This window comes from Metopolophium dirhodum, chromosome 2 (assembly GCF_019925205.1).
Source record: "Metopolophium dirhodum isolate CAU chromosome 2, ASM1992520v1, whole genome shotgun sequence".
NCBI lineage: Eukaryota > Metazoa > Arthropoda > Insecta > Hemiptera > Aphididae > Metopolophium > Metopolophium dirhodum.
Window position 1 is genome coordinate 28,019,723 of NC_083561.1, and position 120,663 is coordinate 28,140,385.

The window sequence follows — 120,663 nt, forward strand, 5'->3', positions numbered from 1 at the left end:
TTTTGTCCGTAGGCTTTCTTGACGACAAATAATTACTGTAATTATTATTTATTATTATTGTTTTTGAACGACTCTCTGTCTTAAATTAATTTTAAATACCTAGCTCAACACTTTTGGATTCTGAGCGGAGCGATTTATAAGATGTATGTTTTTTGTCTGCGTCCTTCATCACCTTTCGGGGAAATAAATATGCTTCGATTTTATATTTCAACTTTTTTTTATATCCCCATTCTCCGTACAATAGATCTCAAATAGAAGTCCTTAAAAGTTATAACTTTATAATTACCTACTACCTAACTATATCATAAATAAAAAAAAACACTGAGTATGTGCGTAAAAAGTAATTAAATAAGCAAGTTCGATGATAGGCTATGGTAGTTTTGTGTCTATAGGGGACGGCGGCCTTTTATTTTTTAGGTTCTGAGCGGAGCAATGATAGTGTATTGATATTACAATTTACAACGATGCTTGTTATTTTTTTTTTGTCTGTATACACGAAAAATAGTTAATAAATGCTTCATTTTTAACTTTGGGGGTGTTTTCTGGAATCTAATAAAATCTAGTTAGTACTTTTAAGAGGTATATATAAATTAAAGCAGTTTTCAAAACCATCGGAAAAATAAACGTAATAGACAAACAGACTTTTACATTTATAATATTAAGTACCTATGGATTTATTATCTATAACCAATGACAACCCGGTGTTTCACATGAAAAAAATTAAAAAAATATAAAATATAATTCTCTACATGTGTATCTTTTTTTTTAGAAACACATACCTCACAGTTCACGAGAAGATCGCCGTCGGTATACCTCTCTTTGAAAACTCATCCGATCGATATGAACAATTTGCCTGTGACAGATTGGACTATATTTTCAAATGTGGTTCAAACTAGCTACTCTATAAACTTTCTTGATATCTCTAAGAACAGTTTGAAATTTTCATAAAAATCAGTCAAGTAGTTTTTTAGTAGGCACATACATACATTCAACCCTCATGGCCTCATATTTGTTTAAGATGATTTTATGCATGCTTTTACCTCATCTACCGAAGTAACCAATGGCAACTATTTTTACCTATACAAAAAAAAACTTTAAGATGCGGTAATGCGTTACTTCATAGAAATTACTTTTAAAAAGTAATTTCGTTACAATTGCGTTACTTTAAGTAAAATGTAATGGAATTACTGCGTCATCACTGAAAAAGTAATTTCGTTACAGTAATTTGTAATTTGCGTTACGTTACTACCTAACACTGTTGGTACTACACTACCATGTATAGATACTACCAATTCATTGTTTTATTTTCACAATATATTTATATTGGGCAGCTTTTACAGGGCGTTCATTTCATAGTGCTGTTAACGAGCTGCTATCTTCTGTTTTTTAATATCTCAGTTCAATTACCTAGTGTACACTCCATCTGAGTCCATCTTTAAAACACTGAGTACCTATACTTTAAACAGTGGTCCTCGATAGGTGGTTCTTGACCGGTGCTTGACTGGATGACTGAGGCGCAGACACTATTGTTCATGACGCCGTAGGGAAAGAATTGTTTCTTCGGTTCTTCCTCTTCACCAAATAAAAACCAAGTTCAAACCAAATTTAAACGTATACGTGCGCAGAAAGCTAAGAACTCCTATAAGCATAATGTACGAAAAGAGGATCTATAGCCCAACTTAAGTCTTAGCTTGACGTCCGTGGATTAATGCTAATCGGTAACCACTGCTTTAAACAAACAATCCATGGTTTTTGAGATATTAAATAGATACCTAAATAGTGTTACCTACATCTCGTTTGTTACCATTAACTTAGTTTTTTATAAGCTCCTATCAAACATTATATGCAATTATATGAATAATATATTATTATATTTTAATGAAATGGTCGCCAAATACGATGAATACGTCGATGATCACATACTTACCTCTAAACCACTATAGAGAGTGCAGGGGACTAATATTACCTATATGATAATATAATATAATATAATATATAGACAAACCATTTTTCAATTATTTTGTGTCAATCTTCATTAATTCAATGAACGTTCATGGTTATTTCTGAGTATTTTACTGGGTCTGGCGGTCTAGTTCAATCAAACAATACAATTTATTGTATTGGATACTATAATATCAGATTTTTCACAAAAGTATGTTTTATGTAAACGAAATTATAACGAAAAGTTAAGCACCAATCTAACGTAATATTATAATAGGTATGAGATGTAATTTATCAGTACAACTAATGTTTTGATATTTTGTTTTTAGGTTAAAAACCGTAATAATGACATTGGTTAACATTTACCGTCCTTGAGTAAAAAATAAAAATACTAATTAACGTAAATATTCAACGACCTTAAAAATATTTAGTTGCATTCAAGAATTATTATACATAGATATTTTGAGATTGTCTAACCTTAACGATTCTTTTTTCTTTGAAAATTTCCAAAGTTTGCAGAATGAATCTCTAAATCAAAGCCCGAAGTCTCTATAGGTTGTAAGATGACATATACAATGTAATCTTTGTGATCATTATTACAATGATTAGTGGGCTAATTATTAAATAAAGTAATTTATCATTAAAATGTAGATATATATTGTTTTTTTTTATATTAAGTAAATAATCTTATAATGTATCTACTATAAATATTGTCATTAACGCGTAGTATGGACGAATAGTTAACATAATAAAAGACTGTATAAGCGTGCCCGACAATTTTAATTAATTAAAAATAATAAATCCAATACAGATAATATGAAGGTACCTACTAGAATACATTAAGATTTGAGATGGATAAAATATGTCTCGCACTCTCACAACCGTTACCGTCAATCAGAATATATAGTAGGTATACACGTCGTGGAAAAGTATAATAGTAAAAATATTATTAATACAATTAGGTAGGTATTTTATATTATGCACAAGTATAATAATGAACAACGATAACAGTTAACAATATTGCCACAACCTTCATTAAATTATAAAATATAATAATAATAGTACTTATAGATATTTCGAATGCAGCATAATATTAAAACATTTTAGATTCTTGTCGAACTTCGGCGGATGCCGGATAGTGATTAATAATATACCTGCGGTTTTTCAATGATGCGTGGATTTTTTTTCACTAACATTTTGGCGTTTTTTTTTAAATATATTAGTCTGGTACAATTTACTGAGATATCTACATGTTGATCGCATGTCAAACCAAACAACTTGGATAAGTACAGATTGACAAGCAACCGCTAGACTACACCTTAAACCAACGACGTATATTGTTTTGATAGAATATACATTATTATATTTATTATAACACGGAACCGTAGAAAAATGCAAATAAAAGTAATAATTACGACTTATTTTCTTTTAATTGCTTTATAGGCACAAGACATTATTTATTCATTTATTCAAATACATTTTTAAATAGTCCTATTAAAATGTTAACAAGTAAACATAATAGTATAGGTAGGTAATGTTATATAAACTATAACTCGATATGTTATAAAACAACATTATATCAAATCTATTTATATTATATGTATATTATATACAATATAATATTATATTCCTACTAATCATTATGATTTGTAATTTGTAAATCGTCTGTACAAAGAATATGGAAACAATATGATAAACTCGTATACCTCTGTACCTAATTTTTAAATGTTTTTGGTCACATTTATTTATAATCAATGACTGCAGCTCACTTAAATATTAATATCTACTTTAATAATTTATTAGTTCTTACCTACCTATTATTTAATATTCATAATTTCCAATTGTTTTTTAATATATCAAAATATAATTTTTCCATACTGTTGTGGCTATTAAAATTGCCATTTTTCCTGTTGATATTTATAATGCTTTTTTTCTTTATAAGTCAATATCCATGAACATAACTCTGGAAAATATCTACGGCAAGAGCGAACTTTTATATAGATATAACCACAGATAATATTTACCTACTTAGTCTGTGATATAACATAATATCTGAACTAAATATTAGTGATATAGGTTATCGGGTTGATGATCTACTTCGCTCAGAATCGTTTTTCGTAAGCAATGATTATAGTTATCATTGAATTTAAATTGAGCTCATATCATGCATTACCGTGACTTACTGTCTGACTCAATGACAAGGTAGGTAAACTCGACACCTACTTTGCAGTACAGTAGGTATAGTGATGAGTGTCCTAGTCCCTCTTTTTCTTAGCACAGTATTGGCTATTGCTAACAATGTAAAAGTGTAACATTGGAGAATTCAAATTCCATCGCGTTTATCATTATTTCAGTTCGTATTTTTAAATTGTTATCACAAATTCACAGATAATATGGTGTACAAATGTATATGATAAACAAAATACGCATATTCTATCACCTTTATAAAAATTAATATTATGTACCTATGTAAAATGATAATGAGTATTTGCAACGACTTATACGAAGCATAACTACTCATAATCGTTGACCATTACACTAAATGCCATTGGAATAATGATTTGATAATTACCTACATAGTATGTACCTACCTAATACCTATTACCCAATATAATATTCTATAAACCTATATAATATACATGCACGTGAATGAGTAAAAAATGTTGCCCTATAGGCTATAATTATATTACATACTGACCAATAATTATATTAGGTTAGATTTTTTCGTACGTAAACGTGGTCGTGGTGTAATTAATTTGTTATTATTATAATTTAGTAATATTAGAAAAATAAAAATTCGTAAATATACTGCCATCATCAGGCGGATAGGCTTATATTTTTTTACCGGGAAGTAATTTGAATAAGGGCCCCCAAAAAATAAGATGCGAGTGAAATTTCAATTTGATATAACAATACTGTCGCCGCCGCGACAATACTTATAATACAATACAATAAGCGCCAATAATACATCCCGCCGCCGACCGGCACACACACACACATCTATATTATTACCATTTTATTATTATTTACCTTGTTTAATTTTGTATTAATTACGTAAGAATTATATTATAATAATATGTAGATTAGGCGTATCGACGCGATAGCGACCGCCGCCGCCGGATCGCCGGTCCGCGAAATAACACGGCCGCCCAAAATTATTAGTACTGTTCGCAGAGCCAAAGGCGACCGTCACGAGTCGAATTTATTGTTATTTACGTGCGCTAATCGCCAAAACGTTGCGTTTCTTTTTTTTATATTATTGTTTTAATTGTAGGCGCGGATCTCCACAATTTATTATTGCAGTTAATTGTAAGGCACAAGTTGCCATTTCATAATATTATTATATTTGTAAGGCGCTAATCGCCAACGTTTTATTTTGTTTTTGGTTGGGCGCGAATCGCCGGCCTTATTATTGTTAATTATTGTTACGACGCATTGTCTGTGTCATGTGTCAGTATATTATGTTATTATAACCATAGGATAAGTAGCAGCTGGCCAGCAGCACACCGTCGTACCTGTGAGTTTTATATATCTTATTATTATATTATTATATATATAATTATATATTGTATTATGTTGATACCGTTATTATAAACCAATACTTGCCTATATTTATTTTTACGACTATTTTTTTATCTGAAAAAAGAAGACTTCCTACAGCCCGCATCGATCTCTGATTTTATATTTTATTTCAAATAATTGTATTAAACGCTTTTTATCTTGTACTTTCTTAGACATATTATAAAGTTTGAGAATAAAATATTGAAAAACAGAGATCGATGCAGTCTGTAGAATATTTCCATCTAGCAATTAAAAAAAAAAAATTATGAAATTTGGTTTATTCTACAAGATGGTATCGTTATTCCCGCAGAGTGTATTTTTGAGGACAAAATGGCATCGGCACCGGGTGCCTTAAATGTTTACGGGTTGAATAGAGTAGCGGAGTTATGGACAACATTTTGCTGGATACCCCTGCAAATATCGGCTGATACGGCTGTACCACTATACACCCTATACTCCGCTCATCTAAACTTTACATATGCTTATACATTATAAATTAATAATTATAACTATAAATAAAGTTATAATTGTCCAAATTTAAACTTTATAGATTTAAATACTCCGATTAATACTCCGCTTCGGAATATGAAATTAAAAAAGTATGGTGTCATACAAAAAAAATTAAAAACTTAAAAATTATAACGATAAAAAATATCATGGTCTTTCAGAAAATATGTCGTTTTAAACTGACATAAAATTATGCAAAAAAAATATTTTCAAAAAAGTTGTAACTTTTTGAAATAATGAGTGCAGACTCATGGATAACACTATAAATGGATATACTGTATGATATACTGATATACTGTATACTTTGTATGGGGCTTATATACTTGGAAACTAAAGAACCAATTGGCACCAAGTTTTGTACACATATTCCTTGAATCTCGGGGAGTGTTCTCTGTTTCGTTTTTCAAACACTGTTAGTTACTAATTACTACATGGTGGCTTACAAGCTCACGCATGCATTTAGTTTTGGCTCAAGAAAATTGAAACATTTTTAATTTATACAAAAGATTGTCATTGCTTACAGAAATAAAATTTAAAAAAAATTGTAATAGACTAGCTGATCCGCCATTCGTTGCTATGGGTATTTTTTAATTAAAAGAAAATAATATTTAATTAATTGTTTGTTATTCAAATATCCAACACAAGGCAATAACCACATGTTTATAGATTATAGACCCAAAAACTACTCGATAAATGTTAACAAAATGTTCAGAGATGGTTCTTAGAGCCTTATAGGTACCTACAGGCTTGGTTCAAGGGGTAGGTGACATAGGCCCACGCCTAGGGCGGCACTTAAGCTGCACTTTAGTAAGAGGGCGGCATTTTCAAAATACTAATAATATTCTATTGTTAAGGGTGGCAAAATTTGATTTTGCCTAGTTCACTATTTTCGTTTAAGCCGGTCCTGGGAACTTATCAGAAAAGTTTAAAGAGTAGGTTAGGTTAAAAAAATATTTAACGTTAAAAAATATACCAAGTGCAGCTATATGCAATCCGCCACTGGCCCATCTCGGTCGAATTAGTTCACAAAGCAGAGGTACACCGAATCTTTATTAAATACATATATAGATACAATAAATAGTTAACCTATCCTATCCTAACCTATCCTAATATCAACAATCGTAATTAATTTTCTCAATAGAAACAATCGTAATTAATTTTCTCAATACAAACAATCGTAACTTTATATACACTAACTATACGGACAATAAATCACGCTGATAATATAGCACCGTATTTTATGTTTATTCATTATTTCTCCGGTCAAAGTCGGGTTATTGTTTATACAGCTAGTATTTAAAATTTAAATACAATAACCAATGCTATAATATAATAATTAGAAAGTTAAGAAAACATTAATGATCTGATTATTATTATATCTACCGTTTTTTGTCCGCCGTAATTATCTAAAAATTATTATTTTTTTTTAACGGTTACTTTTACAGTTTTACACATACATTGGTAGGTTAAATTTCCAATATTTTAAAAGTGTCATATATTATAAACAATGGTGTTCATAATTTAGTATAATAATATGCATTCTTAACGTCTCACCTGATGAAGTGATATATTAGTTTTAATAGAAGATATTTATCAGAATATTATTCCATTCAAATAATGTTCATGGATAATTTTGAGATTTATCAAAATAACGTTTAGACGTAGGAAATCTTATAAGTGAAAATATGAATTTTTTCATTGTTGTTATCCTAGATAATTTAAATTTACATAAATTGATAGTAAATATTGATTCGGCATTTTAAACCTATATAAAACAAAATTGTACGTTAAATGAAAAAGAAAATCACAGATTTAAATAAATTTACAATAATTATATTATATTATTCATTATTATTATAATTGGAAAAAATTTCAAAACATTTCAGTTTTTTAAGTTTTAGGAAGTTTTTCTATACGTTATAGAACTGTTTGCCTATTCCAAGATTATAATAACATTTATCACTATACCAATTTACATTTCACATACATTCACTTTAAAATTTAAATTCGTATTACCTATAATTAAATTTAGAATAATATGGTAGCATAGAAAGTTAGCCATGGCTAATATTTATTTAAAGAAAAATAATAATTATTCAAATTAACGTGTTCATAATGTTGAATAATTATTTCTACCACAGGGCTACAAGACTATACGACTTACCGTATACTATATAATCATAACGATATTGTGTAGTATCACATAAACGTATAAAAACCTTGAGTAGGTGCCTATAAATAACTATGGAATAAATATAATATGCATAACATCGAATTTCAGTTTGATGGGAAAAATGCGATAAAAAATCAAATCCTATAATAAGATGAAATACATTTAGGCTTTTTATTCTTCAAGTTCATATATTCTGATATACCGAATTAGTTACAATAATCATGATTAAAAATTGTTATATTATAGTATAATTAACATCGGTTGTTTAATAACATAATATTATTTTGCTAATAGTTTTATCAGTGAAACGCGTACAGTAGTTTTCACACTGATGTTTGCATTGATAGTAAAGCCATAATATAAACCTATAATAAAATAAAACTATTCCAAAAACTTTATGTAATCTATGTATTGAAAATTCATTATGAGGTTAATTTAAAAGTAGTTTTTTATTGTTTGTATTCATATCTAAAAACTACGAAAAAAAGGAAAAATGAATGTATTTGAAGCCTATAGGTACCTATTCCAGCGAAACCTTGATTATTTTTTGTAGCCAAATGATTGATCATTGCTATCGAATAAATATAATATTATAATTATACAAACGATTTTTTCACCGAAATGAACAAATATAGCGATCAAGAATGCCCACCACTAATTCTCTGACATATCTTTCCCGTATAAGGCAATTACTTTTTATGGCAATGAAAAATTATCATTAAACAATAATCGCTTAACATAATATTATAATATTTTTAATTGTTAAATTATTGCTGTAATTTTAGTAGGAACTTTGTGAGTTAAACTCATTAGTTTACACATTATATAACGTGCAAAAACGTTCTTTCGTGTAGCCAGTTGAACAATAATAATAAATAATAAACAAATAACTTCGTTTATGGATAATTACTTAGTATTAATAATATTATACACTAATTTACTTCTACGTGTGTGACGTGTATGAGTGTAATGTTAAATGTTTTAAATATTTTGAAATGTTAATTGTCAATCAATAATTAACGTTTTATAGACAAACCTATACTACAATGTATGTTATAATATTTCGAAACAAAATTAATTTTAGTAATATAATGTGTCTATATAATATTTATTATATTTTTATATCTATATAATAATATATATTATATTTTATTTTATTTTTTTTTATTGATCGTGAAGCCCGGCCACTATGGCTATTAGCTGTTTTTTTTTTTTTTGTTTGTAGGGGAGGAACTATAGGTTAGTAAACACGTGTGTTTTTGGTTTGGCAGATTTTTTAGCGGGCGCCCGAGGCTATCTGCCATGCCCGGGTGGAGGATGGTGGCACTTCTCTTCGGACACCGTGACTTTCCCGAAGAAAAATGCCGCCCGTGAACCGAGGTTTGAACCAGTGTCGGTGTGCGCCACAACCGAAGCCTTAGTCCGCTCGGCCACTCCGTCCCCCCTGTATTATATTATGTCCCATGTAGACTATACTTCTATATTGTTATATAAACATTGAATACGTTGTACATTATATTATGTACTTATTATTCAATAATAGCGCCTCGTGTACTCACTTATGTGTCATTTCAAAAATAATAATCTACTGTTTTGGTGGTTAATATTTACTTTTCTAGTTATGTAACGTTAACGACTCAATGAGATGGAACATTAAGTATCGTGACTGTATGCAATTTGATTTCTAAATAATTCACTCTCACATTAACTCCTCAGAACTTTAGCTGTTTATGTTAATAATCCTGTACACATTATAATTTGACACTTGCGTTACCCCAAATACTGACCAATGACCATCATACCGAATTATAACATACATAATAGTACTTTATAGGCATGTGGTATGTATAGGTACATACTCGCGGTTATATCAATAATTACGAATATAAAAGATGATGACCATGACATGCAGATCTTCATCCATAGTATTGAACTAATTATGTTACTAAATCTCTAATGATCGTAATGACACACAAAACGATAAAAAAATACAAATGCATATAATATTATTCTCTTTTACTTTTACTATTTAATTTCCATTAGATCATTGATATAAATCGGAGTACGGTCTGAATCAATATAGGTAAGTAAATAAAATTATACCGGGTTAGTGTTATCTGAAATAATGAGTGTCTTGCGTTAAATGGATCGTCTCGTATATTGAATTAGGTTAGTAAATCTTGACGGTAGTGAATTATTGTTAAGTACAAAAATATTCGTGTTTTATAATAGTATTCAAATATTGGTTTCTCCTAACAATTCGGGGACGAAACGTGACTTTAAATACGTTTTGTTATAAACATAAACGTGTAACCTATTACAGGCTTGTGTATAGCGCCTTGACGTCTAACTACACAACTTGCACTCGAGTAGTTGTATATCACAGACCAGCCAATGTTAAGGAACGGAACGATGGAAACACATGGGAATATCAATAGTTACCTGTCTACCCATTGATTTTGTAACATATACAGATAAGCCATGGACATCATATTGATAATATTGGAAGGTGTTGGTACTTAGCCTGGGCCCCCACACGAGTTCTCTCGGTGCGGCCCATTATTCATATACATACTAATTTATTTTAAATATTATTATTATATAATTATTTTATGTATAATTGTTATACTATTTTATAGGAATTAAACACAAGACCAGATAACGCCGAAAACGGCGAAAACATATGGCAAGTGAATATGTGATGTAACACGGAAACCGGCATCCGGTACCGCGAAGGTCAACGAATGTACGAAGCTGCGGAAGCTATAATGAGACGTGTCATTTGTGAGTTTGTGACGGACATTAGCGATACACGCGAGATATAACGATAAAACGATGCGCCGACTTATGGCGATTTTGGTGACGAGACACAATGTCGTTTGAAATCGATCATCGGTATTCAGTAATGATCATTACTTTTTATCCTCCCCCAAGGCATCCCTGTGATATACCTACATAATAGCTATATAACTTATAATTCAAATTTTAATTTTATTTCCAAAGAAATATAACTTCCCAAGCACGCCCGGAAAACCGTCGTCTGTCGAACTTTAGTACATAGTGTACAGTGATGAAAGAACTGTAATATCACGCGTCTCTTAATACGTTTAAAACTATTCAAAATATTTAGTTCATTAAAGAATTATTCAAAGGGTACCAGATTTTCAATGTTTAAAAAATTTGGCTAGAGTTAAAATCATAAAAAAAAAATTGAAGAGAGGTGTTAGCGCCCGCAGGCAAATCGATTTTAGAAAACAAAAAAAAAATTTAGAAAAAAATTTAGAAAAAACTATTCAAAATATTTAGTTCATTAAAGAATTCTTCAAAGGGTACCAGATTGACAATGTTTAAACAATTTGGCTAGAGTTAAAAACATAAAAAAAAAATTGAAGGTAGGTTTTGGCGCCCGCAGGCAAATAGATATTACTGTATGAATACTCATTACAAAGTACAAACTAAAATGCCCAGAATCTTAAACTGAAAAAACTATTCAAAATATTTAGTTCATTAAAGAATTATTCAAAGGGTACCAGATTTTCAATATTTAAAAAATTTGGCTAGAGTAAAAATCATAAAAAAAATATTGAAGGGAGGTGTTGACGCCCGCAGGCAAATCGATTTTAGAAAACAAAAATGAAATTTGGAAAAAAATTTATTTACAGTAGAAACACACATAACGAAGTTCAAACTAAAATGTCCCGAAACTTAAACAGAAAAAACTATTTAAAATATTTAGTTCATTAATGAATGATTATTTATGGGGCACCAAGTTATCAATTTTCAAGTAAATACAAAATATTCAACTAGAGTTACAGTACTAAAAAAAAAATTGAAGGGAGGTGTTGGCGCCCGCAGGCAAATCGATTTTAGAAAACAAAAAAAAAATTTGGAAAAAAATTTAGAAAAAACTATTCAAAATATTTAGTTCATTAAAGAATGATTATTCATGGGGCACCAAGTTATCAATTTTCAAGTCAATACAAAATATTCAACTAGAGTTACAGTACTAAAAAAAAAAAAAATTGAAGGGAGGTGTTGGCGCCCACAGGCAAATCGATTTTAGAAAACAAAAAAAAAATTTGGAAAAAACTATTCAAAATATTTAGTTCATTAAAGAATGATTATTCATGGGGCACCAAGTTATCAATTTTCAAGTCAATACAAAATATTCAAATAGAGTTACAGTACTAAAAAAAAAAAAATTGAAGGGAGGTGTTGTCGCCCGCAGGCAAAACGATTTTAGAAAACGAAAAAAAATTTGGAAAAAAATTTAGAAAAAACTATTCAAAATATTAAGTTCATTAAAGAATGATTATTCATGGGGCACCAAGTTATCAATTTTCAAGTCAATACAAAATAATCAACTAGAGTTACAGTACTAAAAAAAAAATTGAAGGGAGGTGTTGGCACCTGCAGGCAAATGCATTTTAGGAAACCAAAAAAAAATTTTAAAAAAATTTAACTAAGAATACACATTACAAAGTACAAACTAAAATGGCCAGAATCTTAAACAGAAAAACTATTCAAAATATTTAGTTCATTAAAGAATGATTATTCATAGGGCACCAAGTTATCAATTTTCAAGTTAATACAAAATATTCAACTAGAGTTACATTACTAAAAAAAAAAAATTGAAGGGAGGGGTTGGCGCCCGCAGGCAAATAGATTTTAGAAAACAAAAAAAAAATTTGGAAAAAAATTTAGAAAAAACTATTCAAAATAGTAGGTTCATTAAAGAATGATTATTCATGGGGCACCAAGTTATCAATTCTCAAGTCAATACAAAATATTTATAACTAGAGTTACAGTACTAAAAAAAAAAAATTGAAGGGAGGGGTTGGCGCCCGCAGGCAAATAGATTTTAGAAAACAAAAAAAAAATTTGGAAAAAAATTTACAGTAGAAACACACATTACGAAGTTCAAACTAAATTGTCCTAACCAAATCTTAAACAGAAAAAACTATTCAAAAGATTTAGTTCATTAAAGAATTCTTCAAAGGGTACCAGATTGACAATGTTTAAAAAATTTGGCTAGAGTTAAAATCATAAAAAAAAAATTGAAGGGAGGTGTTAGCGCCCGCAGGCAAATCGATTTTAGAAAACAAAAATGAAATTTGGAAAAAAATGTATTTACAGTAGAAACACACATAACGAAGTTCAAACTAAAATGTCCCGAAACTTAAACAGAAAAAACTATTTAAAATATTTAGTTCATTAATGAATGATTATTTATGGGGCACCAAGTTATCAATTTTCAAGTAAATACAAAATATTCAACTAGAGTTACAGTACTAAAAAAAAAATTGAAGGGAGGTGTTGGCGCCCGCAGGCAAATCGATTTTAGAAAACAAAAAAAAAATTTGGAAAAAAATTTAGAAAAAACTATTCAAAATATTTTGTTCATTAAAGAATGATTATTCATGGGGCACCAAGTTATCAATTTTCAAGTCAATACAAAATATTCAACTAGAGTTACAGTACTAAAAAAAAAAAAATTGAAGGGAGGTGTTGGCGCCCGCAGACAAAACGATTTTAGAAAACAAAAAAAAAAATTTTAAAAAAAATTTAGAAAAAACTATTCAAAATATTTAGTTCATTAAAGAATGATTATATATGGGGCACCAAGTTATCAATTTTCAAGTCAATACAAAATATTCAACTAGAGTTACAGTACTAAAAAAAAAATTGAAGGGAGGTGTTGGCGCCTACAGGCAAATTGATTTTAGAAAACGAAAATGAAATTTGGAAAAAAATTTATTTACAGTAGAAACACACATAACGAAGTTCAAACTAAAATGTCCCGAAACTTAAACAGAAAAAACTATTCAAAATATTTAGTTCATTAATGAATGATTATTTATGGGGCACCAAGTTATAAATTTTCAAGTAAATACAAATTATTCAACAAGAGTAACAGTACTAAAAAAAAAATTGAAGGGAGGTGTTGGCGCCCGCAGGCAAATCGATTTTAGAAAACAAAAAAAAAATTTGGAAAAAAATTTAGAAAAAACTATTCAAAAGATTTAGTTCATTAAAGAATTCTTCAAAGGGTACCAGATTGACAATGTTTAAAAAATTTGGCTAGAGTTAAAATCATAAAAAAAAAATTGAAGGGAGGTGTTAGCGCCCGCAGGCAAATCGATTTTAGAAAACAAAAATGAAATTTGGAAAAAAATGTATTTACAGTAGAAACACACATAACGAAGTTCAAACTAAAATGTCCTGAAACTTAAACAGAAAAAACTATTTAAAATATTTAGTTCATTAATGAATGATTATTTATGGGGCACCAAGTTATCAATTTTCAAGTAAATACAAAATATTCAACTAGAGTTACAGTACTAAAAAAAAAATTGAAGGGAGGTGTTGGCGCCCGCAGGCAAATCGATTTTAGAAAACAAAAAAAAATTTGGAAAAAAATTTAGAAAAAACTATTCAAAAGATTTAGTTCATTAAAGAATTCTTCAAAGGGTACCAGATTGACAATGTTTAAAAAATTTGGCTAGAGTTAAAATCATAAAAAAAAAATTGAAGGGAGGTGTTGGCGCCCGCAGGCAAATCGATTTTAGAAAACAAAAAAAAAATTTGCAAAAAAATTTAGAAAAAACTATTCCAAATATTAGGTTCATTAAAGAATGATTATTCATGGGGCACCAAGTTATCAATTCTCAAGTCAATACAAAATATTTAACTAGAGTTACAGTACTAAAAAAAAAAAATTGAAGGGAGGTGTTGGCGCCCGCAGGCAAATCAATTCTAGAAAACAGAAAAAAAAATTGGAAAAAATTTGACTGTAGGAACACGCTTTAGGAGTACACGGGTACTCAGCGTACTCCCAGGTATAGCCGGTTAATCTTGAAAAATATTTATACAAAAAAATCTACTAGAGTTCAATGAATTGAAAAAAAAATTGTTTGAGAAATCTGTGTGAAATAACACTAAACAAAAGAATACGCTGGAAGCTAAATACTGCAATACGTATTAACTACAATCCAAAAACTAGGTATTGTTTACATTATAATAATACGAACAGTTATTATGATCAGAGGTGTATCACCGTAATATATGTATTAGAAAATGTATAAAAACGAATGTAATTTATAAAGGATGCAAAAAAATTAATTCAGAAAAAGGTCCTGCACGGACTCTATTATGTGATTGTAATTTATGAAGGACACAAAATAATGTTTAATTTAAAATAATATTGTGTTTGGCTGGCCTGTTTTAGTCTTTGTAAATATGTGCGGAAAAAAATTAGATATAGTACAATGTAAAAAAATGTGGAAAGAAAACCCTGAGAATTCTTTGACAGTAGGATAATAAAACACAAAACTATATATTAAATTAAAACTATTGATTTTATACATTTTCTATTTACAAAAGTTCATAAGTATTGAAAACCTTATAAAATCCTAAAAAAATTATATTTTGTTATATTTTAAAATACATTTTATAATTTGTTGTGTTAAAAAAATCATTATTTAATGTTGGCTGTATTTAAGTTTTTAATAACTATACTGGTACAACTCTAGCTGACAGTCATTAAGACCGTGTTAAAAACTATAATAATTAGTTAACGTCTAATTTACTATCCTATCCTAACCTAACCTAACATAACCAAATTAATAATATTTAAATATTTTCTTTCATTGTTATGTTTACAATATCGAATACCTTTATAGTTAGTAGGAAAAGATCATCGCAAAGCTCTCGACTAGTGATTGTAGTCGTCTATCATCACCATAGCTTCAACTAATCTTAGGTTTACCAAACTAGCTTCTTATGACTAATTACATTAGGACACTTTGAATAAAAAGTTCCTGAGTTGCAGGTTGCCGAACTTATAAGTGATTGATTATCAAGTTGATCCTTAGATTGTTGACACCTTAGTTCCCCTCGAAGACCACTGGTAAGACTATTATGTCCTATCCATTATGTTATATCTATATTATCTATGATGGAGCCATACCCAGCTCACTCGTGTAAACAATTTGAAGCACATAAAAGCGATTAACGCGTCTCTATTAATGATAATTTGAAATCCCAGACCTGTCCCCCATACTCTGATATTAAGAGCCCAGCCCACCTTCATATTCTCTATGCAAAAAGTAAATTTAAGACAAATTTGTAAATCAATGCACAGTCTCTCTATTGTACTAATATTTGTGATTTCATTAATTTTCAGTATTTTGTATAATTAGATTGGGAAAACATAAGACAATATCATTTACAAGACTGTGACTAACACAATCATACTTTGATAAAAGTATATGATATAAGTACCTTCTATATTTGAATTCTTCGTTTTTTTCCCGGTACTTTATTGGTGGACGGCACTTTAACAACGGTCCCTCGATCTACTAAGGCAACCTTGAGGCATTTCCTTTTAGGAAATTAATTAAATTCTCAAACATAACTCTTAATTCAAGAGTTTGTAACTAATATAATATATGTTATGATATTTATGGACGACACTTGCACCATGGCCCCTCGATATAGTAATGTGGCGACCCGGCACATCTCTTTTAGATAAATGATTAAATACTTAATCAAGTCTTCCAATTTACTAAACTATGTTTTGTAGATAATTTGAAGAAAAATTTAAAATTGAAGAGAGACTGTGTGAATTAACAAAATTTGTGGTATGAAATGTTTATTTGAACACCTGTTATAATGTATTATATTGAACTTAAGTTAATTTTTTATAATGTACTATAGTAAACATTTGAACGTTTATTACAATATACGTATATTATACATAGATTTTTCAAGTATGATTTTTTTAGTTTTTTTTTTTGATAGTTACCTACTTACTACAATTTATTTTATTACAGTTGGCTTTTATGATTTGTTTGAACTATTAGTACGTATTTTTTTGGGGAGATCCCTATTATTACAACACCGTTACCAATATGCGTTTTTTTCTGGTTAGTTAATATAATTGCATGTTTTCATGATTTCTTCGTATTTATGCTTATTTTCTTAAAATGTTTTTATATTTTTGGTTCATCCGTTACCTACCTACCAAGTGTTTAAATAAAGAATTTTTTTTGTAAACCAATTTGAATTATTATTTATTAATTTAAAAAAATTTTAATAAAAACGTTTTCATTCAGTATTTTTTTGAATATTTTATTATTTTTAATATTTTTGAATATTTCAGTGCATATATTTGCCTGTTTTTAGTGCATACATGCAGGCAAATATTTAACACTTAAGAGGATGTCAGATTTTTAGCGCACCATTTATTTCTCTCTCCGACCCACGCACAATCATTTTAGTGTTTTCTTAATCGTACATTTGGTATGCTACGCGTGGGTCAAAGATGGAAAACAAATAGTGCGCTGACATCCCCACCAGCAACACGAGTGAGCTGGGTATGGCTCCATCATAGATAATAGAGATATGGATAGGACATAATATCAGCGGTCTTCGTCCTTCGAGGGGAACAATTGAGGCCAAATAAAGTATACTCATATCGAGTATCGACTATCAATATAAAGGAGCCTCAATTGCCTTCCCCTCCGGGAACGCGGCCTCAAATGTATTTAACATAGGCGTGGACTATCCATGGTGTCAACAATTAGAGGATCAACTTGATAATCAAACACTTAAGTTCGGCAACCTCAGGATCTTTTTATTCAAAGTGTCCTAATGAGTCATAAGAAGGTTAGTTAGGTAAACCTATGGTTAGTTGCAAGCTAGTGGTCTTTGCAATTCAAGATCTTATCCTACGTATTCGGCATTGTTAACATAACTATAGTTATATTCTACCTTTACACTTTTTCTTCCCCCGTCTCTCACAGCTATATACAGGTTCAGCCACTCTCATTCCACACCTCCATATGATCGGTATTCTGTCTATCCATCTCTTCTTCAGTCTTCTCGCCCCTCATTTCCCACCTAAATTAACTAACTTCTATAGCCACTCTCACTATCTCTTATCATACAGTGACCGAACCACCTAAACCTATTCTCTCTTGTTTTCACTACAATATGTACACTCCCTACACTACCCTTAATTAATTAATTTCTTATTCTATCCTCTTTTGTACCTTAACACCTTACTTATTATTCTCGTATCTGCTACCCTCACTCCACTTACCTACCCTAACCTTACATTTATTTTTCATCTTTCCCTTTCATACACCAAACATTCTGAAATCCTGTTGACCCATTTCCTTATCTTTGCCATATTACACACTACCTAATTCCTATTCACCCAGTCTCTAGTTACCTACAAGTCATCGTACTTGATTATCGGTGAAAATATTTAAATATCATTGAGCGAATTCCCTACTCGAAAGAATTGCTTAAAAAAATATCATACCTCACCAATTTTCTAATTTTGAATACGACTTTATTGATAGCCCGAATAGTGTTATACCGGTATAGTTACAATACAAATATTGAAAATTTTCGGGCAATACATCCCCTGATCAATTAACTATAATAAAAAAAACCTACTGAGAAATAAGAAAATACATACCCCGTGACGGAATCGAAATCTGCTACGAAACTTAGTCTTCAAAACACTGAAACGTTCACACATTTCAATCTGCTTATGATATATTATTCCCAGTTTGAAAATGTTCACTGACGAATACCATTTCTGAAATAACACGCATCTTATGCAGTAAAATGTTCTACAATATTCTAATGACCTAGTTACAGTCTACAGATATTATATAAACCTACCAATAAATACCTAATATTAATTTGTATTACACAGAGTTTGTATGTTTAAATGTTGTATTCAAAGATTTATTAGTTTTATTTTTATACCTAACAAAAATTACATTTATTCACAGGTCAGTTATCAACTAGAACTCGACTACGAGTAAGACAGCGTTTGGATTGTTCGGACTGGCGTATAATTTATTATTATTATACATTGCGCCTTTGGTAGGCAGTAGTAAACGTATATGCTTCTACGTTACTTAGTTAACAGATTTTCCGCGACAATAAATATTTAATTCAAGTCTAAGAAGTAAATGTAAGACCAAAATAATATAAAAACAAACTTATGCATAAACATCGACTCTTCCAGTGAACCTAGCTGTACTGCAGCACACGCTGTCGTCGAAGAAACAGCTATCTTCATCCGTCTACATCTCGCTCCATCTCCATCTCTTTCTACATCTCGCTAATTGAAACTTATCTAGTATACAATACTAGTACCTTTATGATCTGTGATATATTCTGGTGTTCGATGAAAAAGATTGAAATAAGATAAAAATACATATTTTTTTGGTTTTGAATATGAAAGCTGTAAGATGATCGATATGAATTTTGTGAGAAATCTAGAGGTACTAGAAAACTGAGACGAGTGTGTTGAATGAAATAAATTAAAAAATTGATTAACACAACAATCGGTTAAAAATTAATTTAATTCAAATAATGAGATAACCTTATTAGATCATTTAAATTGTCCAGAACAAGCCCCCAGTTGTTGGTCGCATGCCAATTTTAACCATATACTAGACCACAAGTTTATAGACATTCTATAATGTATTCTCCTGCCGGTGACACTGTTGGGGAAAATATATTTTTTTAGTAATTAAATTACGATACGAATTATAAATTACGTAGGTACTTGTCCAATACTCGACTACCAGAATTAAAATTAAAGAATGTGATATACCTAGGTAACCTATCGATTGATTCTAAAACAGAAACTTAACCTAGGCACAAATAATATCACAATATCAAATAGGTAGTGAAATGTGAAAATTTGAAGAAAATTTCCTATAGGTATATCCCGTAAAACCTTCAAAATAAAACGTACGTTTGAGGTGTTATCTTAAACCCCAAATATTTAATGCCCGTATCCCGTATGCATAGAAAATGTATGTTTCACATTTAACGAAAACTAAAACTATCGTGACGGAACTGAATTACGAAGAACGTATAAAACAAAAATAATCGTCACCAAGTGATAGGTATAATCTGCTATAGTGCTATGTACTTACAAATCATATTAAATAACATTAATCATTATGTATTTTCTTATTTTGTTAGGTAGGTATAAAAACCTACCTTCCTACTTATAAAAGCAATACCTAATCATTGATTTAAAATTTTAAAAATTATTCTACTATAACAATAAATTAACAGTTGTAGGCAAAGTATTATAATTTAAGGTATTTTTCATAATATCCTAATTTTTGTACACCTATAACAACTGGATTTTAAAGACTACTCTACGTCTAGCGGGTATATAAGTTTGTCTGACAATCAATATTTACATTAGGTCTACCGCTTCAACAGAGTAGGAGGACAAAACTTACGTAATTATTTATTCTTCCGGCGAAACGCGTTCCCTTCGAGTGTATAATATTGTCTAGTGTCAGAGCTGTGCATCTCCGCCAAGGAAAATGCAGCGCGCGTCTTCATATCTCCGATCCAAAAGTTCAGTCTGGAAGTATTGAGATTAATGACATTTATAAAAATAGGCACCTAGTTTAATAACCAGAATGGAACGAAATATGTGAGTACGTATTGGAATCGCTGTTCGTCTCAGACGATTGTCATTTGCCATAGATTATTTATAATTATAACCTCACCGTTCTAATCATAGAAAATATATATATGGTCCTAACCGATGGATGATGGATATTTTTACATTATCTTCAAAAAAACATTTATTTGTTTCTACTAGACGCAAATGCGGTAAATTGAATTCAAATTTATAATATAGATAACGGTTTTTTTACTTGGTAACCATTTATTTATTACTTGGTTTATAAACAAATTCTAATTGATATAAAATAGTAATTATATAAAAATAGTTTTATTGATCCCAATATTTAAAAATAATGTTTCAAATAAAATAATAAAAAAAAATTAAGAAATACCTATTAATTAATATGTATTACCTAAATAACAAAATAACTAAATAAATTCGTGTTTTTTTTAAACATTTTCACGTCCCCCCCCCCCATTACGAAATTGTGTCACTCCTCCTTAGAGTGGTGCGCCCCTTAGGTTAAGAGCCATTGAAATAGTGCATGTTAAAAAATCAGCCATATCCTCCCCCCCCACCCCTTGACAAAATCATTTGACTCATTTAGCTACTTTATGAATTAAGAACGACACATTGAACGTACAAAACTGTACCTACCTACATAATAGTTATCAACCTATTAACCCATCAATAATATTATATTTTTTATTGTGTACACTAATCGATTGGTATATACAAAATAACGTTAAGTTATAAATAGGACGTGGATTTAAATGCATTAAAAATAAGAAAAATGCCTTAAAAATACGATTTAATGCACTTATATTACAAAGCTTAATAAAATGGCCAGAAAAATTAAAAGTCCAATTTAAACGAATATAAAATAGAATTTAGATAAGTGTATAGGTAGTGTATTCAACTTTATAATATAGATAACGGTTTTTTTTTACTTGGTAACCATTCATTTATTACTTGGTTTATTAAAAAATTCTAATTGATATAAAATAGTAATTGAATAAGAATAGTTTTATTGATCCCAATATTTAAAAATAATGTTTCGAATAAAATAATAAAAAAATTTAAGAAATACCTATTAATTAATATGTATTACCTAAATAACAAAATAACTAAATAAATTCGTAGCTTAATAAAATGGCCAGAAAAATTAAAAGTCCAATTTAAACGAATATAAAATATAATTTAGATAGGTCGATAGGTGTATAGGTACTGTATTCGTTATATTTTGAGTTTCATTATAGGACATCAGTCAATCAGATGCTATTTAATATTTTAAAATAAAAAACTTCGACAGTAATTCCATATTGGCAAGTGTTGTTTTCTATAACTGAAGACCGAAGTTATAGTATCGAGCATAATGGGTACGTAAAAAAATAGAAATATAATTTAAAAAAATTACCTTTATTTAATTGTATTTAATTTTTTTTTTAATAAGTTTTTTTAATATTGACTTCAACCCATATAAATGTTCTTATTTAATTTTTTCAATTCGTTGATAATATATGAAACGAATTCTTTGCTTGGAAAGCAATGTTTAGAAAATTCAGAAAATGCAGTTTATATTTAAATCCGTGGCCTGATTATAAATAATAATTTCTGATGCATTGATGCTGAAGAGTGAGAGAGGTGCACAATCAGCCGAACCGAAATCTAACATCTTAAACACTTAATATAAACAATTTTTCACACACGCGTCATGGTATGAAAATAAAAAATATTTATAATTCATATTTATACCGATTTTCTACCGATTTATACCGATCTTTTATATTAATAATAATTATAAATATATAGCAATAACAAATCATTTTTGAGTAGCGGCCAACCGGGAAAGTTCACAGTATCCCGCCGGCCCAGTCCGCCCCTGGTTCATATTGTAACCGAAAAATCTAAATAATCTATTATAAACACAGTTACTTTTTACAGATATTATAAGTTAAAATTTGGACGAAATTACATATTAAAACGAAAAATAACGATTTTAGTTATTTTGTTGTAATTTAAAAATAGTAAGTATTCGCGGATTTATGAAACTTTTAGAGTATATTATTATAATTTATAGACACGATGACACTTTCAAATGTTATTATTTGGGCAAAAATGACTTTAACCTACTATTGTAGGTGCTAATGTCTAATAGTAAAATAAATTACTTTAATCTCAATATTATTTATTAGTTAACGATGTCTTTGCTCAGAATCGTTTTTCGTTTATTCGTTTTGTATTTTAATAATTTATACGAGGATATATTATTATTACTAATAATTATAGTAGTTGTGTTTGTTTTATTTCATTAACTTATTTAGAACTATACCAATAAATTATATATAAATTAATAATTTTTAAAACATAGTGTTCAAAAAAATAAAAAAAAAATTTTAATTAGAGTCTTGTAATGTACCTACCTATATGTAAAAAATAAATAAATATAATAATAACTGTTGAACTTTTAGTGACATAATAGGTAACACATTCGTGTATGTAGTATTACACTATTTATATACCTATACTAGTATATGAGTAGGTATGTTATTCATAAGTGCGCAAACGTCAGGTTAGGCAGTTGACCATTCCGTGAATATTACTTTTATGTGTGCATGGTTATACGGCCCTAATCCCTATGATATAGAATATAGATATTAGGTGAACAATAGAAGTTAAGTATGTGGCACTAAATTAATAGCTACCTATAACTTATAACGTTGTATTTGGAAAAAAAAATACCAGTTATTAATTAAAATTGTATCTTATGACTATTATCAGTTATAAGTTATAACATATATTTTTATAAATTAAACCAAAACATATATATATATTTATATATATTGAGTACCCTATAAAGGTATGCACCTATTAATTATAATTATTTTACGAACAGGGACTGGAAAAACGATGACGACGTTTATATCTCACGTATTTTATACATTTCTAGTTCGGAACTTAAATATGCGCCTACAACACTTGGATAGCACATTTTTCGTGACATTAAATATTTATTTTAAGTCTTAAAAGTAAATTTAAGCCCCAAAAGAATATAAAACTTGCTTGAATTATAGACTCTTACGGCGGTATCCGTGACGTGTGTGAACTGCGACGTCGATGAGGAAACGCTCCAGAATACAGAACTTAGAATATCTTCTTTGCTTATTGAAATTTTAGAATTTTTAGTCGAATGTGTCTTCTGCAACGACTCTGAGATTTGCCATAGATAAATAAATAAATGATAGATATTATACTAGGTACATCAATATGATGAATCCACGGATATAATATAATGCAACTTTTTGTATCAAAGAGTTCCGTGTTAAGGAACAATTTGTTCATTGAAATTTGATATGACAATAAACCAAAATAGTTTATAATTTTGATTATAATAATATGATATGGGTATTGTTTAAATTATTATTTTCGTTTATCAATTTAATTATTGATTAAGGTGGTGAATAGATATCAGACGTTTTAAAATTGATGATGCAAAAATAATTCTGACACCCACCCATGGTGGATTTACATAACAAGTCGAGGGATGTTTTTGATTTTAATTGTTCGAGCAAGCGCAGTGTGCGAGTGACTACACCGGTTATATTATATGAAAATACCAAAAAGTTCAATTAGCTATAATATAACTTAAAAATAAGACTGACCGCCAAATTCAGACTTCTCTGTCGTTTTCAGTTAAAAACTAATGATTTTCGGCAATTAATTTTTGAAATATCGTTCATAATTCGTTGTAACTTGTAATTTATATACCTATTTTAAAAACATTATTCGTGGGTAATTGAAACGTCTAAAATGTATTATTATATACAAATATGATAATAAACAAATAATAATAACTCAACTTAACTGGCTACGGTATTAATAATATTTAATAATATCAATATAAGTATAGTATACAATATCCTAGGCTGTCAAATCGTCTCCACTTGGAATCGTTTTTCGTATACAATGATATTATAATATCATTGAATTCAAATGTAACACTATCCATAACAGTCACCCACTTGTACCCTACTGTTCAGCAGAGTCACTTCCAAATTTTATTTTTTTTTAATTGACCTCCCTTCTTATTTAAATTCTGACAAACGAGTTTTGGTTAAGTACATACGGCCCTGTCTACGGCCAGTAAAACAATTAGGATTCTTGGGGCCCCGGACAAAGTCAATGTATTGGACCCTGAGGTATATGTATACCTACAATATTTGTTTATAGGTTACCTATACAAAAATAAATAATGATGGTGATTTTTTTTTTTTAAAACCTAAAAAATTTTATGTGAAGGCCCACTGACCAGTGTATTGTTATTAAAATATAACTACACTTTTAGTGTTCTTTTTTTTATTATAAATATTAATTAAAGCTTTCCACACATAAAAGTAACTCAATAACAATAAAACAATAAAACACTATAAAAATATAATTTTAAAGATAAATATAGGTATTATTATGGATATTTAGGGGCCCCTTGTTCTTCGACAACAAATTAGATAGCATGATAAATTATAAAAATAGATATTTTAATTTAATATATTTTATTTGATTTAAACATTAGATTACAATGCAATTATTTAAAAATTTAAAGTAGATGCTGTGCGCCGTCGGGGCCCCCTGAGCCAACGATTAGCAGCCCTCTACAGGGGCTTTGCCCCGGCTGCCCTTGCGGTTGTTGCGGCACTGTTATGACTGGTAATTCAGTTATTGATATTATAATATATATTTATACTATTTGAAGAAAAAAAGCATATAACTAGAGCAGTAAAGCAATATATTATATATTACTATAGTTTAAGGATTATTAAGAGAATATTTTTGGATTTTTTAGAACATATTAGAATCATATTTTAAACCTAATAATCCATTATTTACTTATAATTAACTTATATTATTGTTATATAATATAAAAACATGAATAACATTTTGTTAGATAGTTTATTTAAATATTATAATTTTTCAACTTACATTCGCCAACGACCATACCACGTTGAATACACCAGTTCTCGTCCGATCACTGAAGTTAAGCAACGTCGGGCGTAGTTAGTACTTGGATGGGTGACCGCTTGGGAACACTACGTGCCGTTGGCACTTTTTGCTTTTTTTTATAAACTTTACTTCTTTATTTATTAAAAGAAAAAAATTGAAGTAAAATTTGTCGATTTTAGTTCATACAAATGATTTAAACTTACGTGCCATTCACTCCAAATTCTCTTAGTCCCTACACCCTTGTTTTGTCAATATAAATAATGTCCATCGCGTTTACAATCATTAACAATTCATAACTTTCTTAATTTAATTTTGTTTAGTTCGCCAAAGCATTCTAGCCAATTAATATACCTACTTTCACTAATTATACCTACTTGTCTTATTCTGTACTGAAACGTAATCATATAGAATATAATATGCCTGTTATTATTGATTAATGTATTATGTATTAATTGTATACCTTACGCACCTTTACAAGTCATTATATTATTTTTTTGTTATCGCTATAAACGTTTTGTATGTCAAAATAAATGCCATTCGATTTTATGTATCAATACTCAATTTAGTCGTCGTTTGCCTTTGCTCTTTGCATATGCAGTGAAATCTCGATAACTCGAATCGATGACAGGCACAAAAAAAAATTTTAAAAATTAAAAAAAAAAAAAAAACACACATCATTGTAAAATCAATACATTCATCGCTTCGCTCAGAATCTAAAATAGTATCTATTTTAAATATAAAGACAAAAATAATTTAACCACAAGTTAAATTAAACGCTTACTTTTTAATATTATTATTTTAATTTAACACCAATATTTAAATAAGTTTAAACACTGATCATTTTTATGAGGCATAAAAATTAATTTTAGACTGATTGGACAATATTTTTGGGTCTGTCGTCATATTTCGGAGCAGTAAAAATACCAAGATTTTCAACTTTAATATCTTTTCTAGTTGGTAGTTTGTAGTGTCAAAAAGTAACAAATTCTCCGTACTTGTTTTAATAGTTTTAATTAATAAGTAACCAAGTTTTCGACAAGATCTATTCTCTTATTTTTTTTAAATTAAAAAACCAATAACCGTATATCTTGAACTGTTCACCAAAATATATTTATATTAGCAATTTCTATGCATGGAATAATTTTCAAAATATTTTAACTCTTTTTAAGAACTTTAGAAATTTTAAATTTTCGAATTTTTTTGTTGTTTTTTCAATAATTGTTGATAAAAAACTTTTGCTTTGTCAAAAACATTGAACATTTAATACAAAGTGTAACATTAGTTCTTATTACTGGAAGAAAAAAAAAGTTGAGGGTTCCTCATATGTTTTTTGTGAGTGTTTTAAGTTTTTTACAATTATTGTTCATATTTTTTAAAATTAAGTTCATAATTCATATTCAATGGTATTATTTAATTTATTGGTCATTACAATAAAACAAACATTGACACTGACTATTACTGACACCATATCATGTTTTGAATTTATTAAAGCTATTATTTTTGTAAAATAGAAAAATAAGATAAAACAAACTGATAATTTAGTTTTTAGATTCTGAGTGGAACGATGAATGTATTGATTTTAAAATGATGTGTTTTTTTTAAATTTTTTTTTGTCTATGTACACAATAAGTAGTCGAAATAATGCTTCGATTTTCAACTTCAGTATCTTGTTCGATTAGAAAGTGAATATTGTTGGTGCATTGGGGAGGTAAAAATTTAAAATTCCCAGTAATTTTCAAAAGCGCCAAGAAAAACAAAAGAAAAATAAAGGAAAAACGGGAATTTTTACAAAAAATCGATTTTTGACAAAATTTACTTTAGTTTTTGGTGTAACTTTAAAACAAACGACATGAAATTTTCACCGGTTGTTTATATTTGCATTTTCCATACACGATAAAATTTTCAAAATATTTTGAATAATTCAGGGACATTTTTAGTTTTCAATTGTATTAGTTTTTTTTTATGAATGTCAATAAAACTATATTTGTTGTGTGAAAATACTTGAAAATTTAATACAAGACTCCTTGTATATTGTTACGTTGATATTTGAAAAATATTAAAAATACTTAGTCACAGTTTTTTTTTATAAGCATTTAAAGTTCAAAAATTGACAAAATAATGAAAAATCACGAAAATTAGCAAATTATTTTGAGTTAAGAATTCCTAAAAATTTTCTTTTTAAATCTAAGATTTAAAACTGTAATACAAGAATCCTTACAAGATTATCTATCTTTATCAAAAAAAAAATCTCTAGGTATAAGAAAGTCAAGTTAAATCTTTATGAGCGTTTGAAATTCAAATTCTTACAACATTGGAAATTCACTCGAATTCTCATGTAGCTATTTTCTTATTTTCTTGTAATTCAAAAACGTATAACTGTAGATACATGAAAATTTCACTGAATGTTTATTTTATCAATTATTATACCTACTTAAAAAAATTTTCAAAATATTTTTACTTATTTTGAGTTGTTTCAGACAATTTCATATTTCAATTTTTTTTTTCTATTTCATAAAGTTTTAGTTGTTGGGCCAAAAAGTATAAAAATGTAATACAAGGCTCCTGATATATTGTTTCAATAGCAGTTGAAAAATATTAAAATACATAGGAACAATTTTGTTTTATAAGCATTTAAAGATCGAATTTTGACAAAATTTATCAAATTTAAAATTGAATAATTATTTTGTAGTTAAAAATGTATAAAATGTTCAACTTTTATATCTAAGGATTGACAATTTAAAACAAGGTTCCACGTAAGTAGTTAATTCTTTAACCAAAAAATACATAAACACAGTTTATTTTTATATTCATATGAATAATTTGGATGAAATTACATGTTAAAAAACTTAGAATATTTTTTCGGTTATTTTGTTGAGATTGTATAATATTATTCGTGGGTACTTGAAACTTCTAAAGTATACTAATATATTATATCTATGATAGTATCACGGTTTTTTGTTGATGTTATAAGTACCTAATGGATATTGTGATATGATTAATTTGGAATTTATTATAGGTCAATTATTTTTTTTAATACTATAGATAAGTACCTATATAATATGTCTTAAACCTAGACTGACATACCGGCTCCGCTCAGAATCATTTTTCTTACACAATGATATTATATCATTGAATTCAAATTTAATCCCATCCATTATACAGTGATCCACTTGTAACCTACTGTACAGCAGAGCGACATCCACTGCCCACCTTTTTTATTATTAATACTTCAATGTTGTACTAAATGACAAAAAAAATGCATGTATAAATAATTTTTTTTGTTAGGTAATTTGTTCAAGGTTTATTTGGTAATTACTAATTACAAATGTAAAGATTATCTAAATGATCTTTAATCTTAATGATATCTTACAAAATAATAAATAACTACCTAAACATATTTGGCAGTATTTGTGTATTATTTATGTTTTTATGTAAAAGGTTCAAAATAATAATAATAATACTGCTGTATGCATAATACATAATAATAGTATTGGAAACATTCATAAATACAACATATTTGGAAAAATAATAATATTTTATTTGGTTAAATACTAAGTGTAAAATGTTTAAGTATATATTATACATTTATACGTTTGTCTATTAGATTTAATAGAGATTTATAAAAGTATAGAATAAATATATTGAGTATTAATGTACAAAACTACAAAAGTATATGAGAACATAAAAAATTAATTGACACTATTGGCTTCAGCCAAATTACCAAAACACCAACTAATACTTCATATTATAAATTAACACACAAAATTGTGTTTATATAAAAAAAAAATATCTATGCATAGTTAATTTTAACATATAAAAAAATCCTTAAAATTACATAATATAAATAAAATCACAAAATTCGGACTAGGATCAGACATACTGTACTAAATAAAATCTACTTAATGATACCTATATTATTTGTTTTCTTTTTACACTGATTTATACAATAATAGATGGTAACGTTTTTTTCAAATACACAATTGGCTAGCATAGCCAACCAATGTAATACTAAAAACAGCAATTATATTACATATTTTTTACTCCAAATAATATTATTGCAACACATTAAACTCTTAAGTTTCAAAATTAACTACTGTATATACATTCAAGAGATAATATTTCGGTTGCAATAAACTAATATTATTAAGTTATATAAAATAACTTATTTAATCAAAAATAGCCAAAATATAAATTACATTGTTTAGTATGTTAAAATAATTTAAGTAAAAAAATATCATGGACATTTGTGTTTGTTCATTATTACATTTGTTTATACTTTTTGGTTGAAATAAAAGTCAATAAATTATAAAGTATCAATAAAAATTGTAAAAATATAAGAATGTAGATTCGTAGTAATATAAATTAAGTTATCGGGTTTTTAATATACTATAGAATTGAGATTAACAATTTTATCAATTTGTTGAATAAATATTGGCCAGAAAAACTAAACTATTGTCTATTAAAAATAAAAAATAAATTATCAGAAAAAATATGCTAAATACTTAAAAGGCTGCATCCCAGCTTTTATTGCCTTATGTTACACACGCATAGTTTAAATTCAAGTATAGTAGCATTTGTAGAGGAGAATATTATACATAGAATATTGTGATGTTGGACGTGTGTTAGGTAGAGACAATAAATTAAGGTATGGTGTCTTCTTAAACTACAATACTAGGAACACTCAAAGAAAGTTGTACAATGCAATGATAGTGAGAAAAAATAAGTTTAATCTATGTATACAATTGGCATCGGCCGTTGAATCGGGGTTAAACTCAAATACACTAACTGTCCTATTAAACAATGAGCGTGGTTCGAAAAACAATACATCAGAGTACGCTGCATGTGAAGCATTGATGAACTGTTCATCGTGAGAAGTCATCATATCGAACACACACCAATCTAAATACTGATCAGTTAGTTTGTGCCCGGTGGGTCCAATACTGTTGTGACATAAAGTCAATCCACGATCTAATTCACTTATTGTAACTTGTTTTATATCTATTTGTTCAGAAGTTGGACAACCAGAAGAACACAATACATTCTTGTCTTGATCAAATACTTGCGCTAACTGGTCTGGCAATTTAGCAGAAATGGACAGATATTTGTGAACCCGGGTAACAGTTATAATTGTAGAAATATACGATAATCGTATGATTACTGTCTCACTGTTGGGGTCATTAGAGCGCCAGGAAAGAGAAACAGTTGGCGATGAAGCTGGTCCAAATGAAGTGGTACTATCTTCAAATTTATCCGGTAACAGAAGATCTCCTTGTGCTTCAAACAATTTTTGAGGAGTACACTCAGGTTTATGTGCTTTTAACATGACTGTCAACTAAAAATTCAAAAAAATTATGATATAACATATTTTTTTTATTAACATAAAAAAAAAATTTAACTAAATACCTTAGTTGGAGCTGTGGCTGTTGTGCTATTTAAAACTGCGTCATTGGTTACCATGATACTGAAAAATGGATTGTCGATCACTTGCCAAGCTCCATGAATCCGGCAAGTTTGATATTTGCCATCGAATGTCCTTAAGTGAGGATCACCAAACAAGCCACAAAACCGGTGTTCTTTTTTATCATCAAATAGCATTGGGCAAGCATTGTGAGCTGATGGAACCATCTGGGAATTTTCACCACTATTATTTCTGGAGAAATCTTCATGACCGATGCATTTCTTTTTGAATTCTGAATTTGATACTGTAATAGCTGAATGATACCCAATGTCGCCACGACATTTTTTCGATAATGATTTCATACACTTAAGGTATGCATCTAAATCTCTACATTGATTGTCCTTAACATCAGACAGTGTACATGTATCTTGAGGACATGGTACCGGAACACAGGTGCACACTGAAAAAAGTTTATATTACTCATTCGATCTTGATGTAACAAACAAACATAAAAACTGATAATTAAATTAAAATAGACAACATGAAATACGTATGCTAATCTGCTTCATTTAAATTCCAGTACTTAGTACCTACACTAACTTTCAAGAATAATTTATCAAGTTCATTTTATTTAATGTTTTTTAAGTAGGAAGTAGATACATATCTGCTTCAAATTGCTTTATATACAAATGTCAATGAAACAGTACCAATTATTATATATTATTATTATTATTATTACGACTAACATGAAATAATGTATAGGTACTATACTATGTAAAACACAAGAAAATACAATATAAACAAATCACTAGTAAACAATTATACTCGGCTGCGCCGCGTGTGTGTGTAAACATAAACAAATACTAATTTATATACTCCCAGTTGTATTGGCACGGGGAATCACAATATTTTTATCAGTTTATTAATTTGATAAGTAAATAACTAAAATTTGAACTGACCCAACAGAAATAATAATTTAATAATTGGTCATACAACTAACATTGTTATTGGTACATGATAAATAATAAGTAAAAGGTGATACGTTAAAGGTTAAACACAGTGTTTTGTTAAAATTACGTATCATTTAATCTCCTAACAAATAACAATAATACGTGTCAAAACGTGTCAAAATTCTTACCTGCAATAACAGTGACCCATATTATCCAAACACGATGAATGAGGTTTGAAACAAGCATTCTCCAGGAGTGTATTGAACACAAACGACCAGCTACGTCACCATGTCTTCATTACGAAGCTGTAAAAACAAAAAACATGACTGGTTGAGAAACTATATTTTAATTAATGTGAACTATAGTAGGTACAGTAAGTACAACAGATTACTGAACGATAAAGACCATCAGAGTAATGCCAGCAACTACGATTAACTGTGGCAAATATCTATGCCAGGTCCACGACATAGTCGGACGATAATACAAACGAATGTGGACAATATTATTATGATACAATGACACCAAAACAGTAAATTTTATATTATTATATTTAGGGGGTTCCATATAATGAGGCCATAAGAATTATGAAAGCAGATTTGAATTTGTTTGAGTCCACTGGAAATCGACTTTCCCACATTTTTGATATTATCATTTATCCCCCAAATTCCTAAAAACGTTATATTGGAAAAGATTAATCAAAAAATTGTAATATTTCAATTTTTGTAAAAGGTAAAATCACAAAATCAAGAATATGGGAAAGTCGATTTCGAGTAGACTTGATGACAAATACAAATCTGTTTTCAGAATTCTTATCGCTTCATTTGATCAATAAATTGGTATGTTTGGCAAAGAACACGTCTAAAATCCTATGTCGCGAGTGTGTCAGACGAAGACAGAAAATCACGGTATCTAATTCCCTTAGTATTATAATCTGAGAATAACAAAAAAAAAATCGGCACGTTCGAGGGTGGACAACAGAGATACGCACAACAATTAATAAAACAGGTGAAGATATAAAATATAAAACCCGATACTATTATTAATATGTCTATGACCTGATATATTATATTACATTATTAATATGCGCCTACTTGTACACATTGACACATCTATAAACGTTCGATAATGATATTATTATAGGTAATGATAGGCATTAATATGATGATAGTAAATCGATTGCGACGTTTCGCGAACATTACCATTTACAGAGGACGGCGGTGCACGGTAGGACGACGACGCGACGATCGCACTCGGATGACGGGCAGCATCAATTCTGGCGGCGGCGGAGGCCGATCGATTCGTAAACGGCCGCGGCGCTTGCGAAATTAATAATATTATTATGATACGGACGGCGGCGGCGGCGGCGGCGACGAAGATTATTGACGTAATATTATCGTCCACAGGCTGAATGCAGCATCCAATATCGCGGTACCAACAACAACTACTACTGAGGTACACGACAACGATAGAATAATATAAACGATTGGTGGTCGCGCGCAAAGAGCGTCGGCCGCTATCAGCGCAGAGGTGTGTGCGTGCGTAGTGCGTGTAAACAACGAGAACGTCGAAAAAAAAATAAAAAAATATATATAATATTATTGTCGTAACGCGGTCTCGGCGATCGGTAGACTCACTGCGGCGAGTGCGGCGGCCGGCAACGAGATACGGTCGTGCGGCGGCTGTGGCGGCGGTGGCGGTGGCAGAAGGGAATGCGGTCGGACCAATCGGCGCGACCGGTCGTGTATAACGGGCATTGCAGCCGCCTTGGCTGCGAAAGCCGTCAACGCGTCACGGCGGGCGGATGGTGGAACGCGGACCGGGGAATGCGGGTGTGCGGGACGGCGCGCGGGCGGGTGGACGACGGTACGTATGGCGGCGGCCGTTTTGCCGTGCGTGTACAACACACAACGCGGCGCGCGCGTTTCGTCCCAGACTTGGTGTCGTCGGCTCGTGGGATTCCTTCTGTGTGCGGCTGCCAACCCCCTGTGCCACGGCCCCGCCGCCGCCGTTCCGTATTATTACACCACACGTACAAACGTATATACCAATATTATTATTCATTGTTCGGTACCTATATAAAATAATATTTGATAGGTATACGTTTTTTTTTCATCTTTTTCGTCTGTACGGCACAATACACGTTCTCATCTTACCCCTATATAAAATATTATTATATACGACCTGAAACGTACAATATTTAATATTATATTATTATGTGTAGGTAGGTGTATAGTAGGTATGCGATGTGTACCTACAGCCTACAGGGCGGTCAGGACGCCGATTCTTGTTTATCACACGAACCACTAATTGTCCATGGCAAATTCGCCGTTTTAAGAATTCGTAAACTTTTTTCACACGCCCATCAAGGTGGTTGATATCAAAGTTAATACCCATAATATGATATAATTTGATGTCGTTACAACGATATTTATTTCGTAAAATAATTTTATTTCTTACCAATGTAATTTTGATGTGTAAAAGTCGAATATCGTCAAATTATAAAAAAGTAATACATTTACTATGCAAATTGCAAGTGAGCGGACAGGAGTGTATGACAGGATTGCACTATATTAGCACCGCTGCAGGGATAACCTCGTCATCCGTTGTTGCACTATAATTATTCCACTCGGCACTCATCGCCCGAACTTTAAACGCTTGATTTAATTTTAATTTTAATACGTAGGTTCATGGAAATCCTCAGTGAAATGTTCTGTTTCGGAGTATATGAAATTTAAAATTAGTGTTGTTATTCAAAAAGTGAACATTTTATAAATATAATGATGTATATAAGTAAACCCACGAGTATTATACCATTACCTATACTACCCAATACCCATACATAAACGTACACAAATATGATGTATAAATGTATAATGACTAGAAATGTTTTCAAATACCATAAGGTTATACCGGGAAATCGACTGGTTTATGATAAAAGAATCACTCTGTATGTTATATATATGATATTGTTATGGCCGTATGGCCGCGCGCGGTTGTTGTGTCCGCATTTCAGAAAAGAAATCGGCCGGGAACGGCGGAAAGGAAGAGGATGAAAAAAATAATAAAATACGAAATACGTGTATACGTGTATAATACGTGTATACATAATAATAATAATAATAATACTGTCGTACGTCGGGAAAACGCGTGAACAACAATGGTGAATGGACGGCCGTTGCCGACGGTACGTGGTGTATTGAGAACACCGTGACATTACTATACGACGTTGCCTATTATAATAATAATATATGTATAAGTATAGGCGTATTGTGGCCGGGACGTTACGTCAAAAAAAAAAAAACCAAAATTGTAGAATCCTCGACAACCGTGGATTTTTGATTATTTATAAAATATATATAATATTTTTTACCTGTAAGTAGATACCCAATATACAATATAATATTACATATTATTATATTATACCTATGAGTCGACGACGTGGCATTTTTTTTTTTTATCACATACGCGACCGTGTCAAAAACATTATGTGTAATATAATAACATAATAATATTACCTATATAATATGTGTAGGTACCACGATGAACTCGCGTTATATAGGTACTCATCATTCACACCGTATAAAACGAGAAGATGAACACGAAAATATATTTATTTATTATAATATTAAAAATATTATATTTAAATGATTTTCAAAAAAATAATAATACCTTTACGGCTATACATCTGTCCATTGCTGACTAATTTATTATATTTTATTATATACGATATAGGTATTATATTATTATATATTATATTGTAGTGTGGTTTAAAACGATTTTAGTTGTTTTAAAAACACCGCCTCACGTTTAACGAGGTTTTTAATGTTTTTTTTATTATTGTTATTATTTTTATTGAGAAATGCCTATCTATATAAGTGAAATATATTATGCATGTGCGATACCACGACGTGTATGCATATTAATAACCTATTCAATTAATTAAAAATTCATCTGACATAGGTAACGTCTTAGTAACCGAAATTTTCGCACCTTCATCGCATATTATAGACACGTTTTTTTTTTATTGTTTGTTGTGCAATATATAAAATACTATCAGTTTAATAATTATCATTTTGAAATTTTGTTTGCGTAGGTAGGAGTGTAGGATAGTAGGTACCTAATTTAAATTGTATAACCTACATTTATATTATATACTGTTGACTATTATAATTTAAAATAACAATTAGGTAATAACTAATAATAAATAATACAAATCGCAATATATATGATTAAACATTTAATAACAAAATTGCATGGTTGCATGATCGTATCCCGTAGGTAAACAAACATTTTATAATAGGTTATAACCTACCTGTCCTACCTAATGTATAAATTAAAAAATATAAAACAAATAAGTCGATCATATTTATTGAAAACAATTATACAAATGAGTTGTGGATTGACTATATTAATTGTATTAATAAATTATGATATTCATATGTCCATTTGATATGACTCATCACTCACATATATTATAGATTCTATATTAATCGTATTGAGTCAACCTAAGACCTAACGTATAATATGATATATTTGTTCTTTTTCGGTATCATAAATTTAAAATTTAAATTAAATTATATTAATTGTTCTACCCATATGCGTGATATGTATGTATTGGCGTGATACGCTATGGAAGGGATAACGCACCTTACACCCAAATTATTTTGGCGAATTCAGTTTTTTCTGAAACAAGTTTTTTTTGGTCCGTTTTAGGTCATTTATTTCTATATTTAACCCTCCCCCTCCCTAGAATTTAGTCATTACTATACGCATCCGGTGTTTATACCTGAAGATAATTTAAATATTTATTGCATTTTACCTAAATAAAAATTTATGTTGCCTGTTGGGGAACTTAAAAGTGTAATTTACACTAAACATTACTTCATTTATTTTATAGCAAAAGATAATTAGTAATAATTCATAGAGCTCACTGCTAAGTATTCCATTAGAATTTGTAGGTAAGAATTCCATGATTCTTAAGCGAATTAAATTATTAGTTTAAACGATGAGGATAATATATTAGTATGGACATATAATTTATAGTTATCGTGTGTTCAATGTAGGCTCTATGCCTGTACACAACAGATGGACCCATCTGCAGAAATACAGAAACTCTAGAATTATTGTTTCTACAGCTGCTGCCCGCAACGCAAATTACACATGTTTTATACGGAAATTGTAAGGTATTAATTTTAAAAACTATTTAATATGTTTCAAATATACATATAAAATATGTAAATCATGTTGTAACAATGGTGCAAAAACGTACGAAATAATTGTAATTGTTTAATTGTTATATATAGGTACTTGTATAAATACAACAATACCTTGCATAATAATAGTAGGTACTAGGTGTAAATGTGTAATAATAGGTACTAACAATATATATGCAGTATATACAATGTGATTCACCGCAAGCATGATGCTCACCCTCATTTTTTTGATAATGAATTCAATTCATTTTTGGTATTATTCAGTATGCTTAATAACCTTATTTTCAAATATTTAGATTTTTTCATATCAACTATTGTGTACCTGTGTCTGTACTCCTGTACTTCTGTGATGATATCAACTTCATTTTTCAAATGAGAACTATAAACTTTTTCCTGTAATTTATCATATAGATGATTTTTTTTGAAAATGTTGATGTATCCAATCAAAAATTTGAGTGAATATTTTTTGAGTTTTTGTTGTTAATCCATCAATATTTTCTATTTTGTATATAATTTGTTTATTTTAATTACTACTAAATTAAATATTACATCAGCAATTTTATAGTTTTGTAAAGCCTCTTAAGTGTCTTATATAATGTATTTAGTGTACCCATAGCAGTGTTGTATTTATAAATTATTCTTGGGGGAGGGGTTCAAATAATTTTCCCTAAGGGTTTACATGTATACCTAACTATTTATTTTTATTTTAATAACTCATAAACTACTCATTTTAATTTTGATTTAGATGCATCAACATTTTTCAAAAAAGTTATAGGCTTAATAATTTACATTAAAAAAGTTAGGTTTTCATTTGAAAAAAAAATAAATTTGTATCGTCACAGGATATTTCTTAAATAATCAATAAATCTTAAGTACCGTTTGAAAATATTGCTCTTAAGTAGATATGTGTAGATACAAAAAATTCCAAAAATCCGAATTCTTATTATTGTGTATATTATATTGATAAGTGACAACATTCATAATATGCAATGTGATAATAGTCACACTTTTCTGTCAAACATAATGTAATAGTGTTATAGTATAGGTAGTCATTAGTCATTTGTATTAAATAAAGAATTAAAGTAAAACTAATGAATATGTGTTCATAGTTGGTCAAACAAAGGTAGAGACAGAACACAAATTAATTCATAGCTAATAGAAAATGAGTAACGACCATTCATATTATATATATAAACTTTGACTAAAGTATACGGTTTTTTATATTAATATTATATTAAAAAACTTAATACAAAAAAAAGGTGGATAAGTGGATGTCACTCTGCTGTACGGTAGGTTACAAGTGGGTCACTGTAATGGATGGTGTTAAATTTGAATTCAATGATATAATATCATTGTATAAGAAAAACGATTCTGAGCAAAAACGGTCAGTCAGCCTATGGTATTACCAAGTATATTTGATGATATTATTGTGAATAAAGTAATTTATATATAACCTATTTACGTGGAGCCTTGTTTTAAATTTTCAATCCTTAGCCATAAAAGTTAAAAATTTATAAATTTTTAACTCCAAAATAATTAATAAATTATAAATTTGATAAATGTTGTCAAAATTTGAACTTTAAATGCTTATAAAAAAAAATTGTGCCTATATATTTTTAATATTTTTCAACTGCTATTAGAACGATATATCAGGAGCATTATATTAAATTTTCACGCTTTTTTACCCAACAAATAAAAATTTATTGATATTTATAGAAAAAAAACTAAAAAAATTAAAAACTGACAATGTCCGTAAACAGCTCAAAAAGAGTCAAAATATTTTCAACATTTTATGGTGTATAGAAAATGCTAATATAACATTCAGTGAAATTTTCAAGTATCTACAGTCATTCGTTTTTTAATTACAATAAAATAAGAAAATTGTTACATGAGAAATCGAGTAAATATCAAATGTTGTAAAAATATAAATTTCAGACGCTCATAAAAATTTAATTTAAGTTTCTTCTAGACATTTTTTTTTTGATAAAGGTAGACAAACTTATGAGTAATCTTATATTACATTTTCAAATCTTAGATTTAAAAAGAAAATTTTTTATGAATTCTCATCAAAATAATTTGCTATTTTTCGTGATTTTTCCGTATTTTGTCAAAATTTGAACTTTAAATGCTTATAATTAAAAACTGTGACTAAGGATTTTTAATTTTTTTCATCTGCCTTTGAAACAATAACCTGGGAGCCTTCTATTAAATTTTCAAGCTTTTTTACTAAACAGATAAAATTTTATTGATATTTATAGAAAAAAAAACTTAAAAAAATTGAAAACTGACAATGGCCGTAAACAGCTCAAAAAGAGTCAAAATATTTTGTAAATTTTATGGTGCATAGAAAATGCTAATATAAACATTCAGTCAAAATTTCATGTCCCTACGGTCATTTGTTTTAGAGTTACACCAAAAACCAAAATCGATTTTCTCGAAAACAGATTTTGCGTAAAAATTCCCGTTTTTCCTTAATTTTTCTTTTGTTTTTCACGTCGCTTGTGAAAACTACTGGGAAATTTTTACTTTTGACCCCCCAAAGTACCAACTAGATTCACTTTCCTATCAGAAAAGTTACTATTGAAGAAAATCCAAGCACTTTTACTGTCCTAAAAGGTGATGACAGACACAAAAATAAAAAAAAAAATAAAAAAAAAAATAAAAAAATAAAAAAAAAAAAACACACATCATTGTAGAATCAATACATTCATCGCTTCGCTCAGAATCTAAAAATAGTAACTGTATGAAACGGTTGGTATATAATATCTATTATATTATATTACCTATGTAAAAAAAACTTAAAGAGAAACTTGTTGGTACCTCTATTAGTGATTACTGATACAAATTTAATAATAATAAAAAATAATAAAACAAAAATCAATGATAATAAATTATAACCATTATATTTAATTTGAATATTTGTCTTAATGAACCAAATTATAGTTCACATTAAAATGTGGCACAAATGTTTATATTAGCATTTTCTATACACCATAACATTTTCCAATTATTTTGAGCTGTTTAGGAACATTTTCAGTTTCCAATTTGATTAGTCTTTTAGATTCTGAGCGAAGCGATGAATGTATTGATTTTACAATGATGCGTGTTTTATTTTTTTATTTTTTTTTTTGAGTCTCATCACCTTTTAGGACAGTAAAAGTGCTTGGATTTTCTTCAACAGTATCTTTTCTGATAGGAAAGTGAATCTAGTTGGTACTTTGGGGGGTCAAAAGTAAAAATTCCCCAGTAGTTTTCAAACGTGACGTGAAAAACAAAAGAAAAATTAAGGAAAAACGGGAATTTTTACGCAAAATCTGTTTTCGAGAAAATCGATTTTGGTTTTTGGTGCAACTCTAAAACAAATGACCGTAGGTACATGAATGTTGACTGAATGTTTATATTAGCATTTTCTATACACCATAACATTTTCCAAATATTTTGACTTATTTTGAGCTGTTTACGGACATTTTCAGTTTCCATTTTTTTTAGTTCTTTTTTCTACAAATATCAAAAAATTTTATTTGTTAGTTAAAAAAGCTTGAAAATTTAATACAAGGCTCATACTATATTGTTACAATGACATTTGAAAAAAATTAAAAATCCTTAGTCACAGTTTTTATTTATAAGCATTTAAAGTTCAAATATTGACAAAATACGGAAAAATCACAAAAACTAACAAATTATTTTGAGTTGAGAATTCATAAAAATTTTTCTTTTTCAATCTAAGATTTGAAAATGTAATACAAGATTATCCATAAGTTTATCTACCTTTTTAAAAAAAAAATGTCTACAAGAAAGTCAAATTAAATTTTTATGAGCGTTTGAAATTCATATTTTTACAACATTTGATATTCACTCGATTTCTCGTGTAACGATTTTCTTATTTTGTTGTACCTTGTAATTAAAAAACGTATGACTGTAAATACTTGAAAATTTCACTGAATGTTTATATTAGCATTTTCTATACACCATAAAATTTTTAAAATAATTTGACTCTTTTTGAGCTGTTTACGGACATTGTCAGTTTTCAATATTTTTAGTTTTTTTTTCTATATATATCAATACAATTTTATTTGTTGGGTAAAAAAGCGTGAAAATTTAATGTAAGGCTCCTGATATATTGTTACAATATCAGTGAAAAATATGAAAAATACATAGGCACAATTTTTTTTATAACTATTTAAAGTTTAAATTTTGACAATTAAACACATTTAAAATGTATATTACTATGTAAATACTTAGTAGTTAGTAATATAAATATCATACTAACCGACCGTTTTCGCTCAGAATCGTTTTTCTTATACAATGATATTATATCATTGAATTCAAATTTAACACCATCCATTTCAGTGACCCACTTGTAACCTACTGTACAACAGAGCGACATTCACTTGTCCACTTTTTTTATTCATAATTGTATAAAATTAAATTTTGACAAAATTCGTCAAATTTTATGTTCAAACATTATCCAAATTTTATAGTTAAAAATGTATAAACTATTCAATTTGTATACCTGAGGCTTATTAAATTTTAATTTAATACAAGGTTCCCCATGAGTTGTTCTCGTTGCCGTTATGTATCGAAAATACTCATACACAATTTGTTTTATAGACATTTGATTTGAAGTGTTAACGAAAATGGGTATTTAAACGGATGCCGATGATTTTAGTTTTTTGGTTATAATTCAAAATCTTTTAATCGTTGCAGGCACTTGAAACTTTAAAGTTTAAGCCATTGCGTACCTATATCATTATTTTCTACATTTTCAAAAAATTAAGACTAATTTTAGTTAGTTATACTCGAACTTATTTACGTTGTTCACTTGTTCGTAAGTTTATTGACTAATTTATGACCTATTTAACTATCATATAGTTAATCATAATATATGCTATAAACTACATTGATTTTACAATGTGTATATATAGGATAAAAGAATTAGACATAAGTCTGTCCCAACATTTTTATAATTGACACCTCAAGGTACCAACTATTAACACTATAGATCCAATTTGCTACAAGAAACCACCTTCAAAGTTGAAGATTGATTCTTTTTTTCTGCTCATGCATATCAAACAAAATGTATTTATTTGGATCATAAATCATAAATAATTATATCATATTTACATGTATTATATAGGACATATGTAGTTGGTACTTGGTACACGTATATAGTTAATATAGCAGAATACTTGAATAATATGCTTAATACTTATATTTTAAAATTAAAACATAATTTTTATAAGTAACTATAGTTCTCTATTTAATTATTCGAATAACGAACTTTATCAGTATATAATAAATGAAATAAATTATTCATGGAACTCATAATATTTCGTTGACAATCTTGTCGTGATTTATATAAAAATAAAATAATAATAATTTGACGTATAAGTATTTTGAACAAAAAAACGAGTGTTTCTGTGTACCTATACTACTTGTAATTTACATTTTATACATGACTGCAAATAGGTAATTGTTCAATATTTTAGTATTTAATATTAATAGTGAACATATTTCATAACAAAAAATAGTTGAATAATATTAGTAAATAGATAGGTTCCCATGTATAGTTTATGGAAAATAAGTGTGATATTTTAAATATTTATCATGGTAAAAATTTGATAGGTAGAAGGTATGACAACTAAAGTGGGCACATAATAATATTTTTTACTACCTATATTATATAGATAAACGTACGTATAACATTTAGTAGAATAATATTAATTTTTTTCCAACCGGTAGAAAGGATTACAGTTGGTGTGTAGGTAGATGATTTTTTTTTTCAGTTTCGGAGCATCAGAAACCCAACAATAATTATAATGAAGTGTCACGGAGATAAATAATACCGCTAGTGTGTGTGGGATTAGTAAATTGTGAAAAATGTAATTGGAAATGGGGAGAAAAAAATATTAATAAAATATAGAAATATACGCGTTAATAAATAATTCACTGCGAAGGTTGTCTAGATCCAGTAGGCGCGTTTATTCTTGCGCTGCACAATAAAAGGTGTGAACTGGTTTTGTACCGCGTTCAATAACATATAATGGTACTCAAACTGTGTTCCGTAAAAAAAACGTTAATACGCCGTAACTAAAAACAAACTATTTTCTCTGTTATTATAAATAGTGATGTTGTAGGAAAAAAAATTAGATGATCTATACAACCATGTTTAATTGCGATAAGAATACTACAATTCGTTAATCGATTTTGTGAAGTTAATAACCAGATACTCTTCACACACCAGTTTTTTAACCAGAATAATGTGTTTAAATTAAATAATTGGTTCAATAAGTTTTTCTTAATTGTGTATTATTTTTAATCACAATTTTCTAAATAAAATAATAATATTGTATTTTATATTTACATACCAATATATTATAGGTAATATTAGTGATTTTATATATAATATTTGAATGGGAAACGTCATTATAAAGAAGTAAGAAACGTTTAAATATAAATTGTTTAGTACTCTATAATTTTCATCTGTACCGACAGCCGATTATCAACTAAATGACCGGGTATCAATAATTTGTAAAAACTCGGTAGTCACAAAAGAAAATTGCTGGTTATGAAATAGGACACAGTTGGTACCTATATAATTTTAACAAGTTTACTCGATATGGGTTTTTCGAAAGACACGCGCTCAATATTTTCTATACTTGAAATGTGATGGTAGAGAATTATTGGGAACCCCTGTCTAAAATCACGCCGTACAATAGGGCATTCCATTCTGGTCGTACACAAAGACTTTAACACCCGGTCCTGACTCCCGATGCTGTACCATAGCTCAGTATTTAAATGATATGTATGATATATGACACATAACACGTTATGAGAAAAATAAAACGGAAAAAAAAACACATTCATTTTATGTGAACGTCCATTTTGGTATCCTCATATAAATTTGGTTTGAACTTCGGCCTGTAAGAGAAAGAATGTACCTATTTTATTGTAAAAAGAGGCAATGAGCCAGACAAAATCGGCCGTCAAGTGCAAAGTAATAGCTATTTATTTTTTCTCATTTATTCACGTCTCGGGACACGAAGTACACCACCATTGTAGAATCTAACACGTAACATAAAAAAATCTGAAATCGTGTACGGTAACACACATCTACACACACCTACAACAGGTTCAGACTCATTTGCGTTTAAACGCTCCGGGTATTTTATACTCAATTTTTTATTTAAATAAACATATTTAAATGACAACTGTACTTAATCTTTTACAGTTTTACATATAAATTTAATCTTAGACTTCGTGGCATAAAACTTCTGAGAGTAATCCGTTTTAAAATTTGTGTAGCTTAATCGAATTTATCTTGTTAGACCAACCTGCACATTATACACCAAATACCAATCTTTATATTATTGTTCATTCAAATAGATATGGTAAATAATAAATATATGTATAAGAAATATTTTAAATTCTAGTGCATATATTATTATATAATTATAGTTAGCAAATATTTTTATGATTTATTTAATAATTTTCATAGATAGATATTTTATAAATTAATGATTTAACTTAATCATTAATGATATAATATTATGACTTATATGATAATTATGATGAATTGATGGCTTAATCTACACCTGAACGATAACACAAATAAAATTACAAACTTATACATTAACCATGGCTGAATGGATGTTTATTATTAAAAAACATGTTAGTTGTCGTAATACGTCGATACACCTCTTTAAAAAAAAAATATTTATAAGTATATTTATACTTATATACCCTCAACTCACCGAAAAACTAGGGTCCATTTAGAGAAGTGTGCCATTCAAAAAAATTTTATCAGTCCAATCTACACACATATATACCCGAATACACACATGTTAACATAAATGCGTTTTATCGGAGATCGTTCATCCCTTTCAATATTGTCACAGACTTGGTGGCTCCAACGTCCAACGAATATTTTGATTGTTGTTATAGTTGACCTTTTTTTATAGGTAGGTACGTTACAATGATTTTTATAGAAAATTGAATTTAGTTTTGTAGTTTTGTATATACAATTTATTATAAATATTTTAGTGTAATAGCCTATAGATGGGCAGTGGTCAGTAGGTACAGGGTACCTACCTAATATAAAATAAAATAATATAAATGGTAGATATTATAATAATATATTATAGTCAGTAAAAATGTAGATAAAACGAACTAAAGGTTATAATAAATATGAGTGTAAATAGGCTGTTGATTATACCTCCAAAAATATATATAGGTGCCTACTATTAGATAATAATCAACATAAAAAATTAAAACTTAAAACTTAATTTATTATTTACCTATAATATTCCATATGCTATTTATTTCTATTCAATTTAAATATTTAAATTACATTTTATATTTTAAAATATTAACACATTTATATCTGATAAATATTAGCATTTCCACTGTATGCAACCACAATGTAAATTAGGCTACGAATTCGGCCCACGTTTTTAGTTCATCATTTATTTTATATATAAATATTTAAAAAATAGTGTGAAAAATAACTTTAAATAATCAGATAAATTCAGTAGTTTTACTGCAAGGCATTTGAAATTTAAATGTTGACTGTTTCTGGTAACTTTTTAACCATTAGATAACATGAATAATTCATTGTTTTTTATGTGTATCTATAGTAAATTAAGAAAAAAACATGTTTGGTGAGTTTAAGATTTATTGTACTGATTCGCGACGTGTATCGCAAAAAATCTAAAACGTATAAATTATTTAAAACATCCTGTACGGCATACACCTATCAAAAATCTTATTTTCATTAATCAAATTCTTTTGTAATGTAACACAATAATAATAATGATCTACGTGCATTGTCTTAAGAAATAATATTGCTTATTCGTTATAACAACTATTTGAACATACTATCTGAAAGTTATACGGCTGAATGGCTCATAAACTATAAAAATATTATTTGAATTTTAAAGTTTGAACAATATGATTTATGTTTGTAGTAATAATCGATATCTGTAAAATTATTCTATTTTCGACATTATAATAGCATAACATTATAATTTATGTACATAAAATAGGCAATAGCCATATCTTAGATGTGTTAATTATGTAATATACTAGAATATACCTTACAAAATATAAACTTTTTAAGTGCACCTAATTTGAAAACAAAATATCACACAATATTGACGTGATAATAAATTAATAATCTAAACTGTGAAAATGTGTCCATAAATAAAAACTCATTTTAAATTACCAAGATATTTCTTAACAATATCTAGAGCTTCTTATAAAATATAAAAAATAAAACATTAACAATATTAATTTCATCAATTTCTGTATAATCATACAGAGCAGTATATAATAATTAATAACTAATATAATATAATACTACACTACATTTTTTGTAACCTATCTATATAATATAATAACAAGCGTATATTGGGTTTGGGTCAATTATACCTTTTAGGATTTCATTGATTCCACCAGAATTAGTGGCAATAAGTTAATTAACTCATTTCACCAATTTAAAGTTGAAAGTTTGGGTAACTCAAGATTAAGCTACTGTTTTTCATTCCGCAAAAGATTGCCAACTATCCAAGACAGCAATTTTTTGTTTAAAAATATTATTTTAACATTATACTAATATTTCTCGAGATTATAATATTAGAATAACGTTATTATAATAATATCATTACAAAATGTACCTATGTCGACTAGGAAAGAATGAGGAATTATATAAACTTCCCGATCAAAAATTGCAAATCGTTATTTCATCAATCGTTTTTAAATTGATAATATATAAAAACAGTTTTAATATATTAATTATAAAGGAAGCTAAAATGTTTTCAAATCTACTCAAAATAAAACTGAATGATTAAACAAAAAGCCCTTAAAACAATTATAGACCGAGTAATTTATACATATTAAAATAAAATATATTGAGCAATTGAAGGACTTGCTGCAAAATTCAGACTAGTCCACTTTTTGAAACTTTTCAGTATGATAGAAAAATCACTTTTATGGTTTAATAATAAATTATACTTAATTACGATTTGGGATTTTATGAAAGGTATAGGACAGTGGACATGAATGAAGATTGTTGGTTCGTCTATGATCTAAATAATACATTTTATAAAATTGTAATAAACTTGATCCGACTATAGTCAAATCTTATAGGACATATTTGATTTTTCCCCATAGGTAATTATAATTTTTTTTTAAATAAAATAAAACTAGGTAGGTGTATTTGACATTAACGAAGATGTAGAATTGTAGAATGTACCTATGCATACTTTAATACTTATATTTACTTAGATTTAGTTAAAATATGACCATTATTTACAGCAAAAATAAAATAATTCCAGACTTCTGAGAGAGATCTGATTCTTGCATCAAAAAAATAAAACTAGATAAGTCCATTTACTATAAAAGCTAAACGTCTCTTATGTTATTTATAAAGGTCTTATCTGATTGTTGCTGTTTGTTCTGGAATGATTTCCATTATTTTATTCAATAAAGAGTGGACTTGTCTTGCTTTTGCAGTTATTTCTTAAATTATTATTTTTTATTAGGATTAGGATTTTGATGCATTTGCATATTTTTTCTGGAATGTTTGACACTATGCTTTCCAAGATACAAATGTTTTTCAAGTACACACTTTGCTATAACGATCTATTTTCGCATTTTTCGAGGTTTTTTATTTATTGAAAAGGTAATTTTTTAACCTATTTATAGTAATATTACGAAAAAGAAAAACAATATACAAATACACATATAATATTGTACTAAAACAACATATTAAGGTAATCTGGTTTTTAAATAAAACAATCCACAAATTTATCTTAGTTTCTGAAGAAATCCTGGTTCGATGCTGGGGAATTTTCCTAGGACATTTTTTAGTTTTTAGGCAATCAATTAATTTTAAAGGCATTTTTCGATATTTTTAAGGGCATTTCAATCCGAGCCCTATTTATTATTATATTTCAATAACGGAGTACCTAATAAATTGTGTAATATTGTATTATTAACTATTGTGTTTGTGTACTATAGTATTCCTATTACCCGCATAAGAAAATTGTTGTGTTTCGGCGAGTATGACATAATAATAACGTGTTTATAAGCGTTGGTATGAGAGGACATTTTTATCTCACGACGAAAAGTATTGACTATTTTTTTTATAATATCTATTTATGTAAATTCATCAAATGGTATATCAGTTGTGCTCAATAATTATTAGAAACGTGAAGTCGTTATAATGTTAGTGTTGTCTATTGCAATATTGAGTGTATCTAATATTGAGTATAGGTATCAAATATGGATTTATATGTTCACAACATCCAAATATTAAATTTTATCAAGTACCTAATTGATGAATTTCAATAAAATATAAATTCAAACATAGAAAATTTAAAAAATGTTTAAGACGATTTTTGATTTATGGTTTTTAATAATAAACAAAAAATAACCATAGATACATTTTTAACAATACTATACCTATAGTAAGTCAAAATAAAAGGGAAATTACATTGATAAAATATTGCCCTGCAAATGCATTACATCATATTAAAAAATCGACCAACCCATTGCTGAAACCAGCTGACTATAAAATAATAATAATACTATAATAAAAATATTTTCATTATTGAAACTGGCATCCGCGTATATTTTATATTTATATACAACATCTGTCTTGTAGGATATCGTTTCCATAGACTATAGAGAATCTGCAGAATCTGCTCGCGAGCGTCTTGTAAAATTCAAATACGAATTGTAAACTGTTCCGGACAATAACGATTCACGTGACGAAGGTTTTCGGAGAACTGTATAATATTTTGTAAAATGTCGGTAATCGATAATAATAGTAATAATAAAATATAGAATGAGTGCAAAATTGCAGGTGAGAATCCATTGTGTTGGCGATCGTCGTTGCAACCACAATAATGATCCGATCATCCGGAATAATATCCTACCTGTGCCCCCATACCATAATATAAAATACTAAACCCAAAAATTATGAAAATGAATAATACTTGGGAGACGAAAATTACGTGATTCACGACACCTATAAACCGGTTTACAGGTGTTTCATATTTCATACGCCCTATAGGTTAACCTACTATACTTCTCTATTTTTTATTGTATAAAAGTATAAGGCTTGAAAATATAACACAATAGATTCATTAATTTATTTCCTCGTCTTTATTTATTCTAATTCCACTACATTTAAAATTATCAAGTTATAACGCAATTTTTATCACAACGAGTTTCAAAAAATTCAAGTAATATTCACATTCATGATTCGTACAACCGTACTGTTTGTATAGTTTAGAAAAACGAATAAAACTGAGGTGGGTACTGAGTGTCTTAATGAATAAAGAAATCTGTATAGTCATATTATGCTAATATATTATATTATATTGATGCAGGTGTAATAAAGTTTATATCTGATAGTCATATATTGTATATTATGTTTATCCAAACGTTTTCTGATTTACCAGGTAAAATTATAAAATAGCTAGGTAGGTACCTTTTATTTTATGAGTCCAAACGTTGTGTCCATTTGCATTCAAACGTTTTGGCTTTTAGGTAAAATTGGCCCTCCCCTGTGGCTACGCCACTGAGATACTCTGAATTCTGACACTATTTAATATCTATTCTGAGTTGTATTCGGTGGCTGTAGTTGCATAATAATCCATAATAATATCTTTCTATATTATAATTTATAATTTCAAATTATTATTATTATAATGAAAGCGGACCATTTTTAAGGGGTTAGATTTAGGCAATATCTATATCCACCGGAGTGATATATTATGACTGTGTATGAGTTTCTCGATCGATTTATGTACGTAATGAAAGATAAACTACAGTTATGATTCTTGTAATTCCATAGCGCACAATACGCTCAATCAAATGTCACTATTTAGTATTATCAAAAAAGTTTCAACTCCTGTAGTCCTGTGGCTAAGTGGCTGAGAAAGTCGCAACAAGTGTGAAAAAAGTTCATCTAGAGTAGTCAGTACCAAAAGCCCGATTTTAATTTTGAAAACATACTTTTATTCTTTATTCTCTTTTCTAGGTTTTGTAGGAAATGTATTTTCGATTTGTTGTATTGTTTAATATTAGTACCTATACTAATATAATAGTAAAAAATTAATTTTGTTATTTTTAAAAAAATGCACTTTTACTATAGTGTTAACCAAAAAATGTAAATGAAAATTAATTTCCTACAAAACAGACAAAAATTTCAAAATATTTCAAAAAAAATAAATTTGAAAAATCCCATGGGAGCTAAATCAAAAATGATACCTTATTTTCTTTTGTTTATTGGAAAATGCACGAAAAAACGACCGATTTCAACGGCTTTAATTTTCAAATGGGAAAATAATTACTAAATAATATGGTGTTACTGGGCCAACCATATGTTTGATAATAAAATAGATAATGAAATATCTAGAATTTTTCTTTATTATCTGTGCCCATCGCCAAAGATGAATCGAGAAAAACATGTGATAATTGATAACTATGTCGATAAGTAGTAAGGTTTGTAGTTTGTACTTACAAATTACTGCTTACCAATTACCATTGTGGTAAGTTAATATTTTATTGCACAATAGCGTATAATATTTGAAAATTTTATTTCAACTAACTGCGAATAATATTCATCTCAACTTAAAATAATGAGTTTAAACAATGTTGTAACAAGATCATGTCTGATTAACCATCAGGTAAAGTTATTACTTATATTTTATACTATTGATATTCTATTAAGTCAATGTCAAAAGTAAAATCATATTGGTTTTAAATTATTTTTGAATTTTATTAATGACTATAATATGTATTTATACCAGTTTTAAGAAGATACATTTTTAGTTCCGCAGATACGTGGCCACAACTGAAAAACCAAAAGACATAATATCTAATGTTAAAGGTTTGAGTTCCAAGGTTATCATTTCTAACCCACCACCAGGTAAATAATTATTTAATTTGTTTACAAAAATTTACTGATATCTATATACTGTCCACCGAGAGAATATAACTAAACGCACATACAAAATATATAGATCCTCACAGATTACTCTCTTATTGGATTTGTAGCAGAAAGTGTCTAGTTTTGGTTTCAGCGCACTCATATTCTCTAGGTGTACAGAGTACCTATAGTATTATTATTCTTTCTATTAAATTGATTTTTACATTGCAGAACGTGTTAAGAAAGCAGCAGAAAACGGTCCCTACAAGAATCCACAATATTTTAGTTACCATAAAAATTCATATTTTGATGCTGAGATTGAAATGCACAAATATAGATTACCACAACCTTCAAGTTTAAAGTAGAAAATGTAAGATTTTATTTAAAATAATAAGTTAATTTAAGAATTTTATTCCCACATCTGACTCAGTTAGATATCTTGGACTTAACTTGGATAAGTGCCTCACTTGGAATAGCCATATCTGTATAAAAAGACTTGCCTTAAACGCTCGTCTTCGCAGACTACGAACGCTACTTACAAATAACAAACACTCCAGTTTAAAAGTTAAAGTTCTTATGTATAAAACATTACTCAAACCTCTATGGACATATTGTTTCCAACTATGGGGTACAGCAAAAGCGTCCAATACAAACAAAATTCAGCGTTTTCAGAATATTGTTCTTCGGAAAATTACTAATGCTCCACCCTTTGTTTCGAATTACACTATACATAATGACCTAGCAATAAAAACTGTTACAAAATCTTTCATGCCCAAACACACCAAGACCCACTCATTAAAAACCTATCCATCCAAATATTACCTGGCAACCCCAGGCGTCGCTTAAAAAGGAGCTGGTGCTGTGACTTGCTAGGGAACTAATATATAAAAAAAAAATCAGTATATATAAATATAGCTAGTTTCATACAACTCCCAGTCAAGTGCCATTAATGGGTGGCTTCTTACTCATGTATTATTGTAACCCTTATCAAATATGCTAATTGTGCATAATTGTACAGATTGTATATATTATTGTGTAAAATAAAAAAAAAAAAAAATTTAAGAATTTAAATTCTTTGGTTTTTTAGAATGTATCTCACCACTTTTTAAGTATAGTAATGCTCCCTAAGTTTCATATAGACCTAGGTACAGATTAAAAAATATGATGTTGATCGTATTCTTAAGTTAGGTAATTTTTTGATTGTTTCAACAATTGTACCGAGCATACAACTTTTGAAGAAATAAGAAACATAAGGAATTTTCACATCTATTTTATGAATTATAGTTCACAAGGTCGAAGGTTATCAAAATCGATCAAAAATAAAATAATCAAAGAAACTTGACATTTTCACCAATTTAATGTTTGTTAACTATTTACAGTTAATTATCCCTACTAAATTGTTTATTGCCAAGCTACATACATTATATTTATTACCATATAATTTTTATTTAATTTTTCAGATTCACCATGGTTTTGTATAGGATTTTGTTAAGGTACGTGCCAATGATAACTTTCCCAATAGCTTTTGTGGCTGGTATTATTGGTTACAATGTAGAACGTACAATTTCTAATGTAGAGACACCATCTATACCCAGTATTTTAGAAGAAAAACTTAAAAGAAAAGATGATCAGAAAATTTCATACAATGAACCTCCGGTTTTAGAAAGAAATCTTTCACCACCATTAAAAAAAGACTATTAATTTGGTCACACAACAATATATTTAGTTGAATAATTAAATTTTATAAAAATAAATTGTATATTAAATATTTAGTAGATTTATTTATATGTATTACAATCATTAAAAAAAAATGTGTTTTTTCATTTCATCTTTAAAATAAATATATTATCTCAACCTAAATGATGTTCATTAAGATATAAGTAATATAAATATTACCTATTCAAATTTGTATTCATGAAGTTAATTAGTATTTTGGTAATTAATAAACAGGTTGAGACTTTACAGCCCATCTACACTATAAATTTTTAATAAAAAAATAATGCCATGCAACTTCATTGTGATGTAGTGATGTATTTTTAGAAATCCTAAAATAATTATTTCAACTTTTTTGTGTAAGCCAAATGAAGCGCTATTTGGGGAGATTTGCACAGTAGGCTCAATTCTGAGTCTATTAAAAATATTAAATTTGTGTGAATTTTAAGACTTAATTATCATTTGGGCGGCGGCCCAAGGTTTTTTTTAGTGTGCAGTGAGAAAAGATATTAAGCAGTAAAAATTGTTAGTTTGTGCAGTGCAAAAAAGATTTTCAGAATGATTAATTATTGTATATTATAAAACAATAATTGCATAAACCTCAAATTAAAAAAAAAGGTTTCCATTAAAATTTATAATTGTTAATTATATTCATTATTATACCATCATTTGATGTAAAAGTTTAACACAAAAATTAAAAAGAAATTAGCTTGTCAATTGATGGTAGACAAATTCCCTACTAAGATCCAAGAGTAGGAATAAGTTTGTGCAGTCAGGAAAAATCATTAAAAAACCCCTGTATCATTCATTTAATTTGTCTGTTTTGGGGAATAAAACACAAGGTTATGTAATTGTATACATCTCAGCAAGAAGCCGGTCTTTTCCTGTGTAAAAACCGGTTTTTCAAATTTTCCAAAATTCATAAAATTTTAAAATTATATTTTATATTTTAATTACTATCTTAAATAAACACAAAAATTAACGAAGTGAGTTTTTCTTATAAAACATTTTTTTGTACTGATAACACACAGGCTCCAACACCATTAATAATGTATTTGAATTTATTACAATCAAATCAGAATCATTTTATTGATTCTAATGTTCCGATATGTTGCGACAGATGTAGGTACTCTTTATTAGTGATTTTAACTTGTTTGGGTTCCTGTAACCAGTTAATGTTTTAAAAAATTATCCAGTACATATAAAAGTACACACAATCTAAATTTATTTTATATTCAGAGTTTTTTATAGTTGGCTTGTACAGCCTTATCTTAAGAGTATTAATGTTTTTATTTTTTCTCCAATGTGCTTAAAATGTGAAGCTTTATATTAATAATTTTTATTCTTAAATTTTAAATATCTTAATTTTCTGAAATTTTATATTTTTGTTTTATGTCTATGTGTTAGTTGACTTTTTTATATATAATGTTATATAATATATATACTTCATTAAAGGGCTTAAACCCATTGATAATTACAAAAATAGTTAAAACATCAAACTTTTATTTTGAAGATATGTAGACCAAAAGTTTCAAGATGGTTGATTTTACTTTTGATAAACATTTTTATATGGTGCAAATTGACCTTCTGGAAAATAAGTAAAAATAATAATATATAATTCAACACATCCGCATTTTTTAATAATTTCAACTACAATTTTTAGTTACCCTGTATTACATAGTATATTAAAATGTATGTTTAGTAAAAAAATTTGAGGAAGTAGGTACCTATAAATTATATATAAAATCTAAAAATATTAAATTACAATCTGTAAATAGGTACACAACAATTTGTTTTCAAGAAAAATATGTTGCAATAATAATTTACATAATTTAAATAATATATGTACGTATATATAAATAAAAGATAAAATATTTCAAGTTAACAAAAAATAAAAATTAATTAATTAATAAATAAATAAATAAATAAATAATGGTAGGCAAAGGTCACAAAATAGAAATTATTAAATGCTTCTTTCGTCAGTGAAATTGATCTCAAAAAACCTTTACTGTTTCTTTGGTCAATGTATTAATAATGAAATAAAAACAAATTTTAACTTTCTATCACTTTTTTCTAACGCTATAAATCTGTACTTTCGGTTTCTTTTTTAGTAGATAAAACTGGGGGTGGAGGAGGTGGAGGTATGGGTCGCTGAGTTCTTGTTGGTGTTTTTGATGCTGGTAATTGTCCTAAAATTAATTTCAGATTAAAATTAAAATATAATTTAATAATTATTACTATGCTAACCAGATTGGATGTCTGATGGTATATGACGGTGACTAGAAAAATTTGGACTTATATACCCACCATTGTCATCATTTGGATTCTCTTGGTTTGTATAATACGTATCTATTATATCTGAAATATAAATAAGCAATTATATCCTCAATAGGCATTTTGAAAATATTTATTTTAAAAGTAAAATTAAATACAATAATAATTAATAGTTAATCCTAACCAGTATGTTGATTTTGGTTAATTTCTTTATCGTCACATTGATCACCAACTTGTATCAATGAAACTTGTTGTTTAGACACAGTGTATAAGTGTGCTCTTTCCAACATAGGCCCTTGATCCACCTATAATCATAAAAAAGAAATAAATATTGAAGTTTGCATATCAAAATTAAATTATTATTACATCTCCTTTATCATTAGAAACATCTGTTAATATTCTAAGACTCCTAAATGAAGAACTTAATGGTCTTTGTAAAGATGCTGGTCGTTCAGGTATGGCAGGTTTACGGAAAACTGTATCATCAGACGTTTCAAGTATTGTGCGTGGAGCAACTGCAGGCTTAACAGGGCGTTTTAAAGAACCTGTATCAGCAGCTGGTAACTTTTCTCTAGGAGATTCGGTAGTTTGACTAGGTTTCACTAAGGAACCGGGCGGAGGTTTATCACAATTTGCTTTATCTTGGTCTTTTATAGTGACTGGAGGACTTTCAAATATGTTGTTTGCCTTAATTGTTGGTGATGGTGGGACAGGAGCAGGTTTACTTTTACGTCCTCTTGTGTGCGGTTTTGGACTCTCTGATGGAGGGCTAAATATATCATAATCAAATTTTATACTTCATTAATTAATTTAAATAGTTCAATAAATGTTTTAAGAGTCTTATAATAATTAAATAAAACACACATATTATCGTCGTCATGCAAAAAGTGACAAAGTGAAATTTTTTAAGGTTTTATTTGTAAATTTTAAGTCTGTATCACTTACAGAAGTGTCGCCAGTGGGCGGCTTCTCCATCATATATACTAGTAATGTTATCGTTTAAGCTTATTATAAAAAATATATAGATTGTTTAACTCAATTTAAGTACAAAAAAAAATTTGCATTTCTCCTTTATTATTTCACTTGATCAGTTTTTGCATGTTTAAATCAAAACTTAGTTGCCAATATGCAAAAAGTAACCAAATTTATAGTTATACATAAAATGTTAAAAATTTTCACATGGTCACTTTTTTCATGGTTACAACGATGTATAGAATAAACACACAAACATTAAATACCTCATATCAGTAATATTAGTACTAGATCTACTTCGTTTCAAATTTGTGTCAAAAGTATCATTTGTATATATCAAATGTGTATCGCCACTACTTGATCTTTTATGGCCATTAAAATCATTTACGTCCAATACCTTTAATGTGATATAAAATTCTTCTTCTGAAATTAAAACGATTTCATTATTTAATAATGAAAATATATTAATTACTAGCAAATATTTCATTTTTACCCCCAGGAAAAATCCAATCCGAATGGGAAATTAGACAGTCTACAATGATATTATGACATGCAGCTGCGTTCATATTTAACCTAGTTCATAGAACAAAAAAAAAAAAAGAATAATAAGCAATATAAAATTCAATACATAAGAATTCTTACCCTATATTATCACTTTTATCTTCGGGTGTCCATAAAAGGTTAGGTGCAATAACTATAGCTAAATTTTGTGGGCTCATTTTATTTACATCTTGATGTTTAGTCAACAAGGCCAAAAATTTAATTATATATCGTAAGTTATATAAATTTGATTGGGGTAACTTTTGTACAACATTTAGGATTGCTTGAAGTCTACTCTCACTAGTTTGTAATCTAATAAATAATTAGAATACATTATAAAATTATAAAATTATTAATAATAATCATAAAATAATATTAGGTAGTTTATAAATGAAACCAAATTGTATACATACTTAGCTGCAGCCATCCATTCTTCATACAAATGATGAGTTAATAGAGGTTCAGGTAACTGTCTCAAATAAGATTTTAAAACTCCAGCTATTATATGAGGATCTCTGTATTCAACTGCTGATTCTAAATCTAGGCAATTAGAATCTAATCTAAGTTTCATGCATCGTACTTTAGAAGCACCAGCTGCAATTCGAAATAATCCTTCTTCTTCCACGCCCATTTCCAATAAAGCACAAATACACAGTTCAATTGGATAGGCTATTCGTCTTTTTGTAACTCTTAAATGGTCTTCAAGTTTTTGACCAAAAACTGGCTTTGAAGGGTTACCATCTGTATAAAATGCATTAATTAATAGTTATAAAATATCAAAAGATTATAAAACATACCAATAACAGTTTCTAACTCAGGAACTATTTCATCCAAAACGGCTAATGCAGTTTGGTGGTAAGAACGTTGATGTTTTATTAATTCCATAAGAACAGATGAAATTTCTGCTTCTCGCGATATTAACTGAAATATTTCTGATGCTAAAGAGTCCTTAATGTAGGTAAAAAAAAATACATTTATTTAAAAGGAATAACTAATATTGAATATTTTATACACATACTTTGCATTGTTCAACTTTTAATTCTATATCTTCTAGTTCTTCTTTAACTGCATCTACTTTATTTGTATGAGAACTCCCAGAATTAGAGTTTTTTAAGACTCCTTGGTATCTTTAAAAAAGAAATCAAAAATAATATATTCATATAACTAATATAAAACTTAATACTGATAACTATTTTTATTCAATAAATACCATTTTGAATTTAAATATTAATACAAAAGTATGGACTACAAAGGAAATTAGTATATATGTCTATATAATAGAGCAATAATTATAAAAATATATAATTTAGTTTTAGTATTAAATATAAAGAAATATTACTTTGCTCGAGCTAAATCCATATCAAGCACCAATTTAGTAAGTAATCGTTTTTGCTTTATAATATTTGGCACATCTACATCAAGAATTTGTTGTAGCTTACTAAGCACTGTTTGTTCAATACGTGATTCATAATCTACACCTGCATTAGCTAAACATATTTGTACTTTGCTACATTCCACTAATACTTGTCTGAAAAATAATAAACATTTAAAATAAACTTGAAATTTAAATTTAAAAATATATATATATATTTAAAGTTTAAGTCATATTAAATCAAGCCATTATACATTAACAAACTATGGATTATAATTAGTAAATCTAAAAGTAATTATAATTTTATTTCACCATAAAAAAATACTTGATTCTTTTACTCAATGAGTATTATGGAGGGACTTTTTTTATCCATTCATATGTTTATGTATCACTAGCTTTAATGCAAACTATAAAAGTATTAAATAAACAATATTTCACCTTAATAAATTATCTTCTTCATTAGGACCATTATCAAGCATTGCCATTGCTAGCAAATAATCAGGCATTTTTTTCTGAAACATTAAAAAAGAATTATTGTTGTATAAAAAAATTAAATATATTAGGTACTTACAAGTCGTTTTTCGCGTGCAGGAGCATCATGGCCAAGCCCAGGTGATATTAATGTAGATAATAATTTTTTTGTAGTATTTTGACATGCATTTTTTATAAATTCAACTCGTTTTTCTGCAGTTTGTAATGTATCAGAAAGAGCTTCCGTTTTACCAGACCTTTAAATTGAAATTCAATAAAAATGTTTTAAATATTTATAAGTTTATAACATAAAAAAAAAAAACATCATCATACCTAGAAAATGTCTGGTCAGCAAATTGCTTAACCTTAAAAAACTGCCTTTTCATCTTCGTTATGCTTGGATAAAACTTAAATAGAATAAGTTAATTAAATAATTATATCATATTCTTGTCATAAAATGTATAAATGTATAACCTAAAAACCAAAAATAATTATTTTATTAAATAGTTGTAGTCACAAATGGTAGGAGCCTACAATTATCATACAATTTGAGTAAATATCAACATCAATTTGAGAATTGTTTAAAAAAATAGGAGATAAATAATGTTTAAATATTGGAATAGGAATACCTATTATCCGAAATGATTGTACAATTTGAATAAATACTTAATGTGTTAATAAATACAATAGTTCTTAAACAAAAACTAACTTTTAAACTGTATGGTACTAAATTAAATGTATATAAATAATGATAAAATGCAATCTTATAGTCAAAGTTATATACTCAGGAATTAAAGGAAATAAATTAGATAACATTATTAAGACCAATGATTAAAAATATTTATATAAGACCTTTAACTAATTGTTTAACTTGTTGAATAAGTACAGACAAAAATATACTATTATACTGTAATTTGCACAATGTAAAGTAATAACTAATAAATAATAATAGTATTAATTAGTATTTAGTATATTGCAATATTATGTTCTATGATATATCATATAATATAGTGAATACGTGAAATCACTCAACATACAATGATTGTATACTTTAAGTACTGTGAAAAATGTGCTCACGAAGGGGCAACAAAAAACTATAGGTATAGCCATTTATTAGACAACACTATTAGAAAAAAGTTATTTTTAAATAAAAGATGGATAGGACAGGCATACATGTTGGCTGTGTCACGGCATAAAATTAAAGTTAAATAAAACAAAATGACAACAGATACAATTAGACAATATCTTAAACCAACATAACAATATTACTAAATGTTTAATAAAAATGAAATGAAATTGTTTTTGTTTTTAGTCTAAGACTTATAACAAAGTTAATCAGTTTTAAAATGTTAAAAGTACCTATATAATTTTTTAATTTTACATACATAAAATAAAATATGGATGTATTTTATTTAAAATTCATTAATTGAAAAATGCACAACATTGAAGTTTAAATAAAAGTGAAAGTAAATTCATGTTGTGAATAATATTATATAAATCTGCCTACAGTGAGTCATTTCTAAAAATAATAAAATAAATAGAAACAATTTACAGGTTTACATTATTTGCATTAATTTTCATCCTATTCAATTAAATATAACTCTTCATTTAATTATATTAAATAAAAACAATGTTAATCAGGAAATTATGGGTAATAGCTCTCAGGTATATTAACATGTATAATTAGTATATGGTATACATGTATTATCTACAGGCTACAGCAATAAATAATAGCATGAAGATGTTAAACAAGTTATCAAATAATTGCAAGCAAAATTAACTACAATGATAACCTATAAGTTATAATTGAAACACAAGATTTTTTAACTGAATATAAATACATAATATAGGCACAAGATTGAATACAGTATTTTATTTTTACTACTATAGGTATATTTTGAGATCTTGAGTTTATTGTTCCTATAAAAATAACAAATAAATAAATTTTATTTAACTGTATACACTATTATGATTCATAAATAAAAGTCAATAGACTACTTATAATACAAGTAAGTTGTGTAATATCCAATAAATGTTTATTATTATTATGAATGTTTTATTTAGTATTTTACAATTTCTCATACTTTTAAGGCCTAAAGAATTCAGGATATCATAAAATATTTGCTTTCTAAGAAAAAATAAATTATTAATAACAATAATAACAATAATATTGATTACATTTTGTAGACAAGTAAAATATAAGAAATAGAACTAATTTATACTTAAATTAATATTATTTTGTGGAATTACACAGGTTTTAATAAATCATAATCATATACCTATAATATGAAAAAAAACCATTAGTTGACAGTTTTAAAATGACCATTATTTGTATTTTTTTTATGAAGTATACCTTACAAAAAAATAAAAATAACTGATTATTGTTTAACTAATATGTAATTTAATGAGGTCATTCATTCAATTGTTTTTTTTTATATATATATAATTGTAGCACACATATTATAATCCCCTACATTTTAAATTCCAAAATTGTTTAAAATATAATTTTGTATAAAATAATAACATAAAATATATTTTATTCTTTACAAATAGGCATAAATAACTTTAATAACATTATTATTTTTTAATTTTAAGTTAACCTTTTTTTCTATAAATTTTGCATTATACCTAGTAATACAAAATATAAATGTATTAATAAAAGCAAATGTCGGCGTTAATTCACATAGTTAGAATTTTGCATATACCTACAACTAAATACAAATTATTTAGACTGATATTTAAAACTAAAATGAAGAATTCTTAGGTTAATTCATAATAATTAAAAAAAGTAAAATAATTTAAATCATAAATATAATATTGAATTTAAAAATTAGTTTGTATTCTTGTATACAATAAAATATATACTTATTTTAGTCATTGATTCTTTAATTTCTTTACAACTCAATATAGTTTCTTATTAAATTGTGATAAGAACAATATAATATTGTCTCAGACTTTCCTAAAAATTGTTCAATATCCAAATAATTTTAGTAGAATACTGTTAAATATATTGGTTTACATTCCTAGCTGAAATAGTTTGATTTTACCAATATGTACAATAATGTAACAATCAATAGATAAATTTTTTTTTTTTTTATTCTAAATTTTCCATAAATATGAATAATATTTATTGGGCATTACAACAAATACGATATATAAAAAAAGGTTATGATGTGAAAAAAATATAATAAAAATGTTTGAATTTATTTTATGGACCAATTTTTTTATGGAAAAACCAATAAGTGAGTTGTAAGCTGTATATTAGAATAAAATAATGTACCTATCAGCCATCAGGTTTAACTTAATAAAAACATTTGACCAAGTCTACTGCATTTGTAAGTGTTACATTGTACCGAAGTTTTTAGATTTCACAATAAATCCTTATGAAACTAATTTGAAAATAAAACTAAAAATGTCTTGGATTGTAGATAAATTGATTTTACAATCATTTGTACAGGAAAATAAGCAAACAATTTTAACTTTATAACTTACGATGCAGTGCTAGCGGCGCCCGACGTTATCCTCCGACCATCGAACTTCGAGAAGGACAACCACAGCATGAAACGGAAACGTTTTTACTCATTTAAGGGAAAAAATGAAAAATTCAATTTTTCTACAACTAGATAAGGAAAAACTTTAAAAATTGGTGAAGGAAAATGTCAACATTTATACAGCGCTGCCAACAGAGATAACTAACCGATTGTCATATTGTGTTACCGCAAAGTGCATACTCATTTTTTAATACAATAGATTTTATTTTAACGAATTACAATTATTGCAGACGAGCATTGGCTAATACCATTCAACAAATAGGGCACCTGATCACGAATTCGCGTCATATTGACATAATAAAATCCTATCTAAACTATTAAAAACCATTTATGAATTGATGTGGAAAATAATCGAACAAGTTTAACGTAATTTCGATTTTTAGACGCTGCACTGTACACGTAATCGTTAGTTGGTAGAATCGATAACACTTCTGATATCGAAAATTTTCTTTGAATTTTCCCTTGTCTGGTTTTGTATTACGGGTTTCGAACTTTTACACATCATATTTTTATAGTTGAGACGATATAATTAAGTATTTTAGTGTTTAATAATAAATGCTGCAGAGAAATGGCAGGACAAATAGTGAGTATCTAAATGACTAAATGTTATCGAGTTACATTATTTCTATTGTCTTACAAAATAAAATAGTATCCTTTTTCCATATAAATGTGCTGTGTCATTGAGTGTTTAACTGGTTTTAAAATATTTTCTTTTTAAATGCCAATCAGGCTATTGATAATTTAAACATCCGGCATGTCAAATATTGTTTAATTTCTATTTTATTTACATTATTCATTTGATGCACTTAACAAGCAATTTTTCATATTTCTAATGTATTTTTTCCACTAAAACTAAAATTTAATTTAGCGACAACTATTACAATTTAAAACTACTCCCAGGTTATTAATTATTTGTTATACTGTACATATGATTTAATTCTGTTAAATAACCTTTCCTAAACAATTATTTTATAAATGTATATTTATTTGAAAAATTTTTCAGGTATTACGTGTAGAATCTCCAGATGGAACAAAAAGAGTACAAGTTTCACCTACGGAATCAAGTTATAATTTATTTGAAAAAGTAATTGTATACCTACCTATTAAAATATTAATTTTTTTATAGGATTTAAACTTTATATTTCAAAAACAGTGGAATTTATACAAGAACTTAATAATATGTTATAAATAATACATATTTTAATGAAACCTCAAATGTGTATTCATTATTTCATTTAAGGACTATTCCAGAAAAATATTTTACTAATATTATTTTCAAAATGTTAACAGGTATACAATGCATTTTCTCTTACAAACTATGGATTCACATTATTTAATGATCGAAACCGTAAAAATGAAATTAAATCATCTAGAAGTGTATACTTGAGCAGCTTAAATCTGAAACATGGAGATAAGATATACTTGTGTCCATTAGATCCAGATAATATATGGGCAATTCCTGGCCCATCAAATGCAGAATCTGCTAACGGAAGTCGTTCTTCATCAGTTGTTTCTACACCAGGATCCACTACATCACTCCCATCAAATGGAAAGAAAAGTTCAGGATCAACAAGTCAAGTAGAAGAAGATGAAGTGGATAAGCAACTATGGAAACTAGATGGAAAAATTAAACGTCTCAAAGACAAAAAATAGTAAATAATAATATCATACATGTTTAATTGTTCATATTACTGTTTAATATAGGTACTTGATGATAATGAGTTAAACTTTTAGTTGCCGTCATGGAGATAATGGATGTTGTGTCCATTGTTCACCTTTAGAACCATACGATGAGGAATATTTAAAAACACAAAATATGAAGCATTTATCTTTTCATTCATACCTCAGAAAAATGACTGCTGGAGTGGCAAAGTAATTTAACTACTTTTTAAAAATGATACAAATAATAAATGAAATTAAATTTATACTTTTAGAGGAAAATTTTTACTATTAGAAAATATAAGTTGTCGTATAAAAGAAGGCTGTGCTGGACATTTGCCATGGCCAAAAGGTATATGTTCAAAATGTCAACCATCAGCCATTACATTAAACAGACAAGTAAATAAAATATGTAAATTTTTGGGAATTATTTTATTGATTTATATAAAACTTGGTTTTTATAGACCTATAGGCATGTTGACAACATTATGTTCGAAAACTCAGAGTTGGTGGAACGTTTTTTGAATTATTGGAGGATTACAGGACATCAACGTATTGGATTTTTGTATGGTCGATATGAGACACATCCTGATATACCACTTGGAATAAGAGCTATAGTTGCAGCAATTTATGAACCACCACAAGTAAATATATTCATGTTCAAAAAGATAATTAAATACCTATTTTTTAAAGAACTTTTTTGTAGATTATTTTGTTTTTTCTGTTCAATACAACTAACTGATAAATACTAATGTTTTAGGAAAGTTCAAGAGATCATGTTAAATTATTGCCTGATGAAAAACAAGATATAGTTAATGAATTGGCCAGATGCTTAGGGCTTTCGTGTGTTGGTTGGATTTTTACTGATCTTTTGACTGAAGACATGCAAACTGGAACCGTATGATTATTTATTATGTATTTATTACTTTAGTTATAATTTTATACCTACATTTTTTAAATAACTTTTAGGTAAAATATGTTAGAAACATAAAAAGTCATTTTCTATCTGCTCAAGAGTGTATAATGGCTGGATACTTTCAAAATTTACATCCAAATCCTTGCCGTTATGCATCCAATGGATATTTCGGTTCGAAATTTGTTACTGTCTGTGTAACGGGTATGTGTACATACATTTAATAATGTACTAATAACTTATAAGAGTCCAGTTTTTAAATATTTTTTAAGTAATTTATGATGCTATTTTGGCTGTGATGTTTTTTATTCATAAGTTTAATTTTTTTATGTAATATAATATATTATGCATGAAAGGTAAAAATAATTGCAATTAAATTATTATGTGATAATTCTTTAAGTCATATAAATATATAATCTGAAAAAACACAATTATATTTTAGTATTTATTTTAACAATTTCCACACGGTATCTTTATTTATTTGATTTAAAATTATATTGATATTTTTGTATTCATTTCTAACAATTGACAATATTAAGTTGTTTATGTAGGTTTGGCAGAGTTTATATTTATTATAATTTTGGATAATCACTAAAGGCTAAGTTAAACAGAAAGCGGTCTGCCTGCACGGGCACTGTAAAATAATACAACCAGACTGCTGCCTGCCGTGGTCAGCGTACCCGTACACCATGGCAGCTCGCTCTCTGTTTGACTGAGCCTTTATACACAATTTTTAATTTTAATTAATTTGGATGGGGTTTACAGGAGATGAAAAATGCCAAGTACATATGGAAGGCTATAGTGTGTCTAATCAGTGTATGGCTTTAGTTAAAGATGATTGTTTGGTACCAACCAAGGATGTACCCGAATTGGGGTTTGTTCGTGAATCTTCGGACAAACAATATGTGCCTGACGTCTACTATAAGGTATGTATGATAAATTTCTACAATTTTTTACCTAATTATATTATTTAGTTTAATATTTACTATTTAAAACATTAGTTCATTGATAAACTTGAAAGACTAAAAAGACAAAAAATGATTGCGACTGTGTATTCTTTATGCATTCCTAAACCGTTCGATTGCAGTGAAATTTGGTACAGAGATAGATTAGATCTTGGGGAGAAAGATAGGTTACATTTTGTCGCGAAAAAAGGTAATTAAAAGAACGAACCCGGGGATGTTTTCAAACATAGATTTAGAGATTATTATTATTATTATTATTTATGCGATAGGCCTATGTATTTTAGTACAGAATGTACTGCAAAATTCCATCTTCAAATTAGTTTTTGTATGTGGCTACTGCATGCGTTATCTCAAAGAGAAAGTTGACAAAAAAAAATATATAATTATATTATACAAAAAAAGCTAGTATTTTATAAAAACAATATTTTTTAGATAACAGAAAGATTTATAATATTAGTTAAATATAAATAACTAAAATCTTAAAAATTATTATTTGTAAATTAATTTATAAGCTTCTAACTTAATTATTTATTAATTCATTTATAAGTTTCTAACTTCTTGAATTTCATAAAAATCAAGTATCAAATTCAATTTATATTTTATATATTACACTACACATATTTTTTTAACTAATAGGAAATAAATATATGGGGTATTCAATACAATTTTCAATAGTTTTATATTTCAAGTTCTTTGACTCAGAGTAATAATTGATTCATTAAATAAAAATATAAAATAATACTTATTGTTATTTAGTTTCTGGTAGATTCATACCTATTGGTCTGATGTGGGTTTTAACAACACAAACAACAATATGTAATCTAAAATCAAATCATCCCATACTTGCTCCAGCATATTATCCATTGTAATTGACTTTGAACATTTTCTTAGCTTCTCTATGATGGTAATAATATGTACACAATTTCTTTAATATATCCTTAAACAAAGTAGTCGCATGGCATAAGATTTGGTTACCTAGAAGGCAAGATACAAAGAATGTGATAAATCATTATTATAATTTTTTGTAAGCAAAATTAAGCATTTTAGACAATAAAAATGAATGTAGGTATATCAATTTTTTTATTAAATGATAATATTAAAAGGAGGTTGCACCTGTGTATGTGTCTAATAGACATAACCTGGCACATCTACTTACCAAATTCTTACTACCGTTTATTTATAATTAAATTAATATTATAGAAAATACACATATTGACAATTTTTTAGAGAATATTTTATACTGTTCTCAAACAGTTTTTTTTTTTAAATTTGTATTTTAAAATGAGAAAAGTACTTAAATAATTCTTTTTTTTCAAACTCATAACTTTAAAACAAATGTATGAAAAAATGTCTAATATTACTTTTTATTCTACTTTCTGATTTTGATAAGTAAATTTGCTCTAATATTAACTATAAATAAACTGTAATTAGAATCTACTATATAGATATTATGTTATATTATGTGTTAGCATGATAGGGACAATATATTATTCAGTAGTGCCTAACTAAATTTTTTTAGATATGGCAATGAACAATAACTTATACTCACCTATTCCATAAGATATTAGAACTAAGTCTTGGGAGCAACCCCCAACCACACCAATTTTTAATCTAAAAAATATTTTCATATGTTATAATATTTACTGCATTATGTTTACATTATAGCAATATTTAATATTTTAACACATTACAATTAGGTTCATCCCCAGAACATGCATCCTCAAAATGATAACCAGGTTATTATCATCTTAAAACAATATTCACAGTCACTGATTCAGTTATTTAAGCTTTTAGCTACATCATACCATCCAGTAATAATTAGAACTTTTACATTTTTTTCTTATACCCATGTAAATATATGTATATTATTTGGATAATGGTTAGCATAATATCTTTTTTAGTACTGTACTATAGTAATATATTAAGTAAAAATATTAATAATTGCTTTAGTTTCAATGCCAATATCATTTTCACATGATACTTATATCATCCTATACATATAATAGTATAATATAGGTAAATATAGCTATACTAATAGTAAAACAATGTGTTTAATTCAATTTTGCTTAAAACATTGCATTATAAAACTTCATTGTATGTATAAAATATAATAATATTAGTAAAAGTTATAAGTCACCTCAAATAATGTTTTTAAATTATAACGAAATAATAAATATAATTAATCTTTGTTTAAACATCTAATTTCATCCAAGTTTCAACTTAAAATTACTATAAAAAAAACTGTGCTCATATATTTTTTAGATTTTTTGGTTACAGTATTACCATAGGTATTGCCCACTTATAAAATATCTCGTTTTAATTTTAAAATCCTTGGCTATAAAAATTGAACATTTTATAAATTTTTAACCAAAAAATAATGTAAAATGTTAGCAATATTGACTAATTTTTAAAAAATCTGTACCTACTTAAAATGCTTATAAAAAAAATAATTGCTATTATAACAACTTATGAGGAACCTTGTATTAATTGTTCAAGCTTTTAAACCCGGCAAAAATTGTTTCATCAATAATAAGAAATTTTTTTTTCTAAATTTAAAATGTTAATAATAAATAGGTCAAGAAGAGTCGAATTATTTTGAACATTTTATCATGTTTTATCAGGTACCTATACAGACAATTGTAATATTTTATAATAAACATTTAATGAAAATTTGAAGTATCTGTTAATAGTTAATTTTTGAATTACAACTTAATATCAAAAATTGTTTGAGGAGAAATTATTAATGAACGGTTGAATATCCATTGAAAAAAATTGAATTTCAAATGCTTATACAAATTGAATGTGACTTTCTGGTAAAATTTTTTTAACCTTTGAGCGGACGCGCATTTTGCAGTTACACATGCCGGTGTGCGACGGTTTTAACACCGCACAATTTAGAGCCGCATTTGAATTGTATTTTGATAAAATTATAACGACTGCGTTATCTTACAACTAGATAAGAAATTAGAGAATACCTAATGGATAGGTTCGCTGCATGAAACTTTTAACGAATGGGCGCGAAAACCGAAAACGTAAAAACCGTCTACATGTTCGCTCGAAGGTTAACTTTTCTTTGGTAGACAGACTAAAAATTTTAAATTTTCTCAATTTTAATGAATTTTGTTAAAGTTTTAACATTAGACGCGTATTAAAAAAATGTATTGTGGATCTGTGTTAAACTTGATAGAGAGAGACAATTATTTATCGACGATATTTAAAAATAAAAATGTTTGAAGCTCAAAAAAGGTTAATATATTCTGAATATCTTGTAAGGAAAATTCTCGTATATTATATAAAAATGTTGTTAAAATATAAAATTTTTACGGTTATTCATTCTTGAGTTACAACAAAAAAACATTTTCAAATCAATTTTGTCAATAACTGGTTTTGTGTAATAATTACTTTTATTTATTTTTTTTGAAATCTACTGGGAATTTTTCGAGTTTTGACCCAACAATGTACCTACTAGATTCACTTTCTTATCAGAAAAGATGATGCTGAAGTAGACATTTAAAGTCCTAATAGGTGATTGCAGCCTCAAAATAAAAATGAAATATAAAAGCACAAATCGTTTTAAAATAAATTCATTCATGTGTGCTGAGGGGCCATATACACTCGCTATATAAGTTAATACTAATTGTTTTATCACTTATTTTTTTTTTTTTTTTTTTATAATTTTTATTTACAATCTGTTACAATAAAATGAACAATAAGTAAAATAGATAATAGAATAAGTGGCTTGAGGAAAGGACGGATATAAGAAGCCTTCCAGTGAAGACACTTTGTCGTTTTATCACTTGTAAAATAAAAATATTAAATGTACTGTATCATCAGAGATTTTTGACTTTTACCCAATACCATTGACTATAAATACTAGAATTTATTTATTAATGGTAACTCTATTAATTACCTAATTTTTAGCTATTTCTAACGTTATTAAACAGTGGTACACACTGCACGCTATGACACACTAGGAAGTCATCATTCTTATATTTGTATATTAATACAATATATTTTTTACTTAGGATTACAATTACCCACAAATTTTGAGGGTACACTCACCTTTATAAATTATATACTATGGTATTCCATCCAACCGATTCCTGTTTGCTTACATTTTTTAAATCTCTATAATTTCTAATATTGATTGTATAGTTTTATAAATATTTCTTACTAAACATGTTAAAAATGTTAAAAACAATTATATTTTTTGAAAACTTGGTTGTCCTGTTAAAATGTATTAGTACATTTATTGAATTTGGATGTTTATAGTATGGTCTAAGAAATCACATAATATGATTTTATTCTGCTTATAAGATATTCAAATAATATAGAAAAAAAATAGCTACATACAATTTGAAGAACTATTTTTTTTTAAATTTTGTACTCAGAATTGAAACGAAAAATCTGGTATACATATTATTAATAAATATTTTTAATTGTCAAATACAAATAAAAAATCCCATCGAAAATATATTTATTGTTCATGACAGACACTACAAAATGATTTACAATTATTCATGTATGAATATGTAATAATTTATTATTCTGATTAATAATATTAACCTTACTGATCAACATATAATGTATACATTTATATTATATAACTCGATTTACTTATTGTTTACAATTATTTGGTATAATAAAATAAAACAAACTTGTCTTGTAATGAATAAAAAAAATTATGTCTGGGTAAAATCAAAAAATCATATGAACACTTGGTATGGATTAAAAAATCATTCATGAGACCTTTTTACTTAAATAAAAATTTAAATAAGTAACTATTTCGCAATTAAAATTTAAAAAATACTGTTTTCTTTGGAAATATAATAAATCACAAAAAAATTTATTCTTGGTATTGATACATTTGTGTAATTGTCTTTTTTATTCAAATTATAAACGTAGATACTTATATATTTTTTTACCTCAACTTTAACAATAATTAGATCAACTTTTATTGATCTATACACAGTAAAATGTAAAAACATTGTAATTGAAGTTGAAAATCATGAACATCAATGTTTGTGTACCCAAACACTATATAATATGTAATATTATTCTGAACTTTAAATATATAACTTATGCATGTCTGTAAGAAAAGAAATACAGTTAAGATACAATGGTATACATCTTGAAAAATAATAACATAAATAAATCACTGTGCGCAGCTTAAATTTTTAAAACGCCATATTATTTGATACATTTTAATATATATATGGGATATAATTATCGTTATTATTTAAAACTAAAATACAGTTTGGATTTCAAAATAAATTCATCGATACCTTCGATAATGAATTACAAAAATACACATAAACGTTCACTTGCTTCTATAAACTACTTGATCGATTATTTAGTTTAAATTTACATTAAAAAGAGGGTTATTTTAAACTTTACCACAACTAGATATGACAAATGTCTTGGACGGTTTGCCAGTTTGATCTCCAAACGAGGCCATTTTTTCAACGAGATCAATACCATCTACCACATGTCCAAAAATTGCTGTAAACCCGCGCATCTCTTGTAGAATAATACGAAATTGTGATCCAACCATACCCATATTATCATGACGTTTTTGAGTGCGACGCATTCCTACAGCTCCTCGAACAGCAGGAAACTTAGTATCATCTGGCATGAAATAACTTTCATCATAAATAGATTTTCCACCACGACCATTGTTTAACTCAAAATCACCTGTAATCACAGATTCTCCATCCCAACATTGAAATATTGAGCAGCCTTTATATGAACAACCACCTGTATCACCAACAGTTAATACTTCAAAATTCTTTGACATTTTTGGCGCTACATCTGGACGAGTTTCAATGACTAAACGACCAAATGATGTCCCGTTTACTTCAATATTAAAGTAAAACATGGGAAAAGTGTTAACATTACGTATTGAAGGTACATTATTCAAAATAGCTGGTGGTGGACTGTTTTGTGACGTTATCAGTACTGGTTCATTTGATGATATTGAGGATAGAGATGTTGTGTATTGTGTGATAGACGAATTTCCAGGAGAATTTTTTGCAAACTCTGGTCCATTTACAAGTTGAGTGACATGTTTAGGTAGTACATATCTTGTAAACAATTGTGCAGTACAATAGTTAGCCAAGAAAAAAATATGAGTATTCGGATTTGCCAAGTCTGCAGACTTATACGATTCTAAAGCCATAGACTGTAATGAAGACAACGATTGTTTGATCATACCAAAATCTAACAAATTAGTAGAAGATATAATATCTTCTAATTGGCCATGTGCAAATTGTTCAGAGTATTTATTTTGTACTTTCTGCTTCACTTGTTCCAGCCGATTTAAATATAATTGTAAATCATATAAATCATCTGTACGTAAATTTGACGGTTTGATACTATTCAAAGTTTCGTTGGTCTGCAGTAAATCGTTTGTATTTTGAGTCCAACCACTGTTTAACTCTAGTTCAATTTGAGTTTTTAGCGTGTTACAGGCATCTAAAACCCTCAGGAGAAATTGTCGTTTGTGGCCAAATAAATTTTGAATTTCACTCATCAGTTTAGCAATAGCTATAGTTTCAACTTGAACCTATAATATAAAAATGGGTTATAAATAAGTATACAATTAAAATAGCAAACAATACTTACTTCACTGATTAGATGGTCACGTGCATCATTATTTGATTTTATAGAATGTCCAATATGGTCAGATTGAGTTCCACACGCTCGGCATAACAGCTGTTGGCAATTGTAACACCAAAATGAAAATGGCATTCCATGTGTATGACAATTTTCTCCCTAAAACAAAAAAATACCATCATATTTTTAACAATCAATATTTTTTAAACCAATATTAAAAACAAACCTTTCGCTCTTTATCAACAGCATTATTGACTTTAACATTTGCCAGATGTCTAATAAGACTGAGAATAGACTTTTGTGTTCGCAGAGTCTCTGGAGATTGCTCATCTAATTCAGTACGCTTCCAACAATTTATGCAATACACTTCCAAACCTTTGAGCATAGTAGTCTTAACACATTGCAAACAAAAACAATGTTTACAACTAAGTTCCTTTGGCACAAATTCTGTTTCATTGAATTTCTGCTTGCAACAGCCACATATGATAAGTTCTTCAAATTCAAAATCTTTTTTCGTATCCATCATCTATAAATAACAGACAATTATTTCTGTATTCAGTACAAACGTTTAATAAAAAAAATTAAGTATTTTGGTTGAATAATATCTGTACCACATGATTAATTTATATTTAAATAATTAATTGATATAAAAATGTACTATATGCATACACGATGCATCAAATACTTTAATTTCATGTTATTCTGCTAGTATTATTATGCCAAAATTAACCATTCTACTGCTACCATAATTTGATAATGTGCATAGGTATTAAATACCATACTAAAATACCTTGAACTAAATTCATTAAATATTTTGTAGATCAATTTGGTTAAAACAACTCAAATTAATATTTTTAGATGATGCTATATTAGAATATTGTTATTCTTTTATGAGTACCTTAATATTAATTCATTTATTATTATTGATATTAAATATTATAAATAATAAATATGTCAAATATTGATAATTGTTGAAAATTATTTTTTAAATCCATCAAAAACAAGTAGATACCTACATTAAATTTAAGTTCACTATCAGAATTTATATATTTGTCAAATGTCAAGACGTATAATTGAAGATTTAAATAGCTTAAAAATGAACTTTATTTTATTTGAAGAATTTTTAACCTTGAAATTTATAATTTAGATTACAATAAAAAGATTTTTTAAAATCTTTCCACAAGATAATGCATCTCATTTATCAATTCTTACGAAGTACGACATAATAATAATATCATCGTAGGTATTATGCATGACGTATAATATTATATTATTATTCTGTACTCGGAGTGACGAAGGTCAAGGGTGGTCGATAATAACATTGAACACGATTCATATCAACCGTGTGCGGCGTCTAAGTGCGTTTTATTTTATTGTTGTTGTTTTTTTTTTTTTGGAAATATCTATATTATGTAATCCACCAACGGGTCCCAGGAAAACCCAATTTGTATTTTAGAAGCATGACATTATTAATAAATAAATATCATGTATGGCAGTGTGCGCGAAGAAGACACGAAATCAACTTACACTTTGGTGCAATGTAAACAATATATAACGGGCGGCCGAACGATTAGCGCCGTGTGTTACACATGTAGGTGTAGTGTATTATTATTATAGATAATAAATATATTACCATGATATTACGATCACTGTGTTTATAAAAAATAATAATAATAAACAACAACAACTCGCGTGCGTTGTGATAAGTACGTTCCGCGTACGGCGAGCGCGTAAAAATACCAATTACGAGTTACGCCTCGCGCACTTATCAATGGCGACGGACGACAGGAAAACGCGATGTGACCGACGGCGCACTGTATAAAATATTAATAGTATTAAATGGTATTAATTATATCGCGACGGCGGCGCGATAGAGTAAAAAAAAAAAAATATTCGATTATCGACGAATAATGTATTTCGTTGTGTATCGAACCGTCGACAAACGACGGGAAGGCGACGACGGAGGGACGTTGAAGGCAGACGGCGACAACGTTCGGAACGATAATAGTTTATTACGAATTACGATTGTAATAATAATTGTTTTACGATTTATTTCAACATAATAATATATTATATTAAATTATGCCATTAAATCTTATATGATTATTTGGCGCGACGACGATGGTGCCGTTGTTGTTGTTGTCGTATCAGCGGCAGTGAAACCGGGGCGGCGTCGTAGTCGGCGGGCCGTCATCGTTGATTTTCCGCTGTGCACAACTACACGCGAATCGCGCACGACGATAATATCGACTCGGTCGGCGGCCGGTACGTTTGGTAATAACCAACAATAACAATAACGACGACCACAACAACAGCAACAACAACTACTACGACGGTATCGACGACAGCGGCCGCCGTGTTGCATGGCGATCGCTTCGGACTGTGCGTACACGACTGACGGCGACCACTGGTGTTGAGGCGGTAGCAGCAGCAGCGTCGGGCCCGGTGTTTGTGACGATCCCTCTCCCGCGCGCGCGGGTTTTTCGGAAGTACGCAGTTCGCTAGCGGCGCGGCGCGACCCGGCTCCGGGTTTCGGGTCCTTTTTTTTCCTTCCTTCTTTCCACGCCGCCGTGTTGTTGTTTTCCAACCGTCCCGGCAAACCCTCCCCCTACCCTTTACACCGCTGCACCGTGTCGGCAGTGCATGACGTACGCACGGTCTACCGTAACACTATTTACGTTAATACCCACGCCCCCCCCCCCCATCATCGTCGCGTCCATCCGGCCACCGGTTGTTGTTGTTGTTGTTTGGGTGTGGGGTGGCATCGGTCTATTGGGGGGAGGGGGGTCAAACGAAAAAATCGTGTCCGTCTAACCGTCTTTGTTTTTTTCTTTATCGTTACATATTATATTACATAATAACATTAACAATATTATACGGCATACGCTGACGCGCTGTTCAAACTGACACCGACTGCAGCAGTGTAGCGGCGACTAGTAAGAACGATAAATAATAATATTTTATTATAACGATAGCTATAGCCGATAGGTTTCAACTACTGAACTACTATCAACATGCACAATTTGAAGTGACGAAGTGTTATTATTTATTAGACACAAAAATAATGTAGTATTATGTCTTGTTACCATCAATTGAGAATTGGCGAGTGTTTGAGATGGTGACGCGACGATTGTGTACTTATTAGTTATTATTGTTCTCACTCTCGGGCGGCAATTCCGCGATACGAATGTTATTTGTTTGGTACTATTGTACATTGGCGATTTTGTCTCATTCCGCGTGGCGCATACCATGCGAATAACATGTTCATATTAACGGAGTGTCGGAGTATCATAATTGTGTTAACTTGCGCTACCTACTGAGATTTTAATGTAAACAATTTTAGAGTTGTAATATAATAATAATAAAATAATATGGTACTTATCCGGACGACCGGACTACCTGGATGCTGGATTAATCGAGAATTTACAAATTTACCGGACTAAAATACATTATTTGTACATTAGCTCATTCAACTACGTATAATATAATGAAAAGATAATATAAAATTAGTATTGCTTTTAGAAGCTAAAAAAATGTTTTATTTCTCTAAACACTGTTTACACATATTGTTTCGAATTGATGGGATTTTGTCGCCACATAAATTCCACCAAATGTGAATCATTGTGGCGTGCGGTCCTTCTGTGGACTTAGTTGCACCAATTCACTGGTCACTAAATATTTTTACATTTTACGTGTGTCACAGAATCAACAAATTAAAGGCTCTGTCAAACAGAACGCGTTAAAGCTGTAAATGGCTCGTCGGCGTGGTGAATAACGCGGCGTTGTAACAAATTACAAAATCACGTGACGTTAGAATAACGCTTTCAAAGCCAAAATAATATGCTTATTACCTATTGTAATTATACGAACATAGGATCTCCTCGAAAAAAAAATGTACCATTGTTGAAGTAATAAAATTCTTCAAATGATACTGTAACCCTCTCAATATTCCCTCTTGGACTATCCAATATCCATGCGTTCAACAGAAATGCACCTGCTTTGTATTCGAACTACTCTACCAACCATCATTCCTTTGAAACTACCGACTTAGAAACAATTCGCTAATGTTAATAGATTGACTATAATTTATCCATGTTTTGTATACCATTTCCTTAGCAGTAATTACTGTGATGTTACCCTCTGTATTAATTATTTCGTTCATTTAATTTCCTTCAGATACAGTGTTCTTTATTCAAATCATCCAGACCATTAGAAACTAATTGTCAACCTTTGGTTTAAAGGATTAAAGTGATAAAAATTAATTTTTAATATTTTCAAGGTGAATCAAATTACAAATGTTTAAACCACAAATATTATTATGATTCTTAGTTACAGGTAGAATATATAACAAAATAGGTAGCGTCACAATAGGTTTCAAGTGTACCTCGTCATTGAGTAGGTCACTATAGCCTGTAATGGATGTGTTAAATTTTAATTCACTGATGAATCATTGTATGTAATGATCAATGGTTCTGAGCGGAGATGATATAACTTTTTAGTAACTTTAATGGTTAGGTACCAAACAATAATAATATAATAATAATATAGTAATATTATATTAAATTAAAGTTTTAACAAAGGTCCGTATTATTTTTTCATTTTCTCAATAACATTTTTCATCTATAATCAACGCTGAGGGATGTATCTTGTAGGAAATTGGTTCTAGTTTGCATTTGGGTGCGTCAAAAGAAGACATTTCTCAGTACTTTTTAAAATAATCGGGAAAAACAAAAAATAAATCCAAACATTGTTAAATGTTAACATTATTATTGAAATAATTGTCTGGTAAGCAGGGTTACCTCAAATAGGGTACTAATACTAAGTATTATATATGAATATGAATTTTTCCCCCTTAATTTTATCATTGATAAATGAGTCGTAAAATGGTGGCATAGCATACCCATTATATGTAGAGCCTTACCTGAAAGTGTTTTGCCTCCACTTAGAACTATTTTTAATCGTACCTACTTATATAGTGATTTATCGTTGAATTCGAATTTAACACATCTATTACAGTGACTTACTCAATGACGAGGTGCACTCGACCAATACCTACTGTACAGCAGAGTTGTTACCCGCTTATAACGGTTTTTTTTATACAAATCGTAAACTAAAAATTTGTCGTAAAAGGATATCCCTACTAAAAATATTCCACCCCGTGAAAAAATCCGGTGCACGCCAATGATGAAATACCTAACAGTGGCGTAGCCAGGGGGTTGTTTTAGATGTTGAAACACCCCCCTCCCTCATTGGCTTTATTTATTCAAAATATATTATATGTACTTGTATATGATTCAGATTTCTGCACAGTTTGTAGAATATAATATGTTATATTTAATTATAAAATTTTAACACCTTCCCTAAAAAAAAATCCTGGCTATATAGATACGCGACTGCATTGTAATAATATAAGTAATAGTTTTAAACGCGGTGATTTCGAATAATGTTATTATTAATACTATTACAATAAATAATAATATATAATACACTTTAATACTATCATCTAATAACCTCAAATTATGCATGTACGATGGTTCAGGACGAAACTACTAAAGCGGAACGCCGACCAACTGCCAAAGTGTATAGTATTATACGGTATTACGGTATTTCGTGTCGCGTTGTTATGGCTGCATCGGCTCGGCCGGCCGCAATTCACGGTCAAATATGTACCGCCACCCGGCACAACAAACGTCGTCCGCTCGCCGACGCTGCCGGCGCCGCGCTGCCCCGCCATCTTCTCAATCGGATCGACCCCTAAACCCTCTACCACCCACCGCCGTTGCATTGCAGCACACGCGCACGTCGTCGTCGTTCACTTTCCAAATTCCAATTTATTGCCGCCGCCGCGAATCCTCACTCCCACGCTTTTCAAGCGAATCGAAGCGACGCGACGCAACCCGACCCCAGTTTGGGCTGGTCCAGTGAGAGCGTTTGTTTCTATTATTATTATTATTATTATTCGCCGTCCGGGGGTTTGGGAAGCTCGGTCGCCGCCGACCTTGGCTAGTGACGTCACCTGAGCGCTGTGTTTTTATTTCACCCTTATTTCGTTTCCGGATCGAAACACCGAACGTTACATTTTTATAATAATATTGTTAATATTTGGCCGCCGTCCGCTCACAGACACGACTGCCACGTAGCCCACTCTTATTTCGTAGGCGATAACCCGCGTAGAATAGTACAGTCTTCATTGGGTCTGCTCGGCCCCGTTAGATCTACCAGTGGACGATCACACCGAACGTAGTTGTTGTGGTTGTTGTTGTTATAGCAGCAAGAGGGTACTTTTTAATTTTATATTTATACGGATGTGTTTGTCAATTTGAAAAATATCATTGCGGTTAAGGTTAACACTATACTGCGTGTCTACGTCTGGGTTTTCTGTAGATTAAGTTGGGCATTTCTTTATGATATTGGAAAATTTATTATTATATAAAAAAAAAATATTTTTTTTAACCGGCCAAGATACGTTGGAATTGAGAGTGTAACAAATTTACGATTCTTTGTATTCTTATGTGCTTGACATTCGAGACTCGAGTATTCGACTCTTCGGTCCTTTTCATACAATACGTTCGTGTTGTTATTAATGCATACCCCCGGGTGTTCCATTATATTATGGTGACTTGGATAATTGATACAAAAAAAAACATCCTTCTTCGAAAATCTGTAGTCATTTGAAAAATGTAAACGCGTATTCACAGAATTGTTGACATTTGTCATTTAGTCCATCTACATGCAGTTCAATTTAAACACATATTTTAAAATTACAAGGTTCACATAATATTATATCATGTTCCGTCGTAGTCCTTATACTGTACTATATAAGTTTACATGAACATAACTGATATAATATTCATTATACACTTCCGTGGACATCCGGTGAGTACATCTCGCATTCTAACAGTATTTTTACAGAAAAAACTCATTGCCATTATTAGTAAAACGAAATAAATTTGGATCAAATAATAACATTAAATTATTCAAATTGTTAATTCCGTGCACGCAAAACGTTAAATCCGCAAAATATCAATAATAAACTATGGAATAAATAAATAAAATCATTCATTTTTAAAAATCTAGTGTGGGCTGTGTGGCGTTATAAACAACCCAATATTGTTATGCTCCTAAATAGCTGAAAATACCTTTTAAAACATTCCTACCAGAGGTGTTGGTTTCCGAATCTTTGTATGACTGTATCTTATATAAATATATTAAAATATATTGTATGTAAACAGAATCTAGGGGAAAAAATCCTCAAAGCTATACCTAACTGTTGGCCATAACTGTCAAAAAAAAATATACAATTTGAATGATAATAATTATTATATTATTATAATATTTATAAATAAGTACATCTATTATATTATATACTATTGCTCTATAAATATGTATTTATTAATTTATACAGGTAGGTACCCTTAAGTAATAATAGTACAGCACCTAAGTAGAATTTTAATTTGGCGAATATAACAATGAAATTAAATAATATAATGTTTTAAATGAGCTAATATTTTTAAAATTAATCATATTCCTGTTTATGAATTCTAATATCCTAAATGATTTTTTAACTTAAGTATTAATATGCAATATACTACAATTATAAATAAGTAATAACATTATCTAGAGTATTCTAGACGAGAAAAAGTAATAACACTACAATTATTTACATTCAGTGGGAGGTAATTTTGACGACTCCAAGTTACAAATTTGTTTAGATTTTACTGTAAAATTTAAGTATTAATTGGATACTTTTAACAGTCAAACATATTTAATATTTATTTATTAAAATATCGTTTTGATGTCTGATCGGAAACAGTATTACTACTTGCATACGATACCGATCTATTCATGAAAAGTAGTACATTAACCATTTCATGAAGTGGAAACGGTAAATAATATATACTGTGTGATGTGTGTCCATAAAAACACTAAGTAATATAATATATTATAAATATTTAAGTAATTTTAAATATAAAATAATAGGTGTCGCTCTGCTGTACTGTAGGTTTTCAAGTGGGTCACTGTAATGGATGGTGTTAAATTTGAATACAATGATATAATATCATTATATACGAAAACGATTCTTAGCGAAGACGATCAATCAGCCTATGATATTTATTACTATATTTAGTATATTTGAAGATATTCATGTGAATAATGTAATTTATTTACCTATTTACGTGGAACCTTGTTTTATATTTTTAATCCTTAGCCGTATAAGTATACATTTTTAACTACAAAATCATTTTTAATTTTAAATTTGAATAATAATTTAAAAAATTCTCTCAAGATTGAAGTTAATTATGTACGCCAATATCTAACGACAGATACAAAAGCACTGTAAATCGAATACATCCCATGCTCCGCTCAGATACTAATCGTTTAATACTCAATTACTCAATATTTATACTTTTATACAATTATGAATCTACATGTTTAAGAAAGTATTCATCTTTTGATTATAAATTAAAAATATAAGTTGATAAATGATAGAGAATAAAAAACTGTTAGTGGGATTACCAACAGTTGCAACAAACATAAGGGGAAAAAATCTTAGAATTTCTGAATGTATTTTCAAAAAAAAAAAAATCGCCTAATGTTACCAGCTACTAAAGTCTATACTACCAAAGTCCCACAATTATATTTTAAGTTTACTATTTACTTTTTTTATTCTTGTGAATCTCCGCGGACGTTTAATTTATTATTACTACTATCGACTATGGTCTACGGCGGACTAGCCGAGGGATTTATTTCGAAATTTCCTATATTTTGTTTTTCGTACAATTGTATAATGTATAGAATACACAATTTTTAATCTGTGTTTTGTTACTTTAGTTATTTATTAACATTTTATAGTTAATTATTAGTATGTAAAATTTAACATTCTATCGTTAATTTAATACGAGGAATTTTTTTCGGTAGGTACGAGACGTTAATAAATCAAGAAAAAAGATTTAATGCATATTTGATTGCATATTTTAGTGTCTGCGCATACTTCACTGCATATTTTAACATTAACAATTAATAATAATATTTTTTTTATTTAATCTTTACACCTTCATACGCGCTCAGTAATACCTAGGTTTTATTTTTTAGATATAGCTTTTCTCTAATTATTCCATGTTCTTGTTCTTTATTATTAATTTTTAATTATATCCAATAGGTACCTACATTTTTTATTTTTTAGAATTATTTACTTGCATATTATTTTATATGATACAGTCACCTTGTGTATCACATTATATCTGTTTTAAAAATTCTTTATAAATTTCCGTAATTATCAGCGTTTTGTAGACCATCAGTAAATCAATATTCAATAATTATAAAGTGAAATTGTATTTCAATGTTGTCAAATCATGTTTTTAATTATCAATTACCTATAACCTATTTACCTGTATCATCAGATGATAATGGATGATAATTTATAAGTCTTCTTTTTTTTTATTATTAATAAAAAAAATTTTCTATGGATTAATATTATATTATATTAATATTGATCTTATACTTATCGTATTATTTTTTATTTTTTTTATAAAACTATCAGTTATTACAATAAAAAAGTTCTGAAATTGTTAAAATAAAATTTTAAGTCCGGAGAGGTGCACAACAAGGGATTTTGAGATTTACGATTGAAATGTTGGTTTATAAATGGTTGCAGGAGAAATAATTAGTAGAAATAGTAGAAATTTATTACTGGTTGCTATTGATTAATCGGCGGATCCGGTACAAGAATGCATCAAATCAAATTTTTGCACATTGCCTACCAAAGTGGTTGAGTTGCACTTACGGCTCATCGCCGTTGTCTGGGGTGACAGTTGCATTTACTGTAACGAGTTACACCCAAAAAGAGCTGTAATTTTTTACGGCCACGAAGTGCGAGAGATCTCCTAGTTTTTAAGCTACTATAATTAAACACAATCAATTTCAAAAACTATTTTTGTCTTTAATATGTTATTTACTTATAATTTTAATAAAGTTAATTTGTTTATGTTATAAACACATGAATCACGATTCATCCAACATTTTAATTTTATTTGTGCTTTTATTAGGAAAAAGACAGTTATGGAAATGAAGTTTCTAAATTAGCCCGTCCATTACCTGTGGAGTATTTGTTACTAGATGTACCAGCTTCAACACCCTTAACTCCATTGAATACGTTCTCATCAATTAAAGACATCACAAAATTCCCTGTTGAAAATAGATTAATCGATGGACATATTCAAGACTTTGATTCATTGTGCAAATACCTAAGACAATTTACTCCGACACAATTCTACGAGTCTGTTTCCGATTTTCATTTACTATTGTATATTGCTACAATGGATATGCTACCCATGAAAGTAATTTTTTTTTTAATATTTCATAATATTCTTGTAAATAATAAAATATTTTTTTTTAGGATTCCATGGCTCCACTGTTAGAAGCAATACAAGTTAATGATAAACAAGCAGTGGTTGAATGGTCTAGATCAGATGTGTGGGCAACACTCGAGCAATTGATCAGTAATACTTCAGATTCTGCAGTATCGGGTCATGTGGGTAATGGTTTTGCTTCTGCACAGACAGAATCGTGGACATGCATACATTGCACCTTTATGAATAATTCTGATCGGCAATCATGTGATATATGCAGATTGCCAAGGGATATCAACTAAATGTTTTATAACAAACATGTATCTCATTCACAGTAAATATAATTATATATAAACATATTTTTTTATGCATTGTTTATTATATTGAAAAAAGAACTAAATAACACAGGTAATATTATGTAATGAATTTTTGTTTTGTTGTATAGAGCATAAAAATGTAAGTATATAAAAATACAAAAAACTGTGGATTACCACAAAGTAAAAAAAATTTCCAATTTTAATTAAGTTTTTTAATTTCAATAGAAATTTATAGTAATTTTTATCTTTATTGTACTGGTATTTTATTTTGATTGATTTTTCTAAATAATATAAAAATTGAAAACAATAAAGTTTATACCAAAGTAAAAAAAAAATATGACTTAATTTCTTAAAATGTTAGCTATACAATTAAGGACCGTTCTTACAATGTTCGGTTAAAGTTAACCGACATTTAACCTGCCAAATTCTGCTGGTAATAAAATCTCTTATCAGTCGGTTAGTGTTATAACAGACTTTCCTGGGCATTGTAAGAACGGCCCTAGAAATTGTAGCTATTTATATTTTCCTGATTTGTCTTTTTATCCAATATCATCATTGAATAATACTAAAAATGTCTTTAAAATGGTATTTGTACAAACCATAATATAATACGGATAAAATATAGTTAAGGGTCCCGGTGCCAGTTTTTCAAAATTTCCACAATTCTATAAAGTTTGAAAATTAAATTTTATATTTTAGTAGCCACCTCAATTATAAGACTTTTCCAATAATATGCTACCCAATACCTATTTAGGCAGGGAGATTGATAGGGTGTATTATATCGAAAAAAAAACGATTTTACGGGAATAACTCTCAAGCTTTATAGAATTATCAGATTTTGATGACTATTTTTTTATCTGAAAAAAGAAGACTTCCTACAACTGGCATTCATCTCTGATTTTGTATTTTATTTCAAATAACTTTATTAAAACATTTGTAAAAAAATTGGTTTTTATCTTTTTTTTTTTTAGACATATTTTAAAGTTTGAGAATGAATTATTAAAAAACAGAGATTGATGTGGTCTGTAGAATATTTCCCTCTAGCAATTAAAAAAAAAAATATGAAATAATATGGTTGATTCTACAAGGCGTTATTCCCGCAGGGTGTTTTTGAGGACAAAATGGCATCGGCACCGTGTGCCTTAACAATCATAAAATTTTGTAAAATGTATTAAGATTATTTTTAATAACCATAAATATTTTATACCTTTGAATAATTGAATATGAAAATTATGTACCTAGCTATATTAAATATGTTTTTCACTGGTGAAAAATAAAACTACAATCAATCTACAGTCACATCCTGCATTTAATGTATAATTATTGAAAATAATATTGTACAATTTGTTAACATTTAAGCATATTATAATATTGAGTCTTAATACTTAACATTTAAAAATATATTGTTTTAACGTATATTTTATAAAATATGTCACAATTGTTGAAGAAAAGGCAGATCGGAAAAAAAATATATAATATTAAGACAAACGATTTAACAAAAATTTAACAAGCATACAAGTTTCATACAACTGGAGGAAACTCTGAATCGTCGTTCAAGTTAAATCGATCTTCGGATACGTCAGTCAAGCTGTCAACATGATTATCTGCATCTGTAATAAATAATTATAGTTTATCCAACAATCGTATAATATGTAATTGAATTGCTCAACATTGTAATATAATATATAATGAAATATTTTGTCAATGTACGTATTTTGTTGTCTAATGAAAAAATCACAAATGTTATGAGTTGTTATGACAAATACCTGACTGACTGGATGGAGGATGTCCCCTGAGGGCACCAGCATAACTTCCAACTGGATCTTTTTAGGTTTTATCGTAAACACAAATACACACATAGCAGGTTCATTTGAAGGACAGCAATTTAGAGAGAAGGAATCGAGCAGCAGAAAACAAAACCAACAACGGTGTCAGTCAAACCATGTTAAAATTAAGGGCTAAAGCTGCATACTCACTCGCTACAGATAGTGTGTATTCCAAGCAGTCCTCAGTCATATGATTAGTGTCTACTGCAGGCCCAGTATCTGTTGCAAAAAATTTTAGAAACTACCAGTCAACGACTCATAACAAATGTTAAATACTTGTTACAAATGGAATAAGTTGATCATTTATACAACGTTTAGTAGAATATTCTAACTCATACATTTTAATAGATATTATATGAAATTTCACCAAAATAAAAGCAGATATATATAGGACGATATGATATTATTTTTAAGAGCCTCACAATTATGTTCCTCAAATCCGTTTCAATTATATTTTTGTTTGTTTGGTATGTAAAATGATGTGAGTTATGAATTATGATGATCAAATATTATACTAATAGTTTTTAATGATGAAATAATTAAAATTATAGAGAATTATTTCACAAACCTAATTTTTTATTGATGGAAGATTCTGTTTTCATGGTTTTATCCAACTTGGTTGTATTTACCTCCTTCAATTTGATTGGTTTAGGGCTGTCCACTACATCTAATTGGCCATCCAGTCTAATATAGAAGCATAGTTCAATATATATATCAATTTAATAATTCAAATACACAACAATTATACAAAGACAAAGAATTTGACAAACCTATGAGTACGCCAAAGAGTACATTCACCACCCTCTTCCATATCTAAATTATAAACATATAAATATCCATGGGATGAAGCAACCAGTAACCTTAAAACTTTGTCAACCCTAGAAATAATAAATCAAAAGTAATTTCAAAATTATTTGTTTTCAGTAAATAGTAAAATTACTTACATCACTATAGTACAAATATTTTTTAGTCCCTGAAACGGTAGATGGATTGAAGCTACTGCTCGTCCCTGGTTGAACACATCTGTTACTTGAGTCGGTAAATAATTAGCTGATGCAGTAACGGCTTTTGATAAAAATGACATCCAGCTTTGTTGTTCATCGGGCATTTGTGGTCTACACGGAATAAAAACATTTTATAATCATCCATTAAACGCACATTTTTATGAATAATAAATTACATTTCTTTGGTGTCATCCAATTTGAACACATGCACTGTTTCGGTATTACTTGATGAACACAAGTACAAGCCATCAATACTGAACGCCAAGCTACAAATACTGACACAGCGCTTAACACCACGACGGAACTCATATAGTTTGGCACCATCAGAAATGTTGAACACTCTAATAACTGTGCCTCGTTCACTGGCCGTCGCTATTCTATTGCCTTGGTGGCTAATGGCCATTGCCGCCAAAGGACTTTCATGTGCTGAGATCATGGACACAGATTGCTAAAATATTATCCAATTCATTTTAACTCAAAAAGTCAACACAAGTCAAGCTTAATATATTATAAAAAATGATTACCAAATTGATGGCATCAAAAATTTGCACTTCACCAGTTGTACTTGAACCAGGATATGCCAAATAGCACATATCACTATTTGTGGACAGACAACAAAGTCCCGCTGGGTTAGGTGGAGTGTCTCTAATTGTGTGCAAAACCTTCATGTCATGTATATTGTGTATATACAAAGATTCCTCTAGACATACAACTAATCTCTGCCGAAAAAAATAGACAATAATTAATTCCATTACAGATATACTACTTTAAAGAAATAAACATTATACTTACAGCCCTGTTAAGTTTCACACCTAGAATAGTGTTTGAATAGCTGTAGTTACATATTTCATTTCCTTTTTTAAAATGGCACACTCTTAACTTACGTGGCGACGACAAGCTGACCACTGCAACCAGGCTACTGCTGAATAGCCTCTCCACAATACAGATATCTTCAGATTCTGTCACAAGTTCAAATATAATTTTTACACAAGTTATTATTTTCATACTATTATTTAATTAGCTTTACCATTTTCATATATTTGGTCTAAATTATCAACGGAAGACAACGAGTACAAACGATATCCAGTCTTTGTACCAACAGCAAGTGACCTGAAACAAAATAATAATGTGTTAAAAAAAAAACAGTTTAATGATTTTTATTCATATTTTATAATAGATTTTAGGGTTGATATTTCCATACAAATAATTAATTAAATGTATATGTTATTCAGTTAAGAATGTTTATTCCTACGATCAGAGGTGTGAATGAGAAATTTAACTTAAACGACATCATTTTACTTAAACTACTACAAAAAGTCATAAATCACAGTGCCAACTAAACTTTACAGGGTGTTTTAAATTGTAATCGTTGTTGGTACTATGAGCACAGATAAATCTCCGATTGGAATGGTGGCTAGCTGAGGCAAATTATAATTTTACATACTATAGTGAAAATTCTACTATTCTGCAAAGATAACTCAGTCAATAACCTCATCGTCAAACAATCGAATCATAAAAATTGTAGTTGATATTCTTTAATCTTTACTCCTATCAAATATTTCAATTCTCTGAATTATAATAATAAAAAATATTTCATAATTGTATTTAGTTGATTAAATATTTAAGTCTAAAATTTAAAAAAAAATGTGTTAATTGTGTTAAACGGTTTGTTAAAACGAGAGAAGGTTCAGAACATTTCATTCCTTCGGTAGTTTTTTATTGCATTTTTCTGGAAAACTACTTTAAGGTTCTAAAAAATAAATTGCCGAAGTATCATCTGTGTGCGTTAAATATATTATGTAATATGTTATGTATGATTATACAAAATTGTAATACCTACTCCTTATCCGAAAAAATAAATCAATATCTAGATGTTTTTGCCAATATATTTCTTTCCATGTAAAATCATCATTTTTGCGAACCGTAATTTATACTTCAATAATATAATATAAATACTCAGTATTCGATAATCGGTACATATTATGCAGACTTGACATTTTTTAGGCTAATGAATGTAATCAGATACCTTAATAAAACATTATGCAAGAAGAAAAATCAGGCTTTGAGGGAATAGTTTATCATATAGTATTGATATTTTCTTGTCAAAATAAGTGTACCTATATAAAAAAAAATATTAAGAACAATTCTATTTTTGCTATCACAAAGCTTTAACATATAATACAAAGTTTATCAAAAGTTGTCATTTAAGCAAATTAAAAATATTATAAATACATAGGCATTATTTTTTATGGTCAATGAAGTCAGGTCTACAATTTGACATTAAATGTCATACAATTAATAATAATTGATAATACTCGATATTTTTGAAAAAAATTTGTTCAATCTACCGTATTTCTAATTCAATATGAATTATGATATAAGTATTTACTATTCTACCATCTACCTAATGTCCTAACTCCTAATATATATTTAAAAATATAAATTACGTTTAGTCTCCGTTCAGAATCGTTTTCCGTATACAATGATTTATAATTTAATTCAAACTTACCACATCCATTTCATTGACCATATAATATAACCTACACTCATTGGTGAGGCAGCCCCTCGTAAAAATAGGCCTCTCCAAAACTCGCACTATACGTATTGCACACTGAATATATGTACTTTTAATAACCTATTTATTATCTATTTATCTGTTATAAAATATATTAAGGGCGTAAGAGCCAGTGCGTTTTTAATACAAATACATATCTTACAGGAAAAACTCTCACACTCTGTAGAATAGTCAGATTTTGTTATTTTTTGTTTTTATTTAAAATAAAAAAACATTTTACAGGTAGGATTGAAGCCCGATTTTCAAAATTATATTTATAGAAGCTATATAATATGCATTTGAATAATGCAATGAACAATATTTCAAAGGTTTTTTCAAGAAAGTAAAAAGAAAATTCTAGTTTAGTTTCCAACCTGAAACAAGTTCTCATCTTTCAGATAAATCAAAAACTATCATAATCCGACATATATAGTTTTTCCTGTGAAGTAATTTTTTTTGATATAATAGATATCAACCCCCCTAAATATGTATCGGGCGTAGATAAGTGGAAAAGTATTATAACTAAGGTAGGTAGCGACTAAAATATAATTTTAAAATTGTATAGAATTGCGGGAAATTGGAAAAACCGGCACCGACACCCTTAACTAATAATCGAAGATCTAACTTAAACAGGATAAATCACCAAGCACCAGTGGCTATCTAGGCAGGGGATATATGGGTTATACCCCCCGGAGACCAAATTTTATACACATTACAACATGTATATAATAATATGAATATATGTGGATACTGCAGAATGTCTATTAAATTCTTTACATCCATCCCCCCCCCCCATGAAAAAATCCCTAGACCGCTAATGCCAAGCACCTTATATCTTTTAATCTTGCATTCGATTTTCGAAATTTTTAAAATACTTAAAGTGACCGTAGTTTTATATAATATTAAGATTGTTATATAATGATCTAAGGAGTTTTGTACAACGACACAAGCTCCTTTTGTTCAAAGACAATTACAGTATTTTATTGAAAATTGTGAAATGTTGACATACGCGTCCAAATAAAATTCATACGAGTAGGTTCTGAGTAATTCGACTTTATGTACCATGGACAAATAATAGTTCTTATTCCATAATAAAGGGTTATATAAATTATAAAATGTAAAATCGATGACATTTTTAGTTCAGCTTTATTATTGTACTAAATTCTACAATATTTACTAATTAACTTTTTGTTATGTATTTATTTATCAATTAGTGGGGCGTGGGTCATCATAACCGCCGTATCCTTCAAACCTATTATTATCCATAGCACACAAAGTTAAATAACTCTTAAAAGTCTACTAGTTTAAATTTAAATTTATTTACCTATCATAGGTACAGCAGAGCATCATCTTTTAATGAGGTTTCTAAATTCAATATAGTTTGGCAGGCGGCCGTCGGTCTAAGACTCGGCTCTGAATATTATAATATTATTATCTGAGTTTAATGTTTAACGTGTACATTTAGTTATATACAACAATTTATTGTTCATTCAATGTTATATTATATATACCATTTTAATCACAATGCATTTTTCTTATTTGATGAATACATTGGAAAAAAAAATCAATTTGTTTTGAAAGTATTTTGTTAATATTGACACGTGTATATCAAACAAAAAACCTTGCATCGTGATTATGAAACATATGCACCGTCGCACCAAGTGACCTTGATAGATGCACACTGCATACTGCATAGTGCACATTATAGTTACACTTGCAGTATTTGCTATTCTTCTAGTCATATTTTATTATACTAAGATAGTTATCCCTAGTTTACCAGACCTTGGTATTTAAAACGACGTAAAAGGTAAACAAAAAGCACTGCAGTTTTAAAACATTAAAAACGGCATGACTAACACTAATTTGTAATAAATACTTTACCATAAGTTACAACTTAAAGTTACTATAACTCGTATAAAACACATTTTAGGTAATATTGAACAATGAACCATGTGTGAATACCATTATAAAAGTATATAACTATATAATGTTCTTCTATTAAAATATAATAACAAACAAAATCTTTTGTGTTCATTTCTTATGAAAAAAAATTAATAAATGTAAAATATCAAAGTCACGAAGGACAATAATATTATCAAATAGGTAATTCAAAATGCGTGATGAAAATCTATCTAAATTTAAGTTAAATTTATTTCAAGCCTATAGAGATATACGAGTTCTTTATTCTTTAGAACATATTTTTTGAGATGTGATACACGAACCTAATATTCCGCTATACTTATGGAAAATCATTAACGATTAGTCTAATCAATCTAGTTCACTATACCTATAAGATGTAGTAAAAGTAGCAGGCATATCTTATACATGAAAAATAAGACATGCACATTACACATATATCATACTCTTTCATTATATTATATTTGTTTTCAAAGGATTTAGGTTTATTACATGAAGTTTAGTTTTAGTCAACAATTCAAATTCAAAAAAACTCTTTAAAATCATTTATTGCTAATTTGTATTAGACTAAAGAGGCCTTCACTTGGGGAACATTCTTTCATAATGAAAATGTAACTACCTATACATATCCTAATGTGTACCGAACACATTTTTAAAACAAATTATTACGCAATGTTGTTACACTTTTTAAAAAAAAACCTCACAAATATATTTTTAATTATATTGTTATAATTTTTAAATCACTGTTAACTATACAAATAGTGAACCATATATTATTATGGTTAACCAGTATCCGGTTTTCTAATAATAATAATTTCGTACTTTAGTTTAACTAATGGTGTTATTAAAAATGAAGTTTTGTTTTAGAAAATTGAAATTCAATTGTCTTCAAAATTTAAATCTGACATCATATTATGAAAGTATAAAAAATAATATTAACAGATATTTTATATCTGATAATAACAAATTATAAAAACAGATTGAACGTTGAAATTGTCAGCATTAACTACATCGAAAGGAACAAGTCTACCATCCATCCATACATTCATATTCATATTTACATACTGATATATGCACTATGTAAACATACCAGTTGTTATATTTTAAACACGTTTTTTTATATTCATATAATTACGCAATTTTAAATTTTAGTAGTCAAGGAGTATACAATAAACTGTATTAAATGTGAACTGAAATTTCTGTATTCTGAAGTACTTATTATAAACTAAGTGTCTAAGCATATTATTTTAGTTTATTTTTATAGACGCTATAATTATTTTAGTAAAATACATAAAAAAAATTGTACTGTAGTGAATAAATTTAAATTACAATTGATTAGCATTTAGCAATAATTTTTAGTGTACAATTTGTATGAAATAATAAGATTCATTGCAGTAAAGAAAACCGAAAAATGACCTCCGCTAATAATATAATTATTTGGACAATAAAAAATACAATCATCCTGCATAATTTGACGAAATTATATCAGTTAATTTCTAAATCTCAACAAACATCGGCATGTCAGTGGTTGATCCAGGGCTTAATTATGGGGGTAAAGTACAAAAATTGGCTAAACACAGTATACAACATAGGGAAACTATAGAGATGGGGGGGATGCTCCCTTTGCCTCCCTAGGATCCGCCGCTGCTGCATATTTATACAAATAAATCAACAATTAAAAGATAACTAACTATACGATGACATATTATTGTTTACTTATCATTTAACAATAACTATACGCATACGGAATACATTGTTATAAAAAAATTAACTATTAAGTATTGAAATCACGTAAGATTACGTTTTTTTGTTTCTATTTGACACACGTATGCTGCTCAATAAAATCACGTTCTACATATTATTTCAAAAATAATAATAATAATCGCGAATCTCGTAATGACTGGTATACCTATGCACTCTATATATTTATATTTATTTTAAATTTAATTGTTTCAGCACTTCCTATATTATATTATATTTAAACAAAACTATTTTGTTACCTCACAGTATTTAATCGCTTTTACGGTTACAAAATGTATATATAATATAATATGTACATTACTACACTTAAATGATAGTGTATAGTACTGTAGTATCATTTGCTCGTGTTAAAGGTTATTATAATTATTATATTATGATGATTGCTTATAAGTTATAATCATCTACGTCATTAATCATATTCATATAAATATATAAATAAATATATAGGTCCATAATTATATAAAGAATTGGTGTCCCTATAGTATAAAGTCTATAGAAGTTTATTCCCAATATATATAATAATTAATATTAAATAATAATTGTATTATATAAAAATTAATAATGATCAACAGTAATGATTATATAGACATTATTAGTGACAGAAGACAGACTAGATCCTGGGGACAACGAAAAATACCGCTCCGCAAGATATAAAGAGACAAAGAGATAGTGATAACTGATAAACCTCTTTATGTATACTGTATAGACTATAGATATTAGATTATAGAGCCTTTATAAATATTACATGGTTCTAAGTTATAGCTCATACATTTTAAGCCGTAATGGCGTTACATTACCAAAATCCTTAAGGACAGTTGTGTTTAATGGCATAATTTCGTTTAATTATAACATCTCAGTCTCTTCAGATCATGTCAGAAAAACGATTAATAAAACACTCTTAATGAAATATTTTGCTCTCCGAATTGCATCAACAGAATGAGATATAAAAACATTAAATTTAAAATAACTAACTGTATTAATAAGTTACCTAACTGTATACAGAGTGATTCTCCAAGCATACTCAATTACTCTCATTTTTCCTTTAATAATGAATTTGTTCAAATTCTATTTTTTGGATTTTTAAGTATACTCGAGGTGAGTCACGGATCATATTTTTAGACTTTTTATACAATTAAATATAGTTTTATGCCATATAGGTACTTCTTTTTTCAGTAAATTGATATTTTTTGAAAATTTGATTTATCTAAATCGAAATTGGTATGAGTAATTATGAGTTATCAAATATCCCAAAAATACAGAATTTAAAAAATGCATTATTAAAAGAAAAAATTGGTGATCATGCTCGTGACTCATCTTGCGTATAATTTGAAATTTCTTGCCACGTTGAAAATACCAATATCCCTCGAATGTTTTAAATAATATTCCTGTACCTATAGGATTATTAATTTATTTTAAATCTCTAAGGTCAACTGGTCAATTACATAACTATATATAAAAAGTCCTCCACACTCGTTGTGAGAACCACTGAATAAAAATTTACAATTTAATGTGCAGGTGTGTATTATGGCCGTGTAGGAATCGAGGAGAAGTATATAACCCCACGCACAGAACACAGTAGATATATTTAGGGAAAGTATCACTATCATAATTGTTTTATACGTCATATTATCTACACAGTAACAATATAGACAAGAGAATAACGACGCAAAAAAACTATTGAGATCGGATATACGGCTACAATTGAACGATGATGGCGATGAGTGATATAATTTAATAAATTGCATATCTACGACTATGTATAGGTAGTTAAATATTCATAACAATATAAAATAATTGTATTGATATTAAGTATGATTTTAATTTATAAAAAAATGACTTAAAATTCTATAAACAAGACTAATTGGTTCTACGCGCTAGTCGACCGCTGCGTATATAGGTATATATTATTGTGTATTTTTTATAGATATAATATTTATTGGTTGAGCGTTTGTAAAATTGCATAATTAGATAGATGGCAAGGTAAGAAATGACTCATTGTCAGAAAAAAATTGCTCAAATCATAATAACAATCATCAAACCTTGGGTTTATGAACCGTAACTTTGGGCGGCTTGGAAGTAAAACAAGCTACTATATAGTATTAGTACAGGCTGGGCGCTGGCCATACAGTTTCTTATGATATAGATTATAATTTATAATAAATACGTAATATCATTGATTATAAATACAAATATTTAGTATTTAGTACCAATATATAAATTATATACGAAAAAAATTATATCGATACGTATGACTAATGGTATATTATTAATAATATTATATGGAACGTATCAATATCGGAACGCGTGCGGAGGATAATGTAGTAGGTCGTAAGTATGACAATTATAATTATCAGATCCTGGATCGCGTCAAGCTATTAAAGGCAAACACTATTGAAATTTAGGGAATTACTACGTTTTGTAACATTACAATATAAATACCGTTATCGGAAAACACACTATGACGACGGATGTTGTGATAGTCTGCAGTGTATATTATAATAATAGATAATTTAGGACAGCATATAGATATTATTTTATCAAATATTATATTGTTGTGTAATATTGCTAATATCCTTCGCACGCACTCAATTATTTTTTTAATTCGTGTATTATATTATATACCTACAGTAATTAAAAAAAGCATAGGATCAAGTTGGTATATTTTTGTATCATGTTCAAAATCGTACCTGCTCAACACTTTTTTACCAGCGGTACCAAAACTGAAATATTTGAGTTCCGGAGTACCGTTCGACATTAAATATAATACCGGTATATATAGGTGGTATATGCGAGTGCGACACGCCGAATCACGATATCGCGACGAATTTTTTTTTAGCACATCTTCACTTTGAACTGCCGTTATCGTAATACGAAAAAATTTGCACAGCCACGTATGATTAGGTGTTAAAATTATTTATAATACGCGTTAAAAAAAAAAAAAAAAGAAAACCTATATAACGAAACTATAATTATTTCGTATGATATTATTATGTTTTAAATTTAAGTAATAATAATAACAATAATAATCATAATATAGAATCACAACGACACGACGGCAATATTGTAAATATCATATCACTACCACAACAGTGCAGTTGTTGTAGGTACCTACGGCGGCGGCCGACTATATACATATAGCGATCTTCGCGTCGAACTGCACATGATATCGTTTAGCACAGTTTTGAGCACTTATTGACCATGGCAGCGGTGCGTCGACTGTTACACGCGCGCTGCACACACCCACAAACACACGCGCGCGCACACGCATACGTGCGCACAACCGGCACAGTCGCTCGCGCGTATAACAACAACAACAACAATAACAACCAACGCGCTCGTCTGTATTATATCGTTGTTGTTGTAACGCCAGCTACCGCCTTACCGGAGTTACACACGTCATAAACCCATATAAGATGGGTCCCAAATACATAATATAATATTATACATTTCGCTTAGCACATTGTGAATTATTTTTAATATTATAATTTGGTGGTGAAAAATTATTGTTGTACGTCCAGTGAGCGCACGTCGGATCACCGCCGCAGCACGTTAGTACGTTACCACCAGGTCGTGTGCTCGGAGACCGGAGAGCGTCGTTGCCGTGGTTTCGCCAGCGCAGCGCGCCGATTTTCCCTTTGCGGACCGAAGTTTGCGCGCGGAACTGTGCCACGTAGAAATAGCGGAAAAGAGAACTCCGTACGCGCGACGATAGCGTGCCGCTTACCGCCGAAACGGCCGTCACTGTAACACGATAATAATATTGCAAAGAAAATGCACGCGTTGGCCGATTTTCGGTCCGGAAAGAAACAAAAATCACGTCCTAAGCGCGCGACACGAATTCCGGAGGGATAGTGACTATTCCTGGAATGCCAAAGATATCGCTGGTCGGATCCCGTGAAGAGCGCTGTTGTGGTTGTCGTCGTCGTTGTTTTTGTTGTTGCGGCTGTCATATTATTATTATTATTATTATTATAGTCTTGGAGAATCACTTTCGCCCGCCGCTGCATTGGCGCGAAACTTAACTTGACCTCCAACCGTGACCTGGTTAAAGACGTAAACGAACGTGTAATTTATTTCGAACGCATTGCCGCTGCTTAGCGGGACCGGACCGCCTTGACGTTTAAAAATGGGCGAACAGCTGTAGCCGTCCCCGTCCGTCGCATTACATATTAGTTGTTACTTAATACTCATATAGTAAATTATTATTATCACGTCATATTGTCATAATAATACAATTATCGGGCTAAACGCACACGCTCCTAACTAACGACGCATAGTTTCGTGTTGTCCGTTTGTTTTATAATGCATACCTACCTACTTTGCACGCACACTCGTGTCTGTTTATATTATAACATAAATTATTACACACTAATTTTCACGGTCAATTTTTTTTAAATATAGATTGATATAGATCATCAAAGATCAAACTATAATACCTACATTACTAAATAATACTGAAAAATACGCAAATATAATATTATTACATAGGAATATAATTATTTTAATTGGATTAATAATTAATATGGCCAGTTAAAATTGATTAGACTCGTCGATATTGCAGTATAATATAATATAGGTAGTTATTAATATTTAATATTGAATCGGTTACACAATTAATACTCTCTGGAGTACCCTATTATCAAATAATATAATATGCAATCAGTCATTAATGTTTACCTCTGCTGACTGTTACGCGTATGGCGAGCGTATCTATAACAACAGAATACAGTTGAACTATATTAATTAATTTACTAATCCGCTTAAAAAGTTGTTCAAATAAATTTGTCACTGTAAACAAACATTAATTGGTTAGGGCGTTTCAATAAGTTATATTAAACCATGATACAAACAAGACTTAATTTATTTCAATTATTATACATTTTATAATAATTTATTATAATTTTATTGTTTTCGTATGACCCACTTTATACCCTACATTTCTTAAAACTGTAATTTTTTAATTTCCATGGATTCTGCCTCCTATTATCCTCAACCTAATGTTCAATGCACGATATTATGTTAAATCGATACAGGTACTCACAGATTATGAGTATTATAGTACTATAGCTATATTACTAATTAGTAACAACAAAGAAAAGTACCCAGAATAAAGTTCATTAAAAAAATAAAAACAAGACAGTAATTAAATATGATTATTATATTCTCTAAACATTTTTACTGTAATATAATGTATTAAACTGATATTGTTTTACATTAAAGGTAAAATATATACTTATAAATTTGCTATACGAGTGGGCACTAAATTTGGTTATCTGTTACCTAGCAAGTAGTGGGTTTTACAGATTAAAAATATTTGTTAAAACACTATAATTTTAAAAATGTGGAAACTAGTAAATAATAAATATATAATAACTGATAAGTAATAATAATAAATACAAATAATATTGTCACACCCTCCTAGGTAGAAATAGCAAAGGACAAACAAAATTTAGTTTCCCTCAGAGCGCTCAAAACCTTGGCCGCCAACTATAATTATATAATAATATATAATCATCAACATTAATAAATAAATATTCACTATGATACATATTATCCACAAGATATGAATTTCTGACACCATTAATTTTGTTGTAATTATCATAATATGTGCTAATAGTATATTATACTCATATAGTTGTCATATCACTATAAAATATAAGTTGAGTAATTGTATGAATATTTTGAACGTATAATTTTTATTTAACTGTTATGTTTACAAAAAAAATATAAGTTGATTCAGATAAAAAAAAAACACATTTGAAAAAGATAGATGTTCAATTGTGTTTCAAATATCAAGGTATGTAAAGAAAAATGTATATATAGAAAGTTTATTATTTTAAAAAGTTCATTTTTATATTATTATTAAAAATAGTTTTATACAAAGATGAAACACCCCATACATACAACACAAATAATATTATGTTAATAATAACTAACATTAATTTAATTCATTTTGTACTGTAGTCCATTGATTTCAAAAATTATCATCTAAATTACACGAGTATTTATATAGGTTTACAGATGAGTATTACACAGGTGTTACTATCTTTCTAGAATTTGATGATTGTAAAAATAAATATATTATAGGATGAAAGTACAGAAAGAGTTCTCTAAGCAAAGAGAAAACATTTTTAAACTAAATACTACATTTTTTATTAAATATATGAAATACAGTCTGTCTTTTTTTTTTTATCAAATAATAAAATATATTTTAAACACTGATATACTAATACAAATTATAGGTGTCTACTAAAATGTATGTATAATTACGATTATTAATTTATAATGTACGAGTTTAAATAAAGCATACTAGTATATAAAAGCCCAAAATTAACTAATTAAAGCAAAATCAGAATCTAAAATTGTAATATTCAATTAAAAAAATCTTAGTTTTAAATAGGGTTTTTATAAGTGGTTATTTAATTCATAAAGAAAATATTAAAAAAAAGACATAATTTAAAACAAATAAAAATATATCTCAAGTGAATGTTTGTGTAAAATAAGTAAATCATCAAATATGATTAAGTTGTCAGCATTGCATTTTCATTCAATGGATCCTTCATCGTGGTCTTGTGAATTCCTATTACCATTATCATTGCTATCAAGTTGCCATTTATTGGTTTCAGTAGTTGGTTCTGGTGGAGTTTTGGGCTTGTTATTAGCAATGTGTTGTGGGTCTTCACCACTACCACCAGAATAACGTTTTCTATATTCTTTCGAAGAATTTTTAGATCCACTACGGCTCTTACTACGGCTACGACTACGACGATTTGGTGAACCAGAGTAACTGCGCCTCTCATAGTGTCTATTTCTATCATATTGTCTAGGTCTGTAATGGAAGAATCGTTGCCTTCCACCACCTCGTTGTCCCCTATTATTCCAGTTATTGTTATAGTTATTATAATTTTGTCTGTGCACATATCCTCCACGATGTTGGAAACCACGATTCTGAAAACCACGATTATGATGATTTTGATTTTGAAAACGTGGTTTATAGTATGTGCCACGATTACGATTATTGTAGTATGGCATGCGGTTGCGATGATGCATGGAACGAGAGCGTGAACGAGAACGAGAGTATGAACGAGAAGATGAACGAGAACGATTTGAACGGGAAGATGAATAACGTCGATGTCTAGGATATGATCCTGAACGACTCCTGGTTTTCGACTTTGATGCCTCTTTGGGTTTCTTTTTAAACGGAGACTGACTTGAACGACCTCCGGAACTTCTACTTCTTGAATAATTTATGCGCCTCTTAGATACTGACCGGGTACGTGATCTTTGCTTGTTATTAGGACTCAAATAAGTTTGCTTTTGTTGAAACTCCATATTATTCATATTATTTTCAGAAACTGGATGAGTTGACGGCGGTGGAATGAAATATCCTTTGCTGTTTTCATACATAGTAGGAAATGTATGCTCTGCATTATTAGTTTCATTATTATTGGATGATTGAGTTCTCATTAACTCATGATTTGTAGGCAGCAAACGATTGTTGTCCCAATTGTATGGTACACTATCAGTTGCCTCCTTCTTCTTGACCTTAACATAAGTCGTAGTTGTAGTAGGCAGTTGCATTTTAAACTTAGGTGTTGGAATTAATGACGGATCTTCATCATACTTGTAAGTATTAGGCATTTCTACAACTTCAGTTGCTTTAAACATGTCTGATTGTTCATTATCCTTATCAATAACATTTTGATCATTGGGTTTATCTTGTTTCACATACTTTTTAAAGAATATGTTTTCTTTTAAACTTGATAAATTTGATTTAACACTCTCCGGATCAGGGAGACTGGATTTTTGTACAACTTGCTGTTCGTTATCGAAGGATTGTTCAGCGAACTTGTGTTTTTTTGATTTATTTTTTTTATGATGATGTTCCTGATGATCTTTAGCACTTTTCAGTTTATTTTTAGAATCTTTTTTCTTGTGTTTATGAGACTTCTTTTTATCTTTGGATTTTTTCATTTTCTTTTCTGTTTTTTTTTCTTCATTCTTTAAGGCACAAGCTTCTTCTAACAGTTTTTGTATATTAAGTCCAATTTGCTTACTTTTCTTAAATTTGTTAGATTGACTTAGGAGTATTAACTTTTCTATTCTTTCTTCAATATCACTTTCTTTTTCAGAATTCAGTTGAGGTTGAGAATTTTCTGATGCAATAAATGAAGGATTACAGGGTAATCCACCTCCATTAGTACTACTTCCATCCATCATAGCTAAGCGTTTACTAAATGGTGATAAAGATCTTTCTTTTTCTACTTTTTGTGAATCATTGCCAGATGATCCATCACTTGAAGTATCAGAAGAGGATGTGTGATCAGAGTCACTATCTGAGTCACTAATACTTTCATCATCTGAAGAACTTCCTGAACTTGAACTATCAGTTGAACTGCTGTTACTATTATTAGAACTGCTACTACTACTTGCAGATTTTTCTAAATCAGTATCATTTTTTTTTTTTGGTAAACTGTCAAGTGTATTCATTGGTATTGCTCTTCCAACTAAGAGAGTTGACTTAAGATATTCAATAGATGCTTTGGCTTCATCATGATCAGGTATTACATGTAAGCATTCTTCATAATACTGTAAAGCTTCTTCTAATTTATTTTGTGACTCTAAGGTCCTAGCGTATCCCATTAGAGTTTCACCAAGATACTTACGACCATTTAAATGTTTCGGATTAACTTTCAAGGCAGATTTTAAATCTTCAATTGCTTTTTGAAAACGACTTAGATTAGCATATAAAGCACCTCTAGCTACATAAGCTTCTACATTTAAAGAATCTATGGTTAATGCCTTATTTAAGCATAAAAATGCTTCAGAGTGTTGTCCGGCTTTAAAAAATTTAATTCCATCCGAGACGCTTTGAATAGCCCATTGAGCAGACTGAACTTTACGAAGTTCTAATGCAATTTCTTTTTCTGGAAAGCTCCCTGACAAAGACGGTATAATTGAATATCTATCATCAGACAAACCTGTTATCAACTCCAAGTTACAAGTATTTGACGGATTTTTAAATCCTGTAGAGTTTTGTAACATTGAGTTATACGATTCATCATTTTTACCAGCATGAAATAATTTAAATGTTTGAGGACAATTCTCCATGTTGAATAAGCCGAGTAAATCTTTATACTTCTTGTGGCATTTAACTCCTTTTATTCCACAAACTAATTTACAAGCTTCAGGGACTACCTCCAATACTTCACAACACAAATTGTCCCCAATACTAAGACCAGGAATAGACGCTTGACAAAAACCACGAACATTAATATCAGAAACACACCTTACAGGTTCAGTATAAGTGCATAATACCTTTAAAATTAATCCAGAGACAGTTTTTGAGGATATTGAAGTAATTATGATTTCACCTTCAGATAGTTCATTTAAGAAATGTTTTAACTTAGATTCTTTGTTAATATAACCGAACACTTCATATGGTGGCATTACAGTAAATGAGTTGATCTCGAAGTCTTCGCATTGTTTTTGCTTATTGTTGGCCAACAAATCAACACTAAAAAATGCTTTTGAATTATTTGCAATAAATTTATGGAGTTTCAATTGTTTTTCACTATCCAAATCATTTGTGATACTATGTCCATTTGCATAGGCTGGGAAACTTATGGTAGAAAGTCCTGTAAAATCTCCAACCTCGCCTAAATCACTTCCTAGTGCTTCTTGTAAATTAGGCCCATGAAATTGAATGGCAGTATACAGTAAATCTTGGTCCAGTTCGACTTCCATTTTTATCTGAAAATAAAACACAAATTAGGTTGTTTCAAAAAAAAAAAAACCAAAAATAAACTAATGGTGTATATATATTATACAAATATTTTTATAAAAATAAAGTTAAATACAGAGTTAAGTAGAATATTATTTTTTATTTAACAAAGCAAGGCTATATTATTTATTGATGCGTGATACATATTTTAATATTACGTAACTAATAGGCCAGAAGTTGATCAACAAGATATAAAACAAAATTATTAAATTATAATTGGTGCCTACATTCAATTGGGAGAAATAATATATGAAAATATTAAAAGCTGCTGAACTTAATAGTATTATGACACAAAACCATGGTAACAGCTTTCTTAAATTGTGTATGAAATCATGTATTTAACAAATTTCAAAATGTTTCCAATATCAAATAAAATGAACTATATATTATTATGGTATTTTTCACTTCAGTTTTAATCAAGAGTTTGAAAATAGTTGTATTATTGTTGTTGATCAGCTTTGCCTCACAGATATTAAATACTAAAAATGTAATAAAAATTCCAACATTTTTATTTATTTATTTAATATTGGTTAGATGTAAGATAAAATTCTATAAAAAATAAAAATAGGTACTTAAACTGTTGTTTACCTGGAATATTCTCAGTAATAACGATGAAGTGAATAATAATTTTTTACGTAGATTTGATTACAACCGAAAACTTGGCACTAATAAAATACTTATCCAAAATCATATTTTTGAAAAAAACATGAAACCACAAAACCATGTTCATAAAAATTCTAAAAAATATAATTTCGAAAAATAACTTATCACAATTTTAATATCTCTAGATTAAACTCAAGTGAAAAATGTTAAATTTATTTCACTGATTTCCATTAAAAGTTGATAATATATTGAAATTATTGTGCACCTATTAATAATATTACCTTATTTTTTATGTTTATAATATTTTTGATTGAAATTTCTATCAGCATAAACTTCGTATTAATTTATATCTTTCTGTTTTAATAAAAAAAATGAAGTATTTAAATTAAAAAAAACAAACAGCCTTATAAATGCAATACAAATTTGTGTGGCCTGTACACCCTAGTCAATAATAATAAATACAACAGTTTTAATATTTGTTACCATGGTTACGTGGCATCATTTTGAGTAAAAGTACTTTAGAAGCAAATTAACTTGTATACACATACCCAAAATAACAATAAATTACATAATATATTGTTTTAATATTTAGGTAATTAAATTTACAATAATTGGATTCAATAATACAACTTAACTCAATTTAAACCTCAAGGAAATATAAAAATGTGCCCTTTTATATATACATAAATAAATCTCATTTTAAAAATATATAATTTATAATTGTGATAGTTAACTGATTTTTGAAAGAAATTTATTAATACTCTCAATACGGGTATTAGGTAAATAGCTAAGAAAATATTCAATTACTCAATAAATAATAAATAAAGGTGTGATTGCATTGACTATCATAGTTTTTCAATAAAATTTAAAAATGAATATATTGAATTTATTAAACTCAGACTTACAATATTTTATATCTAGTAAAAAACTTAAGTTGAATATATATATTAATGAATAAATAAATTGAACCCGAGTTTTAATGAAAAAATATAGGTAAACCAAATTTATAAACCCAAAAGTAATGTATTTAAAAAATATATTCTAACTAGTCAGTAAATAATTAAATTTTACTTTTACAAGACAATTGTTTTTGTTGGTAAAACCGAAAATTCAAAATATGGCATAATTATAAAAGTTGTGTATGGTATTATACTTGAAAATGTATATTATTCAGTATATAAAATATTTTGCTTTTCCTATATGGCTACATACATATTGTATTAATGTTGTGAATATGTTAAATTAACTGACATTCTAATTCAAAGACTAATGAATATATTAGCAGCTAATGTAAATTTTAAATGTATTATTCAATACCTAGATTAGATAAAATAAATACATAGCCAACATTTAATCACTTCGCTTACAACCATAACTTTTAAAATAATCAACAAAAAATGAAGAGCATTTATACTATAATATAATATCTATAATATTGGAAGTAATATTTTAATTTAGGTATCCATGGTAACACTATTACTTTATGCTGGAATGAAACAATTTATGTATAGTATATATTATATTAACCACATACGTACCATGAAGTTATATTTACAGTAGTTTTATGTAAAATTTGATTTAAATTTATAATTTAACTACTAATTTAAAATGAATCATAAAAGAGTGTGAACTACCATCTAAACTAAATGTAAAAATATTAATTGAGCGTTAACACTTGTATAGTGCATTGGACGGGTTATATAAAAAAAAAAAAAATTAAGTAGTAAGTACATATAAATTACTCTGCAGAAAAAAAATTCAAATTGTTATTTATAGTAAACTAAATAAAATATATTAGTAGTAGGCAGTAGCAAATTATTCGTGTCGTGTTGGACTTTGTAAATGATTTTATATTTTGTGGTATTAAGTTTTATGAAAAAAATAAATACTATTAAAATTGTAACACTAATGTTATAATTGAAATTTATTATTTAAATATACCTATTTTTCACTAACAAGTACCTATCGAATACAAATTGATTTAACACTATATTTACTGATCACAAACAAAATATGTATAATATTTAAATACACAATAACCTACTAAGTAGCATAACAATAGGAGCAGCGGCTTTAAATAATATGTCAGTATAATTAAATAAAACTTAAGCCAAATAAATTATGGATACAAAGTGGAAAACGCATGAGTGAACTACACATTCCTAATACCTATAATATATAACATGTATAATGTAGAGTATGACGCACAACGGTGTTCGAAAAAACGCATTTACAATGTATATAATTTGTATCTTTGAATTACTTACATAATACATTGTACCAGACAAAAAATATATAATGCATCGTTAGCCGTTACAGTAACTTGTATAAGTTATCATAATAATATAGGATACAATAACGTCAGCTGTTGGGTCGCAACGACAATAGTCAGCACATAGTGGCGGGTCGGGTATTAAGCAGTAGCGCAAAGTCGCGCGGTTATACTCTGTAGAAACATTTACTTACGTGCTGTCTTGGTTAAAGTTGATAAAGTATAAGCGTTCGTTCAGATCAGAATTTGAGAGGTTCATTTAGCCTGAAACATACCGAAAAGTTTGTGATGTGTTCATGCGACAAGGGCAAGGGGTGGGTGGATGGGTGGGTGGGCTCCAATGGGGAGGGGTGACGAAGGGGGGTTGACATTAAGAGTGTAAACATGGGTTGTTATTTATTTTTTTTTGTCCGATCCACCGCTGGTACGGGAAGAATAGGAATGGGGACCGTCCGTGAATTAGTGCGCATGACCTTGAGCGGTTATTGATAAATTCTGTCGTCCAGAAAACAACGAGCGCGCGACTTATCGTTTTCCCTTTATTACTCACCAGTGATTCATGAATCTGTTGCCAAGAGTTGTATGCGAGTTGAAACCGCACGCGCACTGTGTGTCTATGTGCAGACGACCCGTCTCGTCGCGCCAGCAAACGCACGGCGATGATGGTAAAAAAAAATAACAGTTCAAAAAACGCGCTTATGGCCAAACAACACTTTCGATCAGAGACCACGCAAAACGTGACCGAGTGCTAGTAGAACAATAGAGAACAGCCAGGAATCAGAATTCAGAACAGACTCGTCATTCGACAGTCAATACGCCGCAGACGGTCCAACAACAAGAACGACGAATAAAAACAGTATAATATAATAGTCGGCGCACAAAATGGTCATACACATGGGTACAGTGCAGACAACAACAGGCGCGTTGTTGTAGGCGGTGTGACCGCGACAGGTTTTTCAAAAAACTCAATTTCGCGTCGTTTCATTAGCTGCTGATCACAGAGACAGAAATACAGAATGCGCCTTCACGACCATAATATTATTTTTTAATAATAAATATTTAAATATAAAATGTAATACTTCATGTTCATTACTTCATGTCCCATGGTCTAAGCTTGCAGCTGCAGCAATATTTAGCTGCGATTATAAATTAGTCAGCGTAATGATTTTATGTTTTACTTATGTCCAACTTGTGATTGGTTTTAAGTGTTGTATTTTTTAATGAACAGTGTTTTATTAAATCGAATATCGGAATATATATAATATGTTCATGTTGGTAATGCACCAGATAAGTGCTGAGGCTCGACCTGTTTGATAGCAAAAAACGTTATTGGGAGAACAACTGAAATTAGAATAAAAAAAAGTTGGGAAAAATGGTAGTGGTCTATACTCAATGCTATTAGCTCTGCGGCATATGCATATCAACGACATGACGATGCATATTTTATTACTTTTAAGTTTTAACCTATTCATTACTTAACTGATACGAAAGTTATAGTAATTAGACACTTAATCCTCATTCCACAATTATTACATTGGGCATTTGGGTTGTAGCGAATAGTCCAAGCCTAAGCCCAAATACAGGGGGGCCATGACCCCAGGCCCACGATGGATATCAAACAATAGTGGGCCCCTGGCGGGTGGTATAGGATAATATATTATGGATAGCCTATATATTATTGCCCGGGCCCAAAATTAGATTAATCCTGACTTGTCAATCATGCCCCATGGCCCCCATGCAGTTGTCTCGATAGAGGGGGGGCAGACTGGGCATTTTCACAGGGCCCCGCAAAACCTCCCGCCGTTACAACAAGCCCCGTGGATAGTCCGATTACCCTTGACTACTTGAGGTATAGGTCACTAGGTCAGTACGCTCAGTCGCGAGTTATGGTCATTAGCCACTATAGTCTACGGACTACAAGTCACCAGCAATTATTGGCATACAAGCGATTTCACTCGCCAGTGTGAAAATTGACCGCAGTCTTTAGTGACAGAAATAAAATGACGGTCCCTTTGGTCTGGAACAATCAGCGTAGTATTGTACGGCGTATAACATGGCTAAATATGTATACATATATATAGCCATGGTATATTGGTATATAATGTCTCATAGTACTATAGTTTTGGGTTCCTTGTCCTCAGCTCGTAGACCTTTGCGATTAATTTATAATATACCTATACCCATTCTTCCTCATGCATATTTATATAATATTATCATTTATCATATAATAATATGTCAAGTGTAGTTACTAGTGTGTAACCACAGAATAGATATATAGCAACAAAACAATCTTCACAAACGTCGATACGTAATATGTAACAATATGATGCTGTAAAAGTAGTATGACAATGGGCACTATTAGAATTTAGAGACTAGTCATATAAGTCCACGCCGTAGAGTATGGTCCAAACACTCAACACTCTAAAGCACGGATTCAGACTATTACTTTAAGTACCTATTTGAGTAAAATAAGTATCAACGATCTACTATATAGGTATATGGTTCCATAGTACAATACGACGTGTGTACTACCATGACAAAAAATATTATGTTAAATGTTAATATTACAATTAATGTACAACTATTATATTTTGTCATTGTGTATACTGTATGTCTGCATATCATATGTATCATGTTTGTATGCATATTAACTGAGGTCTAAGTACTAAGTCCATCGTCTATGAGTTATGAGTACTTGTGACTGTATTCAGTATTCACTATTCACTGACTTATCTACTCATCATGATAATTCATAGTAAAGTTCGTGACCGTGTCAAGTGTCAACAATAAATGCTGCGTAGAAAAGAGATAAATCATAAATGTCTATATTGTTTGCTCTTTTCGTTAATACAAAATTCAGTGTAGGTTGGTACAAGAATCCATGTTATCGCAATATCGTGTTTCAGGAGAACTGACCCTATACCTTTTTACAATGGACAACAATTAACAATATTAATGTTATGATAAATACACAACTGATAATTTAAAATTAAATGAATATTAAAAAATTAAAAAATTAGAAATGGAAATTACATTTTTGAAATGTTTAGTTCTGACTTTCTGATACGTCTGCACTATCTATATTCCATGGTCTGCAAGCAGTCATAAAGCAATAGTGTACTATTTTATTTTCCTAATTTAAATATTACCCGAATTTATACAGTATACACTATAATGTTGTATTTAATAATTCGCAACACAACTGAACAATTCCTGATTGATGTTTAAAGTCCAAAATTACTTTCACTTCTCTGTTCATTGTATCAATTATTATTGTTCTTCTTACCTTTAAAATTTAAATGGTTGATTATGGATTTATAATCCAAATCTAACAGGTAATTTCAATTAATTTCTAAGATAACTACCTAATTTTATAAAAATAATTTGAACTCATAAAAAGTTGTTTGTTTTTAGATATATCAAGAAATCATAGTTTATAATTAATAAGTATACCGTGTGTCTGCTAAAACTGGGTACACTCCATAACTCAGTTACCTACATTACTCGGTACCCTATACATTTTTTAAAATTCTGTCTGCTGGAGATTGATGATCCAATAGTTTAGTTTCATGTCCCGCAAACAGAATTCAAAAATAAAATATGTATAGGGTACTCGGAAATATGTGTAATTAAATTGTACAATGTTATTGTGGACACACGGTAGGTATACAAATATATCTGTGGATTTCATTTGTTATTAATTATTATATTGAATATACCACCTATTATATTTTAATTACTTTTTTTTTCAAATCACATAATTTATCAATCTTTTACAGTACTTACCTATTACCTAAGCTAAATAAATTTAAATTATTATTTGTACCTACTCACTTATTTTTTCAGTACATTCAATTCTTGTAATTTAAAACAATACAAAATATAAAAAAGTATGTTTTTATACATACAATTATAGTGGTGAACGTTCCTCAGAATGTAAGTTTTGATTAATTCAATTTTTTTGTTTCTAATTTTTGTTATTAACATAGTTTCTATGTATGAGTAACTGTCTCAAGTCTCAATAATAAAACAATAAAAATGAATCATAAAAATATATTACAACAATTCCAGTTTTCAACATACAAATATTATAGATATCATATTCATAATGGATTAAACTTGATAATTTGAACAGCTTATGATCCTGTATATATTGGTTTTCGCTTTTCCACAAATGCCAAGAGTCCTTCTATTCTATCTTTTGTTGGAATTGTCTGACTATAACAAAATTCTTCAATGGCACAACCATTGTTTATGTCTACTTGTAGTCCATGACTGATCGCTTTTTTAGCCATTTTTACTGCAAATGGCCCATTAGGTGTAATTTCTCTAGCGATTTGTAAAGCACACATATAAGCACTTGTACCCTCTTCATTTTGTTCATTTACTCTGTTTACAGCTCCATATTGTAAAGCCTGCTGCGCATTAAAAAGTCTAGCAGTATAAACCAATTCTTTGGCTAGTGAGCCACCAACTACACGTGCTAAACGTTGAGTGCCACCAGCACCGGGTATTATGCCAAGTCTAGTTTCTACTAATCCGAAAATGGAATTGGAAGCACTTACTATAAAATCACAACTTAAAGCCAATTCAAAACCTCCTCCTAATGCAGCACCATCAACAGCTGCAATAACAGGAACAGGTACATTTTCTATAACATTTGCTAAATTACGTATTTCTGATACACGTCTTCCGACATCAGAAGGTGGTAATTTTAAACGTTCTTTTAAATCGGCTCCTGCACAAAATATTCCCTTTACTAGACTTCGAAAAATAACTGCTTTTGTATCATTATCATTGTACAATTGTTTAAAAGTATTTAGTAACTGATCAAGCATATGCTTATTAATTGCATTTTTTGACCACGGTCTATTGAGACCTATGACTACAATACCTTTATCATCATTTGTTAATCTTTCAACATTGACTAATTCTTGAGTATGTTCTTGAGTTGGTTTTGTAGATAAATGTTTAAATATACAACTTTTATTATTCAATTTTGACAACCTATTTATAATAAACATTGTAAAATATTAAAATGGTTGTATTATATTATTATTTAATACTTATATAAAACACATCAACATATTTTGTAATCTGTAGTGATTTAATTAGTTATTTTACACAGTATACTTATTATTCTGTTGTTCATTAAATAATGGTATTCGTTTCTGTGATAAGATAAAATATATTTATCCAATAAGTTTATCTATTAGTTCAAATGTCTTGTAAGTTTTGGTTGCTATAACAACAATTGTCAAAACAACTAAAATTTATTATATTTGATGCATAATTGCATAAATAACAGATAAGAGCTAGTTATGAATGTTTAATTTAAATTACTATTGTAACAAAATTATTTTTTATAGTTATATAATTTCTTAATAAACATTTTTAAAAATAAGTACCTAGTACAAATAAAATCTATAATATTATATTTAATTTTGTATATGAAAATCATTACTTCATGTCGAAAGAAGTATTTCCATTATGGTTGGAAGATTTATCGGAGTGAGTTGAAAATCTGACATAAATTAAAAAATTATAATAATGATTTACCAAGATTTTTAAACTATTATAAAATATAATAAAAAAACTACTATCAATCAGAAAAAAAATGTATGAATATTTTTATTAAATGAAAAATTATGTTTTTTAGGAGAATTGGTAGTTCTCGAAATATATCAACACGTTCACGAAGAAATCGAAGAATATCAAATGCAAAAAGTGCACGTTTCAGGCCAATTGAGCCTGCAGTGCTTATGGATATATCACCAACATTATCTCTATCTCCAACAATATCTAGTAGAACAAATGATTTATTTGATTTGCTTGATGAAGGCATAGATACACAAACACAGCGTAGGGAAAATTCTGCACGATATGGTCGGCGAGCTATATCTAATGTTAAAAATATATCTAATCAAACTTTACATTATGTTCCTGATGAAATAATACTATCTAAAAAACCTACTAACCAAGTTAATGAAGATTTTCTCGAACAGTCTTGGACATCTTTAAACTTTTTTAATCGCAAACAAAAAGGAAGACTTACTAGCAAACGACAAGGTAAATAGTATTATATTTACTGTTATTGTTATTACAATAATAATATGACAATGTTCTTATAATATTAATAATTATTATTAGTAAAATTTAAATTAGTTTAAAGGTTTTTTAGTACTATGATGATTTTTTTATGATAACTATAAATTATATATTATGATCTATTAGTAATTTGTACATACTTGCAGATCGTAAAACACCAATGAGCTTTGGTGTGGAATCTGAATTTGACACACACACTCCAAAAAATGAATCTCAATCACATACACCTTTTGTAATACCTGAACTACCATCTGGATCAACATTAAAATTGGATATAACCAGTACTTGGGGTGATCAACATTATATTGGTCTCAATGGTTTAGAAATTTTTAACAATGAAGGTCAATTAGTAAATATTTTAAAAGTATGTATATATATAATATTATAAAATGTAAAAATTGTTTACCATTTTTTAAAATTATTTATTAAGATTTGGGCTGATCCATCAGACATAAATGTTTTACCAGAATATACATCAGATCCTAGAGTTGTAGATAATTTGATAGATGGGATCTATCGAACAAGAGATGATATGCATTTATGGCTAACTCCATTTACTCCAGGTGCTCATCATTTTATTTATTTAGAATTTGATGATGTACATACAGTAGCTATGATCAGAATATGGGTAAGTTGATTATAAATTAATAAAATATATTAAGTTCCCTATATTTTAATTATTTTTTTATGGATGATTCCAATAGAACTACAACAAATCAAGAATCCATTCTTATAGAGGTGCCAAAGACTTAAAAATGTATCTTAACTCAGAGTTAATATTTCAAGGGGAAATTGCTAGAGCGTCCGGTGGAATTGTAGGATGTACAGATGCATTTGGTGATGTAAGTAATTAAAAATAAAATCTTATAAGTTATGGCTAACTAATAAAAATTATGTCATTCAACAATGTTTAACAAAGCAGTGTTGAAATGTTTTTAATCTTAAGAAAAACTTGACTAACCTTGATTTATCATCTTGTGGTTTCACATCAAACAATACCATTTTATTTTAATTATATTTAATTTGACTTTATAGTACGTTTTGTTTAAAATGAATATGGTATACATTCTGTCCTGTAATTATATTAAATAATAAGTTTATAAATATGCAGAAAGTTCTTCATATTTTTCTTAATGTTTTATTTTAATTAAAAAGTGTTATTTATACTGATTTTAGACAATACTGTACACATTAGATGAAGATATATTAGAAAATATTGCACAAAACGATACTTCATATTCAATATTATTAGAAGCCAACAATACAGTTGATTCAATTTCAGTTGAACCACAACAACGTCCTCTTACAGCTGACACTGGAGTACAAAAAACTTAAAATACTTTTATAATTTATTAAATATTTACATGCTAATATATTAAATTTTTCCTAGATTATCAGACCTTTAACATGTGCACAACCAATTGTCACAAATATATCTTCAGATTCGTCTGAATCTAACTCAAAAACTCAATATCAAATAACTGGATCAGTATTATGCCAACAATCATTGACTATTACTATTATTTCAACTTGGAATTCATTAGATAATTCAGAATCAATGAATACTTTTAATGTTGTTGGATTGCTGGGACTAGAAGTATTAGGGGAGACTGGTGATGTAGTTAAAATAGACAGTATAAAATGTAATATTGATACATCTAATGTAGACAAGTAAGTTAATTCTTTTTTTTATTGTAAATATTTTTTACCAACTATGTGATTAATTCTGATATTATGCATAATACAATGGTTTTGTTCACATTTTTGTTTAAGAATAAATTAATTTAATATACAGAGAATATTTAAATGTCAAATGCAATTATCATTATAAATGTCAAAGCATAATTTATATCAGATCTGATAGTTATATATCAGTATTTTTATATGATACATTGAATGCATTTAAAATGTTCAATATGTTATAGATTATTAGAATGCCATATTACCGATAAAGATTGTGATATGTGGACTTGTGAGTTACCAGATGAGCCTTTAACTTTGACATTCAGCTTTTTAGCACCAGTCCATTTGTCAGCATTGGTTATATGGAACTATAATGGATCGATAGAAAACTTAGACTGTGGAGTATGTTTTATTTATTATTTTAATTTATGAAGAAATTAATATTTTGTGAATAGGTAAAATTTATAAAACTGAATATTGATGATCGAGAATTGGTTGAAAGAGGTACAGTTCAAGTAAGACGTGGTCCTGGACATTGCCGATATAATTTTGGTCAAAAAATTCCTTTACTTCCAAAGCATTGTCCCGCTCGATCTAAAGAATTTGCAACAGTAAATCCAAAACAACATATAAGTATGTATGTTTTTACTTAACATTTAATTATAGTTTATAAACATAATATACAAATGTATAGGTAATAGTTAATTACATTTATATAATACTATGTTTAATTTGTTTGTATTTAATTTAAAATTTAAATAGATTACCTGTAATGTTAATTTATTTAAGTCAGTATTAATATTATATAATTACTTTCTATATAAAATATAATGTGACTTAGTCAGAAAAATAATTATTGTTCTGTCTTATTAGGAATAAATAATCCAGATTACGAGCATGTAACAATTCCAGTTGGTTTTGTTTACCAAATTGCTTTATTATCAACTTGGGGTGATCAATATTATATTGGTTTGAATGGTATCCAGTTATTTGATAAATTGGGACAAATTATAAATTTGGAGCCTAAAAGTAATACAATTTAATTTAAATAAGATATTTATAATTATATGTAAAATATTTTATGTAAATAAGGTATTAGTTGTTGGCCAAGCAGTGTAAATATACTACAAAGTAATAAAAATGATATTCGTACACCTGAAAATCTTTTAGATGGGATCAATGATACTATGGACGGCGCTCATATGTGGTTGGCTCCAATTTTACCTTCAGAGGTTTAATTTATGATCTATTATGTATATGTCATTTTTAAAAAGTACTTATATCTAATTATTCTTTTTGTATAGGTCACCAAAATTTATATTGTTTTTGATGAACCTACTTATGTCTCCATGTTCAAAATTTGGAATTATGCAAAAACTCCTTTAAGAGGAGTTAAAGAATTTGCTGTGAGACAATAACATATTTTATAATTATTTTTAAACAACTTATATTTGTTATTTGTGTTTATAAAGATTTTAGTAGATGATCTGCTTGTTTATAATGGGATTTTAGAATGTTTCAAAACCACATCAACCTTAAATCAGTATTCGACTGTAATATTTGATATCTCTAAAGAGCAAAATGAAGCTATTTTTGAACTGTCAACGTAAGTATTTATATGTATATATATTTGTCAGATTCAAATATCCTATATATTTTACAAAATCATAATTATCCCATAATTTAGTATTAACATAAATATACAATATATTGGTTATGGTATTTACCTAAATAGTGTAAAATATTTCACTATCTAAAAAAAAAAAACCATTAAATTCTTAAAATTATTCATTTTGTGAAAAGGATATAATTTTAAACATCAAATGATGAACCAATAAATACTTTAAGGGATAAAATAATGCATTAACTAGTTTTATGTTCTTAGTGTCAAAGGAACAAATTTATTCTATAAAATAAAGCCACTGTATAGTGTGGCCAAATTAAGACTATGACCAGTTAACATGGGACCAAACCAGTTGTTGACAGTTATCTAGTCATCGTCTTAACTCAGTTGCACTATACAAAAGGTTACCAAAAAGTACCAAGTAGTCCTACTATATAAAACAGAAATAGAATTATAAAACAAAAATAAAAACCATAAAGGCGGGTTTCCATTATACACGTGTCCCGAGTATACAAAAATGTTCAGCTATGTCCAACAAGTAACAACATGATATTGTGGTTAATCGTGTGGTAACTTAACCTAACCAACCAATCACAGGAAAGGATTTACTCAAATGTGTATAGTGGAACCCGCCTTAAATTACAATAAACATATTAAAAGGTTGATTAAAAAAATTTTCTTAAAATTACTTCATAATCTAAAATTTTATTTATTTTTATTTATTTATTTAACGCCAAGCGGCAATTTATAGATACATTGTACAATTAGTAGATTAACATGAAGTGATAATAATGAAATAAAATACATGGAAAATACAGTTATAATTATAGACTTAAGTTTAAACTTATACTAAACAGCGTTCAGCTAGAAGAGTACATGCTAAGGTAAAATAAACTAAAGACAAAAACATTCAGTAGAGATAAACAATAATATAGTCAGCCAAAGATCAGAAGCTATTAAGTAGGTTAAAATTAACAATAAATAAGTATATTATACAATTATTATGTATAAAATCTAAAATGTTGTTTTATGTGTTTTAGTGCAAATGAATTGAATAGTTTGAATATTGAAGGAATGTTATTAGATAATGTTGTTGACCAGTCACAAAGACCATTTACATCAATGTTACCATCTTCAAGATTAATAAATTAAGAGTTCTTGAATATTCTAGATTTAAAACAATGCTTATGTAGTTATGTTAATGTCCAACTAATATTGGATGTATAATATTGTATAGTTGTGTAATTACCTTTAAATATTTTTATAATTGTATGTAAATGTTAGACAAACAATTTATTAAAATAGGTTAAAATGTATATTTTGTTTTTTATTTCATAATTCAAATTCTTGGTTAATCTAAAATGTTTAAAAAACAATCGATCAGACAGTGTAAAAGAATCCACCCAATTTTCTTTTGTTATAAATCTTCTTTTCCACACTAAGTTTTCTCGCTCTTCCATATTTTGAATTGCAAATAAATTTGCATTTCACCAAAGTTTGCTATATTACTAATTTTATTTTGTAACTGTAAGTAGTGTACTAATAGTATACTAGTAGTTTTAACTCATACAATTTAAGAATTAAAATATTATTTAATAATGTAAATCACTTATATTGTGTAAGTATCGTTATCTATGTTTAATCATAATCATTACATAGAGTCTTGGATATAATTGTGTCACCAATTCATAGCCCACTCACTAATAATCTAACCTTTTTTGATCGATTAAAATGAGTGCATTATCAAGAATACAAATAGGTATTGTTTTTCATGCGATAAAAACTATGACAAGAATCAAGAATTGGCCCCGGCCTGTGTCTTGCTACCCTAAAATGGATAAGTGTCTGATGTAATTTCAATATAAGCCAATATGTACTAACATTAAAATATTTTAACAGTCTCATCTTCGTGACATTTGTATGATACTAGTTCTCTGAAAAATGTTGTTCATTGTAATTTACTCGACATTGTACATTCAATAGCATTTCCAAATGTTTCTCCTACAATATTGATGTTTTCCAAAACATAATATTGATATCATTAATTAATTATTATCTAATATTATGCACAATGATGTGAATCTGTGAGAAACGATTTAAATTGCAGAGAATTTTAAGGGAACAATATTGAATATGGCAGGACCGATAGTGATTACAATGATCAACATATGACAAGCGTGAATAGGAAAAATCGTTTTCCTCAAGTAATGCGTGGTGAACACACACCACACTTGAACACCTTAAGGGAGTTGAGAAGATTATTTGTTATATATGAGGGACGGCGCGTACGCAGTCCCAGCTACCAAAAATTATGCGTCCGAGGTATCCACATTAGGGATACTCGCAGGGGTCAACCAACTCTATGTGCAATGAGCAGGCCTCACCCTGGAGGAACCGCCTATTTGATCACGGTTGACCTCCACGCCAGGTAAGTATGCTTGTATTCCGTTTCCAGGGCCATTATATGCTGTCCGAGGTCCGCGGCGGCCCGGCATCCTGTGCCCCGCCGTCACTGTTACGGCGGGTTTCGGATTTGGTATCCGATGTTCCGGGACCTTTTGCGTCACGTAACCCGTACCAAGACGTTCTGTTTGGACGTCGAGCTAGATGCGGCGCGTTTAGAGTGTACCTCCACTTTCAAAAACCGTCCGTCGTTCGGCGAACATTGACTGGTACCTGTTTAACGCCATCTGCCGGCGGTTTCGGTACCATTGCGGAATCTTAGTCCGTTGGTTGGACGGTCGGCAAAACGGTACAAAACTCGGCCCGAGGTACGACACAAGTGCCCAACGGTACATTTTCGTCTTTCACACGGACCGTGTCTCAAATTCTATGGTGTGGTAACGTCCAATTAGTGCCTCCTAAGTACCGTCCCTTCCGTGTTCACCGGTCAGCGTTTTCCGTATGCGCGTTGGTCGGTTCACCACTAGAGCGCGTACAGAGTATGTATTTCTTGTATACAGCTTAACATAAAATGGCTGTTCGAGTTTTAAAATAAATAATATCATATTATTAGTTGGCGTATTTGTGTCGTAGACGACTTATAACAGCAATATAATTTACCGATTAATTTTGATTTGTGAGACAGAAAAAAACAGTACATTCTAACTATTTGAACAGACAAAATTACACTTGTCAACAGCAAATCATTGTCTCACGAATACATTGTTTCTTGTTTTGTATTACCATATTGTTTATTTTATACATTAATAAATACCAATGTACTTTAAATGGCTAAATTAAAATCAGTAAATATCATTGGACGAGTTTGTATTACAATGAGTAATCGATTCCTTTGTATCACGGGTCGTCACAATAAGAACATGAATCTAATTAATAACGTCGCGTCGTCACAACAATAACTAAAAAATAACGTCGTCATTATAGTAAAATCGCAAGTTGCGACAGTGAATGCAACTTTAGAAGAACTTTTTTCATAAACTTTTATTTATTTAAAATACAATTTACAATTTTTACAAAATATTACAATAAGCAAATATTAAAATGTATGATGGTTAAAATTACATGAATAGCATTTCAATCAGCCATTGACAACGCCTCTTGAAAGTTGAATGTTAATATTATATTATATCTCTACGTCAATAAATTACGCTTTATGTCTGCGTGCCGAGTTTCTTCAAATAGTGATGGTGGACATCATAATATGGGAAATTAATGGACTGCTATGCGTGTTTAAATTTTTGGAGAACCGTTTTTACATTATTTGAGCGAGTTCTGTAACTCAAGTAAATTTATTTAACAACTTTAAGTCATCATGTAGCGGAAGAATTGAAACTATCAAGGAGAACTTACCGCGTTATATTATTATTATAACCTGGAATTTTTACTTACTGCTATTTGTCAACTGCAGGCGAGTGACCATGTTTAATGTTTATCCATCGTATTGTACATATTTTGTTTGTATAATTATTATTATAATATAAAACCATTTGTATTAGATTTGTGAACTTATATCCACATACCACAGGTTTTACTGTATGAGTGACTATTGTATTTCAGTCTGTAAATGGTGACGTTTTAAAGTTACCTACCTAATATTAACCGGCCGCACTGACACTACTACAGTATATACGTTTAAAGGCATAAAGCATTACTTGGACGTCACAACCGCACGACATAATATTCTATAGCACATATATTTTGTGTTTAGTTGTAACTAGATAAACTTTAGCAGTATGTTAACAAATAGGTGTAAAAATTTGGTGTAGTAACCTTTAATGGGTACGATAAATTGACATATTATTATCAAACTATAGGTAACAGGTGAGATATTCTATCGTGGGGTTTTTTATGAAATGTAAATCAAGTTATGAGTGTGTTAAATATTACAATTTAAAAATTAGCAATATACGCATTATAGGTACTTCTAAGATATACACAGGTACATTATACATGTCGTAGAGCATAAAATATGGAAGAATTAACTATTCATTATGTATTTTGAGTTTTGATTTGACTACTCGTATATAATGAGCCTATTTTACGTGTGGTTTTTATACTGCTATCTCATAATACATCATATACGATGTACCCGATATTGTAAGTATTTAAATATCACATTGTTATTGTTTTATCTAATTCTCAAACATGACATTTACGGGTAATCTAAGTAGGTACCTACTATAGGTAGGTATTATTTTTACGCACATTGTTTAGTCACGTATATAACACACGTTCAACTTACCTTGAAGTGTATTAGAACTATGTGTTGTATTTTTCATGGTACCTATTTTACATATTATAAGTATTGTTGTTATAGAAAATATTTACAGCGTGTTTCTGTTTACTTGGGTTCATAATAACCCATAACTCATGCCTATGAGTGCACAACAATAATATTCTAAAGGTCAAATGTAATTTTTCATTTCATAAATTATATCAATAAGTAATAACTGGTTGTTTTCAAACAATTGAAATATTTTTACATGATTATTTGTCGTTTAAAAATGTCGTTTACACTTGTCGACACACGCGTCATTAACCACGTCATGTTGAACAGCTGCGGTAGTTCCACACAAGTATACAACGGTATCGCCAAAAGTTCACCAGACCAGCACTTTTTATACTATACGGATCGTGTACCACTTGCCAGCGTGTAAAATATTTTGGCAAGTTTTGAATGTATCCACGTACCAATCTACATTTCAGGAAACGCAGCAACGTCTAGTTTTAAATTTAGAGGACGGCGCGCGCGCGCCATCGCCCATCATCAACACTCTCGATTTTAAACTGCGGTGCGTGTATCGTACAATTCACTGGTCATTTGCAAACCACTCCTCCTCGTGGACCATTAAACCGGGTGGTATGAACCCGGGCCGTGACCGTTTACCGGAATGTTCGTATAATAATAATAATATAATAAAACGCTGCGCGTAGCAACTTTACGACGACGCAAAGTCGACGTGCCGCCGGTGCCGCGATTTACGAGACACTCGCGGCCGCGTCCGGTACTCGGTCCCGGCGACCGAACGTATTCCGCCGGCAGATGGCGGTGTTATCGCATCCCGTCTGACTCGGATCACTGTCGGCCGCGAGATTGCCGTCCGTGGACCGCGACCGGGACGCAAGCCGTCTACGACCATGCCACGACCGCCGTCTGGCCGATGGCGATGGACCTCAGACGTTAGGATATCGCGTAGACCAAGGCCCGGTGCCGGTTGAGGCACGTACGTATTCGCGGTTCTGCACCGGCGCGGCGGGCTGACCGCGTTACTTAATCGGGAACGCGACGGCTATCGGAATACTTACTTGGTGTCGAGGTCAACCGTGATCACCGAGGCGGTTCCTCTAGGACGAGACCGTTCCATTGCACATCGGGACGGTTGACCCCTGCGAGTATTCCAAATAGGAATATCTCGGGCACGTAATTTTTGGTAGCGGGACTGCGTTCGCGCCGTCCCTGATCATAAACTTTAACAGTTTTTCAAATCATATTCTGCTTACAACTTATTCGCCGTAATTGCATTTTCAGTAGCAGTTCGAAATCCGAATGTCGAGTGTCCAAATCCTTTGGGATTTGACGTTATGAGACAAAATTTAAATATTTTAGGGTCAAATTTTTGGTTAATAGTTATATCTTAATATTATATGTTTTGTCACGATTCGTCATTACTCATTTGTATGTTGATCATTTGCATAAGAAAAAATTGAATTTACTCGTCGCACGTATCGAAATTTTAGAATTGTACTCGGACTAAATTACTTTTAAGGATCGAATGGGTGTACATCCGCGACTCGGTGACTCGTGAATAACACGTACAAAACTCGTTATTAACAAAAGTATAATATATTTCGTACTGCAATTTAAAAACTACATTCAACAATTAAATTTTCCTGTCCGTGTCAAATCATTTTGTATGTTATCATCGTTGTTATAAATGAAAAATAATATATTATTTACTTTCACGTTTTCCTTTAACCAAAACAATTTGAGTTGTTCAATATGTAAGTAAATTGTTAAGTTTTGCCAAAAACATGACTTTTACATTTTTAATAACATTATAAAATATAATTGAACTTTTTTACTAATATGTAACTTTTAGTCGTATTAAGATAAAATAGGATTAGTAGTTGTTGTTGTAAGTATCTCCTAGAGCGCGCTGTCAATACCGATGATGAATAAAATTTATCGTCAAAAGATAACACTAAT

General features: G+C 28.9%; 8 protein-coding genes and 3 non-coding genes across 18 annotated transcripts; 5 read left to right on the plus strand and 6 right to left on the minus strand.

Annotated features, from left to right (window-relative positions):
- Window positions 1-25,629: 25,629 nt before the first annotated feature.
- Window positions 25,630-25,748, plus strand: LOC132939994 (5S ribosomal RNA). The gene has a single exon (XR_009664047.1). It is a non-coding gene; the product is annotated as a 5S ribosomal RNA (ribosomal RNA).
- A 4,335-nt stretch (window positions 25,749-30,083) lies between these two features.
- On the minus strand, window positions 30,084-33,672 carry LOC132939239 (repulsive guidance molecule B-like). The gene is made up of 4 exons (XM_061006314.1): window positions 33,194-33,672; window positions 32,183-32,299; window positions 31,050-31,504; window positions 30,084-30,978 (listed from the first exon to the last, which is right to left on the minus strand). The coding sequence occupies exons 2-4, from the start codon at window positions 32,238-32,240 to the stop codon at window positions 30,328-30,330; spliced, it is 1,164 nt and encodes a 387-aa protein (XP_060862297.1). The 5' UTR covers window positions 32,241-32,299; window positions 33,194-33,672; the 3' UTR covers window positions 30,084-30,327.
- A 17,005-nt stretch (window positions 33,673-50,677) lies between these two features.
- On the plus strand, window positions 50,678-52,746 carry LOC132939507 (NADH dehydrogenase [ubiquinone] flavoprotein 3, mitochondrial). Its single transcript, XM_061006705.1, has 4 exons — window positions 50,678-50,904; window positions 51,050-51,146; window positions 51,378-51,516; window positions 52,607-52,746. Exons 1-3 carry the CDS (start codon window positions 50,857-50,859, stop codon window positions 51,509-51,511), a joined length of 279 nt encoding a protein of 92 aa, XP_060862688.1. The 5' UTR covers window positions 50,678-50,856; the 3' UTR covers window positions 51,512-51,516; window positions 52,607-52,746.
- A 1,957-nt stretch (window positions 52,747-54,703) lies between these two features.
- LOC132939503 (rho GTPase-activating protein 44-like) lies at window positions 54,704-62,152 on the minus strand. The gene is made up of 15 exons (XM_061006701.1): window positions 61,981-62,152; window positions 58,822-58,962; window positions 58,589-58,745; window positions 58,456-58,529; window positions 57,985-58,173; window positions 57,664-57,772; window positions 57,443-57,593; window positions 57,059-57,386; window positions 56,748-56,957; window positions 56,599-56,678; window positions 56,372-56,528; window positions 55,500-55,902; window positions 55,318-55,438; window positions 55,107-55,217; window positions 54,704-55,048 (listed from the first exon to the last, which is right to left on the minus strand). The coding sequence occupies exons 2-15, from the start codon at window positions 58,872-58,874 to the stop codon at window positions 54,939-54,941; spliced, it is 2,253 nt and encodes a 750-aa protein (XP_060862684.1). The 5' UTR covers window positions 58,875-58,962; window positions 61,981-62,152; the 3' UTR covers window positions 54,704-54,938.
- Window positions 62,153-62,326: 174 nt separating this feature from the next.
- On the plus strand, window positions 62,327-82,899 carry LOC132939504 (nuclear protein localization protein 4 homolog). The gene is made up of 11 exons (XM_061006702.1): window positions 62,327-62,622; window positions 63,043-63,123; window positions 63,330-63,691; window positions 63,774-63,911; window positions 63,974-64,097; window positions 64,163-64,342; window positions 64,459-64,596; window positions 64,668-64,815; window positions 65,377-65,537; window positions 82,238-82,528; window positions 82,588-82,899. The coding sequence occupies exons 1-11, from the start codon at window positions 62,608-62,610 to the stop codon at window positions 82,840-82,842; spliced, it is 1,893 nt and encodes a 630-aa protein (XP_060862685.1). The 5' UTR covers window positions 62,327-62,607; the 3' UTR covers window positions 82,843-82,899.
- Window positions 70,157-74,683, minus strand: LOC132939506 (uncharacterized). 2 transcript variants are annotated; one of them, XM_061006703.1, is made up of 4 exons: window positions 73,825-74,683; window positions 72,418-72,717; window positions 72,201-72,350; window positions 70,157-72,141 (listed from the first exon to the last, which is right to left on the minus strand). In XM_061006703.1, the coding sequence occupies exons 1-4, from the start codon at window positions 73,825-73,827 to the stop codon at window positions 70,963-70,965; spliced, it is 1,632 nt and encodes a 543-aa protein (XP_060862686.1). In that variant the 5' UTR covers window positions 73,828-74,683; the 3' UTR covers window positions 70,157-70,962. The 2 variants fall into 2 exon arrangements, with proteins under 2 accessions (XP_060862686.1, XP_060862687.1); XM_061006704.1 differs by having other exon boundaries at window positions 70,158-72,141; window positions 73,719-74,681.
- A 1,249-nt stretch (window positions 82,900-84,148) lies between the features above and the next one.
- LOC132939502 (WD repeat domain phosphoinositide-interacting protein 2-like) lies at window positions 84,149-105,443 on the minus strand. 6 transcript variants are annotated; one of them, XM_061006698.1, is made up of 12 exons: window positions 105,129-105,438; window positions 104,773-104,842; window positions 86,715-86,797; window positions 86,480-86,646; window positions 86,212-86,406; window positions 85,864-86,135; window positions 85,628-85,798; window positions 85,454-85,561; window positions 85,252-85,367; window positions 84,834-84,902; window positions 84,624-84,680; window positions 84,149-84,467 (listed from the first exon to the last, which is right to left on the minus strand). In XM_061006698.1, the coding sequence occupies exons 2-12, from the start codon at window positions 104,835-104,837 to the stop codon at window positions 84,379-84,381; spliced, it is 1,392 nt and encodes a 463-aa protein (XP_060862681.1). In that variant the 5' UTR covers window positions 104,838-104,842; window positions 105,129-105,438; the 3' UTR covers window positions 84,149-84,378. The 6 variants fall into 6 exon arrangements, with proteins under 6 accessions (XP_060862681.1, XP_060862680.1, XP_060862682.1 ...); XM_061006697.1 differs by lacking the exons at window positions 104,773-104,842; window positions 105,129-105,438 and adding an exon at window positions 94,607-95,206; XM_061006699.1 differs by lacking the exons at window positions 84,624-84,680; window positions 104,773-104,842; window positions 105,129-105,438 and adding an exon at window positions 94,607-95,201.
- Window positions 105,444-108,617: 3,174 nt separating this feature from the next.
- On the minus strand, window positions 108,618-109,740 carry LOC132939145 (methylglutaconyl-CoA hydratase, mitochondrial). 2 transcript variants are annotated; one of them, XM_061006172.1, is made up of 2 exons: window positions 109,473-109,740; window positions 108,618-109,316 (listed from the first exon to the last, which is right to left on the minus strand). In XM_061006172.1, exons 1-2 carry the CDS (start codon window positions 109,600-109,602, stop codon window positions 108,715-108,717), a joined length of 732 nt encoding a protein of 243 aa, XP_060862155.1. In that variant the 5' UTR covers window positions 109,603-109,740; the 3' UTR covers window positions 108,618-108,714. The 2 variants fall into 2 exon arrangements, with proteins under 2 accessions (XP_060862155.1, XP_060862154.1); XM_061006171.1 differs by having other exon boundaries at window positions 108,618-109,740.
- Window positions 109,741-109,863: 123 nt separating this feature from the next.
- LOC132939144 (katanin-interacting protein-like) lies at window positions 109,864-115,309 on the plus strand. The gene is made up of 14 exons (XM_061006170.1): window positions 109,864-110,089; window positions 110,238-110,647; window positions 110,833-111,050; window positions 111,117-111,314; window positions 111,391-111,528; window positions 111,863-112,006; window positions 112,077-112,357; window positions 112,612-112,771; window positions 112,825-113,002; window positions 113,243-113,398; window positions 113,462-113,601; window positions 113,674-113,775; window positions 113,842-113,975; window positions 115,034-115,309. Exons 1-14 carry the CDS (start codon window positions 110,046-110,048, stop codon window positions 115,143-115,145), a joined length of 2,415 nt encoding a protein of 804 aa, XP_060862153.1. The 5' UTR covers window positions 109,864-110,045; the 3' UTR covers window positions 115,146-115,309.
- Window positions 115,310-116,266: 957 nt separating this feature from the next.
- On the minus strand, window positions 116,267-116,429 carry LOC132939989 (U1 spliceosomal RNA). The gene has a single exon (XR_009664042.1). It is a non-coding gene; the product is annotated as a U1 spliceosomal RNA (small nuclear RNA).
- Window positions 116,430-119,754: 3,325 nt separating this feature from the next.
- On the plus strand, window positions 119,755-119,916 carry LOC132939990 (U1 spliceosomal RNA). Its single transcript, XR_009664043.1, has one exon. It is a non-coding gene; the product is annotated as a U1 spliceosomal RNA (small nuclear RNA).
- The last annotated feature ends 747 nt before the right edge of the window (window positions 119,917-120,663 follow it).

Excerpts from the sequence above, each read along its gene's own strand:
- LOC132939239 (XM_061006314.1), bottom strand. The coding sequence starts at position 32,240 with ATGCTTGTTTCAAACCTCATTCATCGTGTTTGGATAATATGGGTCACT. Across the intron at positions 31,505-32,182 it reads ATGGGTCACTGTTATTGCAG|TGTGCACCTGTGTTCCGGTA; the intron begins GTAAGAATTTTG and ends AACTTTTTTCAG. Across the intron at positions 30,979-31,049 it reads CAGCCACAGCTCCAACTAAG|TTGACAGTCATGTTAAAAGC; the intron begins GTATTTAGTTAA and ends TTGAATTTTTAG.
- LOC132939507 (XM_061006705.1), top strand. The coding sequence starts at position 50,857 with ATGAGTTTAAACAATGTTGTAACAAGATCATGTCTGATTAACCATCAG. Across the intron at positions 50,905-51,049 it reads CATGTCTGATTAACCATCAG|TTCCGCAGATACGTGGCCAC; the intron begins GTAAAGTTATTA and ends ATACATTTTTAG. Across the intron at positions 51,147-51,377 it reads CATTTCTAACCCACCACCAG|AACGTGTTAAGAAAGCAGCA; the intron begins GTAAATAATTAT and ends TTTACATTGCAG.
- LOC132939503 (XM_061006701.1), bottom strand. The coding sequence starts at position 58,874 with ATGAAAAGGCAGTTTTTTAAGGTTAAGCAATTTGCTGACCAGACATTT. Across the intron at positions 58,174-58,455 it reads GAAGAAGATAATTTATTAAG|ACAAGTATTAGTGGAATGTA; the intron begins GTGAAATATTGT and ends ATTATTTTTCAG. Across the intron at positions 56,679-56,747 it reads GATAAAAGTGATAATATAGG|GTTAAATATGAACGCAGCTG; the intron begins GTAAGAATTCTT and ends TCTATGAACTAG.
- LOC132939504 (XM_061006702.1), top strand. Across the intron at positions 64,098-64,162 it reads CCATTACATTAAACAGACAA|ACCTATAGGCATGTTGACAA; the intron begins GTAAATAAAATA and ends TGGTTTTTATAG. Across the intron at positions 64,343-64,458 it reads CAATTTATGAACCACCACAA|GAAAGTTCAAGAGATCATGT; the intron begins GTAAATATATTC and ends CTAATGTTTTAG.
- LOC132939506 (XM_061006703.1), bottom strand. Across the intron at positions 72,351-72,417 it reads CTGTTGATAAAGAGCGAAAG|GGAGAAAATTGTCATACACA; the intron begins GTTTGTTTTTAA and ends TTTTTGTTTTAG. Across the intron at positions 72,142-72,200 it reads GTGACCATCTAATCAGTGAA|GTTCAAGTTGAAACTATAGC; the intron begins GTAAGTATTGTT and ends TTTATATTATAG.
- LOC132939502 (XM_061006695.1), bottom strand. The coding sequence starts at position 101,666 with ATGGAAGTCGAACTGGACCAAGATTTACTGTATACTGCCATTCAATTT.
- LOC132939145 (XM_061006171.1), bottom strand. The coding sequence starts at position 109,602 with ATGTTTATTATAAATAGGTTGTCAAAATTGAATAATAAAAGTTGTATA.
- LOC132939144 (XM_061006170.1), top strand. The coding sequence starts at position 110,046 with ATGTCGAAAGAAGTATTTCCATTATGGTTGGAAGATTTATCGGA. Across the intron at positions 111,051-111,116 it reads AATTAGTAAATATTTTAAAA|ATTTGGGCTGATCCATCAGA; the intron begins GTATGTATATAT and ends TTATTTATTAAG. Across the intron at positions 113,976-115,033 it reads GCTATTTTTGAACTGTCAAC|TGCAAATGAATTGAATAGTT; the intron begins GTAAGTATTTAT and ends TATGTGTTTTAG.